Source organism: Macaca mulatta, chromosome 3 (genome assembly GCF_049350105.2).
Source record: "Macaca mulatta isolate MMU2019108-1 chromosome 3, T2T-MMU8v2.0, whole genome shotgun sequence".
Classification (NCBI taxonomy): Eukaryota; Metazoa; Chordata; class Mammalia; order Primates; family Cercopithecidae; genus Macaca; species Macaca mulatta.
In genome coordinates this window covers 183,272,318-183,408,456 of record NC_133408.1, presented here as the reverse complement: position 1 = coordinate 183,408,456, position 136,139 = coordinate 183,272,318, and the positions used below count along the sequence as shown (strand labels likewise).

At 45.6% G+C, this 136,139-nt stretch overlaps 5 protein-coding genes and 1 pseudogene across 13 annotated transcripts; 2 read left to right on the top strand and 4 right to left on the bottom strand.

The window, feature by feature from the left end:
• The first annotated feature begins 18,812 nt into the window (after positions 1–18,812).
• Positions 18,813–28,122, top strand: FAM131B (family with sequence similarity 131 member B). The gene is made up of 7 exons (XM_028846411.2): positions 18,813–18,950; positions 21,373–21,482; positions 21,750–21,785; positions 22,098–22,191; positions 22,493–22,690; positions 24,115–24,258; positions 24,516–28,122. The coding sequence occupies exons 1-7, from the start codon at positions 18,923–18,925 to the stop codon at positions 24,986–24,988; spliced, it is 1,083 nt and encodes a 360-aa protein (XP_028702244.1). The 5' UTR covers positions 18,813–18,922; the 3' UTR covers positions 24,989–28,122.
• Positions 28,123–29,502: 1,380 nt separating this feature from the next.
• On the bottom strand, positions 29,503–66,945 carry CLCN1 (chloride voltage-gated channel 1). 3 transcript variants are annotated; one of them, XM_001092282.4, is made up of 23 exons: positions 66,564–66,943; positions 63,039–63,159; positions 62,162–62,293; positions 61,407–61,535; positions 61,052–61,185; positions 59,515–59,592; positions 58,406–58,484; positions 51,212–51,337; positions 50,793–50,877; positions 50,457–50,558; positions 49,609–49,693; positions 49,195–49,344; positions 42,650–42,719; positions 42,324–42,434; positions 39,705–39,918; positions 39,342–39,475; positions 35,987–36,228; positions 35,494–35,605; positions 35,087–35,166; positions 34,799–34,837; positions 31,176–31,280; positions 30,998–31,084; positions 29,503–30,050 (listed from the first exon to the last, which is right to left on the bottom strand). In XM_001092282.4, exons 1-23 carry the CDS (start codon positions 66,741–66,743, stop codon positions 29,679–29,681), a joined length of 2,967 nt encoding a protein of 988 aa, XP_001092282.3. In that variant the 5' UTR covers positions 66,744–66,943; the 3' UTR covers positions 29,503–29,678. The 3 variants fall into 3 exon arrangements, with proteins under 3 accessions (XP_001092282.3, XP_077853734.1, XP_077853735.1); XM_077997608.1 differs by lacking the exon at positions 66,564–66,943 and adding an exon at positions 63,646–63,792; XM_077997609.1 differs by lacking the exons at positions 39,342–39,475; positions 39,705–39,918 and having other exon boundaries at positions 66,564–66,945.
• A 2,997-nt stretch (positions 66,946–69,942) lies between these two features.
• Positions 69,943–70,428, top strand: LOC704450 (adenosine 5'-monophosphoramidase HINT1 pseudogene; annotated as a pseudogene).
• Positions 70,429–75,305: 4,877 nt separating this feature from the next.
• CASP2 (caspase 2) lies at positions 75,306–94,659 on the bottom strand. 4 transcript variants are annotated; one of them, XR_013415677.1, is made up of 12 exons: positions 94,355–94,658; positions 91,173–91,323; positions 90,395–90,562; positions 90,165–90,246; positions 88,556–88,650; positions 88,107–88,283; positions 82,479–82,607; positions 82,235–82,325; positions 82,089–82,149; positions 78,595–78,744; positions 77,732–77,841; positions 75,306–77,574 (listed from the first exon to the last, which is right to left on the bottom strand). XR_013415677.1 is itself a non-coding variant. In XM_015135123.3 (12 exons), the coding sequence occupies exons 3-12, from the start codon at positions 91,302–91,304 to the stop codon at positions 77,443–77,445; spliced, it is 1,266 nt and encodes a 421-aa protein (XP_014990609.2). In that variant the 5' UTR covers positions 91,305–91,323; positions 93,671–93,764; positions 94,355–94,515; the 3' UTR covers positions 75,306–77,442. The 4 variants fall into 4 exon arrangements, 3 of the variants coding, with proteins under 3 accessions (XP_014990609.2, XP_077853732.1, XP_014990608.2); XM_015135123.3 differs by lacking the exon at positions 82,089–82,149 and adding an exon at positions 93,671–93,764 and having other exon boundaries at positions 94,355–94,515; XM_077997606.1 differs by lacking the exon at positions 82,089–82,149 and adding an exon at positions 93,460–93,764 and having other exon boundaries at positions 94,355–94,385.
• Positions 94,660–94,835: 176 nt separating this feature from the next.
• TMEM139 (transmembrane protein 139) lies at positions 94,836–98,055 on the bottom strand. 3 transcript variants are annotated; one of them, XM_015135126.3, is made up of 4 exons: positions 97,875–98,055; positions 97,403–97,500; positions 96,649–96,910; positions 94,836–96,420 (listed from the first exon to the last, which is right to left on the bottom strand). In XM_015135126.3, the coding sequence occupies exons 3-4, from the start codon at positions 96,891–96,893 to the stop codon at positions 96,018–96,020; spliced, it is 648 nt and encodes a 215-aa protein (XP_014990612.3). In that variant the 5' UTR covers positions 96,894–96,910; positions 97,403–97,500; positions 97,875–98,055; the 3' UTR covers positions 94,836–96,017. The 3 variants fall into 3 exon arrangements, with proteins under 3 accessions (XP_014990612.3, XP_077853733.1, XP_014990611.3); XM_077997607.1 differs by having other exon boundaries at positions 97,849–97,931; XM_015135125.3 differs by lacking the exons at positions 97,403–97,500; positions 97,875–98,055 and having other exon boundaries at positions 96,649–97,121.
• Positions 98,056–111,500: 13,445 nt separating this feature from the next.
• Positions 111,501–117,211, bottom strand: GSTK1 (glutathione S-transferase kappa 1). 2 transcript variants are annotated; one of them, NM_001266849.1, is given in 8 exon segments: positions 111,501–111,847; positions 112,461–112,554; positions 112,912–113,028; positions 115,309–115,344; positions 115,527–115,627; positions 115,943–116,071; positions 116,468–116,549; positions 117,047–117,211. In NM_001266849.1, coding segments are annotated over 8 exon segments (681 nt in total). In that variant the 5' UTR covers positions 117,119–117,211; the 3' UTR covers positions 111,501–111,797.
• Positions 117,212–136,139: the final 18,928 nt, after the last annotated feature.

Sequence of the window (136,139 nt, the reverse complement as noted above, 5' to 3'; positions counted from 1 at the left end):
ATCTCATTGTCTTTGTCACCACCAGTATTTCTCACAGCCACAGGCATGTGTGGCCATGTATGATGGGAAGTAGACAGCGCACACCTCTCTGACACGCTCAAGCCAGTCCTGGGCCTGTCTCTGAAGACCTGTTAGAAATTTGATACTGGATTTCCTGTGCATGTTGGAGATTGTGTCTTGGGCTTCACAGACCAAAAGTCTCATCACAAATCCTTCAAACTATGGCCCCTTTGGGGGAAAAAAAGATAGTTAAGAAGATGATTTCCAGATAACTTCATAGGAATAAAAGCCATCTATCCTCTAAATGTCTCCTTAAGTAATGTGTGTGTGCAAAATAGAGTATGTGTAATTGTTAGGCAGCTGAACCTATTTATAAATCAGAAATAGAAGAGTGCGTAGGCAGGCATAGTTTTACTGACAACTAAGAGCATTCAGGATGCAGAATATTCAAACAAAGACTTTTAAGCCAGCCATTCTAAATACAAGTAGAGACACCCAGAGTATCCCAGAAGAACAGAATCACTGCCCAAGATGTCTCAAGAGGAGCAGCAGAGTCAATGCTCTTAAAATGAAGACAATAAGCTGGGCACAGTGGCTCATGCCTGTAATCCCAGCACTTTGGGAGGCCAAGGCAGGCAGATCACTTGAGGTCGGAAGTTTGAGACCAGCCTGACCAACATGGTAAAACCCCATCTCTATTAAAAATACAAAAATTAGCCTGGCGAGGTGGCGGGAGCCTGTAGTCCCAGCTACTGGAGAGGCTGAGGCAGGAGAATCACTTGAACCCAGGAGGCGGAGGTTGCAGTGAGCCAAGATCACGCTACTGCACTCCAGCCTGGGCAACACAGTGAGACTCTGTCTCAAAAAAAAAAAAAAAAAAAAAAAAATGCAGGAAATGAACAAGAGTGGTCTTAATGACTGAGCATTTTTCTTAAGTAAGCAATTCTAATTGATATCCTTAGGCAGTATGTGCGAAGTACAGCAAATAAGTTCCTGATTAAAGAATGTCCAACAGCTTAAGACCAGGGCAGGGAGACAGTGAGAAAATGGCCACTGCCCTTTACTACCTAAAACATCTCCACGCACCTCCAAGGATTTATAACCATCAGGAACCAGCAAGTTTTCTTCAAGAGTGCACAGCATAAAGTACCAAGTTAAGAGCGGTCATGGAAGGAAAAGGAAAAGACAGTGTCACGACAAAAAAATGATTTCTAAAATGGAAAGAGAAATGCAACCAGGAGGTTCTTTCCATATGCCAACTGCAGATGGATAGAGGTTCCCTCATAGGCCAGGCACCACGTGAAGCATTCTGAAAACAGCAACAATAGCAGCACCCTAATAATAACATCAACAACTATAATAGCAGCACACGCTGAGAGAATGCTTAGAATATTGTTTGAGGTGCAGTGCTAAGCACTGTAAATATATTAGCTCTGGCCAGGTACAGTGGCTCATGCCTGTAATCCCAGCACTTCGGGAGGCCGAGGTGGGTAGATCACCTGAGGTCAGGAGTTCGAGACCAGCCTTGCCGATATATAGTGAAACCCCATCTCTACTAAAAATACAAAAATTAGCCGGGTGTGGTGACGTGTGCCTGTAGTCTCAGCTACTCAGGAGGCTAAGATGGGAGAATCACTTGAAACTGTGACGTGGAGTTTGCAGTGAGCCAAAATAGCACCACTGCACTCCAGCCTGGGTGACAGATAGAGACTCTGTCTCAAAAAACAAACAAACAAACAAATATATATATATATATATTAGCCCCATCTAATCATCACTATAAACCTGTGAGGAATATACATCATTACCCCATTTTTAATTTAAGGAAACAGGCTAACTGGATGTTGGATTTTTCACTCTCTAAACTGCAAAAATTTTTTGCAACACAAATATTAAGACTCTCCTGCCCCATTCTTGCTTCTATCCTTGTATTCCATCACTTCTCCTCAGGCCTTCCTACCTCGCCCATCAACAGCCCCTTTCAAGTCTGCCTTCACCCCAACACCCCTACTTTATACCTGTGGGCCACCATTTTCTCTTTCTGTCTCATGACACCATCAAATTCTGTCTGTCTATGTATCTGTCTATCTGCATGTGAACACATACACACATTTTGTATATGCAAGCCATATGTATACGTGAAGACTTCAAGAATTGTTAACAGTACAGTCAGGTTCAGTGGCTCACGCCTGTAATCTCACCACCTTGGGAGGCTGAGGTGGGCGGATCACTTGAGGCTGGGAGTTCAAGACCAGCCATGGCCAACATGGAGAAACCCTGTCTCTAGAAAAAATACAAACATAAGCTGGGTTGGTGGTGTGCGCCTGTAATCCCAGCTACGAGAATTGCTTGAACCAGGAGGCAGAGGTTGCAGTGAGCCGAGATCGTGCCACTGCACTCCATCCTGGGCGAAGGAATGAGACTGTGTGTCAAAAAAAATAAATAAATAACAAAGAATTGTTAACAGTAGTTAATGTTAGGGAGTAGATAGAGGAGGACAGAAGGCTTTTATACTGTTGTATTTTGTCCCTGTGAACATCTATTACTTTATAATCTGAAAAAAAAAAAAAGAGAGAAATGAAAGAGCCATTGTATCTTTTTCCTGATATCGGAGCACCTGCCTTGCACTGAGTACTGTGTGCACTCGGCCTGCGGCTTCCCACTTGCTACCAGATTTACTGCCCCCCTCATCCCACTGGCCTGCGTGCTAGTACAAAAGAATCTCTCCCTGGAGGGACTGCAGACCCAGTGGGTGATGAACCATGGATGGGTTGGGCGGGCATCAGGGTGAGATTAGGGTGAAGCACACAGCAAGACCCAGAGATCTTTGCAGCCAAGGCCAAGGTTGAGCAGCCTCCTGCCCTGTCCAAGGGCCACTCCCCCAAGAGAGGGGTGGGAGTGACAACCACAAATGCCTAGTATTCCTTCTTTCTTCAGGGTCAGCCCAGGAGGCTGACATCAGAGCATCATCCCCTATACACTTTCCCTCCCATTCCCAACCTCAGTTCAGCCAACATTTACCAATTAACTTCTATATTCCAGGCACTCTGGATATCAATAAAAATAAACTCAGTTCTTGCCCTCAAGAAACTCTCCATCTAGTAGGGGTGGGAAATACTTAAGTAGATAGTTTTAGTATAATAAGTGTTACGGTTAGAAAAAAAAAATGTTCTAATCACCCGCCCAATAGAGCTGGCTTGGTGTGGTTACTAATTACAGAACCTGGATGGCCTTCTCACCGTGTAACCTCATTATTATCCCACCAGATCAGAAGCAGCAGTGAAGATTCCAGGACCACAGAACGAGAATCAACGTAAGGCATCCAGGGAGCAGAGGTCAGAGAAGCAGAAGGCAGGAGTCCCCTCATCCCAAGGGCTGGGCCAGCAAGCGTCAGCAGCCAGAAATGTGTGGTGGGTGGAAGGGGCAGAGCGAAGCAGATGGTCAGATGGCGAGGAGTCAGCAACCAAGGGAGCCGAGAAGGGCGGACAGGAAAAAAGACCCAAGGCACCAACAGCAGCACAGCCAGGTTGCTGGCACCGAGGCAGCCGCTAGTGGAGCATCAGCTGCCTTCATCCTTCCTGCACCCAGAGGAAGCCAAAATCAGAGAGCCTGGCCCTGAAGCTGGAGTGTTTGTCACTGAAAATAGTCGACTAAGGCACTGGTGGGAGTAAACACTGCAGAGTGGAGGCTGAATGTAGGTAGATAACCCATCTTGCTTGAGGTGACAAGTACTAGTTGCTTCTAGTTGCTCCCCTACCTCCACTTCCTTTAATAAGGTGGGCTTCATATGAAGAAACCCGCTAGGCTGAACTGACACAGTAAGTGGGTGCTTCTCAGCCACCCTCAGAGCTTGCTCAAGCTTCCTTAGGCTGTCCTTTATGCCACCCCCAGAGATGTGACCCATGTAGCCAATGGACACTGTCTCAGAAAAGGGAACAGGTGGACCCATTAAGGTCTACCAACAACAGCAGACTCGGACTCTCAACATGCCTGAGCAAGCCAGTAGACAGGCCTTTGTACCCAAGTGTGAGATGCTACCAGAAGACACTCATGCCATTCAGCCAGCTCCCTGGTTCCAGCAAAGTCGTTCCAGTGTGCCTAAGAATAGTGGAGGAGGGCCCAGTGCGTTTGCTCTATACATTTGCTGACTGAAACTGAGTTCCAGAACCATTGAAATCTCACTCTAGATCAAGGCAGGCCCTGTATTTGGTAAAGCTTAAGGACCTTTATTGCATCACTAATTATTCATTCATGTATTCAGTAAACATTTATTGAGCACCTACTATGTGCAGGACAGTTTGTTAGGTGCTGGGGACATAATAATGAGCAAAGACAGGCATGATCTCAGCCCTTGGTGAGTTCAGGCCTTTGGAGGGTCTCCTAGGGGAGAAAAACACTAATCAAATAATGACAAACAAATGTGAAACTGTAACCGTTACAGGAACCTCAAGAGAAAGGAATAGGATGCATCTGGTAGAAACTATACGTGGGAGATGTGACCTATTTGGGGAGTTCGGTAGAGGGATATCCAAGCAGAGATCTGAACAATAAGTAGAAGTTAAGTATGCAAAGTGGGAGGAGAGAGATATTCCATGCAAAAGGATAAGTGTTTGCACAGCCCTGTGACAGCTGTGCGCACACTGGAGACCCAAAGGCAGGTAGGTGTAGCTGGCATGTCAAGAGGGAGATTCCTCACCGGAGGCACAGGCTGAGGAAAGGCTGGACAGGTGGGTGCAGAGAGGTTGCAGAGCATGTGAAAGGGTTTCAACTTGATCCTGAGAGCAATGGGGAACCACTGCAGAGTTTTGGGTTGAAAAGAGGGGCACGAAGAGACTTGGGAATTTTGGAAGTGTCACCCTAGGGACAGTGTGGAGGGTCACAGGAGGGGTCAGTGCAGATGTGTGTAGGACAATTAAGAGGTTCTGGTAGAGCTCGAGGTGGAAGGGAGGAGATTTGTGGAAATGGACAAAAGTGGCTGGATTAGAGAGCTTTGTAGGACATGAACTCGTCCACAGAAAGAGTAGGATAGAAAGAGGAAGAGACACCACAGGCCCATCCCAGCTTCCGGTTGGTACCTATGTGGAGCGTGGTACTCTCCACTGAAAAGTACACGTCTGGGAGTGAGATTGTGTGTTTCATTCTGGACGTACTGAGAACGAGTAGGCGTACAATGGGCAGTAGGATATCCAGGTCCAAGGCAGAGAACAGAAAATTATACTGAAGATCCACATTTATGAGTCATCTGCCTTCACATAGCAATTTGAAGCTGTTATTGGCTGGAAAAAAAAAATCACCTATCCTATCAAATATTGCATGAACAGTCGAGAGGGCTAGAATATGGGCTTTGCTGGATTCTAGCATTTTCTGGATAGGTGGAAGTGGGAGGTATGCACTTTCTGAGTAAAAGTCACCCTTACTCAGATGCAAGGCACATCTGCTCTTCCCCAGACCTCCGCGTCTCTGCCAGCGGTGAAGAAAGGACGCTTACTCCTCCCACTTCTCCTGTACTGTGAGTGTAGGAGTGCCTTGCCCACAGTTGCTCGCTTGGAGACCACCAGAGCTAATTTTAAGTCCCTTTTATTAACCCCAGAATGTCACTCATGGGAAGAAGCCCTAAATTCCTAGCTCCCGCTAAACCTTGGGCCCTGGCTCGCCTCCTGAAAACCGGTCCAGGGTGCCTTCAGAGCACGTAGGCCCTTTTCAGCAAGCAGTCCTCTTTTTTTGAGAGTCGTCTCTCCTTCTTACTCTAACCTGGATCATCCCTGAGGACACATCTCCTCGGCACCCGCCGCCAAATGGCAGGCAATGTTTTCCCCATAGCCCTGAATGTGGAACAGATATCTCTTTGAACTCTCATTGCTACATCCAGACAATTCTCCCTGCCTCCTTCCTAAAATCCCCCAGTTTTGAATGTCATGTAATTAAACTACATAACTACTGCCCATCCTACATAGTCATCTGTTGCCCTGGGTCACACAACCTCATTACTTTCTCTTGCTCTATTGCCCAGGCTGGAGTGCAGTGGCGTGATCTCAGCTCCCTGCAACCTCTGCCTCCCGGTTCAAGCGATTCTCCTGCCTCAGCCTCCTGAGTAGCTGGGATTACAGGTGTGCACCACCACACCCAACTAATTTTTGTATTTTTAGTAGAGACGGGGTTTCACCATGTTGGTCAGGCTGGTCTCGAACTCCTGACCTCAAGTGATTCTGCCCGCCTCAGCTTCCCAAAGTGCTGACATTACAGGCATGAGCCACGGTGCCTGGCCAAAAGTAAAAATAAATGAATAAAAAGAAAAAAATAAATGAGTAAGTCTACATACCCAAACATGTAACTACTAGTGGTGTAACCACTATTTTTTAAATTATTTATTTATTTATTTATTTATTATTTTTTAATGTTTTTGAGATGGATTTTTGCTCTTGTTGCCCAGGCTGGAGTGCAGTGGCATGATCTCGACTCAACTGCAACCTCCGCCTCCCGGGTTCAAGCAATATTCCTGCCTTAACCTACCAAGTAGCTGGGATTACAGGCACCCACCACGATGCCTGGTTAATTTTTGTATTTTTAGTAGAGACGAGGTTTCACCATGTTGGCGAGGCTGGTCTCGAACTACTGATCTCAGATGATCCACCTGTCTCAGCCTCCCAAAGTGCTGGGATTACAGGCATGAGCTGCTGTGCCAGGCCTTAAAAATTATTCATGAGGTATTTTACTGTTTTGGCACTAAGTCGTGGGATTTTGGTGTGTATTTTACACTTACAGCATGTCTCAATTCGCACTAGTCCCATTGCAGGTGGTCAAAGGTTACACATTGCTGGTGGCTCCCACATTGCATAGCAAGTTCTAAATAGACCCTGAGCCATCTCTTTACAATCCTAGTTTTAAGCCACACTTTCTCCAACCAGCTCCTTCTATTTTTCTAGTCATTCTCATTTTGAGCTTCAACAATCCCTTGACCCACTGGGACCTGCCATTCATGTCCATACCAGCTGACATTTCCTGGATAATCATTAGAGTCACTCCCTTGCATCTGTCTCAACTTCCTGTGCCTCTTCCTCACCCTGTGGTGCTCACTTGGCAAAACCCCAGCCTGGGCTGAGTCCAATTCTACCAACTCCATGCCTGCACCCACGCAGCTCGGTGGCGCTAGAGAAAAACACACAGCCCTTCTGACAGATCTCGTAAACTCCATGGCTGTGAGCTGCAGATGCCATCTGACCATTCTATGTCCTGATAAACATACCAGTCTCGTTTTTCCATCCAGTCTCCTACTCTCTCGGAAGGCTGCTAGACCTTCTTCTCTCTCTCCATGTCTCCTTCCACATCCTCATACATAGCTGATGCCTTGCTTCCTGTTGCAAGGAGAAAATTAAACAAATTGAAAAAAAACCTTTCCTAGGCTCCACCTACATTGAATCAAACTAATTCCACATGCTCTCTGGCCTCATCTCCCAGCAATCATTTTGCCTCAGCCACAATGGCCTTGTCACTGTTCCTCCAATGTGTAAGGCACATTCCCATCTCAGGTCCTTGCATTTGCTAGTTTCTCTGCTGGGAAGGTTCTTCCACAGACCTGGATGTTTTCCACAGATCTGTATGGATCACCCCATTATCTCCATCATAGCCTTCCTCACATGCTGACCTCTCAGTGAGGCCTCCCATGACCATCCAGTTTAGAATGACATATACCAGCCCTTTCGTTATTATCCACCTGTTCTTTTTTTTCCTTTTCTTTCTTTCTTTCTTTTTTTTTTTTTTTTTTTTGAGACAGGGTCTTGCTGTGTTGCCCAGGCTGAAGTGCAACGGCATAATCATGGCCCACTGCAGCCTCTACCTCCCAGGCCCAAGCGATCCTCCCATCTCAGCTTCCCAAGTAGCTGGGACCACAGGCATGTGCCACCAGGCCTGGCTAGTTTTCTTTTTCTTTTTGTAAAGACAAGGTCTCCATATGTTGCCCAGGCTGGTCTTGAACACCTGAGCTCAAGCAATCCTCTCACCTCAGCCTCCCAAAGTGCTGGGATTACAGGCATGAGCCACCATGCCTGGCCCTTCCTTAATTTTTCTTCATAGCAATTATCACCTTAAATATATCATTCCATCCTGGGTTTTGGCACTCCCCGCAAACAATTCAGTCTCTTAATTGTTGTATTGCTGTTTCTTCCCCACCACTTCTCACTAGACTATAAGCCCCATGACAGCAGGAGTTTTAGACCATAGCACCTAGAGAGGTACTGACATAGAGTAGGTGCTCCCTAAATACTTGTAATATGGAATAAATGAATGAATAATGGAAAAAACTAACAAAAAAAGACAAGGAGCAGTCGGAAAGTCAAGAGGAGAACCAGGAAAGAGTGTTTGGAAATGAGGAAGTAACCATGAGTCCCTCAGGAGGGTATGAAATGCCCCTAATGTGCCACTTAAGGTTAGAAATGAACAAAATATGTTGACATGGAGGCTAAGGGTGTTACAGGAAAGAGGTCCCTATCCAGACTCCAAAAGAGGGTTCTTGGATCTTGCACAAGAAAGAACTCAGGGCGAGTCCATAGAGGAAAGTAAAAGCGAGTGTATTAGGAAAATAAAGGAGCCGGGCGCGGTGGCTCAAGCCTGTAATCCCAGCACTTTGGGAGGCCGAGGCGGGCGGATCACAAGGTCAGGAGATCGAGACCACAGTGAAACCCCGTCTCTACTAAAAATACAAAAAATTAGCCGGGCGCGGTGGCGGGCGCCTGTAGTCCCAGCTACTCAGGAGGCTGAGGCAGGAGAATGGCGGGAACCCGGGAGGCGGAGCTTGCAGTGAGCCGAGATCGCGCCACTGCACTCCAGCCTGGGCAACAGCGTGAGACTCCGTCTCAAAAAAAAAAAAAAGAAAAAGAAAATAAAGGAATAAAGAAAGGCTACTCCACACACAGAGCAGCCCTGATGGCTGCTGGTTGCCCATTTTCATGTGTTTTTTAAAAATTATATGCTAAACAAGGGGTAGGTTATTCATACTTCCCCATTTTAGACCATAAGGTAACTTCCTGACATTGCCATGGCATTTGTAAACTATCATGGTGCTGGTGGGAGGGTAGCAGTGAAGACCAGAGGTTACTCTCGTGGCCATTTCAGTTTTGGCGGGTTTTAGTCAGCTTCTTTACTGCAACCTGTTTTATCAGCAAGATCTTTATGACCTATGTCTTGTGCTAACGTTTTATCTCATCCTGTGACTTAGAATGCCATAACCGTCTGGGAACACAGCCCAGCAGGTCTTAGCCTTATTTTAACCAGCTCCTATTCAAGATGGAGTTGCTTTGGTTCAATCGCCTCGGACAGGGGAGCCCCCTGTGTGAGCTGCTTCAGTAGAGTGAAGATGCCAGATTGGGTGAGTTGAAGAGTGCAGAGAAGTGAGGAAATGGAGAAGATGAGTGTTGGCAGCTCTTTCAAAAATTTTGACTGTGAGAGGAACTAGAGATCCAGGAAGAGAAAGATCAAGGGGCAAATTCCAGCTCCCACCTTAGAAGGAAGACATTGCTTGCATTCCTTGGCCCTGCCCCCAACACGGTTTTCCACCATCAGTAATAAAATTCGGCCTTGACTACCAGTAGCCACCTCATGCATATACATGAACAAAGAAGTTGGAAAGGAAATTTTTCTTTAAGTTAAAGAGAGAAACACACCCATCACGTGGCATTCAAAATTTCCAGTGTCCTTTGGACTTTCCTGCCCACGTGGGTCCCCTGGCAGGATAATTGTGATTGATTGATTCAGTGAGTGAACAGCTTTCAAGTAGATCCCCACCCAGGAGAGCAATGCCTTGTCCCTATTAGCTTATCACCATCACAAAACCTTAACCAAACAGTGGTCTGAACCTACACACTAGGATTACATACCCATTCTTAAATGAGCTCTGAACTGCTAAGTTAGAAAGAACAATGGCTTTTTTTTTCTTGTAATTTTATTGTGGTTGGTAAGAATGCTTATGAGGAGATCCACACTCTTAAAACTTTTTTTTTTTTTTTTTTTTTTTTTTTGAGATGGAGTCTTGCTCTGTCGCCCAGGCTGGAGTGCAGTGGTGCGATCTCAGCTCACTGCAACCTCCGCCTCCAGGGTTCAAGCAATTCTCCTGCCTCAGCCTCCTGAGTAGCTGGGAATACAGGTGTGCGCCACCATGCCTGGCTAATTTTTGTATTTTTGATAGAGACAGGGTTTCACCATGTTAGCCAGGCTAGTCTCGAACTCCTGACCTCAAATGATCCATCCGCCTCGGCCTCCCAAAGTGCTGGGATTACAGGTGTGAGCCACTGCGCCTGGCCAAAACATTTTTTTAACTCGTTTTATCTGCAAGGAGTTGAACAGTCTCCATGAGCAAAAAGATTATGAGGCCTGAGCTTATTTCAACAGGGCTTAATGTTATAATAAAAATCATAGAAAAATAATATAACATAGCTTTAGAGATGCATCATAGGATAAGGAGAAGAATGTTAGACTAAGAATTAGAGGACCTGAATTTTGGTTGCAGTTCAACCACTTACTAACTCAGCCACTTACTAACTGTGTGACTGTAAAAATCTGAGAGGTGGATTTTCCTTGTCTGTGGAAGTACAGCAAGGAACTTGATTTCTTTTCTTTCTCTTTTTTTTTTTTTTTGAGATGGAGTCTTGCTCTGTTGCCCAGCCTGGAGTGCAGTGGCGCGATCTCGGCTCATTGCAAGCTCCGCCTCTTGGGTTCATGCCATTCTCCTGCCTCAGCCTCCTAAGTAGCCGGGACTACAGGCGTCCGCCACCACGCCTGGCCAATGTTTTATATTTTTAGTAGAGACGGGATTTCACCGTGTTAGCCAGCATGGTCTCGATCTCCTGACCTCATGATCCGCCCGCCTCAGCCTCCCAAAAAGCTGGGATTACAGGCATGAGCCACTGCACCCGGCCAAGGAACTTGATTTCTAAGTACTCACCTAGTTTTAATACTCAGTCATCTGTAACTAATGCCCTATATATCCACCACTCTTTCATTGTCAGGAAAATGTCTTCACTGTTTTTTCTCTGGACTTGATTGCCTCACTTAAATAAGGACATAGCCAACTGGAGCTACAACTACCCATTATGTATTAAACACACTGTTTAGGAACAGGACCAGTTGTGGGAAAGGATAGTTAGACTTTGTAGCTGAAACAGATCTCCGCCCAAACAAGTGTTTGCAAGAGAAATCCAAGCTGAGGTTGCAGGATATTCCAAAAGCTAGCGAAGGAAAAGAATTGGGGAACCCAGAAGGAAAATATATCAGGAATCTGAGAGGTAGGCTGTCAGCTGTGCCTGGTGATAGAGAAGTCTGACAGGTTGATAGAGCCTCAACCACCAGGCTGCGGTTTAGAGGCAGAAGCTGGGGAGGATGGCTTATAAGCATAAGGCAGGAGCTCTCTCCTAGAGGAGTGTGCATCAAGGTGAGGGCTAAGGGGTCTGAGCAGGGGAGACAGGGAGGCTCCAGTGGTGTGATATGACATCTGCTGCCCCTCTCGCCTGAGTTCATAAGTACTAGACAGGCAGCTACTGGAGACGATCAGGACAAGCCTTCCAGTTCCGGTTCTCATTGGTTCTCCATGGAGGAAGGAGTATAAAACTGGCAGATAGGCCTACTGAGGCTGGAACAAACAACTGCCTTGGATTCCATATTTGATCTTTCCCTCTCTTTGTCAATGCTCTGGGATTTGCTTGACCTCGAAAGATCCCATATGGTTCCTCTCTCTGGGATTGATGAACTCCATTTTTTACTGCCCACCTGGCCTCTGACTCATGGTTGCCCACACTCTATGCCCTGCCTCCTTGGTCCTGGCATCCTGCCTGGTCGCTGCTGCTTGTGGCCTGGTCATGGCGAGGACACCCCGAGGCGCTGTGTGTGCTTTGGGCCTGACTAGGAAGCAGCAGGAAAGTGCTGACATTCTTCCAGGCTTTCTGGCAGATATGCAGGATCCCTGGCTTGACTTTTGTCATCAGAATGTTTGGATGGAACCCCTAAATCTGCAGTAGGGGTTGCAGGCTTTCCCACAGACCTGCTTCCTAAAGAAAACACAGGGCAAATGCATCCCCTTGGTCACCTGAAGCATAGGCTCTATGACAGTCACCAAAGAAGCAGTTGTCTGGGCACTCTCTTCTGCTGAATCCTGCGGAACGTGATTTGGGGACGTTGACCTGCCCATGCAGGAGGGCTTTGGCTCATGGAGACCTGGGGACTGCACCAAGGAGAATGTGTCTGCCACCTTTGCCCATGCTGGTAAGCTTTCTTTTTCTTTTTCTTTTTTTTTTTTTTTTTTTTTTGGAGACGGAGTCTTGCTCTGTTACCCAGGAGTGTGGTGGCATGACCTCGGCTCACTGCAACCTCCGCCTCCTGAGTTCAAGCAATTCTTCTGCCTCATCCTCCTGAGTAGCTGGGATTAAAGGTATGCACCACCACACCCAGCTAATTTTTGTATTTTTAGTAGAGACAGGGTTTCACCGTGTTGGTCAGGCTGGTCTCAAACTCCTGACCTCGTGATCTGCCCGCCTTGGCCTCCCAAAGTGCTGGAATTATAGGCGTGAGCCACTACCCTGGCAATAAGCTTTCTTATCTAACTAAAAATGGGAGTGAGCTCACCTTAGATCCCCAATATTTTACAATATTTCAAGCCTTATCTGAAAGTCAAATGAGCATGACCTGTGCTGGTCTATCTTTCATAGTGTCCAATAGATCAGAGATTGGTAATGTGAGGCCTTTTTGTCTCCACCACCGACACTGAAACCATAGAACTTCTGCCATGGACTCTCTCATCCTCTATAACTGGCTGAGCCATCCTTCCTCAGCAAACTTGCTGTGCCCCAGCACAATGGCCAGGACCCTCATCTGTTGATTACTCTGGGAACCCAGCTGGAGATGGCAGGTAGGGGTCGGGGAGAGAACTAAATCAACCACTAGGACAGATTCTATGGCCACTTCCTACTCTGTGGGAATACAGCTTACACACTGCGAACACCTGCACTCATCCATGACTTGCCTCTGAGTCTGCCCCTGTGTATGAATGGGGTCCCTTGTCACCACCCTAATGCCCCTAAACCCCACTCTTGGTCCCCCTATTGACTGAGTGTTTAGGAAATCACTCTGATTTTAAAGAAAATAGACCTCAGGCTGGGTGCAGTGGCTCACGCCTGTAATCCCAGCACTTTGGGAGGCTGAGGCAGGCGGATCACCAGAGGTCAGGAGTTCGAGACCAGCCTGGTCAACACGGTGAAACCCCATCTCTACTAAAAATACAAAAATTAGCTAGTCGGGTGCCTGTAGTCCCAGCTACTCTAGAAGCTAAGGCAGTAGAGTTGCTTGAACTTGGGAGGCGGAGGTTGCAGTGACCCGAGATCTCACCACTGCACTCCAGCCTGGGCGATAGAGCAAGACTCCATCTCAAAAAAAAAAAAAAAAAAAAAAAAAAAAAAAAAAGAATATAGACCTCTGTTACTGACCGTTGTGATTTCCACCCAGTCCCCAAAACTGTTCTTACAAGTTCTCCAGCATCAGCACTCTCACTTTTGACCTGTAGCAAACAGGGTATTTGAGAACCACTAGGAGTGCCCCAGAGCTGACTGATCTTCAGGGCTGCCTCAAGATAGAGACTCTGACACCATACAAGGACATTGATAAGTAGGGACTAAGACACTTATCATCAGTATTTTATGAAAGCACCAAAGAGTTATTGCTACAAACCACTCTGAAGAAAGATCATTGCTTTTCCATTTCAAAATTTAGAAATGTAGATAGATGTATTCCTCTCTTCAGCTTATGGTCCCACCTTAATTAGAGAAAGACAAGCGTGAAAGAATGTGTATCCACTTAAATGTCCTGAACTGAGTAACTTTAATTTTTTTAAGTGAACAACTAAAGCACTTTCTACAACATCCGGAATGGATTTTCCATCTGAGGAGCTGAGTTTAAATGCTGGCTCTTTTGGCCAGGTGCAGTGGCTCACGACCATAATTCAAGGATTTTGGGATCCTGCGGTAGGAAGATTGCTTGAGGCCAGGAGTTCAAGATCAGCCTGGGCCATACAGTGAGACCCTGTCTACAAAAATAAAAAGTTTAAAAATTAGCCGAGTAGGCCAGGTGTGGTGGCTCACGCCTGTAATCCCAGCCCTTTGGGAGGCCAAGGCGGGTGGATCGCTTGAGGCCAGGAGTTCTAGGCCAGCCTGGGCAACATGGTGAAATCCCATCTCTACTAAAATATGCACATACAAAAAATTAGCTGAGTGTTGGGGCACATGCCTGCAGTCCCATCAACTTAGGAGGCTGAGGCAGAAGGATCACTTGAGCCCAGGAGCTTGAGGCTGCAGTGAGCTATGATCACGCCATTGCTCTCTAGCCTGGTGAGCGTGAAACCCTGTCTCAAAAACAAAACAAAATTAAACACACACACACACAAAAGGTGCTAGCTCTTTCTCTTTCCAACTGGGAAATCTTAGGGAAAAGGAAGTTAACTGAATTCTCAGTCCCAGTTCTCTCAACTGCAAGGCAGAAAGAATATCTTTCTTAGAGGTTTGTAAGAATAGACTGAAAACTCTATTCTTTAAATCAATTGTAAATTGATATTTGCACTTTAAAGTGCGTTTTATTTTTTTCCCTATCTCTCTCCTTCTGACTCTCAATAGATGATCTCGCCTCCTACTTGTCAGAGAAAAGTAGATGTCGTCAGACGGGAATCCCTCATTCTCCCGACACTAAACATGCAGCCCACTGGCATCTGCCCCGTCTTCCCTGCTGCTGGAAGAAGAGCTGGACTCCTCCCGTATAGTCTCATCCCCCTCCCTGAGCTCTGCTCCCATCTCTTGAGGTGGTTTTAGGAATTTACATTCAATATTGATTAATCTTCCCTTCTCTTATACTTTGAGCCTCCCCTTCTCAATTGAATATTTTCATAGACCTTTAACTTTGATCTAATATATCCCAATAAAATAAAAGGAACACTTGATTAAGTTGTATTTTGCAGCCGTCTCTCCATTTGTTGGGATGGATGTGAAGCTTTGGTACCTTCTTTCAATCCTACAGGTACCACTGAAGTACCTACAGTTGTCCCTGGAGACCCTAGCTGCAAAATGGGATAAGTGTCTTGCCTGATCATTTTATCTGCGGGTTAAGCCCCTGCAGAATTAGTGAACCCCCCCAACTGAATATGTATTTTAAGTCCAGAAGTTCTTAAACATTTATGTGCCCCGGACCTCTTTGGCAACCTGGAAAGTCCATGCTTCCCTCTCAAAATAATATTAAAAGTATAAAGTAAAATACATATAATTACAAAGGAAATCAACTATATCAAAATGTAGTTATAAAATTGTGATATCATAATACATCTGCTTCCTTTTATGGAAGCATTAAATCAGAAAAGGTAGAGGCAGGTTTAATACTACCATAATTTCAAAGTAGTGATAGACATTAAAGGATATTGTAAAAAATCTTCAGGTAATACAAACATCTGTGACTTCTATTTGATTAAGACACAGTATGATACAATACCTCAAATACTACTGTGGTTTTCTGTCTACTTGTATAACTGAGGTAAATGGGGAATTTCAGTTACAAGTGACTGAATGTAAAAATGGAATTTTTCCCATCCACAGTTATAGATTCTGGGTTCTGTCCATGGGTCCTGGGACAAGAATCTCAGTTTTAGATAGTACTGTCGCTGAACTTGATTGGTTCCTTTTGTCCAAGAACTATCCACAGGAGATTAGGAACACACACCAGCAACAACAGAGAGAATGGAAGGCATAGTCTCACCTTGGGGCTGTGTCTCAAAGGGGAAGGGTTAGGAAGTGCCAGCACCACAGTGGGGGCATTCTGCCAAAGTCCTATATTTTTAGACTTTGGAAATGAACTGGTTAATATACTGATTTCATTGTCGAACTAAAACCTTTGAGTGGCGGCAGAGACTTACACAGGCTTTCCCATAAACTACTTGGGATGGAAAGAACGACAAGACAGGAGGAATGTGTGTGTGTGTGTGTGTGTGTGTGTGTGTGTAATTTGTTTGTCACCCAGGCTGGAATGCAGTGGTGCAATCCTGGCTCACTGCAGCCTTGACCTCACTGGCTTAAGCAATTCTTCTACCTCTGCCCCCTGAGTAACTGGGCCCACAGGCACCTGGCACACACACCCCGCTAATTTTGTATTTTTTGTAGAGACAAGGTTTTACCCTGTTGCCCTCTGCTTTCAAACTCCTGGGCTCAAGTTATTTGCACACCTTGGCCTCCCAGAGTGCTGGGATTACAAGCGCAAGCCACGGCGACTGCCTGTGTGTAATTGTTAAAGAAAAATGGGTATACTCTAATTCTTATAGCCTATTGTTTTACAGTGTCACAATAGGCCATGAACAAGTTTCCATTTCAACAAATGCAGTCATAAGATATTATTAATGTCTGCCTAATATTCTATTATGGATGTATACCATAATTTATTTAATACATCCCCAGGTTTGAATGTATAGGTTGTGTATAACCTTCCTTATCATGTAAACAGTGCTCTGATGAGTGCTGTAGTTAAATTGTTGTCCACATTCTATTTTTATTTCTTTGGAATATTCCTATAAAGGGAATAGTCATAGGACAATTCAGTAACAACCACAACAGCGATAGATATTTTAAAGATTTTTTTTTTTATCAGTACTGTCAAATTGTCCTCAAGAAGGGTTGTTCCAGTTCATACTAGAACTAGGATCTTTGGCCTTGGCTTAGAAGATGGCAAGGAGACTGGGACAATGGCCCTAACTAGTGAGAAGTAGCAGAACCTTTGTATAAGAAGCCCTGCAGGGAGCAGGAAGGAAGCTGGCCAGGAATATGCCTAGAATATTCTACTTTTTTGTGTGTGGGTAGCGGGGAGGGACTGGAAATACCTTCAAGACAGAATGAGAGATGGGACTGAGTCTCCAAGACCTGGAATCCCTCGTGTTAAATCATTTGGATAAATGCAGCCTTATATAGTTGTGTTAAGGAGACCAAGGGGAGGGGTTTGCATCCAAGTTGGGACCACAGTAAGAGATACATAGCCATATATAAATATATGTATTACTCAGGGAGAGCCATAAGGAGACAGAAGTTTCAGGTGGGAAGGCAAGAGCATAATGGCCACGTGGTCCATTGCCTCATTACCTGGTCAGTCCCCTGTCGTGTTTTCTCTGCTCAAATAATAGGGATATGTGGGCAACTAGAATAATGGAGGTTCTTTGTTCCTTTTTTTTTCTAAATCATCTCTCCATCTTCTTTCCTTTGCAACTGGACAGCATATTCCATGAGAGCAGAAACCGATACTTCTTTTATATAACCAACAATAGTAGATATGAAAAAAGAAAATGCTTTCTAATTCTCTCCACTGTTGAAATAAGGTGGCAGATCCTGCCACAAACGACACTAAACGATTAAAATCTAAGCAGACCTGCAACTGATTATTATCTCTTTCCTTCCCGCAGTTTTATAGATGTAGATTTGGTTTATTTCTTCATGCACATACACCAAAGGTGGATTCTCTCACCATAATCCCATCTCCCCAATCTGCAATTCAATTGTTAGCGTCTTCTCCCACATTTTCATCTGCCACCCCATGGGATGTAGCTCTCCACTCACAATCTAAAGGTTACAAAGTTACATCCATAAGACTTAGTTTCCCTGTTAGGAGCCCACATCGGGGACCCCTGGCCCATTACCTTCTCTCTCTGCAACCTCGGAGGGACCAAAAATGGGCGAGGTGCAGTCAGAGCCTGGATGGGCACTTGCTTCTGTGAATGCCCGCCTGCCCACTCTCTCACACTTTGGGCTTTCTGGGTACAGCTTAGACAAAAAGGTCTCCTTGCCCTTTCTCATACATCTTTTCTGGACTCCACTTCTTGCCTGGTGTAACCAAAGTGCTCACTTAACCCTTGCAACTTAGACCTTCATCTCCTCCCCATGTATCTACCTGGCCCCATCCCACGAGCCAGAGGCCAATCTTTCTCTTTGCTGCTTCGGGACCGCCTTGCTTTCATTTGTCCAAGAAGACCACGTCTCAGAAAAGTTAAATTGGATTCAAGACGATGTCTTCTAGCCAGCCTCGGGTCCTGACATTGTTGTTAGTCTACTGCGAATAAACTATGCTCGTCATACTCTCCCATCCCCAACCAGGCCTGGAGCTCGACTATCTGCAGATCCCCACACCCACCCCTGAATGTCCAGCGAGCATAGAGAAGTGACCCACACGATCCACTTGCAAAGACTTCATGTTCTGTTTGGGTGGACAAAATAGCGCACTTGAAACGCAGAGCCCAAAGCTGTGTCCAATCACGTTTCTGTGTGTGTCCCAGATGCGGCCCCAGGAAGAAAACAAGTGTTTGCGGAATTTGGTGGCCAAAGGCCCTTCGGCCCGGCTTTATTCTCACCACCACCCCACTTCCTCTCAGTGCATCCCCTGCCCCCAGCCCGCAAAATCCATCAACCAGAACCTCGGGGTAGGCCCTGGGTTCGTGCCCCGGCTCCCGAAACCCAAGCCGGGGTTCTCCAGGCGAGAGCCCCGGGAAAGGGGCTGGGCACGGGCAGGCGGGGGGGCGCGGCGGCGGGGGGGCGCGGCGGCGGGGGGGCGCGGCGGCGGGGGCCCCAGATCCCCGAGGGAGCGCCGCGGCACGGCCGGGGCAGGGGCGGGGAGGCGTGGGGCGCAGCCAATCCCCGGGCCGCCCCCTCCCCGGCCGCGGCGAGCAGAGCCGGGGCGGGGGAGCCAGGCGGCGGCGGCGGCGGCAGCGGCGGCGGCGACGGAGCTGCCGTGGGGAGGGATGGAGAGGGGAGGGGGGAGCGGAGCCGAGCGGAGACAGCCGCGGCGCTGCAGAGCGGCTGGGGCGGCGGCGCGGCTCCCGGTGCTCCCCCCGGCGCGCGCCCCGAGTCGGTGAGGGCCCGGTCCGGCGGCCCCCGGAGCCATGGGCTGCATCGGCTCCCGGACTGTGGGTGGGTACCGCGGCCGGGCGGGGACAGGGCTGGGCCCCCCGGGCCGCCCTCCCACCCCCTCCCCCATCCCTCTCCTCGCGCGTCCGGGCGCCCCGCTCCGCACCCGCCTTGCCCTGCTAGCTCCTTCACTTTCCCTCCGTCCGCCCGCGGTCCCTCTGTCCCTCCTTCCTGCCCGCTCTCCTCTCGCGCCTCCGGGGCTGCCATCCCGCTCGGCTCGGTTCGTTCTCCCCGTCGCCCTCCCGCAGGCGCGGTCCTCTCCATCCTCTCCATCGTCCTCCTCTCCTCTCCTCCGACGCTCGGCCCGACGCTCGGTCCCCTCATCCCTGCCCCTCCAGGCCATCCACCTCTGCTCCGCCGTCCCCAGCGCCTCCTCGCATTCCCCACTCCGGAGCAGCCCCCCGCGAAGGACCCCCGGCCTCCGCGCCAGCCCCGAGTCTCTTTCGCACGCCCCCCACGCCACCCCCTGCTGCCGCCTCCATCTGGCTCGGGTGCTTTGCCCCATCTCTCTCCCTCTCCGTTGCCTTTTTCTGTCGTTCCTGCCTCCTCCGATTCGCTTTGTTCACGTGCGTTTTCCCTCTGGGGCGGGGGCGGGATGAGCCCGGGTTCCACGCCCGGAGGGACCGGGCCAGGGCCGGGTGGAGGGAAGGGGCTGGGGGACGCGGGGAGGAGGTGGGGGCTTCGAGGCGCTGAGAGGGGTCGGGAGCGCGCGGCCCGGGAGGGTGGGGCCGGCCCTGCCTTGGCAGCCGGGGACCCGCCGGCACCTGTCAGCGGGGGCCGGCGGGGCGGGGCCGGCTCTTTATTTACCTTTGACGCGGGGAGGGAAGAGAGGCGCCTCCTAATCCACCTTCTCCCTCCAGCTTCTGCCTGGCTACCGCCCCAGACCCCCACCCAGGCATCCACTCCGCTCTCGCCGCTCAGCGAATTCATCCAGCCCTCTCCCACCCCCTCCCCCATTCTTCCCCTTTCCAACTCCCAATTTCTCCCGCCTACACCTCCTGGTGACCTCAGGCTGAGAGAATAATTCGTATTATTATTACAAACACACTCACTCTCCAGAAGCCTGATTTCCCTGAGACCGGTTTATTTCCATGGATACCCCCTCCTCCTCTGCTTTCACCCCTTCTCCCTGGCTCTCTCCCTCCCCGCTGCCCCCCACAGCTCTGACTCAGCTCTCCGTCTCCCACAAAGGCCACCCCCCCGCTCCCCTCTCCCCCCGCCGCTGCCCTCCCCTGTCTCCCTTCTCCTTAGGCTCTTCTCCGCCTGCCCCATTCCTGCTGTGTCCCGAGGGCCATCTTTTCTCTTTTCCCCCAGTCACCAACCCGCGGAGCCCCAGGGAAGAGCAGGCCAACTTTGGAGGGTCCTCCCTCCTCAGTCCAGTTCACCAGCCCCTTCCTTTCCCCCACCCCTGCTGATGTGCGGAACGCCTCCTCGTGCCCAGCCCCATTCAATGCTCCCCTTCCCAAAAATGGAGCTGACCCTAAACTCACAATTGTAAAACCTCATAAGTATAAAGGGTCTGTATGGTCAGATGGTTCAGGCAGTCATCTGATGCTTGAATAGTCCCTGTAGGAAGACCCAAGCTGTTCTTCCCCAAGACTTCCCGGAGCACCATCCTGCCCTCAGTCCAGGAGTCTCCACCAGGAGCTCTGTCCTGGCTCTAACAAGCACCCTCCTTCCCCTGAGTCCTGCAGTTTCCCACTCAGCCCTCAGACCCTGTCCACCCCTCCCACCATCTTCTGTCTTCTCTCTGACTTGAATTCCTATTTTCTTAATTCCTATTTTTAAAAGTTCTCTCTTCTCCTTGTGCTCCCCACCTTCCCTCCACTTTAATCCATCACTCGTCTCCCTACAGTCAGGTGAAATGCCTCCAGGTCACCCTTGGCTTCTCCGCTCACTCTTTCTGGGAGGACACACCCAGCTCCTTGCTATCCAACTCCTGCCTCAATTCCCAGGAGTCCTCTTCCAGTCAGTCAGACTCACGGATGCTTAGGAAGGGCCCACAGTGGGAGACACATCCCTGCCACCCTAAGCCTAGAGAAAAGCCCTTCACTAGAGCAGTTCTGCCCTTATGTATAGACTTGTAATAGAGAACAGCCCAGCTCCCATACAGAAACCCTCCAAGAGTCCTCAGGAAGGAATAAGAATTGATTTTCTGATAAAACCCAACCTCTGACCCCTCCACATAAACAACAACAAATAAGGCCATATATCAGTTTTTCTGAGTGCACTATTCTTGGTTGAGCTAAAACTGGATATTTGGGCTCAGCATTACCACTTGTCTCTCCTAGAATTTGGAGAGCGCAGGAATATAAGAGGAAATGGGCAGCTGGGGTAAGGGAGGGGTGTGAAGGGCTGGCCCCAGGGTGTCACCTCGGCTGCACAGGGAGGTGAGGGCGGGCAGCTAACTTTCTGGCCCCCTCAGGGAACGAGGTGATTGCAGTGGATTGGAAGGGCCTGAAGGATGTCGATCAAATCAACATGGACAGCACCAGCTCACTGCACGGGAGCAGCCTCCATCGGCCATCGACTGAGGTGAGACCTCACTCAGCCACCCCGAGTCTCTAGCTGCCTGCACTTCCTCAATTCCAGGGCAACAACCTAAACACTCCTTCAGACTGACACGTCTACAGAACATTTCTCACAACACATGCCAAGCAGTCCACACGGAGAACCCAGGCAGTGGTGTCAACCTCAGGAAAGCCCTCACATCCCACACTCGTGGAAGGCCCTCTGAGGAACGGGGCTTCCTTGCATTCCTGTGAGTGACTGGGATGCCTATTCCCTTTCCTCTCTCCACAGCAAACTCGAACTGATTTCTCCTGGGACGGCATCAATGTGAGTGCAGCTGCCCCCAGACCTCCCCATCCTCCCGAACTCCTCCTCCTTATCTTCTCCCTTGCACCTTCCAACGAGCACGGTATTCCTTGGCTCCAACAGGCACTGTGAGCCCTCACATTCTCAACCTGTGCCCCAGCTTTCCAGGGCACTGGGGGTATATCCCTCCTTGGGACTCTTGGGTATAGTAGCTTTCCTTATCATCTGCCCTAGCTCAAATACTTTTTCCTGGAAACCATGAACCTTCTCCAAGTATAAAGCACGCCCGTACCTTCTTATTTCTCTGCCCTTCCTCCCACGTTCCCAACCCAGCTCTCCATGGAGGACACCACTTCCATTCTTCCGAAGCTTAAGCGAAACTCTAACGCCTATGGCATTGGGGCCCTGGCCAAGTCGTCGTTCTCAGGTGAGACTCCCGATGTAGGAATGCCTTCAGACAAAATAATGCTGACAGACTCCTTGGCTCAGTCTCCCTGCTCCTTCGAGGTTGATGAAGACCCTCATCCTCACACCCTGACCTATTCACCCTTCTGTCAAGCCTCCCATCTTCCAGGCCATTCCCCCCACCACCCCATCTATGGAGTCCTTAGGGGAGCCTGCCCCAGTGGGATGGAGTCTCATGGGGCTGGGGTGGGAGGAATGGGGAGGGTCTGGTTATGGGTGTTGTGTGATATTCTGGAGGATGTGGGAAATGTCTGGCCCTGTAGGGATCTCGCGGAGCATGAAAGACCACGTGACAAAGCCCACAGCCATGGGGCAAGGCCGGGTGGCCCACATGATTGAGTGGCAGGGCTGGGGGAAGACACCAGCTGTTCAGCCACAACACAGCCATGAGGCCGTGCGCAGGGATACGGATGCCTACTCCGATCTCAGCGATGGCGAGAAGGAGGCACGTTTTCTAGCAGGTATGTGCACCCTAAAGCCTCAAGAGACACATTTTCAGGATGAGGTGGATGGCCTCCAACCTCATCCCCTGTGGCAGAATTAGCTCCATCCATATTTTGACCATAGATTCACATTTCCCAAACAGCTCTAATTCTAAATATTTTGATGTGCTAATTCAAATTAGTGCTCTTAGACATATTTTTATAATCATCTCAGAAAATGAGTGGAATTAGATGGGGATTTGTGGGTCCACCCATCCCAGATGCCTTCTCTCCTCATCATGAGACTGTCCAAACCCTGAACTCCCTCAAGTGCAGGAAAAAAAAAGGGCAGGCCTTGGTCTTTGAAAGAAAGAAAGACCTTGGGGATTTCTTTTAGTCTTTGCCCCTTAGCATTTCGAGTCATGAATTCACCTACTAGACTCATTACTTGTGACAACCACTAGAAGATTAAGGGAACTGTGTGAGGAGATGGGAGGCCTACAGAAGAGGTTTAATTCCAGGAAAGTAGTGTAGGTCTGATAACAGGCATGCAATGTGCCTACAAGAGAGGCCAAGCCCTAGTGCAGGTCTAAATAAGATGCCTAGAAAGGGATAGGTCTGGAAGAGAAAGGAAGTATCGTTGTGTTGGTGATACGGGTGGGAGGAGAAATATCAGTGAAGAGGGTCACAAACATGTAGGGTGGGGGCCAGGGGCAGTACCAGCTTCAACGCACTCATGGATTTGACTAGAATAGGGATCCCATCCCTATGGGAAAAGTCTACCCATCCCCTTTTCCTTCCAATCCCTTGAACTTCCAGTTTTATATCATGGTGGACCCACAAGCCCACGATGCTCTCTTGGGGGTCTCTGTTGATGTTGAAATCTACTCTCTAGATTGCAATTCCTAAAAACCTCCAAAGATAAATTTCTGGAAATCCCGAATTTGAATCTCTTAGGATATCTCACCAGAAGACCCGTAACTCTTTCCCCTAGGAATCCTAAATCTGACTTTTTAGGAAGTCCCCCACAATACTCCATTCTCTGGGGACATACACAAAGGCTGTGCTGTCCAGTACATTAGCCACTGGCCTCATGTGGTTATTGAGAACTTGGTATGTGGCTCTTCTGAATGGAGATGTGCTTTTAAGTGTAAAATACCAGCTGGATCTCAAATGCTTCATATAAATAAAAGAATGTAAAATATCTCACTAATGACTTTTATTTCGATTATATGTTGAGATGAAAATCTTTTTATATATCGAATTAAATAAGTTCTATTATTTCAATTGATTTAACCTGTTTCTTTTTAATTTTAAATGTGGCAACTGGAAAACTTAAAATGATATAAGTGGCTTGCATGGTATTTCTACTGAACAATGCCGCACTAAGATGTCTTCCTACCCCACGCACGTGTCTAAAGATTTCGTGAGATATTTTGTGGTCGTTGCATTTCTTCCTGCAGGTGTCATGGAGCAGTTTGCTATCTCTGAGGCCACACTCATGGCCTGGTCTTCCATGGATGGTGAGGACATGAGTGTGAACTCCACCCAGGAGCCATTGGGCTGCAACTACAGTGACAACTACCAGGAATTGATGGAGAGTCAGGGTGAGAGATGTTCCGGAATCCAACCTCTGGAGCCTGCAAGGCCTCCCCAACTATCTCAGCTGCCTCCACTCAGCTCCATTCTTTTAAGACTTCCTTGTCCATCTCGGCTTTCCCATTGTCCTCCCTACTCCCTGTGCGCTCTGTGTCTTACTCCCGGTTCTCTGTGCTGTCTCTTAGCTGTCTCTTGTGCTGTCTGTGCTGTCATTCCTGCTCTTGACATTTTGTGACCCCACTGACCCCCAGGATTCTTTTTCCAGATGCCCTGGCTCAAGCCCCCATGGATGGATGGCCTCACTCTTACGTGTCCCAGGGTATGTACTGTCTGGGGTCGTCAGATGCCTGGGAAGCCAGCGACCAGTCCCTCATTGCCTCTCCAGCCACAGGATCCTATCTGGGGCCTGCATTTGATGACTCACAACCCAGCTTGCATGAAATGGGACCTTCCCAACCGGCTTCAGGATACTCTGCTCTGGAGCCTCCACCTTTGCTGGGGGGAGACACTGACTGGGCTCCAGGGGTAGGTGCGGTGGACCTGGCAAGGGGCCCTGCCGAGGAGGAGAAGAGGCCATTGGCCCCTGAGGAGGAAGAGGATGCAGGATGCCGGGATCTGGAGTCACTTTCCCCAAGAGAAGACCCTGAGATGTCTACCGCTCTCAGCCGGAAGGTGTCTGACGTCACATCCTCAGGTGTGCAGTCATTTGATGAGGAGGAAGGCGAGACCAACAACTAGCTTCCTCCCCCAATGCCCTGCCGTCCACTCCCACCTGAGGGCCATGGCTGTGACCCATACATTCCCTCCCCCAGCAGTACAGCTGAAACCGGGCAGACAACATTGGGGAACCCAGGAGCTTCCAGTCCTCTCCCGGAAATGGAGGACCAGGATGGGATTTTATCCAGGCTTACACTCTAGAAACCCACAGGCCTGGGAACTGAGACCTGGGCAACTAGATGGCCATGAGCTTGGTGTGACTGTGGAGAAGGACCTGGGCTGCGGGCTTCTGGGTCTATGCTGACAAAGCCTCCAGTGTGTGCACCCTGAAGACAGGGGCAGTGCAGCTGTGCTCAAGACTGGATCTCAGTTCTTCACTCCCCGATTTCGTCTTCCAGGAGCCATAACTGTGCTGTCTGAATGCCTCCTTTCTCCATTTCACTCTTGCTTTTCCCAACTCTGTTTTCTCTGGCTGTGGCCCCAGATCATCCTTACTGAGAGAACAGACCTTAGGGGCTGTTGGACATGGCTGGACAGGCACAGGGGAGGCTGCCTGAAGGGCACGTCCATGTGGAGAGTGGAGAGGCTGCCTCAGCGGGTCATTTGGCTTCTGAGATCAGGAGTCGAGGAGGAGGTGGACGTGGCAGCTGAGATCTACAGGGGGCACAGACGTGGTTCTTTCTATCAAGGCCTGCCCAGAGACAAGAGTCACTGAGGAGACCAAGAACAAACACAGCCCCTTGCTCTGGGATCTTGAATATCCCATGGCTGAAAGGAGGATCCTAAGGATCTGGGAAAAGACCCAGCTGGGGCTGGCTGCTCCAGCTCTTGCTTCCCTTTCAGCTTTCTTCCATCCCTGCTCCCGGAGCCTGGCCCTGAGGAGGGTGCGGGGACACCCGTCTTGGATACACCAACGCAGGATGCAGGTGTCGCCAACAGCGGGGGGAGCATGAGGGCTGTCTCCCCCTATCCACCCCTGTCCTCTGAAGCTGTTTACACTTTTCTCTTTGCCTTTTCTACATTTTTATAACTTCTTGGGCACTCAGGGTTGAGTGGGGTGGAGGGAGGAGTCCGGTGCTGTCACTCCCTCAGCCAGTCAGGGTTGCAGCTGAGGGCCAGGGTGGGCACTCGGCACCTTCTGCCCCTTCTTCAGCTCCTCCCAGGACTCCCAAACAGCTTCACAGCTGTCCTCCCTGCCTCCCCAGGCCTCCTACCGGAGGAAGACAGGAAAATTCGCGGATTCTTCTTTCCAGGATGGTGTATGGTGAGACACAAGCTTGCCCTCCCACACTTGGCATCCATGCTGGTGGGGACTGAGCAGCATATGCACCCCAGCACTACTGTAAGAGCACAGGCAGAGGACGGGCGGAGCGAAGCAGCGGCGCTGTGGGCTGGAGAGCCCTTGGCCCTGCCACTGCCAGGGTAGCCCCTCCCCAGCCCTTGGCACAGGCAGAGTTTGGGTAGGAGAGAGAGGCCTAAGAGGCTCACTGCCCTATCTCTTTCTTTCTTCACACCCTTCCAAGGCTCCAGCTCCCAGGCTTGTGTCCTACCCACACTCTGTCAGGAGTTCTACCACTTGCATCCCCTGCTGGAAGGGAGCACTGTCGTCCTCTCCCAGCCTTGGGCACAAACTTTGCCCTCACCCCCAGGTCCCAGAACTTATTATTTTATAATGAGGAGGTTGAGAGTTGGGGTGTTTCTGTCCATCTATGATCCTGTTCCGCCATCAAGTTCATACTCTCCTACACACACTCCTGGGATGCAGGCAGGGCAGGGGTTCTGTGTCTTCCCTGGAAGGGGGACAGTGGTTATCCTGAGGCTGGTTTTTGGAGGAAACATGGGCTTAGGCAAGGTGAGCCAAGGCAGGTGCAGTCACCTAACTGAATCCTCCTGTACAGGGGAAGAGTCCTCTTGTACTTGCTAACATGTGCTAACTCCGTGTCCCAGGACCTCATTTCCAGGAACTCTGAGAGGTGGTTTAGCATGCCTGCCCTGGCAGCTGTTCCCCACCCATCTCCTGCTGCAAGCTCTGGGGTTTTGCATGTTCATGTGACCTTCCTTCCTCGGGGTCCCTGGTTCCTCACCTTCTCCAATGTGTGCTATTCCCACATCACCTCTTCCTGTCATCTCATCCTCTCAGTGCCCATATTATCTCCCCAGACCACAGTGGACAGCTCACCCACTGAGTGCGTTCATTCATTACAGTTCCTTTTTGCTCAGGCCCGGGGGAGTTAGGAAAGGTAGACCACAGCAGCTTTCACTCCTCCTTCCCTTTCCCAAGGAAGCCACATGGTCCCTGACAAAAGATGACTAAAGGTCTGAAGGACTCTAGCAGGGTTCATACATGAACCTGGTGTCCCCAGGGTGCTGGCAGACAGAAGTCAGGTGGGGGTCTGTCTTCTGCAAGGAGCTCCCACCCGCTCTGAAGAGAGAGACTGAGGAGCTGGCCTGGGACCATCTTAGGACTCTTCTGGTGCTGGGGGCAGGGTGCATGGGGGTTGCTTATCGCCTATTTCAGGGGGTGGGGAGGGGCATGTGCAGGAAGAGGCTGCTGCGGGGTGGGAAAGGGTGGCTTTTCCTTTGGGGTTAAGGCTGTGCAGCACGTTTTACAGCAGTCCTGGAACAGGGCTGTTTTTATATTCTTGTGAATGAAACTGCTCTTGCTAAACGATTTTCTTTTTTGGGGGGGGTGCACTTTCATTTTCAAATGACTTTATTAAATGAAAATCCAAATCTTCCATTCTTCCCCTCCATTGCCCCCTCCACCCCCACACACCTTCCTTCTTGTCCTCGTGTTGAAGCGGGGATCCTGGGGAATGAGTAGTATCTTCTCCTCGACCTCACCTATACATCCCACACACCATCTTCCAGGTCTGGGAAATATCCATTTTTATGGCCAGTCTCAGCATGTTTTCTTAATGTGACATTCCCACCCCAGGCCCAAGAGAGATTCTATGACATATATTACAGAGAGAATTCTATATCAATATATATAAATATTATAGATTATGTACACAAGGGCATGGGCTCAAATGCCCACTGCCAGTCCCCTACCCAGGCTTCAGCGTCTCTCTTGGCCTGGGGAAGTGGGAGGGACGTGATGCTGGAGAAGGTTACAGGCTGTGTTCAATGACACTAAACAGAACATGGTGGCATCCTCTGGCTGTGACTGTCTTATTTGGGGGATGGAGGAGACTGGGAACAGGGGAGGCAAAGGAGGAGAATGTCGGAGTGGGGGCACAATGGCAGAATTAAGCAAAGCATACGGGATGGCAAGGTTTGGGGAGAAAAACCTTGGGTACGGAGCAAGGGTTTGGGGATGCTCACAACACCTGGCCTCCCTTTGTAGAGAAAGCGCGCTAATGGAGTGCACAGCCAGGCTTCCTGCTGCTGATCTGGGGAGGGTGAAGATGTGACTGTCCCAAGTGCAGGCAGCACTCAAGAGCCCTGCCATCTTGACGCTTAGCTCCTAACTCTCTACCCCTAGGAGAGGCATCTGAAGAACCAGTCTAAGAGGGGGCTGGTGTCTGAGTGACCCAGTGACCTAGCTGCTCTGAGCCCTGATTCTTGGCAGGAGAGGCCCTGGCTAGAGCAGCTCCAGGGCAGAGCTGACCTTTGGCAGGACAAGTCAAGAACTACAGTGGAGCCGGGCGCGGTGGCTCAAGCCTGTAATCCCAGCACTTTGGGAGGCCGAGATGGGCGGATCACAAGGTCAGGAGATCGAGACCACCCTGGCTAACACGGTGAAACCCCGTCTGTACTAAAAAATACAAAAAACTAGCCGGGCGAGGTGGCGGGCACCTGTAGTCCCAGCTACTGGGGAGGCTGAGGCAGGAGAATGGCGTAAACCCGGGAGGCGGAGCTTGCAGTGAGCTGAGATCCGGCCACTGCACTCCAGCCTGGGGGACAGAGCGAGACTCCGTCTCAAAAAAAAAAAAAAAAGAACTACAGTGGAGAGAGGGAGGATGTGTTTCCTAGGGAGTAACCTGGACACTGGAGGGCGAGGGAGCTGTGCTGTGGAATAGAAGGTTTTCTGCCAGAGGGAGTCAGCGGACATCATGGGGGCACGATTGTTGGGCAACAGGGCACCTGCTTCTCTCAGTGCCCTAGTCACGGCCTGGCCTGGAGACGCATCGGGGTCAGAGGCAGATTGCAGGAGCGGACGTGGGCCAGCGCAGGGCTCCAAGAGAAGCGGCTGTGGCTGGCCTGGAGCACATTCTGGGGTGGTCAGTGCCTGAGGCCATAGGATGGTCCCATCCCCTCCTCCAACATGGCACTTACAGGGCCACAGTCGTTCTGGGCCTCCCCTCACCCCACCTCTTGTAGACACTGAGGCACAGATAGCACAGTACTGGGACAAGAGCACTGGGGAATTGTTGGGGGCAGCGGGAGGCAGAGAGAGGCAAGGGATTCCCTTGCTGCATACCAGGAACACTCAGGAAGCCCCATGGAATATCAGGGGTGCTTTGCTAGGGTTAGGGCCACCTGCCTGGCTGGGAATGGGGAGAATAGTCGAAATAATTGACCAAGGCTCCTCCCTGCCTAAATGCTGATTCCTCCTTTAAGACTATCACTATCACATTAAAAAATTCCTGGAAGAGGCATGGAATGTGGCATGACCTCGCCACATTCAGGATGCACCCTGCCCCACACAAGTTCACCCTCAGACTGGGCCTCTGGACAGTCTTTATGAGGAGGTCGTGGGAGGGGGTCAAAGGATCAATTCATCCTCATCCTCCTCGTCTGTGGATCGCAGGCTGGGGCCCTGCAAGATGTCAGCCAGCTCCTCTTCCAGCCCTGGACTCTCCACCAGTTCCAGCTCCTCCAGCTCACCCTCTACCTTGCCTGGGGCCAGGGAGAGAGGGGGCTCTGGGGAAGGGGATGGCACAGGGGTCTCTGGGGAGGCAGCAGTCACATCCCCTGCTCCAGTGGCTCCAGGCCTATCCTCAGGCAGGTTCCAGTTCTCTGCAGAAGGTGGGGGTCCCCCGGGACTCTTTCTAGTTGAAGTCGTGTTCCGGAAGCTGGCAAGGGGAGGGCGGAGCTGCACCCCAGACTTGGTGTGCCCCTCAATGGCCTTCTGTAGCTGAAGAGCAGTGGGAAAGGAAAAGCGGGTAAAAAGTTGGAAAAAGAAAAAAGATGGGGGCAGTGAGAGACAAACAGAAAAGAACAGATACAATGAAAGGACCAAAGAACAGGAAAGACACAGAGTGGCAAAAGGGGGAGAAAGAGAAACAGACAATAAGGAACAATCAGAGAAAGAAGACAGAAAAAGGACAAGAAAAGGGGCGTGACAAAAGATCCACCTGCCCAGACTCAGACCCTTGGGTGACCTCTTCCTTCCTAGTGACCACCTGCAGCCACATCCCCCCACTGCCCTATTTCCACAGCTTTCCCCAAAGCACATCCCCGAGAAACAGTGACTCATGCCTGGAACCCCATCTGAAACCCACACTATCTACGGAAGATCACATGGGCCCCATCTGGGGTGGAGAATTCCATTCCCTTCAGGGCTGTGGCCATAACAGGCTTTGTAGTCTCCTCCACCTCGGCTGGCTGCTTCCTCTACCCTCTCCAATCTCTGCATAAGAAATGGAGAGGGGAGCCGGGCCCTGGTGGCTCACATCTGGAATCGCAGCACTTTGGGAAGCCGAGGTGGGCAGATCACCTGAGGTCAGGAGTTCGAGACCAGCCTGCCCAACATGGTGAAACCCCATCTCTACTAAAAATACAAAAAATTAGCCAGGTGTGGTGGAAGGCACCTGTAATCCCAGCTACTCAGGAGCCTGAGGCAGGAGAATCAGTTGAACCTGAGAGGCAGAGGTTGCAGTGAGCTGAGATCACACCACTGCACTCCAGCCTGGGTGACAAGAGCGAAACTCTGTCTCAAAAAAAAAAAAAAAAAAGAAAAGAAATAGAGAAGGGAATCTGAGGGGACTTCTGAGATGCTAATATCCCCTCTGTCCTCCCTGCATCCCCTTATCTTGTGCCCAGCCTCCCTCCTGCTGCTCAAATGGGACACATCGTGATTACCTCCTCCAGGGCCAAGACGCCCCTGAGCTTCCCCATGCTGGTCACATAAGCGAGGTGGAGGCCGAGGAGTGAGAACAGGGTGTGAGTCTGAGGACGAAGAGCACAGGTCAGTGCATGTTCCTTGCCCCACAGCTCTCCTGCCTTCCCTGCAGCCCTGAGCAGTCAGCAAAGGACTCACCTTGTGCAGGGTTGTCTGCTCCACCAGCTGGAAGGGAGACTGGTCAATACAGCAGGAATCAAAACAGACAGGTTGGCTCAGCTGCTCCTGCTCCCAGGCCTCAATCTGTCAGCCAGAGGATGAAAGTCACGAAAATCACGGAGCCTCCTTTCACCCCAGATACCTGATTTTGATCCCAAACAGCCCTCCTAGCCCCTGCCCAGAATCTGGAAACATGCAAGAACTGATCACAGATCCCCCAGATCAGAGGCCCTCCTCCTTCTTCCCGGGGACAGAGCCTCTCTGCCCTTCCTCATCAGGAACCCCCAACCTACCCTGCAACCCCCAGGTACCCAGAACATCCCTCCCTGTTCTAGGCCCCAACTCTCCCATCCCCTGGCGTCCCAAACATTTGTTATTTCCAACCTATCTTTCCCATCTATTTTCCACGACTACTATAAGATGCGGGGCTCCAATCAAACCAGACTGCTTTCTGCTCTTCAAACACGCCTTCCCCTTTGTCTTTGCTGTTCTGACCATCTAGAGTTCCTTTACCTGCCCTACCCTGTCCCTGCAGTGTACGTATTTCCTGACTCTCCCAATCAGACGTGCTTCTCCCTTTTTTAAATTCTCATAGTATTAGCTGGTCTCACCTTTTCAGAAATGACATTGGCCATACTTCCTGCTGTATTGGCATTTGTCTTACCTTTGCACTTGTCTTGAGTGTTATGTGGTATTGGCTGCTGTATATTGTGAAGAAACTAGCACATCACCTCTCATGCAGAGAACCATGGTGAGTACTTGTTGAAACTGAAGAGCTATACTGGACCTCATGGCACTTAGTTGACTTTAGCAAAGCCGGTTTTTGTTTGTTTGTTTTGGTCTATGACAGAAGCATTAAGGCACAAAGGCCAACCATCCTCTTCACTTTAGATATGCACACCAAAATTCCCAAGAGTCCAAATAATCCATTACATCTCTGGCTCTCATACATTTTTCTAAAATTTCTAAAATCTCTTTTCAGTCAGTACCCTCTGAATGATCTAGAACTCTATTTTCCTATTTGTCCAAATCTATACCTCTCAGACTTCAGAGAACATCACCAAAGGGCATTATATAGATTTAGGATCTAGTGTGTAGCCCATAGTGATGCTCACTCCACCTGTCCTGTCCTGATATTTCTGGATTACAATCATGCCTCCTCTATACTCTCATCTTCCTGACTAATGGATTACACAGGGTTACATAGCATAGGATGGATGACCACTTAGCAGGTGTGTTGTAGAGAAGATTTAGGTATAGGATGGGGGCTAGACCTTGCCAACCATGGTTTGGTCCATTCCGTCCTCTTGGTCTTTTCTATGATAATCTGTGGCCTTACGTTCCATTTTTGCCTTTCCTTAACAATAACGCGGCAACATTTTCAGTGAATGATTATCAAGTACATCCTCTTTGCCAAGCATTATTCTAATTGCCGTACCCGTCTTAGCTCATTTAATCTTCTCCAATAACTCTATCATTATCTTCACTTTATAGATGAGGAAACAGGCACAGTGTGGAAGTCATTTGCCCAGGATTACACAGTCAGTAATTGGTGGAGCTGGGCTTCTAACCTTGACTGCTGTTTGCATTCCAGGTACATCTCCAGCTTTTGCCTAAGGGATGCAGGATGTTGCTGTTGAGGCTGATGTGTTCCACTACTTGAATAAGCTCGGTACCAGTTAGAAACAGAGCTCTGTGTGTACTCCAGAGTATGCAGAATTAAACAAATCCTAGTAGGGACTTCTGGCAACACATAATTGAATCTTTCAATATTCCCATACTGCCCCCATACCATTTTTTGGTCAATATCAACATCTTGATATTGTCAAGGGTATCATCTGGTCTGAAAATTGTGTTCAAAATATCCTGAATTTCAACTCCTATTGGATCTTATCCCTCTAAAATGTCTCAGTGGGTCACATGGGAATTGGTAGCTCCTTGAAGTCCTCCCTGGGAAAGACATAAGCTAGAAATGATGGTCTATCTTACTTTTAATCCCTGGCTGCACTTTATTTCCAGTGGTCATTTGATAGCCACACTGATAAACTAGTTGGTTTTCAATCTTTGGAGCATTAAATTAAAAAAAAAAAAGAAAAAAAGAAAAGCTTATTATTATTGGTTTGAGCAGCCTAACAAAGTACTCCTTAATTGCAATTATGGCCTTTCTGATTTCTGCTTGTGGGCAGAAGGAATAGTTGTTCCTTTCCCCCTGTGATCATCTATTTGAGTTTTTCACAAGTCATTTGTCAGAAGTGTGTGTGTTTTGAGGGGTGGGGAAGGTTTTCCTTCTCTCTTGTCACTCACAACACCCTCCTCCAACCCTGTAATGCTTTTCATTGTCAGCACATATATATTCCAGATATCCAATAAGATGTTTACTTAAAAATAATATCCGCTGTGTGTGTTTGTCAGCTTCATACTTTACAAGCTTTATGTTTTCAGCGATTGCAGCAAACTGTGCATTCTTTTACCATATGGAATAGTTGCCAATGGATTTTTTGTTGTTCCTCCACAACCCCTTGGTATGTTCTGATCTGGACCCTTCAGCTACCTGCTTCCAATCACTATTCCACATTCTGTTCCCTCTTCACAACCAAGTGCATTCAGAATGCTTGACTTTTCTCTCTTGAAGATCGGATAACCACCTCTTTTAGGAAAGTAGGCATTTGTTTGTCCCCATGAGGAACCATGGTCATTATTTTCTTCCTTTTTCAATTCTTCCCAGTAGCAATGCCTAGCATTTTCCAGTTGTTCACTATCTCAGGGCCCTGATCAATCCAGCACAGTAACCTCCACCAGGGGCAGATTTCCTCATTTTGGTCATTTTGGTTTTTTTTTTTGCTTTTGCTTTTTCTTTTCTTTTCTTCTCTTTTCTTTCTTTCTTTTTTTTTTTTTGTGGGTTTTTTTTTGTTTGTTTGTTTTGTTTTGTTTTTGAAGTGGAGTCTGGCTCTGTCACTCAGGCTGGAGTGCAGTGGTGCGATCTCCCCTCACTGCAACCCCCGCCTCCCAGGTTCAAGTGATTTTCGTGCCTCAGCCTCCCAAGTACCTGGGATTACAGGCGTGTGCCACTATGCCCGGTTAATTTTTGTATTTTTAGTAGAAATGGGGTTTCACCATGTTAGCCAGGCTGGTCTCAAACTTCTGACCTCAAGTCATCTGCCTGCCTCAGCCTCCCAAAGTGCTGGGATTACAGGCGTGAGCCACCACGCCCAGCCTCCCATTTTAGTTTTGATGTTCTTCTTCCATGTTGCTGTTTTAGTGCCAGCCTCCTGGTGACATTTTACCTCCATTAAAGCTTTGCCTGATCCAGAAAGTCCATAATCTCTAAAAGATCTGGGGCTCATCTTAGCACCATGGCCCCATTTACTCATGGAGGCTCAAAGTTTTTCTCCTGAAATGACGTGTCCCTCCGAGAACACCTCCATGTCCCACCACACACTCATTAATCTCTCCATAATCATCCTTATTTCCATCCTGTCAAAATACTTCCCATCTAGATCACATTCTATTTCACGACAACACAATAAAGAAGGTAGAAACAAATTAGAAATATCTTCATTTGACAGAACAATCTACCCCAGATTTTGGTTTCCCTTACTCACCTCTTCAGGTGACATGTTATCCACTAAATCTGTGGAATCCTAGAGAAGAAAGACACAGGTCCAAGTTCTTTCCCTCTTCTTCCCATGGTTCATATGGTTCCCAATGAAACAATAGCCATCCCTCCCTGGCCAGGACCACCGATGCCTCCTTTCCATTAATCATCCCTTCCATATGATTAAACTCCTCCTCCTTGGTGGGGTCTCTGCCTTCCTGATTTAAGAACCATGGGTTTCTCACTCTTCAAGGGTAGGCTCCCTTTCCCCTCTATCCCAAACACATCTCCTCACCTGGGTTGCTTTCTTCTTTGGGGGGCGAGCTCTGCCCAGCAGGCAGTGAAGCAAGGACTGGAAGATGGAGGGTCTTTGACCTGACAGGAAAGGTGAGGGGATGGAAATGGACACAAAGCAACAGGAAACGGCTAGGGGCCCCACGCAGTGCCTGACACTTGCCTCCAAAGAGCTGCACTTCCCAGATACCTCACCCTCTCTTCCACCATCCTAAATCACCCTCTGCTCCCACTCCCTGGGACAGTGACAAGGAGAATTGATGAATAAGAACCCTTTCCTCCTTCAATGCCCCAGCCTCACCCCCGACCCTACACCACATAGGAGTTGCATGCAGGTCAAGGTCAGGTCCAAGTGACCAGAGATAACCCACAAGGCATGAATTGGGGTGCATGAGGGAAGAGCGTCACCTGCAGGCTCTGGTGCTTCCGGCTGCTGTTTGTGGCCAGGCAGAGGCCCATTGGGCTCTTCTGGGGACAGAGGGGCAGTAGTAGAGGGATGGAGAGGAAGGGAAGGAGGAAGCTGTAAGGAAGAGTAAGAAGTCTCAGCCTGGAAGCAGAGACTGCCTGAGTGGGCCTTCATGCCTTTACCAGTCGGTTAGGCAGTGGATGTTCTGGGAAAGCGAACTCTGTTCTTCCCCCCAGTTCAGAAATTCCTGTATCCCTTTGAATTGTCGAGACCATCATCTGCAACCTTATCTTCTTTAGTCCCTGGACCCAGAGGCACTGGTCTCTTTGGTACCTGACCCAGAATTTCTGGCTTTCTCAGTTACCAGCCTCTCCCCTCCCTCTTCCCACTACTTTCAGGGAAACTACCCCTGTCCCAAGCCCAGCCCAGCCCAGACGACGCTTTTCCTTTTGCCCCTGATCTATTCCACTCCCTGGCCCTTCCTGGCGCGGTCACCTCGCTCTTCCCAGAGACGTCTTCGTCTTCATCCTCATCCACAAAGGCGAAGGACTCGGGCCGGCCTGGAGGCGCGCCGGGGAGCCCCTCCCCAGCCAGCCGCGCCTTCCCGTCGTAAGGCAGCTCCGACAACTTCCGCGCTATCTCCTGGGCCGCGCGCAGCCTGCGCTCAGGACACAGGTGGCGCTGCAGGAGGGCCTGCAGTTCCGACCGCTCCACCGAGCCCAGCAGGATCATTGAATCTGAGGGAAACCCACGCCCTGCCTGAGCGCCTCCTCCAAGCCCTCCCGCACCACCGCGCTCCGCATCCCTGAGAAGGAGCGGAGAAGCACCACCCCGCCCCCCCCGCCCCCCCGCCCCCCCCCGCCCCGTCCCCACATCTTTCTCAGCTTCCTACAAACTCATTTTAAGAATCCTGCAAGATTAACCTCACTCCCTTTTATTTCATCCATTTAGCAGGTACGGGGCCAATTCCAATTAGTAGAGCACTAATTGGGCTAATTTGTACTTATTTTGATGAGGCCTTATATAGATTTCAGATAGGTGAGCTGATAATTAAGTAGGCGAACCAATGCTGTCCAAATAAAAAGAAACATGAGAAGCCATTTAAATAAGCTGAGACGTGAATCACGCTTTGAAAGAACTCTATAAGCAATACAAACATTATATCTCTCCCTGGAAGAAGGGAAACAAGGGAACTCTCCCTGTTGTATCTGACATTTCATCATTTAAAAAACCTGGGCCGGGCGCGGTGGCTCAGGCCTGTAATCCCAGCACTTTGGAAGGCCGAGGTGGGCGCGTCGCCTGAGGTCAGGAGTTCGAGACCAGCTTTGGCCAACATGGTGAAACCCCATCTCTATTGAAAATACAAAAATTAGCTGGGCGTGGTGGCAGGCGCCTGTAATCCCAGCTACTCGGGAGGCTGAGGCAGGAGAATCGTTTGAACCCGGGAGGCAGAGGTTGCAGTGAGCTGAGATCGCACCACTGCACTCCAGCCTGGACAACAAGAGCAAGATTTTGTCTAAAAAACAAACAAACAAACAAACAAAAACAAAAAACCCTGCTAGGATAAAAACAAAATGCCTACTTTTCCTGAGAAGGTTCTTTTATATGATTATAGAAATTCTGCTACTATAATTAACATTTTTATTAAGTTTTAAGGCCATGACATTGCAGCAGTGTTATGGAGATGAATTCTGCTGTTAGGTCTCAGTCATTATTATGAAAACCTTGCACCTCACTTCTTGGCTGTGCCCCTGCTCTAATAAAGAGCCTCTGCTGTAGAACATGGAAGGTATCTGAGATTTGGGAAAATATTTGAATTAATCCAATTTGAGAAATTTGGATATTCTGATTATCAGAAATCAGAACTAACAATCTTAATGGCTCTAAATGACCCTACATAATTTTTCTTAATTACACTAATTCAAACACTAGGAAAGAGTTCATTTAATATCTAGTAGATACCTATAACAAGGCACTCTGGGCATATAGAATCCATAGACTCTATTCTCAAGGAATGCCCACCTAGTGAGGAAGACAAGATACAGATATATAAACGACAATAAGAAATCATACAAAGCAGGATGAGGTGTCAATGGATGGTGAAGGCAGAGAAATGTGAAATTATTGTTTACTAAAAACCATTCACTCCTCCATATGAAACAGTTCCAGCCAGGCGCAGTGGTTCACGCCTGTAATCCCAGCACTTTGGGAGGCTGAGGTGGGTGGATCGCCTGAGGTCAGGAGTTCGAGACCAGCCTGGCCAACAAGATGAAACCCCGTCTCTACTGAAAATACAAAATTAGCAGGGCATGGTGGTGTGTTCCTGTAATCCCAGCTACTCGGGAGACTGAGGCAGGAAAATTGCTTAGAACCCAGGAGATGGAGGCTGCAGTGAGCTGAGATGTTGCCATTGCAGTCCTGCCTGGGCAACAGAGCAAGGCTCTGTCAAAAAAGAAAGAAAGAGAGAGAGAAAGAAAGAGAGACAGAGAAAGAAAAAAAGAAAGAAAGAAAGAAAGAAAGAAAGAAAGAAAGAAAGAAAGAAAGAAAGAAAGAAAGAAAGAAAGAAAGAAAGAGAGAGAGAAAGAAGAAGAAGGAGGAGGAGGAGGGGAAGGAAGGAAGGAAGGAAGGAAGGAAGGAAGGAAGGAAGGAAGGAAGGAAAGAAAGAAAGAAAACTCTTCCATAAGTTGGGCATTAAAGAACAAGCAGGACTTACTTAAGCATCAAATGGAACCATGTAAGAAGCTATGGGATTTACATTAATTGTCATTATTCATGGATTCCCTATTTGTGAATTCAGCTAGTCACTAAAATATATTTGTAACACAAAACCAATAGTAGAGGTGCTTTCAGTGTAATTTGCAGACATGCATAGAGCAACAAAGATTTTTAGTTGCCCGATGCCCCAGTTCGCAGCTGAAGTTGAACAAAGCAGTGCTCTACCTTCTTGTTTCAGTTTTCACACCGTAAACAGGTGCTCATTTTGTAGTCTATTTAATGCCATCCTTTTTACATTTTTGTGCTTTGTGTTGGTGATTTTGTTGCTAAAAATGGCCACCAAATATATGTCAAAGTGCTGTCTACTGTTCCTAGTGCAAGAAGGCTGTGATGAGCCTTATTGAGAAAATATGTGTGTTAAGTAAGCTTAATTCAGGCAAGGGTTATAGTGCCGTTGGCCACAAATTCAATATTAATTAATCAACAATATCTATGAAATAAGGTGTCTTTACCAGAAACACACATACAACAAGGTTATGTATTGATTGGTTGATGGAAATGTGACCAGAGACTCACAGGAATCCAGGCCTGCATTTTTCCTAGGAGCAATTGTTCAGTATAGTATTTGAACTTAATACTTAATTGAACGTGACTACCATGAATTATGAGAATTGACTGTATTTAGTGGGTTTTTTTTTTTTTTTTTTGACAGAGTTTCATTCTTGTTGCCCAGGTTGCAGTACAATGACGTGATCTTGGCTCATTGCAACCTCCGTCTCCCGGGTTCTAATTACAGGCATGCGCCACCATGCCCGGCTAATTTTGTATTTTTAGTAGAGACAGCATTTCTCCTGTCTTTGGTCAGACTGGTCTCGAACTCCTGACCTCAGGTGATCCGCCCACCTCGGCCTCCCAAAGTGCTGGGATTACAGGCATGAGCCACCATGCCCAGCCCTTTTAATTGGATTTTTAACTGTCTTTTTGTGCTTGTGTATGGCTTAATTTTTCCTTCCTTGTACATAGCACATTGGATGGCCCCTAAAGACAAAGCCCCCACCACGGGGCCTCCTCTACCTCTATGTGACACTTATTCAGGTCATTAGCTCTGGAGTCTGCTTCTTTCCTTCCCACTGACCTTTTGAGTCAACCAGTGGTAAAGTCTTGACTGTGGTGGTCTGGAGCAGGGTTCGCAACTCCCCATATGTGTAAGAAGCTGAAACAAACTTCACATCACGTACCATGATGTCCTCAACAAAGATGGTATATTTACTATGGAGGGAGAAAGCATGGTGGGTTAGCCCCACCATATACCTATCCCTTCCATTCCTCCCATAAGATTTGCCATACTTTCAGTCACTCACAATATCTATTAAATGCATGAGAATATAATAATAATTTAAAACAATGTTTCCAAACATTAACCCTAAGCTCAATCTCAGCCTCTGAACCTCCCACTCTCCCCATCAGATCTGAACTAATTCCATCTAGTGCCCCTGACCTGAGCTGGTTCCAGCCAAGGTCAGGCAAGTAGGGTAGCTTCTTGACCTGGATGATGCTGTCATAGAGAGAGGGCTGCAGGCTCTGAGCCACCATATTGGCCAAGATAACAGCCACCATCATGGGCAGGATGTGAGCAATCTGACCCGTTAATTCGAAGCAAATCACAGCTGTGGAGACTGTGTGGGACACGGCACCAGTCAGCGCTGCTGCTCCTAGAATGACACAGGAATGCACCTGTAGGTTAGGACTACCGTTCTTAGCATGGAGGACATATGGGGATGGGATGGGAATAACACGGAATGAGAGACAAGATCCTGGTCAGTGCCAACACTCATAATGATTTGTCAAGAATAGGGACTAGAATACTGAACTCTTAGGAAATCATCATTTTGATCTCATTCTATAACCTTCACCAAGTTACAAAATCTTTGTGTGCGCCAAAATTTTCATTTATAATATGAAGATAGTGATGTCCTATCCATTCCTTGCTTTTAAAAGTTTGGATGATTATTCACTGAGCATTTTATTTTATTTATGTTTAATTATTATTATTATTTGAGACAGAGTCTCACTCTGTCACACAGGCTGGAGTGCAGTGGTGCAATCTCGGCTCATGGCAACCTCCACCTCCCAGGTTCAAATGATTTTCCTGCCTTGGTCTTCCAAGTAGCCAGGACTACAGGCATGCACCACCACACACGTCTAATTGTTGTATTTTTAGTAGAAACAGGGTTTGCCATGTTGGCCAGACTGGTCTCAAATTCCTGGCCTCAAGTTATCCGTCTGCCTCAGCCTCCCAAAGTGCTGAGATTACAGGCGTGAGCCACTGTATCAGGTCTCTTCACTGAGCATTTTACAACTCAGTTATGACATTTTTTTTTTACGTTGGGCTTTAGGTATTAATGCCAAGAATTAATGAGTAAATAGAGTGGAAACCCAAGAATCGTGCTGTGGACTTGGAGCAATGAGACTTGTGTCAGATCCTGCTGTTACTATTTCTCAATGGAATGAGTAGAGCTTAATTCCTCTGGAATCCCATGCTCTCAACTATAAAGTGAAAGGGGTCATTTAGATGATTTCTAAGGCCCTTGTAGATCTGAAACTTTATAATTCTATAAGCTCCCTGAAGATAGAATCTATCTTGTTAATTTTTGGTTGTTTTCCCACTAACCAAAATAGTCACTTGTGCATTAACTATATTTCTTATTTAAATATGGAAGAGATACCCTATGGGGAAAATGTAGAGGAAGGCACATATGAAAATGTAACAAGAAAAAGTCAGCTGTGCGTGGTGGCTCATGCCTATAATCCTAGCACTTTGGGAGGCCAAGACGGGTGGATGACTTGAGGCCAGGAGTTTGAGACCAGCCTGGCCAATATAGTGAAACCCCATCTCTACTAAAATTACAAAAATTAGCCAGGCATGGTGGCATGTGCCTGTAATCCCAGCTACTTGGGAGGCTGAGGCAGGGGAATCACTTGAGCCCAGGAGGCAGAGGTTGCAGTGAACCCAGATTGTGACACTGCACTCCTGGGCAACAGAGCAAGACTCTGGAAAGAAAAGAAGAGAAGAGAGGAAAGAAGGAAGGCAGGAAGGCAGGAAGGCAGGCAGGCAGGAAGGAAGGAAAGCAGGAAAGCAGGAAGGAAGGAAGGAAGGAAGGAAGGAAGGAAGGAAGGAAGGAAGAAAGAAAGAAAGAAAGAAAGAAAGAAAGAAAGAAAGAAAGAAAGAAAGAAAGAAAGAAAGAAAGGGAGAGAGCAAGCAAGAAAGCACCACAAAAGGGAAATATAGGGAGGAATGACACTACTGGATATTGCATACAACATGCTTCAGAACATAAACAATCACAGGATGTGTATACAAGGAAATGTTCACAAGGGAGGCATGTGTACCAGGAAGTCATGAAGTTGGGGAACAAGAGCAGTGACCCTCATTGATGAAAGAGGCTTTTATAAAGAAACTATGTCAGGTGAGCAGGGTACCAAGTGAGCTAGAAAGCTGGTCAGCAATTCTCTATCTAGGGAAGGCATGGCCTGAGATGCTATGGAATTTTGGTGAGGAAGGGAGGAAGCACAATAATCCCAGGATTCTATTGGTGTTAGGCATAGCTCTATCTTAGAAGTCATTTTAGAATAAAGAAACTAGGGCTCAGAAGCAGCTATCTTGCTTCATGGTCACTGATAACAAGCAGCAGGAGAAATCTAGAGCTATGTTTCTTAGCTCTTAGTCCTGTGCTCTTAACTCCCCATCAATATAAACACGTCTCAGGTTGAGTCAATCGCCTGCAACCTGAGCCAATCACCTGCATTGTTGGTTCCATGATTCCTAGGAAGGAAAGATAGAACCCTTATCAAACATCCAGACACAATCCTAGAATCTTACGATCTCATTTGATCCCTATGACCCTTTTCCACATGAGGAAACTAAGGCTCACAGAAGTTCAATAAGAAATAATGAGAGTCAGAGTCATAGGTATGTTATCTGAGTATAAGTCGAGTTAAGTAGCACTAAATTAAAATTGTATTGTGTAGCCTAGAATGAAGATCCAATGGGAGAGTTTAAGTGTGGGAGTCTGGAGTACTCAATGTTTGATTACAGGGAAGTGGGAATGTTTCTCACCAATTACTGCATAGCCCCCAGGTAGGATCTTATAGATGATGTCATCAAATAAAATACCATCAGGAAACAGCATGGCCATGATCTCTCCTACCAGCCTTCCAAATGCAGCTCCTAGAGGAAAGATAAAAGGAAGTTATCTGAAAAAGATAAAAGAAAGATAAAAGGTGTTACAAGATCCAAGTTCCTTGCTCTCTGTTTGCAGAACCAATCTCTCCTGGGGTGTTAAGACGAAATACAAACTCCCAGCATCCCGGGCCTTTCCTTATGTTTCCGGTATCCTAGATTGCAACTCTGAGTCAGACCCCAGGCTTCCCATCAGAACTTACCTAGCACAAACACAGGCATGAAGCCTCCGCAGGGTATGGGCATAGTGGTGGCCACGATGGACATCCAGAACTGCAGTAAAAAGAAGCGTTGGAATACCCTTTCAGCTCTGCCCAGTAGACATGCACACACACATCTCCCTTCCCACTATCCTTTCTGCAGAAATCCTGGGATAGCTGATCCTTCTGAAAGCCACTTTGTCTGTCACCCTTCTTCCAGAAACAAAAACCATAGAGCTCTCAGGCTAAGAGATTACCAAAGACAATACAGGAATACTATCAGAAGTTTCCTCCAGATGACTAGACCAAATCCCTCCTACTTTGAGTGCCTGTATTTGCCTTTCAGCAGTCTAGAACAAAGAATGGAGCCCCAGAGTACTTCTCTTTCTCTGCCCCCAAAGAGCCCCAGCCCACTGTACCCTTTTAGTCCAGAAAGTTTGCCTCAGCAAATAGCCTGAAACTCTTGAAGCTGGAGGAAAACGTTTCCTACTCAGGTTATATTTCTGAAAAGGAGCTCCAGTTCTTTCTTTATTTTTTATTATTTTTATTTATTTATTTATTTATTTTGAGACAGGGTCTTGCTCTGTCACCCAGCACCCAAGCTGAAATGCAGTACCATGATCTCGGTTCACTGCAACCTCTGCCTCCAAGGTCCAAGCTATTTTCCTGCCTCAGCCTCCCGAGTAGCTGGGACTATAGGTGCATGCCATCATGCCCACCTAATTTTTTTGTATTTTTAGTAGAAATGGAGTTTTGCTATGTTGACCAAGCTGGTCTTGAACTCCTGACCTCAGGCAATCTGCCCGCCTCTGCCTCCCAAAGTGCTGGGATTACAGGTGTGAGTCACTGCGCCCGGTCGAGGAGCTCCAGTTCTAAGTGTCAGACATTTAAAGTCTGAGTGACTTATCTGATCATTCATAGAACCATCTATATGGTGAAACTCACAGTAGAACCTGGAGAGAAGACTTACTTGCCTGAGCCACTTGCTTTAATCATCAGATCACCTTAAACAAGGATCAAAATTTAGATCTGTCCTGGCTATATACTGGAAGGGTAAATTGAGAAAGCTTGATAAGTCAGCCAATGTAATGGAAAAAAAAAAATCTCTAAGGCCAACTTTGTAAGCTAGAACTCCAATAGAAATTGAGACAATTTTACAAAAAGCAATATGTACATTTTGAGGCAAAGAGTACAAAAGAATTGGCCGGGCGTGGTGTCTCACACCTGTAATCCCAGCACTTTGGGAGGCCGAGGTGGGTAGATCACAAAGTCAGGAGCTCGAGACCATTCTGGCTAACACGGTGAAACCCAATCTCTACTAAAAATACAAAAAAAAAAAAAAAAAAAATTAGCCGGGCGAGGTGGCGGGCACCTGCAGTCCCAGCTACTCGGGAGACTGAGGCAGGGGAATGGCGTGAACCCGGGAGGTGGGACTTGCAATGAGCTGAGATCTTGCTTCTTGCCACTGTACTCCAGCCTGGGCGATGAACGAGACATGGTCTCAAGAAAAAAAAGAGTACAAAAGAATTGAGAAATAGAATGGAAAAAAGGCTAGTTGTTGAACTTTTTAAATATCTGTAAAAGAAATAAAAGTATGAGATGTAATATGTAAGCAAAGCAACAGGTTTATATGGCCCTTCCAAAATAAGTAAACCACTCTCAGAAAACGATCTCAAACTTATTAGGTACAAGAGGGTAGCAGCTAAAGTTCAGACAAACTGCCAAGGTGAAAGTATTCACAGTTTTAGAGCTGTGCGCAATTGCACTGTAAGCTAATGAGAAATATATTTCTTAATTTTCAGAACCTTAGGAAGAAAGAACTTCCCCCATCCAGGGCTGACCTCAGGAAGCAGTGACAAAGACTCAGAGAAAGTCTCATCCCAGAAGCTCTGAGATGAGGCAAAACACATACTCCTTCATGTCAGAATATGACTATTCAAAACAGTTGAGAACTATAAAAATAAATGGGCAAAATGAAGAGAATAGAGACTGAGAATCCCCTGAGGACAGAGAGTGCATCTTGTCCTTTCTGCCTTCCCTCTGCACTGGTGCATAGCGCTCAGTAAATGTAGGAACGATGTAGCTAGGTGAGTAGGTAGAAAGGAAGGAAGGAAAGAACGAAGATGGGCTGAACAAATAGTATTCATGCAAAGCAGGAAAAGCTTCTCAGAGCTAATATTTGCTAAAACACTAAAGAGTAATGCTCATCCAAGGGAACTTGTTTTAAAATGCAGATGACCAGACCCCACTGGAAGCTACCACATCAGATTGTCTGCAGATAGGGCTATAGGCACTTGTAATTTAAGCTTCTTAAGTGATTCTGACATTTAACAGTTGGATACCCCTTGAACTATCCTGTACCATCTCTTTGAAATAAGTATGTAAGAGCCATAAGAGATTTTGTAGGCTCAGGTTAATCTGAAAGCTCTAGCAATTCATATAACAGGTGACCAATAGGTCTGATTTCAGAGGATGTACTTTAGATTATCCTCCAAGATATGTGTAAGAACAGTATTAAGATCAGAGGACATTGAAGTTATCAACTCCGGTAGTAAGGATGTTGACACATGAGATTAGCAAACTTTTTTTAGCTATTGGCACGTGAAAGAAAAGATCCAGAAGTAATGTGAAACACAAATAACTCCCAAGACTGTCTTCTTTCTTTCTCTTTCTTTTCTTTTTTCTCTTATCTTCTCTTTTCTTTCTCTCTCTTTCCTTCCTTCCTTCCTTCCTTCCTTCCTTCCTTCCTTCCTTCCTTCCTTCCTTCCTTCTTTCCTTCCTTTTCTCCTTCTTTTTTTTTTTTTTTGACAGAGTCTCACTCTCTCACCCAGGCTGGAGTGCAATGGTGTGTCAGCTCACTGCCACCTCTGACTCCTGCATTCAAGCAATTCTCCTGCCTCAGCCTCCCAAGTAGCTGGGATTACAGGCACCTGCCACCACGCCCAGGTAATTTTTGTATTTTTAATAGAGATGGGGTTTTGCCATGTTGGCCAGGCTGGTCTCAAACTCCTGACTTCAGGTGATCTGCCTGCCTTGACCTCCCAAAGTGCTGGGATTACATCCAGCTTTTTTTTTTTTTTTTTTTTTTTTTTCCAGATCTAGACCTACAGAACTCCCAAGATCTGAAATACTCAACTCCAGGGAACTGGAAAACTGGAAACCCATTATTTGGACCCTTCATTAGAAGGAGTGAAATGAAGGATTCACCTCGGGAGAATGAAGTGAAAAGAGTGAAAAAAAATTCTACAGAGCCTCAGCCTGTGAAGAGAACTTAGTGATACTAGGTAACAATGTTAGACTTACTAAAAGCGAACTGAGGATTTGGAATGGTATTCATACTCATTGTAAAAACTCCTCTCTTGATGTATAATGTAATGATCTTACCATGTCATGAGACTGAGGAAGATGGAAGTTCCCTTCATTAATACTATAAAACACCTGAATTGGCCGGGCGCGGTGGCTCACGCCTGTAATCCCAGCACTTTGGGAGGCTGAAGCGGGCGGATCACGAGGTCAGGAGATCGAGACCATACTGGTCAACATGGTGAAACCCTGTCTCTACTAAAAATACAAAAAATTAGCCGGGCGTGGTGGTGGGCACCTGTAGTCACAGCTACTTGGCAGACTGAAGCAGGAGAATGGCGTGAATCCGGGAGGCGGAGCTTGCAGTGAGCCGGGATCGTGCCACTGCACTCCAGCCTGGGCGACAGAGCAAGACTCCATCTCAAAAAAAAATAAAAAATAAAAAATAAAAAAAACCCAGCTGAATTGAGAATCTTACCTGCCTGTACAGATGCTGCCAGAAGACCACATAGACTACCTTTCAAATTAGACACTGGAAAGATTGTTTCAGTCATGTTTATATTTTAATTTAGCTACGTATCCTACCTAGCTAAAAAATAAGAGCATGGTTATTGTGTCCAATGACAGTGAAAATGCTGAGAAGTGGTGATAACCAGGGAATATCATAGATTTGTAGCAGGGAGTGGTTTTATGCTTATAAGTATTATAGGATATTATAGGCCGGCTGCAAACTGTTGGGCTTGAAATATAGTCCAGGAAGTATAAGTTTCTTTTTCTGATACATGAATGATGTAACATTATCAAGGATATAATCTAGTGAGAAATTAATAAAAGTGGCATACAGTTGAGTCCTCTATATCATCTAAGTAGATTTCTCCCAATAAGCTGGAATTTGTGAAGTGGAATCCAGACACACACTTAGGAATCTGGGGAGCTGGGATGAGGTTTAGGGGAAATGTTGAAAAATATACAGTATTTTGTTTCTACAGAACTTTTCAAAATCTCGATCTTTTAAAGGTACATATGATGCCAATGTTGCCATATATCTCAGTCTAGAGAAATCTCAGAAAAATACAGTTATAATCATTGGACTACCATTCAATTCTGAGATCCAGCAACATGTGTACTTGGTTACTGTAGGTGGGTTTGTGTATTCAACAACTAATTATAGGAGGTTGGGATTTATAAATTAGAGAAGATAAACTCTATAATGAAAGTCTAAAAATCAAATCCCTAACAAGACACTGATAACTCCTTTTATGATAAAAAAGGAAAATCTTTTGAAGAAAGACATTTTAAAGGGATTAAATTAATAAAGTGAGTGTGCAAAATATGAATGATATAGACCCAACTAAACCACCTAAAGTGGAATAGGGAAGATCATTTGCAAATGCAGTTTCTAGAAACCCTGGGAATATGTTACAGAGTTGAAATTCAGTGTTTCAAATATCTGCTGTCTCTAGTCATAACATCACTGAAAAGTACATTAAATAAACAGCAAAAAATAGAAGAACATTTTAAAATATTTTGAATTTTTTTTTCTGTTGCAAGCATAAGATTAGCTAAAGGTTAATGATGAAATACTATGTACTTGGCACATAGTAAATGCTTAATAACATTTATTGAACAAATGAATATATGAACTCACTGTAGCTACTGCAATATAAATATAACTTAGTGACTCATATCCTGGGAAAACATAGATTTATAAAAGGTATCATAAATAAGTTAATAGCAAGGTATTCAAAAGCTTGAAAGTTCAGTATGGACAGACTTATAAATGAGAACTCTAATATATAGAGGAAAGTGTTGTGGTTAGGCAAGACACACTATTAGTAAAGAGATAATCACCACAAAAGAAAAAAAAGGCAATCAACTTTTTTTTTTTTTTTTTCTTGAGACGGAGTATTGCCCTTGTCGCCCAGGCTGGAGTGCAATGGCACAATCTTGGTTCACTGCAACCTCCACCTCCTGGGTTCAAGCAATTCTCCTGCCTCAGCCTCCCAACTAACTGGGATTACAGGCATGCGCCACAACACCTGGCTAATTTTGTATTTTTAGTAGAGACAGCGTTTCACCATGTTGGTCAGGCTGGTCTTGAACTCCTGACCTCGGATGATCCACCTGTCTCGGCCTCCCAAAAGTGCTGGGATTACAGGCGTGAGCCACTGCGCCCGGCAAGCAATCAGCAATTGTAATAGATGTCACAACCAGGGTTAGGAATAAAAATATCTTATTACAAGGCAGTAATTGAGAAGTCTATAAATACATAATCCTTGATGGGCAGATATGAAAAAAAAGTGATGTAAAAGAGATCATCTTTTATTGCCCAGTTGAAGCTAGAAGAATCTGGTTTGGGAATGGCAAAATCCTCACAGCTTCATCACCTAAATAGAGAATAATAACATTTATAAAAATTATGTGTAGTCACTAATACAATTAATTTAAATATTTTATCCCTTTTGAAGCTCTACAAAAGAGATTATTGACAAGCCTGGGGAAAAAAGATGCTCAAATCACCTAAAAATGGATCATCAGATACATGGAGAATGAAGTACTTAATTATCTAATAAGTGGGGGGGATTTGTTTAATTAATCCAAGGCTTTTACAGTTATTTATAATGCTTAACTCTATCTTGTACTTTTTTACTTGGCTATTGTGATGGCTTAGTCATTTAGCAAGAAGAACAATTAGAAGGGTTAGATAACTATGCCAAACAACACTAAATTGACGTGAATAGAGCAATTAACTCAGATACTGGTTTACTTCTACAGCAACTTACTATTCTATAATTATTATTATTATTTATTTTTAGACAGAACCATGCTCTGTCACCCAGGCTGGAGTGCAATAGCACAATCTCGGCTCACTGCAACCTCCACTTCCCGGGTTCAAATGATTCTCCTGCGTCAGTCTTCCAAGTAGCTGGGATTACAGGTGTGTGCCACCATGCCCAGCAATTTTTTTTTGAATTTTTGGTAGAGATGGGGCTTTGCTATGTTGGCTTGGTTGGTCTTGAACTCCTGGCATCAAGTGATCCGCCTGCCTCAGCCTGCCAAAGTCGTGGGATTACAGGCGTGAGCCACCTTGTCTGGCCAACTCTATGGTTTTCAAATGACTTATTTTTAGGTTGGATGAAGACCAAATGAAGTTCTACCCCTTCCTACCCTATGCAAACCCTGGGTTCCTAGATGGAAAACAGATAGAGCTAAGTTTAGGGTGTTGCTATTGTCAGGAGCAGTACCTTCATGACGAAGAAGAGAAAGATGATGATGACAACGTTGACGCGGGGGTGAATCCACACAGCTGACTGGCCCAGGCTCTCAAGATCACCTGCATGTTTCACCCACGTATTGTTGTCGAACAAAGTACTGATGGCTTCTCGGGGCATCAACTGAGAGAGGAAGAAGCAGAAGGGGTGGGTACTCCAGGGATCTCCTGTGCTTCCTTTTTTAGAAAACTTATTCCGTAGCCTCATTATTCAAGGGTCTCTTTTGCCCTTTTCTCAGGGAGAATCGCAAAAGTCTATCCTTGGACAAAACTACTTATACTCTGAAGCCTGAGGGATGTCCGTGCTGTTTCCTCTTTCCCATGCGGCCCCAGTAACCTAGTCATGTGCTTAGTGACCCGACCCCACCTCAGCTCCCCAAGAGCTGACCTCTCCGGCCATGAATTGACCCACTCCTGGTGGGAAGGTGAATGAGGCAATGACAAAGGTAACAATTCCAGGATACAGCAGGCGGCTGAAAAAGAAACAGAGTTAACCCCCACAATTCAGCCAACTCACAGTAAATACCATACTGAACGTCGGCAAGCTAAAGCTTCCTGTCTTCCACTGTAGTCTCGTTTATTTAACCGAAATTCTCTTTACACACACAAAAAATATTTGAGGCTGAGTGCAGTGGTTCATACCTGTAATCTCAGCACTTTGGGAGGCCAAGGTGGGCAGATCACCTGAGGTCACAAGTTCAAGACCAACCTGGCCAACATGGTGAAACCCCGTCTCTATTAAAAATACAAAAATTAACCAGGCACGGTGGCACATACCTGTAATCCCAGCACTTTGGGAGGCCAAGGAGGGTAGATCACCTGAGGTCACAAGTTCGAGACCAGCCTGGCCAACATGGTGAAATCCCATCTCTACTAAAAATACAAAAATTACCTGGGCATGTTGGCCCACGCCTGTAATCCCAACTACTCAGGAGGCTGAGGCATGAGAATCGTTTGAACCCAGGAGGCAGAGGTTACAGTGAGCCGAGATCACACCACTGCACTCCAGCCTGGGTGATGGAGTGAGACTCTGTCTCAAAAAACAAAAACAACAGAAAAATAATCTTTAAATGGGAGACCACACAATTTTCCCCCTCACCACAGTATCAGGGCTTCCTTATATTTTCATGCAAGCCACTCAGAGGCATTTAATGCCTTTCCCAAAGATAAAAAGGGAGGAACTCTTGGAGAAACCAGAAAGTAAATGGGTAGGGCAAAAGAAGGGCGGTGACTCACTGCTTAGCAAGAAACTGGCTGAGGGCCTTGTGATTTCGGACACCGAGCATGACTTGGCGATGCAGATACACAAATACAGCTCCCAGGAGCCCACAGCAAATCCTGAGGGTGTAATTTATAGAGTTGGAATCTTACAGATGTGAAATCCTCATCTCTTGGACCTGACTACTGCAGGGAAACAAATACCAGGCTTCCGTCTTTCCTATCGGCCCACATCCCCCCACCAATGTACTCTATCTGTGCCAACCCCACCTTCTTTCTGGCTTGGGTCCCTTCCAATCTACAGCCTCACCCCACACCCTGCTCACCACACACAGAGCAGGTAACCCCACTGACCCGATGACAGCAAAAGCTGGTAGTTCCTTCAGGTCAAAGGGGAAATCCATTCGGAAATTGGTTCTGAACAGAGCAGTGATGGTGACTGTAGGATGGAAAGGCCAGGATTATGGTGGGAGCTTTGTAGAAACCCAACAAGGAAACAGAGGTGGGCAGTTTTCAGGATTAATTCCTTCCTTCCTCCAATCCCAGTTTCTCCTCTTGAATGTATTTTCCTTTTTTCTACGCACACCCCTGCATGGACATACTCTCCCACTCCATGACCTGTATCTTTGTCATACACCCTTGGGCCTTGGTCCCACCCCACAAATGATCCCACCCATTATTCCTTTTCTGAACTGCCCCACAGAGTTTTCCTCTGCACCTCATTCCCAGTCTTTCTATTTCACACAGCCTCCACCCCAGGCCTCCTTGGTTACCAGCATCCTTGTTCCACACTGCCAGCACTCGGAACACGAAGGCGCTGAACGTGGCTGCAAAGAATCCTCGCCAGTAGTTCCGAACAGCAAAGTAGGTGGAGGTGACCTCGATGCTAAACAGCACTCCTGCAGGGGCACAGAAGTGTGGTCGGGGGCAGACAGCAGTGAAAGGGCTCCCCCACACTCCCCACTCCTTGGACCTAAGGAGCTTTTGCTGAAACATGAATCTGGGAGGAAGCAGTAGTGGAAAGTCATGAACTCTTGGATTCCCATGCTCAAAACCACACAACCGCTCAGGCTAGGAGTTTTTTATTCTTATTTTTATTTCAGACAAGGGATGGGTTCAACAAGACATAGAGAAGGTTGAAAATGAATGGGCCTTCAACTTCCAAAACATGAGGATCAAGTGTCCGTGCCCTCTGCATCCCTTAGAATGTAGGGTGGAATGGGGTTCACAACTGTCAGATATCCACAGGGACTAAAAGGTAGTTGAAAAAAATCTGCAGAAAAGTTAAGAGAGAGAAAGTTCCAGAGCAGGTCCTCAGTAGAGTTGCCAAGCAGAGCTCAGGATTTACAGGGACTCTCCATAGCACCCTCCTCTGGACTTTCCTACCACTCTACATATACCATGTACCCTGGAGCAACCTTATAAGGAAGACAGAACAAAAATAGGAGGGGACTTTGCAGGAGCTGACAATTCTCGATAGTTCAAGAAAAGAAGGTAGAGGAGTCATACCAATAATAATAATGATGATGATGATGATAATAATAATAATAATAATAATAATAATAAACTAATACTAGGCCGGGCGCGGTGGCTTATGTCTGTAATCCCAGCACTTTGGGAGGCCGAGGCGGGCGGATCACCTGAGGTCGGGAGTTCGAGACCAGCCTGACCAACATGGAGAAACCCCCATCTCTACTAAAAATACAAAATTAGCAGGTCGTGGTGGCGCATGCCTGTAATTCCAGCTACTCGGGAAGGCTGAGGCAGGAGAATCGCTTGAACCCAGGAGGCGGAGGTTGCGGTGAGCCGAGATCGCGCCACTGCACTCCAGCCTGGGCAACAAGAGTGAAACTCTGTCTCAAAAAAGAAAAGAAAAGAAAAGAAGAAAACCAAAAAACTAAAAACCTGACTTAAAAGGACCAACGCAAGGGGAAAAGCCAAGAGCCTAGAAGAAGATAAAAACAATCATGCTTAAGAAAAGTGGGTGAGGCAAAAGGAAAGCTAAGTAGTAGTTCTAAGTAGTACTGTTTCTGAGCGTAGGTGCTGGAGCAGAAATTGAGGGGGTAGATCTACAGAAAAAGAACAAGGGTTGGTAGGGACAAAGTAAGGAATGCCAGTGAGGGCATAAAAAGCAACACTCAAGAGAGGCAAAGAAAAAAAATCTTTCAACATATTAAGAATAAGGGGGGTGGACTTTAATCCGATGCAAAGTAAAAATTGATGACAAAATTACCTAAAACCTAGCTAAGCCTCATCTTTATCAAAAACGAGGAAAAAGAACCAGGGAAATGCAACCATGCACATAATTGGATGAATGGAGATGAGGCCTGACCTCAGGAAACCTTGAACTAGGCCGGTTTGTCCCCTTTCTCTCCGTGTGAACAGAGTGAACGCCCTCTTCAGGCAGCATCTCACATCCTAGTAATTTTCTTCTCCCTGTGCTATATTCAAAAGTCACATCTCTTGAATCCCCCAGGACCACCACCTTCTCTTCTATAGGTGACACTCGACTAGTTACATCGGGTCATTTGCTCCAAGGGGAGGGTGGCCTAATGGTTACATCAGGTCATTTGCACCAGGGGGAGGGTGGCCTAATGGTTACTCCTGAATACAGCAGCTGCTGCAGTTTGGCAGAGGATTTCCAGTGGTCAGTCCCAACTCCCCTTCCCTGGGAAGCCATCCAAAATCCTCCTCTTCAGGTCGAAACCATCTGTCCTTCAGCCTGCGCTCTCAGAATTTTGGGTTACTATAGCACTACCACTTTCAGATCCAGATATTTGTTTACATTTCTGAGATCCCCTAGGATTGAAAATTCCTTGGAGGCCGGGTGCAGTGGCTCACGCCTGTAATCTCAGCACTTTGGGAGGCCGAGGCGGGTGAATCATGAAGTCAGGAGTTCGAGACCAGCCTGGCCAACTTGGTGAAACTCCATCTCTACTAGAAATACAAAAATTAGTCAGGCGCGGTGGCAGGCACCTATAATCCCAGCTACTTGGGAGGCTGAGGCAGAATAATTGCTTGAACCCGGGAGCCGCAGGTTGTAGTGAGCCAAGATCGCGCCACTATACTCCAGCCTGGGTGACAGAGCAAGACTCCGTCTTGGAAAAAATAGAAAAGAAAATTCCTTGGAAACCAGCACCTAGTACGGTGCCTGGTGCATAATCAGGGCTGAATGTCTATTCTAGGGATGAGCAGGGGAGGAGAGGAAAGGACAGGATGAGGATAAAAGAGAACAGAAGAGAACAGAATTTCAGGAAACAGAGCAAGGCAATGGGCAATGTGGGGCAGACAGAGCTTCGTCAATCACCCCTTCTGCCCTGCTCTTCACATCACATCAGGTAAGCAGCTACCTCTGGGGCCTAAAAGAAGGATTTGACACAGCAGGAATTAGGTAGAGTGAGTCTCTCTCCTTTTCTATACCAGTAACAAAAGCAGTCAGCTTTGATTTGCCTGGGTGTAAACTATCCAACTGATGAATATTTTACAACAATTTTTTTGAAATCCTGGGCTAGGTTTTCTTTCCCATGACGTGGTTCTGGGACACTTTCCCTAGCAGTCTGTCACTGTATGCTCTGGAATGAGAGCTAATTTTAATATTAGCCTGAGCCAAACATAAAATGTGCAGTTAAAAGGAAACAAAGCATTAAAAACAAAAACAGCTTTTGGAAACTCTCCACTCAGGTTCTGGAACATTGCTCTCTTCTCCCACCCTGGATTCCCTCTCTACCTTCTCTGCTGCTCCTGTGCCTCTGCCCAACCCCAGCCTTTGTCCTTGGTCTCCTACTCGTCCTATTCACAAACACACTTTCTCTCTCAATTTCACGTATGCTCGTGCCATCACCTACACCTATATGCTGCTGATTAGCAAAGCTATGTTCCTGAGCTTCAGACTCGTCAACCCTGCTGCAAAAATGGTATCACCTAGATATGTCACAGGAACATCAAACTGAACACACTCAAAGTGAAACGTATCAGCTAGCTCCTCCCACCAGATCTGTTTCACTTCCCGTATACCCAATCATGGTTACTAACACCACTATCCACCCAATCGCCCTTGTAGGAAAGCTGGGTGTTAGCCTAGATCCCTCCTCTCTTTTACCCCACACAAAATTAATCACCAAGATGCCAGGCACAGTGGCCCTTGCCTGTAACCCCGGCACTGTGGGAGGCCGAGGTGGGTGGATCACTTGAGGCCGGGAGTTTGAGACCAGCCTGGCCAACATGGAAAAACCCCGCTTCTACTGAAAAAAAAAAAACAAAAATTAGCCAGGCATAGTGGCACGTGCATGTAGTCCCAGCTACTGGGAGGCTGAGGTGGGAGAATTGCTTGAACCTAGGAGACATAGGTTGCAGTGAGCCAAGATTGCACCACTGCATTCCAGCCTGGGCCAGAGAGCAAGACCCTCTCTCAAAAAGAAAAAATAAAATTAATCACCAGGTTATATCAATTTTACTTTCTATCATTCTTCTCTTTCTCTTCTGCCTCTGTCCAGTGCAGTCTCTTATTACACAGCATCAGGACTATGACAATCGTCTTCTTGTTAATCTCAGATTAATCCTGTTAATCCTCAGGCCGATTTTGTCCTGCACACATCTGACAAAGGGATTGGGTGGACACTCAAGGCTGGCCATGTCACTTCCTTGTGCACAAGTCTTTCATGGCTTTAATTCACCCATGACAGCATTTCCCAAAATCAGGTCTGTGAGATACTACAAATCCCACGAGACAGGGTTCTGTGGGAAATGGTGCATTAGAGCTACATTTTGGATATTCCCAATGCGTGTCACCATATCAAATGTTCTGGCAACTTTTTCTTTTTCTTTTTCTTTTCTTTTCTTTTTTTTTTGAGATGGAGTCCCACTCTGTTGCCCAGGCTGGAGTGCAGTGGCGCAATCTCGGCTCACTACAACCTCTGCCTCCCAGGTTCAAGCAATTATTCTGCCTTGGCTTCCTGAGTAGCAGAGACTACAGGTACCTGCCACCACACCCAGCTAAGTTTTGTATTATTAATAGACGTGGGGTTTCACCATATTGGCCAGGCTGTTCTTGAACTCCTGACCTCGTGATTCACCCAACTCGGCCTCCCAAAGTGCTGGCATTACGGGCATGAGCCACCGTGCCTGGCCACTGATAACTTTTCTAGTTTCAGAAAGAACTGTCTCTCTAACCAAGCACTTTCCAACTGATTTATAGAACCATTTTTACACATTAGATCTACAAAACCATGAAACACATTTATGCAAATCCTAGTCTAGAGAATAAATTCCATATTCTTATACATAGCCATGAGGGTCTCCATAATTCAGTCCCCCTTTACTTGTCCAGACTCATTTGCTATTATTCCTTCCTCTGTATCACCTGCTAATACGCAGCTACTGCCCCCATCTTGACTTTGCAATGCTGGTTCCTCTATCCAGAATACCCTGCCCCCACCATCCTCCTTGCCAGTCCTACTTATTATTCAAGCCTCATATCAAACACCACCTCTTTTGTGATGCTTCATGGGCTCTTGTAGGCAGGTTAGCATAAAGTTCCCACTGCACTTTGCCCCGGCTGCCACTGGGCCACTTTTTCGAGTGGGCTATGACGATAGGTTTGCCTGCCTGTCCAGCCTCTCAACAAGGAGCACCCTGAGTGTGCAAGATCCAGCACAGGGCCTGGCACAGAATGGGAGCAAGATGCTTGTCATTTTAGCGGAATGCTGAATTCTATTTGTTTCATTAGTGTAAGAAATTAAGAGCTGACTCCATAATGAATATAACATTTCAATACTAATTTTCCTTTCAGAATTATTCAGTATTCATTTTAAAAAATCAAGTAATGGGCCAGGCACGGTGGCTCACATCTGTAATCCCAGCACTCTGGGAGGCCAAGGTGGGTGGGTCACTTGAGGTCAGGAGTTTGAGAGCAGCCTGGCCAACATGGTGAAACCCCGTCTCTATTAAAAATACAAAAAATTAGCCGGGTGTGATGGTGCGGGCCTGTAATCCCAGCTACTAGGGAGACTGAGGCATGAGAATTGCTTGAACCTCGGAGGCAGAGCTTGCAGTGAGCCAAGATGGTATACTCCATCCTGGGTGACAGAGCAAGACTCCATCTAAACAAACAAACAAACAAACAACAACAACAAAAAGCCAGGAATGCCACCTGCAAATACCTTTGTGATTTACCATGTAATACAAACAGCCTAAACATAGCACCTTAATTTTTAAGTTCTTAACAATTTCTTGTGTCAACAGCAATGCTTTATCTGTGAATTTTTTCTTTTTTTTTTTTTTTTTTTTTTTTTTTGAGACAGAGTCTCGCTCTGTCACCCAGGCTGGAGTGCAGTGGCCGGATCTCAGCTCACTACAAGCTCCGCCTCCCGGGTTCACGCCATTCTCCTGCCTCAGCCTCCCAAATAGCTGGGACTACAGGCGCCTGCCACCTCGCCCGGCTAGTTTTTTGTATTTTTAGTAGAGACAGGGTTTCACCGTGTTAGCCAGGCTGGTCTCGATCTCCTGACCTCGTGATCCGCCCGTCTCGGCCTCCCAAAGTGCTGGGATTACAGGCTTGAGCCACCGTGCCCAGCCTCTGTGAATTTTTTCTTCCCTTTTCTACCACAATGGTTTCAGAACTGTTGCCTATAACTTCTCTATGATCTTTACCTCTCCCATACTTGACACAGGTCCAAGAAGAACCTTTCTGATTCTTCTCAGAAATTCCAGTGTTATGAGGAAAATGCAAATTCTCTTCACATTCAGAGAATCTGGCTGATTGAAACAAAACAACAAGAGTCTCCCAGTCTAAAAATATTCTTTAGACCTCCTGGATTTGAAAGGCTAAAGAGTAAATAAAGGTGAAAGTGGGTACAAATGTAAGTGTGAACGTTTAACATGTGCAAAAATCCAAATACACTATCCTCCACTGACAAGGATTAGTGCTTTTAATGAGTAGAGCTGAGGACAGAAATGTAAACAGGATGCTAGCTGGTATGCTTGCTAACTTGGGCTCCGAAGTCTGTGCTTTGCCACAGTGTTTGCATAAGTTAGATCATGCATTTGCATTAACTTTAAACTCTTCTCCATTTATCATTCCTGCGCCAAGTCATTTTAGTTCCCTGGAAGACTCTATGAAAAGATTGCTTAACATTTCCATAACTGAAAAGAAACCTCTAACAGTGGGTCTTTTAAGAGGCAAATGCCCTTCCTGCAATTTTGTTTCTTCACATATCTACTTAGTGTCCTTTTTATCATCAGTGAATCCAATGAATGACCTGTATAATTCTGCCCTGCTAATCTAGCGTTAATTGATTTTGATGAGTCAATACACAGATACGACTGCTTTCTCCGACTACATCCATTTGTTAATCATCCATGATAAGGAAAATAATCTGAGAAATCACTATTTGCCTTATACTTGGAGAAAGAGCTAAACTTAACTTTAAATTGCTATCAAGGGACATTTATCCTTTGAAACTCTCCTAACTATTCCTCACTAAAAGCTTACCATTAATCTAAATAAGGTCTACCTGAATTCCCATGCAATTAGTAAAGCACAACAAAATGTGGGTTTTTCCCTTGAAGGAGGAAGTTCATAGAGTTCTCCGTTAGAGATGTCATCAGCGTAGGGCAAAAACATCCAACAATACAAACAGGTTTTAAAATAATTAAGGGAGCCACGGAGACTGCCTTGGTTTTAATTCCCAGCTTGGACCTTACTAACAGAATGAACTTGCTCAAGTCACTCTCCCTCTCTGTAATTCAGTTCTCTCCTCTTCCTCCTCTGGAATATCAGTCTCATATGGCTTTGGCCAGGAGTAAAAGTAAGTGCTTAGAACGTTGCCTGGCACATAGCAAACGCTTACTAAAAATCAGCTATTCTTGTAAATAACCTGGTAATACCAGCACTTATGGATACTGATTCAAACTGTTTTGGGAGTCAGGCCAGGCAAGATGATTGATGGGGGAGGGGGCCAATCACTTGCCTCCAAGTGGTGTCCCAAAACAACAGCCGACTCCCACAGCACAGCCCACCGTCAGGATATCAGAGTAGTAGTATGGCTGCTACTAGGGGAGAGACAGACAGAGAGACAGGTGGAAGAGAGGGAGGTGGGCAGGCAGAGGACAGGAAAACAAGCAGGGATGGGGAATAAGGCAGAATGAGAGGCCTAAGTCACAGGGAGTCCTTGTGGTCCCATGTCCCCTATAATTCCCAGGCCAAGAGAAACTCAGTGAGTTTGGCAAAAAGGAATTAACCTCATAGCACAGCACCAAAATGAAATAGAAAATAGAAAATGAAATAAAAGTTAGGCAAATATATGCCAGGCATATAAATCAACAAATGATAAGCAGAAAAGAGACAGCAAGAACTCCAGAAAGCAGTACTAATACATCCTGCACCACACAGCAAGCAGTCTCAAAAGAATACACAGCCCTTTGGTGAAAAAATATAGGTATCTGGATCCTAGGGGCTGTGATCCACAGTCATTCCCTGGATGCCCACTCCAAAGCTTGTGGCACCCACCCAAAACCCCCTTCTAAGTCTTGCTTAGGCAGTCGGGATAGGGAGGAAGTGCAACTTGCCTCCAACACGGGCTGCAAAGCAGCATCCCACGCCCACCGCACAGGCCGACACCAGGAGGTCAAGCTGCCCAGGCACGGTCTGCAACAGAGAAGCACGCGGGACAAGGGGGTGGAGGGGTGGGGCAGGCGGGGCGTATGTAAGAGGTGGGGTGAGGGATTGGCAGCTACACAGGGAAGGGGGAGCACAAGAGGGAAACGTGGAGGGAAACTGACACAGAGGGGATGGTATGGACTAGCAGGGAGAGCATGGGAGCAGACCACAGGCCAGCCCTCCATGTGGGGGCACAGGTCAAAGAGGGGTGGGCATTCAGAGGACAGGCACAGGTTAAACAGAGGCATTATGTGGCTAGGGTAGGCGGACAGGGGGACGAGGAAGGGAGCGTGGATTAGTGCGATGCTCCCTCAGCACCACAGCCAGCCCAGAGCAGAGGCAGCCCTCCCAACACCCTGGACACACAGCCGGACTCCTTCTACCACCTGGCCCCGGCTCATTTCGCTGTCTCAACCTTACCTCATATACCCCACAGAACACAGACATGAACTTGCTGAGGACAGCAGCACAGATGCTGGCAATGTGGACGAAGGGGCCCTGGGGGAGGGGCAGCAAGGGGGCAGAGGTCAGAGGCCCGATGGAGGCTCTGCAGCACTCGCTGGACTAACGTTCCTTACTCCAGGCACTGTGCCAGGGGCTGCAAATACAGGAGTTACGCAGAGGTCCCGTCCTCACGAGGCCTCATCCCAGGGAGGAGGAAGAGGAGAAACCAGTGTGTTTCTCCTCTCCAGAGAGCAAGGGTGGCGGAGGGTGGGAGGGCACGTGTTTAGAGGAAAGAGCCTGAGGAGCCTCCCTCAAGTAGAGCTTTGAATGATAGGCGGGAGGGAGCCACGCAGATGTCAGGAGGAAGAATGTTCCAGGCTGGGAAAACAGCACACAGGGGCCCTGAGGGGCCCAGGGCAGAGTGACTGAGGGACAGAAAGGAAACCTGTGAGCCAAACACAGGGAAGCGGGGGCAGAGGCCTGGAGAGAGGAGCAGCCGGAGTTCACGGTCTCGAAGGCCATGTAAGAAGCTCCGATTAGGCCGGGGCGTGGTGGCGCATACCTGTAATCCCAGCACTTTGCAAGGCCAAGGCGGGCGGTCACCTGAGGTCAGGAGTTCGAGACCAGCCTGACCGATATGGTGAAACGCCATCTCTACTAAAAATACAAAAATTAGCCAGACGTGGTGGCGTGTGCCTGTAGTCCCAGCTACTCGGGAGGCTGAGGCGGGAGAATCACTTGAACCTGGGAGGTGGAGGTTGCAGTGAGCCGAGATCGCACCACTGCACTCCAGCTTGGGCAAGCGAGCTAGACACTGTCTCAACAACAACAACAAAAAAACTTTCAGTTTTATTTTAAGAGGCATGGAAAGCCTTAAGAAGTTTTTGACCAGGGGTCAGATGAGGCTGATTCCATTTTAAAAAGATGCCTCTGGCTGCTGGGTGGAATATGGCAGTAGGGGGCAAAGGTGCACACCAGCAGAGAACAGAAGGAGGCTGCACCCTACTGAGCAACCTTGAAAATAGCACAGCCTCATTCTCAGTCCTGGTTTTCTCAGATTCAAGCAAAGGAATTGGTCTGGATGATCTCTAAGACAGTGTTCTCAACCAGGGGAGATTTTGTCCCCCAGGGTCCATATGGCAATGTCTGAGGACATGCTGGTGTCACAACTGGGGGATGCTGCTGGGCATCTAGGAAGGGTCAGAGGCCAGCAATGCTGCTAAGTCCCCTCCACTGCGCAGAACAGCCTCCAAAAGCACGGAGTTATCCAGCCCCAAATGTCAGGGGTGTCCAGGCTGAGAGCCTGCTCCAAGCTCCCCAGGCTGTGCGGTTTTTGTCATTGGACCCCAGGTGGAGGACCTTCCAAAGCACTTCCCCTTCCTAGTGTCCCCTGGCCCTGGCCTTGGTCCTGTTCCTCTGATCCTCTTCCACTCCCAGAGCTCCCTCTAGAGCTGGTGCCACCCTGGCTCCTGAGGGCCCTTCCCAGCTCTTGCTTCTGTCATGCCAGGCCTACCTCTTTCCCCACGGGGATGCCACTGCCCAGGCCCGCAGTCAGGGCGACAACCTTGGCCACAAAGGCTTTTATCGTGAGGTATTCCTTCAGGACAACCCCACGAAGTATTGTCTTCATTTCAGGGATTCCAGAGCCTAAAAGCGTTGAAAGATTATGTGCGGAGTCAAGGTGGAGGTTAAAAGGGAGATGACTGTTCAGAATATGGGAATGGGAATTGGAGAGGGCTGAAGAGGCAGTGGTGGGGAGGGTGGGGCCCGGCAGCACCGGACTGTGGGTGGGGCTGGATGATGGGGGAGACAGACAGGGCCCCTCTCAGGCCACCCAGCTCAGGCTGAGTCTGGTGGCAAGTTCTCACCGACAGCCTGGGGAGAGATGAGGTGGCAGAAGAGGGCGCTGAAGAGGATGAGGACGAGTGGGAAGGTGACCCAGACCAGGAACTGCAGAGGAAGGCTGGGCCGCATCTGCGCGTAGGACCACTTGTAGGCTGCGGAGACACATGCCTGGGGTTAGGCAGAGCGTGGCTGAGCAGCTGTGTCCACAGCACCAGGAAGTGTACCTGGCGTGTTCTCAGGCCGTGCTCATTCTGTGTGCCCCTTCCAAGATGGTGCTGCTCTCATTTGACACATGGGAAGCCTGAGTTATGGGAGGTGATGTGGCCTGTTCCAGTTGGTAGTTGGTGGCTGTGTCATGAATCCCACTGGAGTTTTGACTTCTCCCTTGCCTTCCCCTCACCCTGCCCTGGTGTGGTGGTTAGCATGGGACGAGCTAGGACAGATCTGGCCCTTGAAGGGCTGGAGGACTGGGTGTGACCAACCACCCGGTGTGCCCAGAACCAAGGGGCTTCCTGGGATTCAGGATGTTCAGTGCTGAAACTGGGAAAGTCCCTGGGAAACTGGGGCAAGTTGGTTACCCTATTAGAGGGCATCCACTGTTTGGGTGGCAGTGAGTGGAGGGGCGTAAGAAGTGGAGCAGGGCTAGGTCTGGTCTTTTATGGGCCTGGAGTCCCACCTGATCCCTCTCTGTGCAACATTCGTTTCCCATAACACACCCTGCTTACCCTAGGTAGAAACTCCAGAAACAGCTGTGGGCAAAGGTCCAGGTTAAACCTACCCTGAAGGCTTTTGGCACTGACGTAGTCCATGCTCCAGCTGACCAGAGCCATCAGCAGTCCCAGAAGCACCAGAAAGATCCAGTCTTCCCCTAACTTTCTTCTCACCACCTGTCCCAGGCGGCGGACACAATCTAGGAAGAGATGGGGGGAAAAAATATATATATATATATAGAGAGAGAGAGAGAGAGAAAAAGAGAGAGAGAGAGAGAGAGAACAGCTAACCAGTCACTACTTTGGGTGCTAGACCCAAGATGGGGGGGGAAGCTTTGGGTCCATACATCGTACGCACTGAGTTTCTCATTACCCCTCTGCTGATCGCTGCTCTGGCCCCGGCAAAAGGCACCAAAGTCCAACTCCCCATGAATACTTGAATTCCTTTCTAAAACTCATTTCTTGAAGTTGTGGGAGGAATAACAGGGAATAGGCAAAGTGCAAAGGAGGTGGAGAGAGGTGCCGTTTCCTTAATACTTAGAGGGGCCAAGCATGGTGGCTCACACCTCTAATCCCAGGACTTTGGGAGGCTAAGGCGGGAGGATTGCTTGATGCCAGGAGTTCAAGACCAGCCTCAGCATCTCTACAAAAAAGGTTTTAAAATTAGCTGGGCATGGTGGCATGTGCTTATAGTTTTAGTTACTGGAGAGGCTGAGGCAGGAGGATCACTTGAGCCCAGGAGTTCTAGGCTGCAGTGAGCTATGGTCACTCCACTACACTTCAGTCTGAATGACAGAGTGAGACCCTGTCTCTTAAAAAAAAAAAAAGGGTAGAGTTTTTGTAGCAGGGAAAAGAGTACGTATGTGCAACGGGATGACCAAGTTATTCTCCTAATCCCTATACCTCTTTCTACTCCAGATTTATTTATTCCTCAGTCCCCATCACCTTGACATTTGGAATAGTGATCCTCATCCTTGCTGTCCACGGTAGAACTGGAGCCCGTCTTCTTGGGCATCCCTATGTCCCGTTCCCTGTCTGAGAATTGTTCTTTGTGATGGCCATAAATCTGGACAGAGAGAGAATGATCAGTGTCTGCCTTGTTGAAGAGTAAAAAAAAATAATAGACAGAGGGCAGCAGACAGACTCACAGAAGAAAAGAGCAGCAGCTTTTTTGAATTCTGGGAGTTGACTGCATGCGGGGTGACTTTGTGGTCATCCCTGCCCTCTAGTCTCCACCCTCCATTTCCACATTTCCCACCCTTTCCCTTGTCCATTCATCCTACCTTCTCTCCACCCATTCTCCAACCTGTACTCACCTTGATCCAAGGTAACCTTAATAAAGGAGGCCAGTTTCTGCTTTGAAGCAGAGGTACAGGACTGTGCTGAACCCAGCAGCCCATATCAATCAGGTGTTTTGTGTCACTGCTTTCTGTATGTCCCACAATTTCCCCAGACCACCTGCATTAACTTTCCTCCTAATATGAACGGTGAGGACAGACTGGATTATCAGGGCAGTCTTGGTTGCACTTTGCCTTGGTGTGTCTAGCCTTACCTGAGGCGCCTCAGGTCCTCTGTCAAGCTTCAAGCCCATCTACCTCATCTCCTAGCGCTTGTATGCACACACAGGAACTAGCTTGAAAAGGCAGGTCAATCTACTTCTTCCTACAGCCAGATAATTAGACCCCCACCTGCCCTACATGTGAAGGGGGCAGAGCAGCTCCCTCAGATCTGGTGGCCCTCCACTTCCATCCCGAGACAGAGCACGTGTGTCTGTGTGGAGTATGCAACAGCTCAAACTGCTTTTAGCCTGCCCCACTCCCACTGCACTAACCGTCCTCTGGGGCCAGGGTCAGTCCAGGCCATGTTGCTGGATTCTGGGAGAGCCTGAGTAGAAGAGATCTGATTTCACAATATGAGCAGCATTTTACGCCGCAGTCCTGAACAGGCACACGCATGAATTACCCTGCTCGTGGCTGTTTGTCTTCTGGGTTAGTGACCGAGGAAGGCAGTGTTTCCTTCCAAACCCTACCTGGGACCCAGAGAGAGAAGATACTTCCCAGTGGAAGTCAGACAGCTGAGGCTGTCTCAGCTCCTCGAGGCCCCAGGCCGGTGGAGACGAGGAAGGGGGTTGCCTCATATCATCATACCTGGGCTGGGAAAACGCTTCAAGGGCCAGATCTGTTCTAGCTGGTCCCATGCTAACCACCACACCAGGGCAGGGTGAAGGGAGGGCAAGGGAGAAGTCAAAACTCAAGTCTACAAGTGATACAATGTCTGGGATTTGTTAAAAAGTATTCCACCGTGTAAACCAGGCTCGGTGGTTCACGCCTGTAATCCCAGCACTTTAGGAGCCTGAGGCGGGCAGGTCACCTGAGGTCAGGAGTTGGAGATCAGCCTGACCAACATGGAGAAACCCTGTCTCTACTAAAAATACAAAAATTAGCCAGGCATGGTGGCGCATGCCTGTAATCTCACCTACTCAGGAGGCGGAGGCAGGAGAATCGCTGGAACCCGGGAGGCGGAGGTTGCGGTAAGCTGAGATCGCGCCATTGCAACTCCAGCCTGGGCAACAAGAGCGAAACTCCATCTCAAAGAAAAACAAACAAACAAACAAAAGTATTCCACAGTGTGTAGAGGGGTGAGGGTGGGGAAGGGGAGAACAGATGGAACAATAGTGACAAAACATTGATAACTGGGGGGTTCTTGGGGCTTCACTATACCATTCTGTTTTTGTGTAAGTCTGAATTTTCCATAATAAAAATGAAACAAAGAAAAACTAATCCAAACTCTTGTTTGCTTTTGAGACCTGTAGAAAACAGCTCAATTTTACTCCCCAAACTAACCATAGCTTCCCAACACGAGGCTTCATGCTCACCTGGCCAGTCTCCTCACTGTCACCAGGAAGTGCCATAATGGCACTGTTACTCAAGTTGTCATCCCACCCAGGTACGACCACGTAAGTCAGTGAGAGCACAGGGCCGGGGGAGGGGTCTTCCCCCCTACTGATCCCAAATGGTGTTCAAAGGCCTAGTCAGACCCCGCTATCTCCAGGGAACCTTCCCAACGCTCGATACCAGCCTACACTGACCTGTATGTCCCTGTTCTCTACTGGGTCCCTGGTGCTGCCTTTGCAAATACTCCTGGGGGTTGGTCAGAGACTGAGAGCAGATCCTTTTGACCCCCAATGTTGAGATCCCCTGCACAGCTCATGCCTCAGCTTCCCAGCCCTAAACCTAAAGGAACTGTAGGCTCCCTATTAAAAAAAAATTAATTAATTAAAAAAAGTATTTTAAGTTATGACCAGACGGGGCGCAGTGGCTCACAGCTGTAATTCCAGCACTTTGGGAGGCCAAGGTGAGTGAATTACCTGAGGTCAGGAGTTCGAGACCAGCCTGGCCAGCATGGCAAAAACCTGTCTCTACTAAAAGTACAGAAATTTGCCAGGCATGGTGGCGGGTGCCTGTAATCCCAGCTACTCAGGAGGCTGAGGAAAGAGAGTTGCTTGAACCCAGGAGGCAGAGGTTGCAGTGAGTCCAGATAGCACCACTGCACTCCAGCCTGGGAGACAGAGTGATACTCTATCTCAAAAAAAAAAAAAAAAAAAAAAAAAGAGAAAGTTCTGGCCAACTGTCCTCTGGACAAATTCTATCCTCTGTTGTTCTCTGCATTCTTTGGAGGGAGAGGCACACTTACTTATTAGCCATGACCTATCTTTTTCCATGACAATTTCACAACCTTTCCTTTAGTTGTGCCCATCCCCATTCCCCCTTTCCTTGGTGGTCATATCCCACCAATCCCACAGCAGGAGGCTGCTCATCCCTAAACACTCCTAATTAGTCTGCATACTTCTGTTGCTGGGATCACATCTCTGCACTTTTTCAGGTGCCTAACACTTAATAGGTTCTTACTTGATCATCTTGCCACCTAAAAGCTTGATTACATCTCTGCTCATTTTGATGTTGGTAGATCTTTGATCACTGATATGCAATTCAGTCTGTTTTCTACACTTGTCCAATTCCTTTCTTCTGCCTTTCACAGAAAGATTCGTGTGTTTGTGTATTCTGCAGAGGGTCACAGAGGCAGAAATCTGGCAGTGTCTGCCTGTGGGTGAGGGTGTAGGAGACAGCTCCCAGCACACTGCAGTGTGGGCTCCTACGCAATCCACTCCACGTAGGTTATGTAAGCACGAGCTATTCGTGCATGTGAGGCTCTGCTGTTTCCCCATAAGATTCGGGTACTCTGTTGGTAAAGGTTGTATGAAACTGCATGCATTTCTCTCTAAGTGCATATTTAGGTGAGCCCAGATTTCCAAAGATTTTAATATTTTGAACACATTACCATGTATTTGTTTTTTAAGTTAAAAAAATGTGACACTGCTCCCTCTTTTTACCCAACTCCTAATTTTCACCAGTCTCTGGCACCACTGTCTCCCCTCACCCGTGGCTCCCCTCTCCCCTTATAGCACTTTACCTGTGTGGGGTGGACGTTGTGTCGGGGGCCTGCATCCTTCCGGAGCCTGTGCTGGAGGCCCCCGTTCTCAGAGGGCAGTCCGTAGCTGGTGCAGTGTTCAAAGGGCATATACTGGTACTGGGGGTCACTCCCCCACCAGCTTTGTTCACCCCCACGCTGCTGTGACCGGGATTGCTCCATGTTCCCTCCCCCCGAGCCCCGGCCAGGCCTTGGCCTGCTTGCCCCTGTCCTTCCCCCAGTGTAGCTCCTTAAGCCTCTGCTCTTGCTGTCCCCAAGGCGTCTGGGGCAGCATGCCCACCTCCAGCTATTTATAGCCCCTTCTCCGTCACATGATCCCCCACTGCCACATCTGATCTGCTTGGGGTCGAAGCAGGTGTGAGTGCAGTGCGGGGGTGGGGGTTGGGATGAGGACCTGAGGGACAGCCCCACAGGGAATTCCCTCTGCTGAGCCAGTGGCATTGTCCCCCTCCTTAGTCACCAGTAGTAGACTTCCAGCTCCATGTCACTGGTCCCTCTATAAATATCGCCTGGATCTGGATGAGAAACTGCTGAGTATGCTCTCAAACCTATGTGTAGAGCCGGATCTGCATGGAAGCCCTCCAGCTGCCCATCTCTCTTCTTCAGGATGCGGAAGGTGAGGGGTGGGTGCTGGATAAAGATGAAGTGACTCGAAGATCTGGAAACACTGGGGCGTTAACTCACCTGGGAGAGTAACTGGTGCCTCTCTGCCACCTCTCCTGGCTGGCTTGTTCCCAACTCTGTGTCCACCCAGGGTTCTGTCTGGCCAGCTCTGCCATCCCATCCCATCCCATGTCCAGCGTTCTTCTCCAGCTCTTTGCCCTTCTGTCTGCCAGAGGCTGCTAATAACAGCTTGGGGGCATCCCCTGATCCCATCCTTATCACCCGCTGGGTGTGGAACGCTTATGGGAAGTGGGAAGTCAGGGGTCGGTAATAGACTTGGGTTCCAGAATTTCTCCCACTTCCCAGACTGTTAGGTGTCAGCCACGCTGCTAACCTGGAGGGACTGAGCTTCCATTTGGACTGTGGAGCGCCCACACTGGCTCCATCAGATAGATTACAGGGGAGATAGCAGGGGAGAATTGAAAGTAGACAAGAGGCACAGGGAAGGGAGAGGTGGCAAAGGAGTGAGGGCTTCTCATGACAAGCCCGACAAACATGAAAGATGATGGGGAAGTGTTCTCTGCTATTCTTCCCTTTTCAGGTCAATAAATACTTTTTGGCCAAGGACAAACTTTTCTTTCTGGCATCACATTATAAAACCAATTTTCCTATGACATATCTTCCCTATGAACTCGTCACTATAGGAGAAAAGTTATGAACTGGGCCGAAGTGAAGTTTAGGATCCATTACCAAGTGGGGTCTGTCCCAGGACAGTCCAAGTTTAGGGACTGCAGGGCAGGGACAGCAAACATCTGGTCTACAATGTGATTTCGACCTAGGCTAAATGGAACCACCTAAAGCAAGAGGGAAGCCAATATCATTAAAAGTACTTTTTCTAGGGCCTCAACATCATTAATCATCAGGAAAATACAAATCAAAATCATAATGCAATATCACCTCGTACCTATCAGGATGGCTATCATCAAAAAAGCAAGAAATAGCCAGGTGCGAGGGCTCATGCTTACAATCCCAGCACTGTGGGCGACCAAGACGGGCAGAATGCTTGAGCCCAGCAGTTAGAGACCAGCCTGGCAACATGGGGAGACCTCGTCTCTATAAAAAATACAAAAATTAGCCAGGCATGGTGGTGCATGCCTGTAGTCCCAGCTACTTGGGAGGCTGAGACCAGAGGATCACTCAGGCCCGGGAGGTGGAGGCTGCAGTGAGCTGGGAAGCCACCACTGCACTCCATCCTGGCTGACAGAGTGAGATTATGTCTCAAAAGAATAAATGAATAAAAAGATGAGATAAATGTTGGCGAGAATGCAGAGAAAAGGGAACCCTTGTGCACTGTGGGTGGGAATATAAACCGGTATAGTCATTACGAAACAGTATAAAAGTTCCTCAAAAGGTAAAATCAGAACTGCCATATGACTCAGCAACTCCCATATATCGAAAGGAAAGGAAATCAGTATCTTAAAGAAGTATCTGCACTCCCATGTTCATTGCAGCATTATTCACAATAGCCGAGAAACGGAAAGAACCTAAGTGTCCACTAACAGATGAATAAAGAAAATGTCATGTGTACATAAATATATATAATGGAGTACTATTCAGCCCTGACAAAGAAGAAAATTCTACCATTTGTGACAACATGGATGAACTTGGAGGACATTATGCTAAGTCAAAACATGACATTATGCTAAGTCAAAACATGACATTATGCTAAGTCAAAACATTGCAGACGCAAAAAGAAAAATACTGCATGATTGCACTTGTATGTGGAATCTAAAACAGTCAAACTCATAGAAGCAGAAAGTAGAGGGTAGTTGCCAGGGGCTGGGCTGGAGTAGGGGATGGGAGAATGGGGACATTTGGTCAAAGGATACAAAGGTTCAGTTATACAAGATGAGAAAGTCCTGGAGATCTAATGTACATGGTGACTATAGGTAGTAATACCACATACTTGAAATTTGCTAAGAGGGTAGATCTCGAACGCTCTCACCTCCCTCCACTCCCACAGCAACTATGCGAGGTGATGGATACGGTAACCGGCTTGATTGTGATCATTTCACAATGTATACATATATCAACACATCAAGTTGTACACTGTTGGAGGCCGCACAAATGTTTCTTATGATTAGGCACAATTGAAGCCTGTCAGTAACAATATGAACCTGTGATCAATTAAGCAGCTGACCAATCATTACCTCCTCCTTGTTCTTGTTACCCAGTAAATATCAAGGGCTGAGAAGCTTGGGGGGGCTACCTTTGCTCACCAGAAGCAGGGAGTTCTCTTCTCCATGTTGCCTTTCCTTAAAACAGTTTCTTTTGTCTTAAGTTTTCATTTCTACATTCGTCCCTTTGTTTAGTCATAATGACGGTTTCAAGTGGTAACAGTAGTAACTGCTGTAATCATGGTCTCAAGTAGTAGTTGTGGCAGTCAGCCACAGTACACCTTAAATATGTATAATTTCTATTTGTCAATTATACACCAATATAGCTTAAAAACATCTGCTCTAACAACAGTCCTACAAACCTCAGGGCCTATGAATCTCTCCAAAAAATTACAAGTGAATTGAGAAACTAAAGATTCTGTGATGACACCCACCTTCTCTGCAGGCAGAAAATAAGGACGGACATCTATGGGACTGGCATGAGCAGAAAGGATTACTTTCTTAATAAAGAAAATAGAATCCATGGGTTCCGCCCTCCCTCCGCGCCTCTACCCTGGCCGCTGCATGGGAGAGAGGCTGAGATGGCAGGTGAGATCGCCAAAGCTCACGTCACTCGGCCTGGTGGCAACACGATCTTCGGGAAGATATCTGCAAGGAAATCCCAGCCAACATCATTTTTGAGGATGACCGGTGCCTTGCTTTCCACGACATTCCCCCTCAAGCACCGACACATTTTCTGGTGATACCCAAGAATCATAGATCCCAGATTTCTGCAGCAGAAGATGATGACGAAAGTCTTCTTGGACACTTAGTGATTGTTGGCAAGAAATGTGCTGCTGATTTGGGCCTGAATAAGGGTTATAGAATGGTGGTGAATAAAGGTTCAGATGGTGGACAGTCTGTCTATCAAGTTCATCTCCATGTTCTTGGAGGTCAGCAGATGCACTGGCCTCCTGGTTAACCACGTTTTGGGGATAATTTTCCCTTCTCTAGGCAATGATTAAGTTAGGCAAGTTCCAGTATGTTAAACAGCACACTTATTTTTGCCTGTGTATGGAGAGATTCAAGAAATAATTTTAAAACCGCAGACATAACAAAACACATTGTTGCATGAAAAAAAAAAAAAATAGAGTGCCAAGGTAACATTGTATTCCTTGGAGGGCTTCAGAAACAAGATTCTCCCCTGTTTGTGGAGTATAGCTCTCCTGAAGGTAATCAGTTGCTGTCGGAACTTGATAAATATAAGCAGCAAATATGAGATGCAATTATGATTTTCTTACTATTTCTGAGAAAGGCAGGTCCCTAAAACAGAGCAGCCTAGTCATGGACTCTGAGATTTGAAGGCCGAGACCAGTGGAGTGAGGAAAGTACTCACATCCAGCCAAGCTGAGTGGAAGTGTGTGGTCTAGAAGGAAAGCACCAACTGCAATTCTTAAAACCAGATTCTGAAATTAGGAGGGTCAAAGACATCTACAGGCTGCCAGTGCTGGAGGACAAGGGTTTGAGAGTAAATATCCTGTGTTTGAAATTAGGAATAGTTTAAATCCCATGGGTTTAAATCCCTGCAAGAGAACAAGAAAAGAAAATGTAAACCATGCCCACTCCTCACTCCATCACTCCGCTGGGCCTAGAAGCTTAGGTTCTTATTTGGAGGCACAAAGATGGGCTTCCGGGAATTCCTATGAAGCTCCTGAATGTGGAAGCAAATTCATAAGCATGCATAAATGATAGATAATCTGTCGGGGTTTATTTTATTTACTTATTTTTTGAGATGGAGTCTCACTGTCACCCAGGCTGGAGTGCAGTGGCACGATCTCTGCTCAGTGCAACCTCCTCCTCCTGGGTTCAAGCAATTCTCTCACCTCAGCCTCCCGAGTAGCTGGGATTACAGGCACTCATCGTCATGCCCGGCTAATTTTTGTATTTTTGTAGAGACGGGTTTCACCATGTTGGCCAGGCTGGTCCTGAACGCCTGACCTCAGGTGATCTGCCCACCTTGGCCTCCCAAAGTTGTTGGGATTACAGGCGTGAGCCACTGCACCCGGCCTCTTTTGGGGTTTTAAATAGATCATCCTAGGGTCCATTATACAAAAAGTTTAAAAGTCCATAGGCTTATGGAATTGCTATTTGAAAGAAAATTGTACAAAGTTGCCATACAGGATACATGGAGGAGAAGTTTTGTGTTGGGTATAGGTGAATGCATTTTCTTTCCAGGCTACACCCTTGTTTTCAGAATCTCACGTCTTCCAGTCTGGCCTCCCCAACATACTGGGCAGTAAAACCCTTACGCTCTTTAAAGGTGTTTTCAGTCATCATTTTCCCTCTGCGTATCAGGCAGCCATGGAACCCATGGCCACCTACTTTCTGAAATTTCAGCTAAGCTACAGCTTCCTCTGAAGACACTTTCTCTGTAGTGCACTCCACTGGTGGTCATGTCTCCTCTCCTCTTTATTGTGCCTTGCCTCCTTATTCTTTTTTTTTTTTTTTTTTGAGACGGAGTCTCGCTCTGTCACCCAGGCTGGAGTGCAGTGGCACGATCTCTGCTCACTGCAAGCTCCACTTCCCGGGTCATGCCATTCTCCTGCCTCAGCCTCCCGAGTAGCTGGGACTACAGGCGCCGCCACCCCGCCCGGCTAGTTTTTTGTATTTTTAGTAGAGACAGGATTTCACCGTGTTAGCCAGGATGGTCTCAATCTCCTGACCTCGTGATCCACCCGCCTTAGCCTCCCAAAGTGCTGGGATTACAGGCCTGAGCCACCGCGCCTGGCCAGCCTCCTTATTCTTTGAGCATCCTTAGTCCTTTCCCATCCTCTGCACTCAGGCTTTCCCTGTAGTATTCGACAGGTCTCTTTCTCCCCCTTCTGGCTTTTCAAACATGATACATTTTTTTCCCCAAACTCCTACCTAATTATGACTTAAGATGGAATAAGGTTTGGGGTCTCAGTTTCATTCCCCCAGCCTAATGGGAGGAATCTTACAGCCCAAAAAAAAGTGAGGAGGAAAAATCCTTCATGCCAGAATAAGTCACAGAAGCAAGGCTGTTAGCATATGCTCAAACTGACAGCTTTGGTTTCACATTCTGACCTCAGTTTCCTCAGAAAGGCAGTAACTAGAGGGTTAAGAAGATAAAATAACGCATGCAAAAAACATGCTATAGGCCGGGCGCGGTGGATCACGCCTGTAATCCCAGCACTTTGGGAGGCTGAGGCAGGTGGATAACGAGGTCAAGAGATCCAGACCATCCTGGCCAACATGGTGAAATCCCGTCTCTACTAAAAATACAAAAATTAGCTGGGCGTGGTGGCGTGTGCCTGCAATCCCAGCTACTCAGGAGGTTGAGGTAGGAGAATCACTTGAACCCAGGAGGCGGAGATTGCAGTGAGCTGAGATCACGCCACTGCACTCCAGCCTCGCGACAGAGACTCCGTCTCAAACAAAACAAAACAAAAATGTGCTATAGTGTTTGACTAATAGTAAGAACTGTTCACTCATATTAAACTGAAGCTCATTCTGTGAGTTAACATTTATCAAACATTTTTATGCATTAACATCATGTGATTTACATGCATCGTCCCATTTAATCCTCATGGGGACATTGGAAGGTAGATGCAATTTTCCTAATTTTTAAATAAGGGAAATAGGGGCTGTGTTAGTTACCTTGATCAAGGTCTCCAGTATCTTCAAAGGCAGACCCAGCACTCAAAATCAGATCTACTGAATTCTAGAGTCCATACCATTAAAGCTACATTTGTGGACAGGCGCAGTGGTTCACGCCTGTAATCCCAGCAGTTTGGGAAGCTGAGGTGGGTGAATCACCTGAGCTCAGGAGTTCGAGACCAGCACGGGCAACATGGTGAAGCCCCGTCTCTACTAAAAATACAAAAATTAGCTGGGTGTGGTGGCGAGTGCCTGTAATCCCAGCTACTTGGGAGGCTGAGGCAGGAGAATGGTTTGAACCCAGGAGGCAGAGGTTGCAGTGAGCTGAGATCACGCCATTGTACTACAGCCTGGGTGACAAGAGCAAAACTGTTTCAAAAACAAAAGGGAAAATGACTCCTTCCCAGAAGCATGGGGAACATGAAATGGAAAGCTCCTCTCAGAACAGTTGTAGCTATTATTAATGTCTTCCTCCTTCTCAGATTAGACACCTTTCCTCCTGCCCTTTTTTTTTTTTTTTTTTTTTTTTTTTTTTTTTTTTTTTTTTTGATGGGGTTTCACTATGTTGCTCAGGCTGGTTTTCAACTCCTGGGCTCAAGCAATCCTCTCTCCTTAGCCACTTGAGTAGCTGGGACTATAGGTGTGTATTACTGTGCCTGGCCCAATCTTTATTTTTTAGAGACGGGGTTTTGCCATGTTGCCCAGGCTGGTCTTGGACTCTTGAGCCCAGGTGATCCACCTGCCTCAGCTTCCCAAAGTGCTGGGATTACAGGCACGAGCCACTGTGCCCAGCCAGCCTGGCACCATTCATAATATCACAGCTTTGATTGGGTGTGGTGGCTCATGTCTGTGATCCCAGTACTCTGGGAGGCCGAGGCAGGAGGATCACTTGAACCCAGGTGTTTGAGACCAGCATGGACAACATAGTGAGACCTCATCTCTTATTTTATAGAACAAAATTTTAAAAATTAAAAAAAAATAAAATCAGCTTTGGTCTGATATTACAGTTTTTCTTTCTTCCTGTTTTCCTTTCCCCATTAGAGGAAACAGGATGGAGGAGGGCAGCAGAGGGCAGCCCCCAGCTCTGGGAGGGGGATAATTTTAGAAGAGAATCCTCTGGCAGAGGTAAGCAGAAGGGAGCAGAGCTGTGAAATTCAACCTCACACCCTTATTCAAGGGCAAGGGGGTTGGGGGGCGGGGAGGACACGGAATCCAGTTCAGAGATACTGCTCTGTAATTCTCAAACATTATCACACCTCTGAAAAGCCTTCCTATCCTGAAAATGGGTATTTATGTTACTCCCACTATTTCCATAATTTCTTCGCCTGTCCTAGATTTTGTATCCCTCCCTTGAGGCTATCCCACGGTTGTTTTTCTTGCAGTGCAATCGACCAGTTTCAGTCCATTTTTCACACCCTTTTGTCTCCAGTGTTCTGTACCAAATTCTGCTCTATTTGCCGAGGTGCTTCAGTTCACCTCGGTCCCCTTCTGCTCTTCCTAGACAGCCATTCCCTTCTATCACTCAACAATGTTTCCAGCTCCCACAGCTGTTTCCTACCAAACAAAAAAGTTTTCTTTCTGGCTGGGTGTGGTGGTTCATACCTATAATCCTAGCACTTTGGGAGGCCAGAGCGAGCTGATCACTTGAGGACAGGAGTTAAAGACCAGCCTGGCCGACATGGTGAAACCCTGTGTTTAAAAAAATTAAAAAAAAAGTTTTGTTTCCTACTAAAACTTCTGTAGAAAGTACCTACAGAACATTCCATCTCTTGCAAACTTCCATGGCCCACCTGCACCTGCACTTACCTCTCAGGCATATCCTTTAGATACAACGCACCCCCAAAATATCCCAACTTACACAAATCCATTGCTTTGATCTCTTCTATGCTGCATTAGAATTCTCTTACAATCTATGCCCACTCTAGAAGACCTTAAATGCAACCAGGTAAGAAATGGAATTTTACTACCTTCACTCTCCCATCCTTCTATTCCAGCCCAATCTGTTATGGCAGCCTACATCTCATAGTCTAAGTAACCAAGAACCAGCACTGGTTGCTAATGACTTCCATTTCATCTATGAGAAATCCCAGGACTAGGCCAACTGAGATGGACCCACACTTGCATATATTTACAGGACCATGGCAGCAAAATAAGAAGGGGTTTTCAGGTCTGGGTATGCCTTGTGAGGTGGTGAGGAAGGCTGCACTGTAAGGGGCTAAGGAAACAAAATCTGTGGACTTCAGAGGACTGAGTATCTACAGAAACAGATATTGAGCACACAACAGTAATAAATATGAGCATTTATTTGGCACCTGATGGCAATACAAAATCCTGGCAGTGGGAGTGGAAAGGTTATCTCACTCAAATACTTCCATCCTATGTCGACCCAAAGGCAGGACTTGGCAGCAAGGCTTCCAACCACCCAGCTCACAGAACAAATATTTATTGAGCACCTTGACTACTACAGGCCTAGCATTTTGCTAGGGACCATGGGAGATGTGAAGGAAGTTATCTCACACATGAAATGTCTTCAAGGAGCTAAAAATGCCAGCAGATAAAAGCAAAACACATGGAAAAACAAAGTACACATAATAATCTGTGTATATTGTCAAAAGGAACATTTTATCAAAAGGTAGGATTGCAGCTAAGGTTGGCTTGCCTTCTTCCCTCTTTTATTCAACAAACATTTACTGAAGACCCACTATGTGCCAAGCACTTGGTACGTGATGATGAATAAAACAAACAAGGTTTCTGCCCTCATTTACAGCCTGGTAGGGGAGACAGAAATGAACAACTAGAAGTAGCATACATATAAACTGCAATAAGTGCAATGAGGGGAAAAGACAAGATGTGGTGACAGACGCAGGAGTAGACTGCTCAGGGACTGAAGGGCCCGGGCACGGTCAAGACTTGAGGAATAAGGACACCACCTGAGTCAAGAGTGGTGGGGGTGGAGAGATGAGAAGGCCAAGGAAGAGGGCAGGAAAGAGCACAAAATTAGAAGCTGAGGAGACCACTCGGGCTGGAGCTTAGCAAGAAATCACCATTTAATGAGGTTCAAGGGGAAGGCAAGAACCAGTTCTCATAAACGAAGGTGAGAAGTTTAAATTTTAAGTGAGGTGTAATAGAAAGCAGAAGGGTTCTAAGCAGGGGGGTGACAGAATCAGATTTATATTTAAACAACCAAAACCTGGCCAGGCGTGGTGGCTCACACCTGTAGTCCCAGCTATTTGAGAGGCTGAGGCGGGAGGATGGCTTGAGGCCAGGAGTTTGAAACCAGTCTGAGAAACATAGTGAGAACTTGCCTTAAAAACCAAAAAACACCAAATAACAACAACAACAAAAAAAACAAAAAAAATTAAAAACCAAAACTACTGTTATGTGGAGAATAGACTGGAAGAAGAAAGATTTTTTTTTTTTTTTTTTTTTAAAGGTCTTAAAGAACAGGGAAGTTTCAGATAAGCAGGGATAAAGGTTTCTAGATTGAAAAATGACATGTATAGCACTGAAATAAAGGCCACATAATATCAAAGTAGAGTTTAATACCGAAGCAGAGAGCAGGAAGAGAGAGAGAGACAGAGAGAGAGAGAGAGAGAGAGAGAGTGAGAGAGTTAGTTATAGAGTCCAGGGAAACACACCTGGCCTTCTCTGATGCTCCCCACGAGGCTCATTTTAGTAACAAAGCTCAGAGAAACAACCAACGAAAGATCTTTGAGACTTCCATGGGCAAAGATCAATAAGGTACAGATGCAAAGCAATGTCGGCTGACAGGCTGTGGAGCCTTGAGCCCAAACAAGGCAAGAGTGTCCTTCCACTGGGGGGCCCTGCAGTACTGAAGGGAACGCACAGGCCGCTTCTGCACACTGCAGCAAGGTCTCTAGTCACATTGCAGCAAGGTGTGTCTCTAGTCATGTTTGCCTCTTCCGAGCCAAAAGATAATGTCTACATTAAATGTGGACACCTTCCAAACTCTCACTCTAGGACAAAAAGGGTGGGGGATATGAATGAAATAAAAGATAGGAGATGATCTCTCAGACATCTTAACTAATGTAATAAAAGCAATTACTAAAGTGCCATCTACAAAAGCTGGAACTGAACACAAATATGGGGAAGTTATATGCCCTCTCCCCATAATGACACTGTGTTTACAACTTCACTTGTCAGGCTCTTCAACTGCAGCTGAAACATTCCTGGCAATAGGTCCGATCAAGGCTGGCTCTACAGGCAGAGGGCTTCACAGAAGAGGAGCTGGCCTGGAGTCCCACACTCAAAGGCAGAGATGATGGGCACCGGAAACAAGTCTGGGAGATTCCCACATCCCTGAGGGGGCAGAACAGAAACTGTGCATCCTGAAGATCAAAGGCTCTATCACACCTCCTGTGGTCCAGTGGCTTCCACCTGGCGTGGATGATGGGGAGGTGGCATCATGTGGGAGGGTGTCCTGGGAACAGGTAGAGGTGGCGGCACAGAGTGCTGCAGTATTCAGACATCTCCTTGCACCGGTGGAACTCTGTGCCAGGGGCATAGCCTTCCCGATCCTTGATAAGTGCATTCACCTGGAGGGGCAGAACCAACAGGCCCAAGTCTGAGAATCTCGGGCTTCATGAGAGCAGCACGACGGGAACGGGAGACGGACTATGAAAGAGCATTCAAGGGAGAAGGAAAGTAGAGCACTGTGGAGACGCACAGGGGTCACGGAGCCCGCCGGCTCACCTTAACCAGCATGTCGGCCACATGCATATCACAAGCCCGCTCAGAGAACACTTGAGCGAGGGCCTCGATGTACCAGGAACCTCGTTTGGTGTTCCGCATGGCGGCAGTCCCTGCAACCAAAAGGGCATTAATCACGGTGTGAATGCCATCACACAGCTGGACTTCCCAAACTAGACTCGGCCATGGCATCTGCACCCTCCCGAGTCAGAGAACCCAGCATGAAGAATCCAAGTCTAGGAGGGTACACTCTTTTGAATTATTGGCATACTTTGGAGATACTGTAGGTCTGTTTCCAGACCAGCTCAAGAAAGTGAATATGGCAATAAAACAAGTCATACAAGTTTTCAGGTCTCCCAGTGTGTATGGAAGTTACGGTCACTATCCTACAGTCTATTAAGTGTGCAACAATATTATGTCTAAAAAATGCATATGCTGTAATTAAAACATACTTTATTGCTGAAAAATGCTAACAGAGGCATGCCAATAGAAAAATGGTGCTGATTTTAGACGCTTGAAGGAGGACTGCCACAAACCTTCAATTTGTAAAAAGCAGCTGAGCATCCCAAATCCAAAAATCTGAAATGCTTCAAAATCTGAAACTTTCCAAGTGCCAACATGATGCTCAAAGAAGGTGCTCACTGGAGCATTTTAAATTTAGAATATTTGGATATGGGACACTCAACTAGTAAGTATAATGCAAATATTCCAAAATCCAAAAAAACAAAAAAATCCAAAATCTGGGACCAAAAAAATTCTGGTCCCAACATTTCAGATAAGGCATACTCAACCTGTATCTGCAAAGCATAATAAAGCAAAGTGCAATAAAATGAGGTATGACTCGACTCTTTTGGAACTCAAAGTACCTTTGAGGCAGGCATAGCCGCATATCATGTCTGAGCGCGTGGGCAGTCTCATCTTTGGCAGCTTTTCTTTACCGGCATCACTCTCCTCGCACCCAGGGGATCCTGCGTGGTTCTTCCCATCTTGTTGGTCAACCCCGCGATCAGTCTCATCTGTAACAAAGGCAGACAGAGTGGACAAAGATGTTACTTCTTCTGTCTCTCTTGGGCCTGTCACAGGCAAGCCCACATTCCCTATAACCTTGAAGGGGAAGAGCCATTTCCAGCTGTTGCCTCCAACCTATGGCTGATAAACTAAAAATAAATAAACAAATAAATAAATAAATAATAAAAATTACTCTCCCAGCATGCATCTGTTACTCAGGGGATGCCTCATACACACCAGGCACCACGCTCAAGCACATGCATATCTGTGTGGTTGGAGCAGTTTCCGTTCTGTGTAAGACAGGGAAAATGCCAAATCAAATACTCCTTGTAAATGGAACTGAAAATCATCTAAGTCCACAACACACTTGTTTGATTAACAGTATGCCTGGGAGTCACAGTGCTTTTTATTACAATACATAATAAAATACTGATATATTTAATTACATAAACAAGAAAAAACAAGGTAATAAATAACAAATACGGTTACCATAAGTATGCTACATAAAAATCACAACCTCAAACTACCTACCAAAAAAATAATAAAACTAAGTATGATCAGTTGTTTCCAAGGTGGTTTTGATATCTTTGAAGCACTATTTGTTAATTTCATAAGATAAATTACAGCAAGCATCCAAGATTTAAGAAAAAAAATTTTTAATTTATTTCTTAAAATAACTTTTTAAATCTTTTTTTTTTTTTTTTAATAGAGATGGGGTCTTGCGACGTTGACCAGACTTGCCTTGAACTCCTGGCCTCAAGTGATCCTTCTGCCTTGGCCTCCCAAAGTGTTGGGATTACAGGCATGAGCCACCACACCTGGCCTTATGAAAATTTTAAGAGGGAAAAACTTAAAATGGGGAGAATTTGACTACGTTCTCCCAGAAAATTTAAAAAGATCATCCATATTCAACTTCAGCAGTACTTTCTCAACATACCCTGAGCAGATCCTTGCTCTTGATACAGGCCTTATGTATCCCAAGACAGACTCTTATTTTTGATGATGTTGTTTTATTTTGGGTGTGGGCAGGGGTGCTGTCAGTAGGAAAGACAGATAGAGAGGACTCTCAGGTCAACACATAAAAAGTAAGAGTATGCTCTATTACAGTACTTCCTGATCCACGCAACATGAAGGAGCTTAAGAAAGATGGGAAGCTTTAAGAATTGGGGTGGAAAAGGACCAAAGCACAGACTTAATAAAAATTGTCAAGCAACTGCCATGTGTTGGGCACTGTCTTACTTTAAGGCCTAGGGATAAAGTGAAGAGAAAATTCCTGCCATCATAGAGCTTACACTCTAATTTAGAAGCTGACTGGGGCAGGGGGGTGGAGCTTTTTATAGACATTAATTATATTAACCAAATACAGCAGGAAGACAGGTGAACTCAAATTTTCAAAGGAACAATTGGCTACTGGTCATTCCTTGAAGGATTTAATTTCAGAAAAGTTAGAGAGACAGAGTCAAAAATTCAGATTACTCCAAGAAAGAGCAATTACTCCTTATCCAGATCCAATAGGGTATTAAATCCCTGGATATAGGAGGAGAAAATGACCATTTAACTGTCATTTTGTTAGTAAAGATGCCTAAAGGAAACAGGCTAAGCTAAAGAGAAAGGAGAATTCCTCTCTCACCTTTATATCACAGATCCACCAATCAATAAATGCCATTGGTTCTTTTGTCACTATATTCTCATATTTGTTTTTTACGTAATACCTACAGTTTTTCAGGCAGATTAATTTTCATCCATTCATTCGACATTTATAAGTGCTACCATGCGTCAGGCAGGGCCCTGGGCCTGGGGATAGAGCAGGGAATGAAAAGTGAAGTTTGTGCCCCATAACCTCTTTCCTTAGTGCAGCCCCCTCCACGGCAGCCTTCCTGGAAAAAAAATTCATCACATTATTTCTTACTTAAGCTCCCAACTGTTCCTTACTTTTACCGGCTGACGTCCAAAATCTCAGTTATGACTAAAGGTTTGAAATGAGGTGAACCTACTTTGTTATGACCAGCCACATCTCACATACTCACACAGATGCTGTTTTAAAATCAGATCCGAGCATTGGTTTGGGAGGAGGGGAGGCACAACATGCCCTTTGAATCTCAGTGTGCTTATCATGTTGTATTGTTTCCTTCCCACGACAGACTCTAGATACTACTCCACAACTATGTAAATCAAATTACTCCAGGTACAAATGAAGCCGTATCCTATCCACAAAATCTCTTTAAACTACCCTCACTTAAAATGATCTACTCTTACTGCATACTCCTTTCTAAGTACAGTTTGTACCTTGCTAATTTCACCCTTGCTTACATGAGGCCTGTGAACTAGTCTTAAGCTACTTCATGTATATTTACTTTATTTTCCTGAGTAACTGGTCTGCTCCTTAGAGAGACCACATTTCCTTCTGCTTTTGGGGCAGTAACTGCTGTAGTCTGAGTCATGCTGCAGGATCTCAACAGACTATATTCTGCGGTAATATCAGATCAGGATGACAATAGTATTAGCTATTTACATTTGGCCACACGAGAGATTAAAACAGTAATTATTTGAATGTTTGGACAAAGCGACCTTTGAAGCAAACTATAAGCCCTTTATGGCACTGATCGTGTTTTAAGAGTTACAGCTGGCATATTTTGTGGATGTGCTGTGAGCCAGGTACCGAGCTATGTAAGCCCTTAAATGCATAATCTCATTTAACCATCACAAGCACCTTATGAAGTAGGTACAAGGACTATTTTCATTTTATATTGAGCAAACTGAGATGGAGGGATGCCATTTAACTTAACTTCACATAACTAGTAAATGGCGAAGTCAGAATTTGACTCCAAAGTTAGGGCTCGTAATTACTATTATTTTCCTCCAGGATGAGAAGCATGCCTATGTGTCTTTTAATCCTCGTCCTGCAGTCCTGGCTCTTAAAGGAGTAAAACAAACTGCATGAGAAAAGAGGGGCAGCAGCCGCTCATGGAAAAGGAAGAGTCAAAGGCCAACACGGATTCTGTTCTGCTATCCTGCATGACCCATGAATGGTAAGAAGAAAGGAGGCAAGAGCGAAGTGTAGGTAAAAGTGAAGTATATGGAACAAGTGAAAAGGAGAAAGAGTGAAAGAAAGGAGATAAAATAAGAAGGACGGGGAAAAGACAGATCAGAAATCCATAACTGGAATGAGTAACCAAAAAAAGGGCACCGGCGTTAATAAAGCAGAGAAAAGTAAGAGTTCTCAGAAAGGAAAGCAAAGACACTGATAAAAGAGTCCTGAGAACAGGATATGGTGGTGCACGGAGAGCTGACCAGCCTGAGAGCCATGGGCTGCCCAAGTCCCAGCACACCCCATGCATTGGGAGACACTTACAGAGCAAGAGAGGCGGTGGCAGCAGTGAACAGAAGGAGGTGCCCAAGGGATCCAATAGCACCTGAGAGGAGCAAACAGGAAAGTAAGAGCTGGTGGGAGGCTGCCCAGGAGCCACCACCCAGGTGCTGGTCTGCCAGGGCACTCACCTCCACGGCAGGCCTGGATGAAGAACATTTTCGGTTTGTTCTGTAGGCTTGGGCAGTTGGCGTTGTCAAAGAGTCGAAAAACCTCTTGTAGCTGCCAGAAAAAAACAAGGAAGAAGGGAGGTTAAGCATTGGGTGGGGCCTCCTGAAGTCCTATACATGCAACAGTCGCCATCACGGGACAGACGGCAGGCAGGAGGTGAAGCAGCCTGGTTTCAACAGCTGGCTTCCACTATGGTATCCGCACCTGGAGCAGTTTCCCGTCCACACCATAGATGGCGCCCTCCACACCATGCGAGAGGAGTGCTACGATGCAGGAGTCTGTAACTCGGTGTGCAGGTAACCGCGCAAAATTCTGGAGTTTCTCTTGCATTTCCTAAAAGAAAGGAGTGTTTAGTGTTGTGCACTAGAGTCAGCACCAATATAAGCATCACACTTTGGTTTCTTTTTGAAACCCTAAGCTATTAGAAGATAAAATGCTTTCTGTATATTCCTGTGGTCAACGATAAAAGAAGAGACCTTTGGAGAGACTGAAGAAAGCTATGGACTCACCAGAAAAACGCATGTGAGTTCAGACACAATATTCTGAATACAGATTCAGACGTACTGAGACAGGCAAAGAGCTCCTGGATTAAAACAAGTTACTAAAGAAGCTAATCATGAGTTGGTCAACTCTGATTAATGCCCTGTTCATAACCAGATCCTTCATTAGAGCAAGTGCCCTTGTATATAAACGGCATAAGCGTGACTCAAAGTGTAGCTATGAATATGTAAATATGCATATTCAGCTACAATAAACTGTTCTGTGACAGCATCATGACAGTAGAGAATAGCAATACTTGTAATGTTGTCTTCTGTCTAAGATTCTAAGTATTCGAGAGACAGTGATGATGTCTGTATAAAACGCTTTGTTTCAGCAAGAGTGCGCTATAAAGGAGGATTCTATACAGGGCAGTAATTACATACACAGGCCCTAGGGTCAGATTGATCTAGGTTTGAACCTTGGCTTCATGAGTCGGAACAACTTACTCAGACCCTTGAGACTCCAATTTTCACTTTATAAAAAAAAATTATGAGGACATTTTCTCTTAAGTTTGTGAAGATTAAAATGAGATATTATGACAAAGGACTTGGCCTGGGCAACCTAGCAAGACTCCATTAAAAAAAAAAATTAGCCAGGCATGGTGGTGCATGCTTGTAGTCCCAGCTACCCTAAAGGCTATGGTGGAGGGATCACGTGAGCCTAGGAAGTCGAGGCTGCGGTGAGCCGTGATTGCACCACTGCACTGTAGCTTGGGTGACAGGGAGACACCCTGTCTCAAAAAAAAAAAACCAAAAAAACCCAAAAACCAATCGCTGTGTCTGGGACACATTGCAAAAAATCTGCTGTTATTACAATGTACACGTCTAATAAAGAGTATTTTTCTCAAAGAAATCTATTACCGGTCAATATTGTAGTTCAACTTAAGAACCCTCTGTTCCTGTTTGTTTGTTTATTTATTTATTTATTTATTTATTTTTCTGAGACGGAGTCTCGCTCTGTCGCCCAGGCTGGAGTGCAGTGGCCGGATCTCAGCTCACTGCAAGCTCCGCCTCCCTGGTTCACGCCATTCTCCTGCCTCAGCCTCCCGAGTAGCTGGGACTACAGGCGCCCGCCACCTCGCCCGGCTAGTTTTTTGTGTTTTTTTAGTAGAGACGGGGTTTCACCGTGTTAGCCAGGATGTTCTCGATCTCCCGACCTCGTGATCCGCCCGTCTCGGCCTCCCAAAGTGCTGGGATTACAGGCTTGAGCCACCACGCCCGGCCGTATTTATTTTTTTAAAAGACAGGATATCGCTATGTTGCCCGGGCTTGAGCATACTGGCTATTCACAGGTGCAAGATCACTACTGATCAGTACAGCAGTTTTCACCTGCTCCATTTCTGACCTGGGCTGGTACACCCCTCCTTGGGCAAGCCGGTGGTCCCCCACTCCCAGGAGGTCACCATATTGATGATGAACTTAGTTTGGACACCTGATCAGCATAGCACACTACAGCCTAGAACTCCTGGGCTCAAGGAATCTTCCTGCCTAAGCCTCTAGAGTAGCTGGGACCATAGGAATGTGCCACCATGCCTGGAGAATCTTGTTTATCTTGCACTAAGTTGTGATACATGAAGACCATTACCTTAAGCATCTGGTCCATCCGTCAGAAAGTTATATTGTGTACCTAAAGAGCATAATAATTGGGCACACATTTTTAAACCTATGCCTAAACCTATGCCTCCCTCTATAATTCACGATGTCTAGGTCTTCTATCTGAGATGGGGCAGAGAGAAAACAAGTTCATTTTATTATAAACTTGAATAAAATTGTAATGAAAATAAATTATCTGGGTGGAAGAATTAAAACACATATATTTAATCACACACACTGCCAAAATAAAAAGCACACTTCTATAACACACTGCAGTAGCTCTCAAAGTGTGGCCCCTAAAGCAGCAAGAGCAGCATCACCCAGGAACTTGTAAAAAACGTGAAATTGGGCTGGGCGCGGTGGCTCACGCCTGTAATCCCAACACTTTGAGGAGGCCGAGGCAGGCGGATCACAAGGTCAGGAGTTCGAGACCAGCCTGGCCAATATGGTGAAACCGTCTCTACTAAAAATACAAAAATTAGCCGGGGGTGGTGGCGGACGCCTGTAGTCCCAGCTACTCAGGAGGCTGAGGCAGGAGAATCGCTTGAACCCGGGAGGCGGAGGTTGTAGTGAGCCGCCGAGATCGGGCCATTGAACTCCAGCTTGGGAGACAGAGCGAGACTCCGTCTCAAAAAAAAAAAAAAAAAAAAAAGTGAAATCTTAGGCCCCAGCAAAATGTGTTTTAACAAGTCTTCCGGGAGGCTCTGATATGTTAAAGTTTGAGAGCTACTAATTTATCTGTTCGGAATACTTCTGTTTGTAGATAATCGAGATGCAATTATATAAAATATTTGAAAGTCTGCAATATAACTAGAAATAGATTGGTGTTGAAAAGTACGTGTATTTTCTAAGTAGAAGCCAACAATAATAATAGAAATCTTAAGGTAATGACAGATAATCAAAAAAATTCTTCCAAGAAAATATAATTTCAAGAGAATACATAACTGTGAATGTTCCTCTGGAGCTGACGCTAATAGAATTTTAACATTGAATAGTTAAAGAAGTTAATTTTGCTCAAAGAAGAAAACAAAAATTATACACCTGGGCACTGAATCACGACCATTTTGCATTTAGTGAGATTAGGTCAGTAAATAGAAAACAACGTCCAAAAACAGAATACACGCACTTTGTAACCAAACTTAGTAAGACTCAACCATTCAATAAATGGGGATTAAACATTTGGAGGAATTTTTCCACAAGTAGAATAGCTTAAAATAGGATCTGCAGATTTGTTTTTGATAAAATTACAGTACTTCTATAAATAGCAGGGTTCTTAACTCCTAAGTGTATTTTTAGCTAGGGGTTGGGGGACATGTGAAGAGAGTAACTTGTGAACCCTCTGAAATTATATGCTAAATTCTACGGGCAGCTGCATTTTCCAGGGATGACCTATAGCTTGTCCCTACATTTTCAAAGCGGTCTGTGACCCAAATGCAAGCTAAAAAAAAAAAAAAAACAATACATGTGGTAAAAGAAAATTTCCACTTTGAAGAGCACCTCGTTTCCTAACATAGGGTCAATCATAATTCTAGAACTAGTAACTTCATGAAGTAGATGCAATCAAAAGTTGGTAACAGAGAAAAGTGAAAAAATTAGGGCAGGGAGAATGCCCATGCTCATTGCAGCACTGTCGGGGAAGAGGAGTCTCTAAGACTAATTCTACTATTTCCTGTTTTTAAATGGAATTCCTCTCTCAAGTAAAAAAGATTTGATAAGGAAAAGAAAAGAGGATCTTATTTTTTTTGGTTCTGTTTCTTTGCTTGCCAAACAGCTATATGATAAATGAGTTGAGTCTCTAGCGAGATCCCACCAGGAAGAGAGTATTCTGTGCAGATGCCCAGTGCACCAAATTATGACACCCATTGCAACTACCTGGTTTATAACACACACATTTCTTGTCCACATACTGTTCTCCCTGCCTAGGGTGGCTTCACCACTCCTCTCTGCTTTAGTAACTTCTATCCTTCAAGGCCAGCTTAAGTCCTGCCTCCTCCATTTATCCTTCTGATCATATCTACCTAGGCATTTCTTCTTAGCTATGACAGAAGATACTTTCTCTAATCTTGTTTAGTCCTTAGGAATATAAGAGGACACATTTCCTTTTCTGCTGATGTCAAAACTCCCTCATCTGATCTTTAAACAAATCTGTGGCAGCTCACATAGTCCCCCATCATAAGGTGCTCGAAGTTCAACTCTACTCAATTCCAGTTATAGAGCAATTTGACCAAAGAATTAGAATCCAATAGGTCACTGAATATGCATCAGGCTTAGCATAAACGGAAATGGTATTTAGAAAGTGGGCTCATCAACTCACCAAATCTACTGACGGTCTCTGAAAAAACAGCAGTATATAGCTGACTTAGTGGCTCAGTATTACACCTTTAACTATTAGACATCTAGGATCCTTTATCAGCTGCATACAAATTGAAAAACCAAGACATAATAGATTTCTAGTAAAATAAATGGCTAGACCAAAACCTCTAAGAAAACACACATAGCGCACATTTTGTTAAGTGCCCTTCTGTAGGAATTACGGATGGTATCTGCCCTTTGTCTCTTTATGCCCAGCAGACTTCTCAGGAAAGCATATAAACTACCTGAATACTTGAGGACTGAAGCAGCTGTTCCTGCCGTGGCTTTAAAGCAAGGGTGGATTTAACTACATTGCATGTGCTACAATGGGGAAACTGGTAAAAACAGCATGTAAAGGACAACACCCAAGTACCTGTGGATGAAACCAGCCTTGCCAAAAACATAGTAAATACATAATTATTCTCACAGGAGGGCAGCTGAGAAAGAGAAATGAAGACTACAGACAATGCTGAATGGAAAACAAAGATCCTCTATCCCAACAGATCAAAGTGAATCTCCTAGAAATTTTAATTTCACCACTGACAACCTCAAAGCAAGTTTAAGAAAGTTCTATTATTCTGGAATAAAAATAAAGAGTGAATATGAATCTACAAATAGGCCATTATTGATTGCAAAATAGAAACCCTAAAGGTCACAAAGTCAGTTGTGCAGTACAGTAACTGAGGTTAATGAGGAACAGCCCATAATGAAAATGCTCACAATTTCTAGCAATCTGGTCCAAAAACAATCCACCCTATGATATGACTTGTGGTTACATAACTATGAAGAATACTTCCCAGCCAGGCGCAGTGGCTCACACCTATAATCCCAGCACTTTGGGAGGCAGATGGGGGCGGATCACCTGAGGTCAGAAGTTCCAGACCAGCCTGGCCAACATGGCAAAACCCTGTCTCTACTAAAAATACAACAATTAGCCGGGCATGGTGGTGCGCGCCTGCAGTTCCAGCTACACAGGAAGCTGAGGCAGGAGAATCGCTTGAACCTGGGAGGTAGAGGTTGCAGTGAGCCGAGATCATGCCATTGCACTCCAGCCTGGGTGACAGAGCTAGACTCTGTCTTAAAAAAAAAAAAAAGTGAGAACCCAACTGTGGACTATTATTACTTTATGAAACCACAACCTGAGATGTCAACACTAAAATGGCTGGCTGGCCCTAATTCTTTCTACTAGATTGCAAGGTGAGAGGCAGAACAGAGTGAATAAAAATGTAAGTAGAGTAGACCAACTTTTAAGACATATCCCAGCAGGCACAAGAGCAAAAGATGTCCCTGGTCCCAAAGTGTTGTGCAGTCCTCTAATTTACATATCAGTTTTTCCTGCCTCGGGTACCTGTGCAGTCTGGTCACGCAGAACATGGACGTCATAGCCCAAAAGCTTGAAGAGGGTGACTAGAGTACTGTGGTCCACATCCCCTCCAGAGCGAAATTCCAGTTCTTTCTCTCCAGTGAAGTGCACATTGCTCAACACCAGTGCTAGGCCACGAGGCCGAGACTGCAACCTATAAGCCTGGGGAGGAGAGGCCAGTTAGAGGATGAGCATCTCGATGACACAAGATTCCCTGGCTAGATTAGACATTTCAAGAAAACAAAAACATCGTAGTTTTCTTCTTAACCCCCAGCAGGTAAAAATAGACAAATGCTCACATAAGGCATTTAGCCAGTAACAACTTTCTGACTAATAAGGCAGAAAGGAAATGTACATGCAAACTAAGTTCAGGTTCCCTGGAAGGGTGTCTAATTTCCCAACTCTCTTCCTCTTGTCATTATGCAAAAACTCACCAGCTGGAAGTGTGTCTGATAAAACTCAGGAGTGCAAGGCTTCACCTGAAGGCAGACAGGACCATCTTTATTGTCTAGGGAGTGTTCCACAGTATCTGTGGTATAGACAGAAAACCAAAAAACTAGTATTTAACTTAACCATCAATCTTAATATGTCATTGTAACTTCAGACATCTCTTGGAACCAGGTTTTGATAAATATTGGTCTCACTCACTCCCCAAACCTGTAGGCTTCATGAGGGCAGAGACTCTTAGTTTTAGCTCACTAAAGGATTCTCTGCACATAGCTTGCATGTAGCAGATGCTCAACTGGCTGAATGACTAAATGGGCTAGCTGGTAAAGTCTTGCTCCAATCACTAGGCTGCTCCATCAGCAGGCTGGTGGCCCCAAATATAGTCTTTTCTCTTTCAGCTTTATAAAGCCCAATTGAGCATGAACTTCCTGCCTATATACATGCTACTCAAAGGGCCAGTTATCATAAAAACTGTTATCTGGGGTGGAAAGGAAATGGGACCACCTATTTATAATACCCTGCCTAGGCGGTGACTCATGCCTGTAATCCCAACACTTTGGGAGGCTGAGGCAGGCAGATCACGAGGTCAGGAAACGGTGAAACCCCGTCTCTACTAAAAATACAAAAAATTAGCTGGGCATGGTGGCGTGCACCTGTAATCCCAGCTACTCAGGAGGCTGAGGCAGGAGAATCGCTTGAACCCAGGAGGCAGAGTTTGCAGTGAGCCGAGATCGCGTCATTGAACTCCAGCCTGGGCGACAGAGCAAGACTCCATCATAAGAGGGGGGAAAAAAAATAAAAAACAAAAAAACAAAAACAACCTCTTGCCTAAACTGTCCTACTAGCCCTTAACAAATTCACTGACAACTGTTCCCAGTATAAAGTATGTCTCAGCTGGGCGTGGTGGCTTATGCCTATAATCCCAGCACTTTGGGAGGCCAAGGCAGGAGGATCACTTGAGGCCAGGACTTTGACACCAGCCTGGGTAACAAAGTGAGACTCCTTCTCTACAAAAAATTTAAAAAGGAACTAGGTGTGGCGGCATGCACCTGTAATCCCAGGTACTTGGGAGGTTGAGGCAGGAGGAGCCCTTCAACCCAGGAGTTCGAGGCTGCAGTGAGCTATGATGGTGCCACTGCATTCCAGCCTGGGTGACAGAACAAGACCCCATTTCTTTTAAAAAAAAAAAATAAAAAAAAAAGGCTCATGTTAGGGCAAAGCCAGATACCAGACAAGAAAGAAGTCAAACTGGGATGTGGGACACCCCCCTCCTTTTTTTTTTTTGAGACTGACTCTCACTCTGTCGCCAAGGCTGGAGTGTGGTGGCATTGTGTTGGCTCACTGCAACCTCCGTCTCCTGGGTTCAAGCAATTCTCCTGCCTCAGCCTCCTGAGTAGCCGGGATTACAGGCACCCACCACCATGCCCAGCTAGTTTTTATATTTTTAGTAGAGACGGGGTTCCACCATGTTGGCCAGGCTGGTCTTGAACTCCTGACCTCAGGTGATCCACCTGCCTCGGTTTCCCAAAGTGCTGGGATTACAGGCGTGAGCCACCGCGCCTGGCCTGGGACCCCTTTTAGTCCATCAATTCTCACCTGTCGACAGGCGGACCTTCTTGTGAAGTGGACAGGACTCACACACCGGGAAAGGGAGACTCAAGTCGTGGTCACAGCTCAACTGTAAGAAATCAAAACTCATGATGACAGACCTTAGGGAGGTGGTCCGCTCCAAATACAACAAAATCTAGTCTCCCTCACTCTGACTTACAAATTGCTTTCCAGTCAAACTTTCCTTCCCAACACCCCATATGACTAAAGCTTCATACCGGTGGGAGTACATGCTGAAGCCCGGAAAGGGTGGTGAGCAACATATCCTCCAGGTGGCCTTGCTTGGTCTCCCTCAGTGCTTCACAGAAGGCATCAAAAGCTTGGGGACCCCTCTTAGGCAGCAAGTTGAGGAGTTCCACGTTCTGGCTGAAACTGCCCACTTTGGCCTAAGACACAAGAATAAAACATGGAATCATATTTACTTCTCTACCTATAATTCTATTTCTCCACATGAGCTTCCTAGTAGTGTCCTCATTCCTCTCAATAATTCTTTTTACAGGAAAAGATATGTTTAGGTGAAGTCCTTCCTGTTATTCTTGAATTTATATCATTTCTGTCAAATGCTCTATGGTAGAAGGGCATTTCCATTTCTTTAGAAACGTACAACATCCAGCTGGGTGTGGTGGCTCACACCTGTAATCCCAGCACTTTGGGAAGCTGAAGCAGGTGGATCATGAGGTCAGGAGATTGACACCATCCTGGCTAACACAGTGAAACCCCATCTCTACTAAAAATACAAAAAATTAGCCAGGTGTGGTGGCACCCGCCTGTAGTCCCAGCTACTTGGGATGCTGAGGCAGGAGAATCATGTGAACCTGGGAGGCAGAGGCTGCAGTGAGCCAAGATCGCGCCATTGCACTCCAGCCTGGGCGACAGAGCGAGACTCCGTCTCAAAAAAAAAAAAAAGGATAAAGATACGACATCCTTTTAATATTTTGTCATGCTCTGTTCCCACCCCTATGATCAATTTATCTTCTCTCTTTTGCCTCCAGATACCTGGATGAGCTCTCTCATTTCCAAGGTGATGATGTCCTTCTCCAGAAGATGTTCTAACAGTTCACTCAACAACAGCTGTTTGGCTAGCATCACTCGGTTCTTTTTTAGCGTTTCCTGATGGTGAGGATGCATGCCACACACTCCCAATATCCTACAGATAAAAGGTAGAGGGAAAGGCTGTCAAGTACACAATTTGGCACAGAAGAGTGGAGTGGAAGAGGCATGAATAGAAAGAACGAAAAAGAATAAGACTTCTAATAACGAAGATTATGCATATTTATTGAATCTGGTTAAATCAAAGACGTACTAAGCAGTAACGCATTGATCATAAGAAAATAATGTCTAATTCCTTATGGTTTATGTTCAGCTGAGATCATCTGAGATGAATGGTCTGACTAGGGGAGGGAAATGTCTATCTTAAGCAAAATAATACCCCCAAGCATACATATTTATGAGAAGAAATACTTCTCTGATAGACCAATTTTAATTAAGAGAACTATTTCAGAAATCATCTCACATTATTTAAGCTGGTGAAAGTGATGGAAGTTTATAATGATCTTGGATGAGGGCTAAAACAACGCTATGACAAAAACTCAAGCCAATGGCTTTAACAGAAAATAAATGAGGCTGACACTAACTCTCTTTCACTAATGATATAAACATATAATTACATGTTTTTTTAAAACTTTAAGTTCCAGTGACAAAATGGCACTAGAAATTATCAGAATCCCGTTAAGATGTGGATAAGCAGGAAGTATGACAGAAAGTCACAGTGGGTAGGTACTTATCTATTTACTTTAAAACAGACAGAGTCTCACTATGCCACCCAGGCTGGAATGCAGCGGCTCTTCACAGGTATGACCGCATTACAGAGCAGCACAGGAGTTTTGACTTGCCCAGCTTTTGACCTGGGCTGGTTCACCCTTCTTTAGGCAACCTGGTGGACCCTGGCTCCCAGGACATCACCACACTGATGCTGAACTTAGTGTGGACACGTGACTGGCATAGCACTCTACAGCCCAGAACTCCTGGACTCAAGTGATCCTCCTGCTTCAGCCTCCCAAGTAGTTGGGACTACAGGAATGTGCTGTCACCTCCAGCTAATTTTGCCACGGGCTTGCAAAGAGATCAGCTTCTGCTTATAAACTAAAATAATCCTATTGCCAATATATGTCATCTACATGCCTACTTTACATAAATCCAGAGTTCTCTAGCCTGCCAAGTCACATTTTCCAAATATGTGACAACAGGAAGGGCAGCACCTGATAGCAGTGAAGATATAGTAACTTCAGTTTATAACTTCAAAACCTACTCTAAAATGCATCCTGATTTCTAAGGTGTTAAAACAGGAAGGGAGGCCGGGCACGGTGGCTCATGCCTGTAATCCCAGTACTTTGGGAGGCTGAGGTGGATAGATCACCAGAGGTCAGGAGTTTGAGACCAGCCTGGCCAACATGGTGAAACCCTGTCTCTACTAAAGATACAAAAAATTAGCTGAGTGTAGTGGTGCATGCCTGTAGTCCTAGCTACTGGGGAGGCTGAGGCAGGAGAATCGCTTGAACCTGGGAGATGGAGGTTGCAGTGAGCTGAGATTATTCCACTGCACTCCAGCCTGGATGACAGAGCAAAGACTATATCTAAAAAAAAAAAAAAAAGGGGAGGGGAAAAATGTGTATCTTACAATCAGTGAAATACCACACATCTATGGAATGGATGCACTTGGCTTGGAGATGTTATTGGGTGAGAGATTTATAGTTAGAAGAGGGAAGAGCAGGATCCTGGAGGAACTGAGAGACCTAAGATAGCAGGTGGGATCCTAAAGCAGACAAAGTGGGTTGGAAGCAGTCAATGAATCTGAGGTTTGGAAAAGTGAGTCTGAAACTCCATTTTTCCTTATTTTTACTGTCATATTTCCATTACCCCAGACTTTCAGTAAAAACCGGCTATAAGAAAAAAAGCTATACAAATAAAAAAATCCATTTAAGAATGAATCACTTTCGAATACATCAAAGCAGTAATAACGATCACATATAACACTGCAGCTGGGATACCAACTAATGGTGCAGCAGATTTCTTCCATTAGTTTACCAGTAGTATTCGCTCCTTAAATTGTTCTCTTTCTCTTTTTCCATGACAGCACCTGGGAGTCTTCTCTCTGCCTACCCAATTCCTGTTTTCTTTAGAGGGCCTTTGGCCTCCCCTTAATGTTGATGTTCCATTAGGGACGCCCCTTCAAAGATCCTTTCCCTAGACAATCTCACCCATACTTGCAACTTACTGACTTAACAGTTCTTAACTCTCTCGAGTTCCAGACTTGAATTTTCAATCAACTCTTTAGTTTTAATCTGAAGCATCAACCACTCTGCACACCCGCTCCTTCCTCTACTCCATAGTATGAGAGTCTTAAACGTGAACATTACAAAAGTTTCCAATCATTTAGAATTTCAGGACACAACTGGAAGGGGAGGAGGGGTGAAGGGCACCACGGGAGTTCCTACGTCTTAATTCTGTGTCCTTCTGCAGGTTCCCTTTGCGAAGACCTTAATCTTCAGTCTCGAGCGGGAGGCATTACAATGTTCTCCTGGGTGATGCCTGCCATGAAATGGAAAGACCGGGGCAGAGGCATGGACACTTGGAGCCACAGGAACCCCCCTGTTCTGCCAAAAGTACTCAATTTCCAAACCCTGTACTGACTTCTTCGAAAATCTGGTGATTGTATGCAAAGCCATGCAGATCACGATACAGTCGATACAAATCAAATGCACATCAGGCAGAGCACCGAGGTCTGCAGAAGGTCTCGGCGGTTTTTAAGGGGGCAGAGTACAGTCTTTTTATAGTCTCCCTCATAAGGGAGCCAGAGGAAAGGATGAAGAATCTTCAAGAGAAGCCAAGAGTGGGCAGGACTGCAAGGAGCTCCCCTTATTTAGAACCCTCGTGGGTTGAACAAAGGGAGGCTAGGGCAGTCTTCTTCCACGAGGGACAAGGCCAAGAGGTCCGCCCGCGGGCCCCTGCGCAGTCAGGCTCGGAACTGCTTGGCGGGGCCTCCCACCCTTGGCAGGAAGCGCGGACAAGGCTGCTTTCCGGGGCTCCGAGGGGAGGGGGCTGCAGGGCCGCACGCCTGGGGCCCACGTTCCCCTTCCCTGGACCCTCCCTTAGTAGCCCTAAGACTGTTCCTTACTTACCTGCGTCCCCTGTCAGCGGCCATCAGCTCCTTGTGCTTGAAGGTAGACCAAGACCCTGCGCTCGGCGCCGCCATTTCCCGCTTTTCCCGGGCTCTGCACTGTGCACCGCCCACAGCCCAAACAAACTGGGGGCCGTAGCCTCGCCCACATCCCTCCCCCACACGCGGACACACATTGCGCCTGCGCCTGCGCCCTGCCGCGCCCCCACGCCAGGCCACCGCGTCCTCCCGCCCGGTGCGTGCGCAGGCGCAGAGCTCTAGCGGCGGCCGCGCGGGCCAATGGGGTGAAGTGGGGAGCTCGGCGGAAAGACAAAGGGAGGAGAAGGAGCGGGGCGGGGCAAAGGGCGGGGAAAGAGCGAGTGCGGGCGGGTGTGCTCCGTTCGGCCTGGGAATCCGATTGGTTATCGATTCCCGCGGAAATCACCCCGGTACCTCTCCCGCCCCCTGGCCGGCCTATGGCGATAACTTCACGGAGACTTGTGTGGCTGGAGTTTTGCTTTATTGAAGTTGAACGGTTGGGGCCAGGCTGTGGAGGAGACTGAGAGCGCGACAAGGTGCTGGACAGATACCCGCGCGGGGAAGGAAGGCTGGCTTAGGAGGGGGCGTCAGCTATGGTTTAGCAGCTTCCTGCGACCGAAACCTACATCACAGCCGCAGCACACAATTCCAGGAAACCTGGTGCTCAATATTGGGATCTCAGGAATCCGGACCGGCGGCTGGGGTGAAAGTCTAGCGGTCAGAGCGCAGGAGTGAGGAAGAAGCTATTAGAGACGCTTCGCAAGTGGCCCCGGGGCTTCATATGGATGATTCAAGAGGGAATCTCCTGGCCAGAAAGCTCACATGTTTCACTCTTTCTGGCCTTCATACCCACCCTCCACCTAGGGCCACTGACTCCACTGTTTTCAAATACATTGGGGACCCTGCACTGGGGAATGCTCTCTAGCACCTGGGCAGGAGAGGCACAGACACTGCTACCCATGCGGAGCAAGGATCACCAGAGCGTTGACTGAGTTTGCTCGTCCAGGAGGCTGGGGACATGCGTGCCCATGCTCAGCCCACCCCCTCTGTAGACACAATTGGTCCCCCATTCTGTTTATAGGAAGTCTTCCACCCTGCACCAGCAGCTGTCCCTAGACAGGGATTGGGAGACATGCACGTGGCTTGGCTTCCTATTATCTTGTGTTGAAAACACAATAGGCTTTGGGATGAGGAGTTAATGTTATTTACTAGCAGTGTACCCTCGTGCACGTTATCAAACTCCTCTGACTCTTGGAATCCTCATTTTTCAATAATAACTCACAAAGCTGGCAAGCCTAAGGGATCTAACAGCTCGAACAGCGCCTGGAACAGAAGCAATAGCCGTCACTCAGAGGTTACGTCTTCCTTCTCCACCTTCTCTGGATCACCTCCCTACCTCATCCTCAATTTAACGCTGGAAATATTGGATATGGGGTAGGTCACCAAATGTTGCCAGAAGACTCAAATTATGCCACCCACATTTCAGCTGGGAAGGGCTTACCGTGGCCTGACTTTCCTCAGGGTCCAAGTCCCCATTTATGATATTCAGCCAGAAACACTGTTTCTGACACATAGTAGGCACTGGAAAATGTTGGTCAAATGAACGAGGTCTGGTGTGGAGAGAAGAGAAATCTTGGGAGAGTCGTTTAAGGGGGTGCCCAGTTGTCTTCACAAAAAACACTATCATCATCAGGTTGACCAAAGCAGACATCATAGGCAGGGGGTGGAGTCAGGGGCTCTAATCTGGGGAGTGCCCCCAAGCTCTGCAGATCAGGAGCAGTGGACACAGCCCGTGGTCCCCGAAGCCGAAGGCTGATTGGAGTTCTTTCAGGGCTTCCTTCCTGGGCCATAGTCTCTGAGGCCATTCGCCTCTGTTCCAGTCCGGCTCTCCTGGACCCCTCTGGATGGCTAGGTTGTTCATCCTCAGGTGCTGGGAGTATCACAGCAGTGCTGTAGGGGGGTGGTTGGTCCAACTCTTGGGGGCGGCTCTGGGATTCCAGTCCCACCACGGCCTCTTCATAGGCTGGCACTTCAAAGGCTTCATTGTCCCTGAGGGAAGAGAAATAAGGCCATTGGTGGCTTCCATGAAAGAAGCCCTTTTTCCCTTTTTTTTGTCTGCTACGGGCAAAAGATCCTGTGTTGGCCTCTGACCCCTCCTCCCGCTGATGCCAGTGACAGAGGAAACCAGAGACTCTATGCCTCAGAGACTACAGGGAGAGAGGGAGGGAGGATGGGCCCAAGGTGTATTCCTCTCCTGATGCCCACCCCTTAACTCACCGTGCATTGCCTGAGGGCCCTGGGCTCTCAGTCTGCATTGATTGGAGCTGGGACCGAAGCCCGCATTCCAGAAACCGGACCAGGAGATAGGCAAACAAGAAGAAGCCACCCAATGTGAGAAAGAAATAAGCAACAGGGGTGATGTCCGTCTTTATGCCCAGCAAAGCCAGCCCCAGTAGGAAGGAGGCGCAGCACAGGAGGAGAAGCGGCTTCTCCAGTCTCCCCAATAAGTACATTGGCACCATGGCCCCTCCCCAGGCTCCTGCAAAAAGACACATAGCTATTGTGTCTACACTAGCAATTGGTGTCATGGCTGTGTCAGATACCAAAGTAACCATATGATATTTCCTTGTTTGGTTTCTAGGTTCTTCAATCTCAAATCAAATAATCTGTGGAGTCCCCTCCAGCTCTGAAATTCTCTCTAGGTCTTGGCGTGTGTGGAATAGCCAGGAAACCAGCCCAGGAGCCTTGACTCTCAGCCATTCTGTAAGTTGACTGTGTCATGGCTCTGTCTTCTTTACTTTATCCTTCCCTGTAGTCTCCCTTCCAGCTCTGTCCCTCACCACCATCCAGGATCCGGTCCTGGGCACGCCTTGCCTGGGACTTCAGTGCACACTGGCATCTCTGGAATTCAGGTGGTGGGGCAGGCCCTGCCCTTCCTCTGTTATTGCTCCTGGATCTCCACCCCCAACCTCCCCAGCCAGAGGCCCTCAATCCAGCCCTGTTAGAGAAGGGGGGAGGGACCCCCACTTACCCTGTCTGACTCTGTCTTTTCCTTTCCTCCGGTGTCAGCCCATGCTCCAGGTGGAGGGAGAAAGTGCACACAGGCGCACCACAGCCACAGGGACACGACTGCTTGAGAAACAATTGTACAGGCAAAGGCCCAGCACAGTGGCCAGAGACCCTGATAACTCCTGTCCTCTTCTAGATAGACCCCACATCTGCCAGGGCCTTCCTCTACCCTCTGCTGATCCTAACTCGTTAAACTCAGTTTGCAAGTTTCCTGCCAGGAATTAGCCCAGTGGCTGGGAGGCGGTGGGCAGGGGAACCCTTTTTCCTTGTAACAGCAACAACCCGAGGCAGCCCATACCCCCAAAACAGCCTGTCAGAAGTTGCCAGCGCTCTGTGTAGCAAGGAATTGCAGATTCCCTCCTCACACCTTGGTCCCAATCCCATGACCCTCCCGACCCTCACACTCACACCTGTCTCAGGAGTTCGTCGCTCACCTGTCTCCACAGACTGCAGAAAGTAGATGGGGTGGGGGTGGGGGGAAGGGCCGGAGCGGGTAGGTGGAGCCCACTGGCCCCACCCTCTTTTTCTTTTCCAATCCCTCTGTTCTGGCCCAGTCAGTCTCCGCCCCTTTTCTCCCTAAGGCTGACTTCCAACTGCTGCACCTTGATTTGTTCTGGTTTTTACTCTCTCCACCCACCCCTACTGAGCCCTAATGAGAGTGCACCCCTTACTCCCAATGATCTTTGTACTTAGGACCAGAGTTAGCATTAACCTTTCCCTCTCAGCGCATATTGTATGTTAATTACAGCCCTGGGCAGTTTGCCTTCTATTTGATAATTTACCTTGTGCCTCTCTCCCAAGTGACTGGAAGCAGAGACCTCGGCTTCTTTAATCTCTGTAGATCAGCACACAGTGCATTGCACACAGGAAGCAATGCTGTGGGCATGGAATGGTGTGTCCTGCTTCCATTGCCCAAGTGCTATTTTTGTGGACTCCCCATTTTCTGCAGACCTGTGAGAAGTGTTTGTGTGTATACTTCTTGACCCAGTTAACTCCTGAGTCTTCAAGATCCTCCTCCGAGGTGATGCCGCTTTGGAGCCTGTTCCAGTGTATCCACACTGTTCCTTCCTAAATCTGTTCCACCATTTACCTGGTTATGTAGCATTTTTCTGTTTACTGATTTTCCTTCCACTGTGAGTTTCTCAAGGTGCGTGATTAGTTTTAATCATCTCTGAATCCTGGAACTAACATGGTCCTGACACGTGGTGGGGCACTGACTAGAAGGCTCCCCTCTCACCAGGCCTCACCACACCTGTGAAGATCCAGGAGCCATTCTTTTCAGTTGTGGGTCAGGCAGTTAAGTCTGAGTACGGGAGGTGCTTGGAGGTAGAGGGTGGGTAGAATCATACTTTGTTCTTGAGCCAGAGGGTGAACAAGACTGGGCCCCGTTCCTTCAGAGGGTGACCAGCAGACAGAGCGAGGGGAGCTGCAGACCATGGGCACAAATCCAATCTAGGCTTCCCAGGGATAGCTGGGGTGGGGGAGCATAGCAGAGAGGGTGTGTGTGTGTATATATGTGTGTGTGTGAGAGAGAGAGACAGTATGAGAATAAGGATAACTGTGTCTGTAGTGGTTGGTATATATATGTGGGCACTGGTGGGATATTGAAGATTCTCTGTCCCATAGCCCCAGATCGATAGCAGAGAGAGGAAGGAGACATAACAGGAAGGCTGTGGGAGTCTAAATGAGGTGTGCCTCTATGTAAAGTAGGCACGGAAGTGAGAGGGAGCTGATTGTTGTTCTGTTTCAGCCAATTTCCTCACTGTTCTGCTCATAAGGGGAAAGTACGGCTGGAATCAGGACTTCAGTCTACAGTTAACATATGAATAGAAGGAAATTGGCCAAGGGTCATTGGTGTGTGTGATAGGAAAGGGGAGTTTGTTAAGGAGTGAGTTGTGGGGATGGGAAGGTGTAGGCTAAGTCGCACGGGGCCAAAGGGTATGGGCCTGAGGTTTAAGGGGAGAGTCTGGGAGAGTCTGGACCTTTGTAGCTTAAGTCTCTTGGTTGCCTGAAGGAGAGTGCAATAGATAAGAACTGGACCCCAACTGGAGAGGCTAGACTGCTGACTGGCTGTGCCGTTCATACAGTCTCAATTCCAGTAATGTAAAATCAAGTTTTAAAAAATTGCATTTGTTAAAAAATAAACATGACAATATTTAAAAGCTAAAGAAAAATAATCATCTACTGTTGTGGGAAGTCAGGGACCCTGAATGGAGGGATCGGCTGAAGCCGCAGCAGAAGAACATAAATTGTGAAGATTTCATGGACATTTATTAGTTTCTCAAATTAACACTTTTATAATTCTTATACCTGTCTTTACTGCAATCTCTGAGCATAAATTGTGAAGATTTCATGGACACTTATCACTTCCTCAATCAATACACTTGTGATTTCCTATGCCTGTCTTTAATCTCTTAATCCCGTCATCTTCTTTGTAAGCTGAGGAGGATGAATGTTGCCTCAGGACCCTGTGATGATTGTGTCAACTGCACAAATTGTTTGTAGAGCATGTGTGTTTGAACAATATGAAATCTGGGCATCTTGAAAAAAGAACAGGATAACAGCGATGTTCAGGGAACAAAGGAGGTAACTTTGAACTGGCTGCCAGTGAGCCGGACAGAACAGAGCCATATTTCTCCTCTTTCAAAAGCAAATAGGAGAAATATCACTGAATTCTTTTTCTCAGCAAGGAACATCCCTGAGAAAGAGAATGGGCCCCTGAGGGCAGGCCTATGAACGGCCCCCTTGGAAGCGTGCTGTCTTTCATGGTCGAAGCCGAAGGGATGAGATAAGCCCCGGTCTCCTGTAGCACTCCCAGGCTTATTAGGACAAGGAAATTCCCGCCTAATAAATTTTGGTCAGACAGGTTGTCTGCTCTCAAACCCTGTTTTCTGATAAGATGTTATCAATGACAATGCGTGCCCGAAACTTCATTAGCAATTTTAATTTCATCCCATCTGGTGATCCTGTGATCTCGCCCTGCCTCCATTTGCTTTGTGATATTTTATTACCTTGTGAAGCATGTGATCTCTGAACCACACCCTATTCATGCACTCCCTCCCCTTTTGAAAATTGCTAATAAAAACTTGCTGGTTTTATGACTCGGAGAACATCACGAATCCTGCTGACATGTGATATCTCCCCCAGACACCCAGCTTTAAATTTCTCTCTTGTGCTCTTTCCCTTTATTTCTCAAACCAGCTGAGACACTTAGGAAATAGAAAAGAACCCACATAACCATCGGGAGCGGGTTCTCCCGATAGTCTACCATCTCATTATCCTAACACAGCCATTTAAAATGTTTATATAGTTCTTCCAGACTGTTCACATGCAAACCAGAATATACTAACCACTTTGTATCTTTAAAAAGTTTTATACTTTATATTGTTTATATTTCACCTTGATAAAGACTTTATTGTAGTAATTTCAAACAGCCATGTAATATTTTATTCAATCAATATGCCATAATTTGATTAATATGCCCTCATGATACATTGCTCAATAACACTGAGCCTATTTCACTCTATATTTTTGGCCATTAAAAATAATGCAGGTTTCCGGGCGCGGTGGTTCATGCCCGTAATCCCAGTACTTTGGGAGGCCGAGGCGGATGATCACGAGGTCAGGAGTTCAAGACCAGCCTGGCCAACATGGTGAAACCCCGTCTCTACTAAAAATACAAAAATTAGCTGGGCATGGAGGTGCATGCCTGTAATCCCAGCTACTCGGGAGGCTGAGGCAGGAGAATTGCTTGAGCCGGGACCCGGGAGGTGGAGGTTGTGGTGAGCCGAGGTCACGCCATTGCACTCCAGCCTGGGCAACAAGAGTGAAACTATGTCTCAAAATAATAATAATAATAATAATGCAGACTGGGCACCATGGCTCATGCCTGTAATCCCAACACTTTGGGAGGCCAAGGTGGGTGGATTGCTTGAGCATGGGAGTTTGAGACCAGCCTGGGCAACATGACGAAACCATGCCCCTCCAAAAAAAAAATACAAAAATTAGCTGGGTGTGGTGGCATGCGCCTATAGTTCCAGCTACTCAGGAGACTGAAGTGGGAGGACTGCTTGAGCCCTGGAGGTTGAGGCTGCAGTGAGCTGTGATCATGCCAAAAAAATACAAAAATCAGCTGGGGGTGGTGGTGCACACCTATAGTTCCAGTTACACAGGAGGCTGAGGTGGGTGGATTGCTTGAGTTATGGAGGTCGAGGCTTCAGTGAGCTGTGATCATGCCACTGCATTCCAGCCTGTCTGCATTCCAGACCCTGTCTCAAAAATTAGTATAATAATAATAATGTAATGCAAGAAAGTAGATTAGAAGTTGCTAGGGGTGGGGAGACAGAGGGAGAAATGGAGAGTAACTGCAAATCAGTTTCATATTGGGGTGGTGAAAATTTCTAAAATTACATAATGGTGATGCTTGCACAAGTCTGAATGATTCTTAAAAAAAAAAAACCCACTGCATTGTACACTTTAAAAGGATGAATTGGCCGGGCGTGGTAGCTCACGCCTGTAATCCCAGCACTTTGGGAGGCCGAGGCGGGCAGATCACAAGGTCAGGAGTTTGAGACTAGCGTGGTGAAACCCCATCTCTACTAAAAATACAAAAATTAGCCGGGCGTGGTGGCAGGTGCCTGTAGTCCCAGTTACTCGGGAGGCTGAGACAGGAGAATGGCATGAACCCAGGGAGGCAGAGCTTGCAGTGAGCTGAGTTCATGCCACTGCACTCCAGCCTGGGCAACAGACTGAGACTCCACCTCAAAAAAAAAAAAAAAAAGATGAATTATACCTTTGTCAATCAAGGAAAATGACTGAGGCAAGTCTCAATCATTTTTGGAGGTTTATTTGCCAAAGTTAAGGAAGTGCACCCGGGAGACAAGTCTATGCTTTTCTTTTAAGATTATTTTGGTGGTTTCAATATTTAATGCCTTTGTCTGGCTTAGTGAATCTGCATTTTTACATAAGATAATGTAGATAATAGGGCAGAGGAAACAATCAGATACGCATTTGTCTCAGTGGGCAGAGGGATGACTTTCATTTCTGTCCTGTGTCCCCCGACCTGTGAAGATAAGCTATGAATTTGCATTGCCCTGGTGAACTTTAGCTGAAATGCTTTAGGGTAAAGATCTTGGGTACCACAGGGAATCTCCTTGTGGTCAAGATGTGAGGGAGGTGTGTAGCTTTTCATCTTTGTAGCCATCTTATTTAGAAACCAAAATGGGGCTGGGCGCGGTGGCTGACGCCTGTAATCCCAGCACTTTGGGAGGCCGAGGTGGGCGGATCAGGATCACGAGGTCAGGAGTTTGAGACCAGCCTGGCCAACATGATGAAACCCCGTCTCTACTATGGCGTGAGCCTGTAATCCCAGCTACTCGGGAGGCTGAGGCAGGAGAATTGCTTGAACCCGGGAGATGGAGGTTGCAGTGAGCCGAGATCACACCACTGCACTCCAGCATGGACAACAGAGTGAGACTTGGTCTCAAAAAACAAAAACAAAAACAAAACAAAACAAAAAACCAAAGAAACCAAAATAGGAGGCAGGTTTGCATGACCCAGTTCCCAGCTTGACTTATCCCTCTGGCTTAGTAAGTTTGGGATCCCAAGATTTATTTTCCTTTCACACCTTAAGAAAACTGTTTAAAAAATAATACAATGAACATCTTATATATAGTTTTCCTTTTGCTTTGGATTATTTCTTCAGGATGAATTTTAAGAAATGTCATTATCGAGAGAGAAGCAATAGGAAAGTTTTTATTGTCCTGAATGCATATGGCCAAATTGCTTCCCAAAAGTTTTGCTTTCCTTTATTTCTTCGTCAATGTAATATCCTTAGCAAAACAGGAATGCACCACTTAATTCAATTGTCATCCACTTTCTACTTGCCTGCCTTTGATAAACCCTACTGGAGATGGAATTACTTCTCCTTGACCACTGTTCCCTGCTCGTTTGGGTGGATGACAGTGAAAGGAAGTAGAAGGGCAAGGAGAACAAGGGAGAAGTCAAGCTTACTGCCTCCCACTGTGTGCTTGTCTCTGTGGCTTTGTATTTCTGTGATTTTTGTGTTTCAGAATCCAGGAGTGCTTTATAGTATCATCATGTGTAGAATGTTTTGTGCATACTCCTCACCATGTTACTTTACACTAATTAAGTAATTTAAAATACGTATGCCATACTAAGAGGTAGTTACTGTGATTATGTCCATTTTATAGATGAGGTCAGAAACTTGAGGAATGTGGGTAGCTAATTAAGGGTGGGGTCAGGATTTGAACCCATGATCTGAACCCAGAATCCTGGCTCTTAAGCACTACGCCATCCTGCTGTAAACACTCTCTTGGGCTGCTCTCAAATGATAATTTAACAAAATGCTAGAGGCATTCTGAATCATTATTCTCTTCTCTGGAGGAGTGGTTAGATGCTATTTCCCCCCATCATTTGGCATTTTAAGAAAAGGCTGATCTTTAGACAGCAAGGGCAGCCAAGGAGATGATCAGAAGGTAAATTAAAGTTACTGACATATAAGGCAGGATAAGGAAATGAAGATGGCAAGGTCTGTATTGGAAGGCTTACCTTTTATCATCTGATTAAGACAACTAAGAAATAGATCACTCTAAACTGAATAAGCATACAACCCACTGCTGGTGACTTCTAAAAAGATATTGGTGACAACAGATACATACCTTTGTGTAGAATCAATTGATTGGACCCACATACACGATCTCATTTGATCCTTATTAACAATCATTTGGGCTGCCTGATTATCCTTTACATTTTACAGAGGAGGAAACAAGCTCAGAGAAAGTACATGATTTCTTTAGTTAGAAGGAAACTCAGAACCTTGACCTTTTAATTCAGCTGGGTGTGTTTTCCCCTTCAGAAATTGCCTTAGTCACAGCTCCTACAAAATGTGTAAGGAAGGTGGATAAATGGTTTATCATGACATAGGTGAGCAACATTGATATTTTCTAGACGGAAATGCTTTCAACAAATAATAAATCCTCCAGTATGTAAGAATAAATACATGCAGTCATCCCATCAACTAGTTTTAATATTGTACAAAGCTCACTAAACAAGGACTGGAGTGAACAATGGGGTTGAGGCAGTCAGTCTAGCTCAGATATTCAGCATTAAGCCGCAAAAAGCTTCTGGAATTTGAGAAATTGAGTGTGGTTGTTGCTAAGTAACAACAACAAAAAGAGCATTGTGTTTGTTAGAAATGTCTACCGATAGTGACAGCAGAGTCCCACGTGGATATTCCTGTAAATACTAGCAAACAGTAGGCCGTGCAGTTATGCACATGTGTTTTGGCCAACCCTGGTTTTCAAATCTCATTTCTACCACTTTTACTAGCAGTGTGACCTTGGACGAGTTACTTCACCTTTCTGAGCTTCGGTTTCTAATCTGTAAATTGGTGAAAGTAAACCCAAGTATATCACCCCTTTCCCACCCTGCTCCTCCAGCTTGGGGAACTACAGCCAAAGTGAGTCTGAGTCTGACTGTAGTGTGTACAACTGTGTGTGGGACCAGCGAGGGGCACCATCTTGTCACTGGGACCTGATTTCACCATGGAGCATTTGTTTGTAACTACATTGTACATAGCCCTGTGCTAACTTCTAAGGGCATCTACCCAGGAGAGGTAACATATTTGATTGTGGTCTCCAGGATTTTCTGATATGGACAGAGAGATAAGACGTGCATATGAAATAATTAAATAACAATTAAAGACAGTATCTGACAGCCTGGGCAACATAGTGAGACCCTGTCTCTACACACAAAAAACATTAAAAATTAGTCAGGTGCAATGTTGCCTGCCTGTAATCCTAGCTCTTTGGGAGGCTGATGGGGGAGGATTGTCTGAGCCCAAGAGTTCGAGGTTGCAGAAAACTATGACTGTGCCACTATACTCCCGCCTGTGTGACAAGGCAAGATCCTGTCTTTGAAAAAAAAAGAAAGAAAAAAAGAAGAAAGAAGAAGACAGTATCTGAAAAACTACTAATGTATGTGCCAGGCAAGGCTCATGCCTGTAATTCCAGCACTTTGGGAGGCCAAGGCAGGTGGATCATGAGGTCAGAAGTTCGAGACCAGCCTGGCCAACATAGTGAAACCCTGTCTCTACTAAAAATACAAAAAGTAGCAGGGCATGGTGGCACGCACCTGTAGTTCCAGCTACTCGGGAGGCTGAGGCAGGAGAATTGCTTGAACCTGTCTTTCCGTGCCTGGCTTATTTTATTTCAGATTCCTCTATGTAGTTGCAAATGACAGAATTTCTTCCTTTTTTAAGACTAAATAATATTCCATTGTGTGTGTGTGTGTGTGTATCTGTGCATACAGTCATGCACCATATAACAACGTTTCCACCAGACTACATATAGGACGGTGGTCCCGTAAGATTATAATGGAGCTGAAAAATTCTTATTGCCTAGTGATTTGTGTTACAATTGCCTACAGTACTCAGTGCGCTAACAGGCTGTACAGGTTTATAGCCCAGGAGCAATAGGCAATACCACATAGCCTATCTGTGTAGTAGGCTATACCATCTTGGTTTGTGTATGTTCTGTATACTCCATGATGTTCACACAATTACAAAATTACCTAATAATGCATTTCTCAGAACATATCCCCATCATTAAGCAATGCATGACTGTGTATTATACACATCACATTTTTAAAACCATTCATTTGGGTTATTTATTTAAAATTTAATTAAAATAAAATAGAGATGAGGTTTTGACATGTTGCCCAGGCTGGTCTCGAACTCCTGGGCTCAAGCAATCCACCCACCTAGGCTTCCCAAAGTGTTGGGATTACAGGCGTGAGCCATTACGCCCAGCCTAACCATTCATTTATTGATGGACACTTAGGTTGATTTCATATTTTGGCTATTGTGAATAAGAGCAAGGTATCTCTTTGATATACTGATTTCATTTCTTTTGAAGATGTACTCAGAAATGGGATTGCTGGATCATATGGTAGATCCTTTTTTAGCTTTTAGAGGAACCTGCATACTATTGTCCACAATGGCTGTACTAATTTCTATTCCTGTCAACCCTTTTCTCCACATCATCACTAACAGTTATCGTTCAGCTTTTTAATAATAGTTATTATAACAAGATGTGAGGTGCTATCTCATTGTAATTTTGATTTGCATTTCCCTGGTGATTAGTTGTTGAACATTTTTCATAAACCTGTTGGCCACTTGTATGTCTTCACTTGAGAAATATCTGTTCTCGTCCTGCAATCGTTTTTCAGTTGGGTGATTTGTTTTCTTGCTTTTGAGTTTCTTTTATATTTTGGATATTAATCTCTTATCAGATGTATGGTTTAAAAATATTTTCTTAATCTTAAAAAAATATAATCTTACCAACCTGTGGGTTTACATTCTTTTTTAAAAACATTTTTATTACAGAAATATCTCAATACACATAATAGAGGATAGTATAAATAACTCCCCATGTATCCATCACTCAGCTTTAAAGATAATTAACATCTTGTCACTCGTTTCATCTATTCCTTCTGATCTCCCACATTTTAAAAAGCATCATGTCATTTCTATCCTAAATATATATATATTGAGACAGAGTCTTGCTGTGTTGCCAGGCTGGAGTGTATTGCTGCAATCTCGGCTCACTGTAACCTCCGCCTCCCGGGTTCAAGCTATTCTCCTGCCTCAGCCTCCCAAGTAGTTGGGACTACAGGTACATGCCACCATGCTCAGCTAACTTTTGTATTTTTAGTAGAGATGAGGTTTCACCATGTTGGCCAGGATGGTCTCAATCTCTTGACCTTGTGATCTGTCTACGTCAGCCTCCCAAAGTGCTGGGATTACAGGTGTGAGCCAGCACACCCGGCCCTATCCTAAAGATTGCAAAATCAATTACAACCAATGAAAACTTTTTTTCATGCACAGTCACTCAGCTATTATCGCATAATGAAATTAACATTAATTCTTTAATATCACCTAATATTCACTCCATATCATTTTCCCCATTGTCTCAAAAATATATTTTTACAGTTTGTAAATTCTTTTAAAATCTACTGTTAAAAACAACACGAGAAATTTTCAAAGGAGTCTAATTAGAAAGTAGGCAAAAGACATGAACAGACATTTTACTGATGACCATGTACAGATGGCAAGTAGCACATGAAAAGATGTTCATTAGTCATTGGGGAGATGCAAATTAAAAATCACAATGAGCTATCACTACCCACCTATCAGAATGATTAAAGTAAGAAACATTAGTAACACTAAATGCTGGTGAGGCTGTGGACAAACTGGATCACTCATGCGTTGCTGGTGGAAAAGTGAAACCAGCTACTCTGGAAAACAGTATGGCGGTTTCTTTCTTTCTTTCTTTCTTTTTTTTTTTGTTTGTTGTTGTTTTTGTTTTTTGAGACAGGGTCTGGCTCCATCGCCCAAGCTGGAGTGCAGTGGTGTGATCATAGCTCACTTCAACCTCCGCCTCACAGGTTCAAGTGATCCTCCCACCTTAGCCTCCCAATTAGCTGGGACTGCAGGCACACATCACCATGTCTGGCCATTTTTTTTTTTAGAGATGGGGTTTTGCCATGTTGCCCAGGCTGGTCTTGAACTCCTGGGCTCAAGTCATCCTTCTGCCTTGGCCTCCCAATGTGCTGGGATTACAGATGGGAGCCACCATGCACTCAGCCTTGACAGTTTCTTTTAAAACTAAACATGCACTTACCATGGGACCCAGTGGTTGTGCTCCTAAGCATTTATCCAGAGAAATGAAAATAAAAACCTGTACATGAACGCACAGAGTAGCTTATTTGTAAGAACCTGAAACTGAAAACAATCCAAGTGTCTTTCAACAGGTGAATGTTTAAAAAAACTGTGTTACATCCATACTATAGAATATTAATACTATTCAGCAATAAAAAGGAATAAACTCTTGATACATGTCAAAACCTTGGATAGATCTCAAAGGGATTGTGCTGAAATCAAATCTGATTCCATTTATATAGTATTTTTGAAATGACAAGATATAAAGAACAGATTAGTGATTGCCAAGGGTTAGGGAAGTACGGGAGGGAGGGAGGTGGCTGTGGCTATCAAAGGGTAGCATGAGAAATCTTTAGGCTTAAGATGTTTTGTATCTTGGCTGTGGTGGTGGTCATCAGCCTACATGTGATAAAATTATGTAGAACTAAATACAGACACACAATGAGCATGTGTTAAACTGGTGAAATCTGAATAAGGTGTATGGATTATATCAATGTCAATTTCTTGATTGTGTTATTGTTCTATAGTTATGCAAGATGTTACCACTGGGGAAAGTATGTGAAGAGTATATGGAATCTCTCTGTATTATAGCTTACAAAACAGATATATAAAAAATAGAGAGTAGGAATGAGAATGAGAAAGGGAGGACTCTTCTTACTTGATACCTTGCTTTCACTGTTTTTACCACATGCATGCATTATTTTTTTAAATTACCATGTGTTTGGTTCTGTTAAAAAAAAAAATCATGTCTGGAAACTTCACCTAAGAAAATACAGATACAATAAGATTGTTTTGGAAACATAAAGCTAGTTGTTAACCTTGGAATTTGAATTACAATGCAAGAAAGTAGTTCAGTATTGAATCTGAGTATTGGCACAATTACAAATTTCATATTACATTACAATTATTGATCAGAAGGGAAGAGGGCAAGAAACTAAGAAAAAGTATGAAACCCGCCTTGGATTAGAAGAAAAGAGTGTTCCATTATTCACAGACAGTTGCTTTGAGAGGCTTTCCCCTTTCCTGTTTTGATTCTATTTGGAAGAAGGATTTCAGAAATTAAAATCTGGATCATGAGTGTAAGCATTAGTCTAGAAACTGTCTAGTTCCTCCAGAGAAGATTAAAGTCAACCACTGGATTCAGAAAATAGGATGATAAAGTCTTCAAAGAAAGACTGAGTAGAGGCAGGAAATATGCATCTACAATAAAACATTATCCCATTAAGACTGGGAAAAGATTCAGGATTAAGTTAAGTAGTTAATAATACATTTAGAAATCAATGGGCAAGATGCACAGTTGTACTGCAATGTGAATCCACAATTTTTTTTTTTTTTTTGAGACAGAGTCTTACTCTGTCGCCCAGGCTGGAGTGCAATGACCCGATCTCAGCTCACTGCAACCTCCGCTTCCTGGGTTCAAGCAATTCTCCCACCTAAGCCTCCTGAGTACTTGGGATTGCAGGCATGAACCACCACAAACAGCTTAATTTTTGTATTTTTAGTAGAGACTGGGTTTCACCATGTTGGTCAGGCTGGTCTCAAACTGCTGACCTCAAGTGATCCACCTGCCTTGGCTTCCCAAAGTGCTGGGATTACAGGCATGAGCCACTGAGCCCAGCCAAATTTTTTATTTTTCATTTTTATTATTTTGTGTATCAGAATACATTTTAAAGAATGAAAAATTTTAAAAGTATACAAATAAAATGGAAAGATTTTGATATATTTTATCTCAGAATAATGTCCTCTGTATTGTTTTTATTCATCAAGACATTGAGATCATACTATATAGTTTCATCTTTTTCCAATCAATATTATATCCCAAGAATTTCCAATGTTCTTAATAATTCTTCACAAATACAATTATTATTATTATTTTTGAGACAGAGTTTCGCTCTTGTTGCCCAAGCTGGAGTGCAATGGCACAATCTCAGCTCACCACAACTTCTGCCTCCCGGGTTCAAGCGATTCTCCTGCTTCAGCCTCCCGAGTAGCTGGGATTAACAGCACGTGCCACCATGCCCGGTTAATTTTTTGTATTTTTAGTAGAAACAGGGTTTTACCATGTTAGCCAGGTTGGTCTCGAACTCCTGACCTCAGGTGATCCACCCGCCTTGGCCTCCCAAAGTGTTGGCATTATAGGTGTGAGCCACCATGCCAGCCCTCAAAAAATACAATTTTTGATGGCTGTAAAACATTATCTCCTGAATCTGTCATGATTTATTATTCTCCTCCTAATAGGTGTTTAAGTTGTTCACAATTTTTGATATCAACAAATAGTGCTGAGACAAGCATCTTTATTCATAAAACTGGTTCCACTCACCCTGCTCTGGGAAGCTTAGTTTTGTCTCAATTTGTCCTTATGATTTTTAAGATTGGACATCTTCCTATATTTTTATTTTACAGTAGTTGTACATGAAACTCCTTTGAAATAAAAGGAGTACTTAATCTGGAGATGTTCTTTTGTCACAGATAAGCTGGCTAAAGTTGATTTTAAATCCTGGAGGATGCTACAGATATGGGAAAGGTGAGAGAGGAAGACAGAAAGTAATGGGAGATAAAAGGGGAAAATGGAGTATGGGAAGAGCCAGACCCAGAGGGAGAGATAGAAGAGAAGGTGGCATGACTCCTGAAACTCCTCTGGTCTATGTAAGGCTCTGTACTTGGTTCCCAACAATGGGTCCAAGTGAGGTTTCAGCTTCCAAATACAGAGTATTCTCAAGGAAGTCAAAATACTATTGAAACAAGGGATTCTGATAGTTGCACAATGGGCACAGCTAGAGGCAGGGACTTTGGATCAATTACTGGGGGAATGGAAAAGTTACATGTATGTAGTAGGGAACAGGGGTTATACTTGGAGTTTTCTCAGAATCTGCACTGAGGGGTAAGGGAGCTATCTATGAAAAGGTGTGCAACTTCTCCAATCCCCAGCAACTCCAGCCAGTTTCCCAGTACTGCCTTGCCCTGGTCCTGCAGGTGTGGCTGGATGCAGTTTAAATATCTGGGCACAAGCTCAGCCAGACTCTGGTTCCCTCTGCTGTTCACTCCCACTGGGCTTCTGGTCCCAGCCCCATCTCAGTCACTGTGGCTGGTCAGAAGACAGTAAATCCCAAACTGGTTAGTTGCAAAGTCCATCTGGCTTGGTTTTCTGTTGCTGATAGACCAGGGGAGTTTCTGTGTGAGAGAATGGGGGACTATTCTCACTTCTTCCACAGCCCCAAGGAGGGCTGGATGGCTGATCTGGCTGGAAGTACCAAAAGAGCTCTCCTTCACCTATCCCTAGAGGAGGCAGGATGTGACCCCAGGAATGAGAATACACCAGGGCAGATACAGACACAGAAACATTTTGCCTGAGGGCATTAGGTTTATTTTGTGGGAAAGCAGAGTGGGGACTCTCTGAAAGGCACTTGTGAGGCATAGAAGTAAAGGTTGCCACATGACTAATGGTGGACCCCTTCCTGGTGTCCTTGGGGGTAGGGGAAAGATAGACAGCTCCCAGGGCCACAGAAAATACCTCTATCAGATAGAGAAATCCAAGTCCCAGTGCCTTATGGTGGAGCTGGGGTTCAGCAGATGGCCTGCTGTTTTTATACGAAGAGTTTGCTTCCTCCGGGCAATCTTAAAGTCTGGCATTCACAGCTGGAGGCACAGGGCCCATCCACTTCTCTCCTGGATGAAGGAAATAACAGACTCTGCACACCGTTCTCAGGTGTGCTGGCAGCAGGAGTTGGTCCCACAAGGTCCCAGGGGTTTTCTAATAAGACCCTTGCTTGGCTTCAAGGTACAGAAGGCTTCCTTCTCTTTTAATGGCGATGAAGACAGCCCCTGCCCATTCAACGTTGAACAGCACGGACTGCATAAGGCTTTGCTACTGGAAGTACCAAGAATATTTTTTGCTCTGAGCCCCTCCTTCCAGTCAACTGATATAGTGGGGGTGGAGCTGGGGTTAAAGGCAGTTCAGTGTTGAATCTTTTTATTTTTTGAGACAGTCTTGCTTTGTCACCCAGGCCGGAGTGCAGTGGCATGATCTTGGCTCACTGCAACCTCCACCTCCCAGGTTCAAGTGATTTTCCTGCCTCAGCCTCCCGAGTAGCTGGGACTACAGGCGTGCACCACCACGTCCGGCTAATTTTTGTATTTTTAGTAGAGATAAGGTTTCACCATGTTGGCCAGGATGGTCTCAATCTCCTGACCTCATGCTCCGCCTGCCTCAGCCTCCCAAAGTGCTGGGATTACAGGCGTGAGCCACTGCACCCGGCTCAGTGTTGAATCTTTAACTTACCCAGCAGGAACGCCAGCAGCTCCATCCGGTCAGAGCCAAATATCATGTGGGTTTGGCCATCCACATGGGCCACGGTGATGGGCAGCCCAAAGGCCTGGAGAAAGCAGTTACAGTGCAAGGAGGAAGGCAAAGGAGCAGGTATTAGGTGGGGGTTGAAGGCTTCGAGTCAGTACTTTTCTGAGTTCACAGAAGGAAAGAGGTGTAAGAGGCTCCATGGCCCCAGGTGCCTTCCTGTTTCTAAGATGCTGTCTTTTCTCTCACTATCCATCTCCTTCCTTTCCTTTCCCTGAGCCCAAGGAAAAGAAGGGAAAAGATGAGGGTTGTCTAAGAGCATTGAGGAGAACACTTGGAAAGCGAGCTTTTGCACAGAAGCATGGGGACTCACACCTAGAGATTCTCAAGTCTCCATCTTCAGGATGGAGGCTGGGAACACACATAAAGAGCTGCTCACCCCGTATCTGCAGGCTGCCTCAGTGGTCTCCTTCAGCTGGTTCTTCACCTTTGGCGTTGAGATCTTTTCCAGAAGCCCCTGGGCTTGTTCTGCAGACATGCCAGCCTTCTCTGCAGCCTAAGGGAATATAGTAGGGAATACAACTGTGGCTGCATGATATTGGATGGGGATCTCAGAGGAAAACTCTGGTCTTTTTATTTTCTGCCCCCAAGTTTTCCTGGCAATGCCCTTACCCACCCACAAGTGGAGATCTGTCCTTGCCAAGAGGAACTATTTCCTTTCTCCCAAATCTTGAGATGGGTGGAAAAGGTAGATGGCACAGAGTCAATCACAGAAATTAACACCAGGGGACATCTTAGAGACCAGCTAGATAGACCTCTTTATTTCACAAATGAAGAGCCTGAATCCAGAGGTGATACATTACTTGCTCAGAGTTACAGAGCATGTTGGTAGCAGAGCCAACACTAATATTGAGGTCTCTAGAATTCAAGTCCAGGGCTCTTTTCTTCCTACTTCTCAGAGTTCCTGAGTATCTCATGCTTTTTTCGAATCAAGAGCTAGGCTCTAATTCCAGTGGAACTTCCTGAGGACCTTGTAACAAGGCACATGGCTGGAGCCACCTACCTGGCTTCAAGACAAAGACAAAGGCTTCAGTTTGTGGTTTGGGTATAGTTTGGGATAGGTGGTTCTTAACCTTGGCTGCCCATTTGAAACTCCTGAGGAGCTTTAAAAAATCTCCACGTGAGGTCATCCTTTAGAACTAGAGCCAAGCACTGTGGCTTATGCCTGTAATTCCAGCACTTTGGGAGACTGAGGCAGGAGACTGCTTCAGCTCAGGAGTTTGAGACCAGCCTGGGCAACACAGTGAAACCCCCATCTCTACAAAAAAATTTAAAAAAAAATTAGGCATGGTGGCACATGCTTGAAGTCCCAGCTACTCATAAGGCTGAGATGGGAGATCACTTGAGCCCAAGAGGTTGAGTCTGCAGTGAGCCATGATCATGCCACTGCACTCCAGCCTGGGTGACAAAGCAGGACATTGTCTCAAAAAAGAAAAAAAGAACAAGAACAATTACATCACAATTCCAGGGGGAAAGGGTTAGCTCCAAGGTACTCCAGGCGATTTTAATTCACAGCCAAGATTGAGAACCACTGCATCTTGACTTCCTAGATCAGAAGTGCGACCCAGGAATTCATGTAGCCTGTCCTAATGAGACACTGTCTTTGACTTGGTTAAATTAGAGAATTATGTACCACACAAAATGTTTACAGAAAAATGGTTAAGTAAAACAAAAATAAGTCCACTCAATAGAACCTCTATAGAAACAAAGAACTATACTTTCAAAGAGTTAAAAACTGCATGGAGTCCAGGCACAGTGGCTCATTCCTGTAAACACAGCACTTTGGGAGGTGGAGGCAGACAGCTCTCTTGAGCTCAGGAGTTTAAGACCAGCCTGGGCAACATGGTAAAACCCCTTCTCTCCAAAAAATAAAAAAGTTAGCCGGGCATGGTAGTGTGTGCCTGTAGTCCCAGCTACTCGGGAGGCTGAGGTGGGAAGATCGCTTGAGCCCAGGAGGCAAAGGTTGCAGTGAGCCGAGGTTGCGCCACTGCAGTCCAGCCTGGGTGACAGAGCTAGACCCTGTCTCAAAAAAAAAAAAAAAAAAAAAAAAAAAAGGCACGGAAAATGATTATTAAATATGAAGTAAAAAAGCAAGCTAAAAATTACACATGTACTTTGCAGGAATATAGACTGTAGAAGATATATTTGCCATTCCTTATACATTTAACTTTTGTGTGATTTGCCACTTGATATATTACATTTGAATAGGTTTCAACTATTTTTTTGTAAGCCAGAGGAATAATACTGTTTTGAATTTCCTAATTTAATCCTGAAGACAAACTTACTTATCTGTGGCTCACTGGTCAATGTTTTGAGCTATTTCCATTTGTTCTCACTCAGGCTTCTATATACCGTGGCATTAGTCAGTTATCTCTTTTTGTCTTTTTAAAGCCTCTTGGAAAAAGTCTCCTGTCTTCCACTCTGGATGTGTTGGTGAGGTTTGTGTTGGAGTTTGTGGAGACTTGTGAATACTACATCCCTCCCCGTCCAGGGGTTCCGACACTGAGCATTTTTCTCTCATTGATGTCTTTCAGCAAATAAATTCTACCGATATGTTGTCCCTTTTGCACTTCCCCTTTCAACTTTGAGATATCCTTTTGAGGATCCTTAGTTCTGACTTTTCAGTAATTTGTCCCCTGAATCACAGACATCCTTTCTTCCCCAGTAATTATAACCTTTTCCATGCAATAAGAGACCTATTGTATTCTTTACCCCCAACCGCCAACTGCTCTCCGATTCTCTCTGAGTACAGTTGAGGTGGAGCCAGGACACTCACCGCCAGGATGCTCTGGGGCTGGGTGATGTCTTCATCCTAGGAAGAAGAGAACACTCAGCAGGAAGCAGTGCCTCTCAGAAGGAGAGGGGTGTGACTGGAGGACAGTAGATCCTCTGGGGTAGTGGGGAGGGCAGGATCATGACCCTGAAAACATTTCTGGGGAAGGTCAGAAAGTCATCGAAGGTCCTCCCAGAGGATTCCCAGAGCCCCACACTCACCCTTGACCAGACGCGCATCCACAGCTCCCGGGACGCTTTCTCCAGCATCTCTGGATGCTCTAAGCTCACCGCGGTGAGGAAACGCATGGCAGACAAACTTCCTGTGGGGCAAAGGCACCCAGAGGCAGGGCTCCTCTTGCTGCTTTCCTGGTGGAGGACTAGCTCTTCCTTGCTTCTGACATCCCCCAGAGCTCCTCTGCCCTCAGCCTCTCACCCAAGGTTCCCATGACCTATTTGCCTGCTCTTCTTCCCTTTCATGCCCGGCAACCTTCAGCTCCCTCAACGCTGATCCTGAGGTTTCCCAAGGCAGGCTTCACTTGCTTTAGTCTCCTGCAGCCCCTCCATCCTATCAATCCCGCAATCTCCCACTTCTCTGTTCTTCACTGGATACCCTGTCTGCATCCCACTCTCTTCACCTTTTTCAATAATCACAGAAAAGAAATCCTTGGGGAACTGGATGGGAATCTGGAAATGGTGTCTCAGGAGCTTTATGTCATTTGCCATGTATTGTCCTTTGCGGGGAAGCAGACCTGGAGGCTTGTTTCCTGCCAGGAGAAGGTTGGGCACGTTAAGTGAGAAAAGGCCTAAGGGTCCCAGGTTTGGGGACCTCGACCTGGGTTTTGGGCAGAGGGCAGCTTTCTTTTTTCTTCTCTATTTTTTTTTTTTCTCGTTGTTTTGCTCTTGTTGCCCAGGCTGGAGTGCAATGGCGCGATCTCAGCTCACCGCAACCTCCGCCTCTTGGGTTCAAACGATTCTCCCACCTCAGCCTCCCAAATAGCTGTGGTTTACAGGCATGCGCCACCACGCCCGGCTAATTCTGTATTTTTAGTAGAGACGGGGCAGAGGGTAGCTTTCTAGCTGCCAGTGCCAATATAAGGACCCGCTGGGGTCGGCTCTCTTGGGCCACTGAAATCACCCTTGCCCCGACCCTCCCTTCCTACCACTGTCTTTCATGATCCCTCCTATGAGGCTGGGCCGCAACTGCAGGTTGATGTTCCAGATATTCTGATACCGGCAAAGGACCTGCGGGCAGAGGTCAAGAACGATTGCCAGTGTGCAAGATGGAAAAGTGAAAGCCGAGGGAAAGGGAAGGGAGCCGCTAAGTGCAGAACAGAGGTTATGCGGACACCCTACATTGTTTGGTTTGAAATCGACAAAACTCTCCCCTCTACCAGAAATCTATTCCAGGATCTTCGCTCCTGTTGCCAGTTTTCCCCAAAACTGCCATCGTTGGGCTAAGAGGTGGGCATGTTCTGCATTTCTCCCCGAATGTTTGGAGCCGCCCCTCTTTCCACCACCGTGGGAAACTGCAGTCGGGATATAAAGGCTCGGGTTGGAGCCAGCGACTCCATTCCGTTTAAAAGCACTAAGTGACCTTCAGCCCTGGAGCTCTCCCTGCTTGCCCTAACCCCGTGGGCGGCGCCAGGAGTTTCACGAGACCTCTGTCCCTGTGCCCTGCGCTCATTTTTCCCTCCGCCCTCATACCCCAGGCCCCGCCGAGGCGGCCACCCCAGCGTCACCTCGAAGCCCAGCCAGGAGTAGGGGGACAGCACGTCATAGAAGAGCTCCACGGTGCGCAGCAGGGGCCCCATGCTGCAGGCTCCGGAAGAGCGGCGGCAGCAGCAGCTAGCTCCCCGGAACTTGGCACAGGCAGCCTGGCTTCTGGACCTGCCCGGGACCGCCCACCGCCTTAGCGCGCAGCCTCAGAGAGAAACTGCCCTGGCAGAGGCCCCCCTCAGGCGCAGCGGGGCGGGGCCAGCCTACGGCCCCCAGCCAGGGGTGGGGTGGGTAGGGACCCCTCGGGGAGCGCGCAGGTGTAGACAAGAGGCGCTGCAACCGCCTTTGCAAAAATTTTAACAGTGAGGAAATTACCAAGGTGAAACATCTGAATTCACCAACTCCATCGTGCCTTTAACCTCCAAACTGCCCTTGGTCATTCCTGAGCATGGGACGAGCCAATATAGGGAGAAATTTAGTATATAGTTTAAATGATAATAGCCCTTCCCCAAACTAAAGCAGTTTTATAAAACTAATAAAAGTCCAACAAGTTTAGGATTATGAGAGGGGCCTGAATTCTGCTAAGATGTAGGAATTACAATTACCAGACATTGTTCCAGAGGTCACAAGCTCTGCAACTTCCCCAGTTATCCCTGTAAATAACCACTTTTGTCGAACCTAAGACTGGCCTTTGAAGATACCTTCTCAGACTTTTCCATTTCTGATGACAGGATGACTCTACCTGGATCAGTGACTCCTCTGTGGCCCTCATCCAGATGCAACTCAGTGCACTGAGGACGGTTTTCCACACCCCTGTGATTGCATCCCCAACCAATCAGCAGCACCCGTTCTCTAGCCCCTTGCCCACCAAACTATTGTTAAAAAACTGGCCGGGGGGCATGGTGGCTCACGCCTGTAATCCCAGCACTTTGGGAGGCTGAGGCGGGTGGATCACTTGAGGTCAGGAGTTCAAGACCATTCTGGCCCACATGGTGAAACCTTGTCTGTACTAAAAATGCAAAAATTAGCCGGGCATGGTGGCATGTGCCTGTAATCCCAGTTACTCGGGAGGCTGAGTCAGGAGAATTGCTTGAATCCGGGAGGCAGAGGTTGCAGTGAGCCAAGATCATGCCATTGCACTCCAGCCTGGGTGACAGAGCAAGACTCCATCTCAAAAGAAAAAACAAAAACAAAAAAACCCACAAAGCCCCTTAGCCTCTGCCTCCGAATTTTGAAAGGTTAATTTGAGTAATAGTAAAATTCTGGTCTCCTGTTTAGCAGGCTCTATATGTATTAAACTCTTTCTCTATTGCAAGTCCCTTGTCTTGATAAATCAGCTCTATCTGGGTAATGGGCAAGATGAACCCATTGGGCTGGTGTCAGGGTGACTGTCCTGCTCTGCAGTGAAGTCTTTGGGAAGGAGATAGTTTGAGATGCCTATAGTGCCTTTCACTTAGCTGTGCCCCTTGGGTGAGCCACTTGACCTCTCTGAACCTATTTCCTCATCCTGCATACACATGGGGAATATCTAATGATAACACCGGCCTTATGACGAGTTGTGAGGATTGAGGTACTCCAATAACTGCTAGCTCTTATTATTGTTACTTGGCAGTTGCATGAATCTCCTGAACTGGGGCAGAATAAGAAGTTCTCAGAGTACACATTTTCTTGTGTTACCTTTATCGATTTGCACAATGTCTGGGACACATTTGACCATTGATACATATATTTTGAGTGAGTGAAAAAAAGAGGGACTGGTAGAAGATGGAGAGGCCTCACCATAGATAATTGTAGTGATAATGGGAACGATTGGCCCTATTTGTTTTCACAAATATGTGAGTCATATTGTCTTATATTGGGATTACATTTACTGCAAAGAAACAGAATTTTAAAATAATTCCATTTAACTTTGTTAAAATTATCTTTAACATTACTAATTTAATAAGTTGGAAAACATATAAAGATTTCACTTTTCATTTGTATCAATAAGGAAAACAACTCCAGGCTATCAGAATACAGAGATACAAGGTAAACCCCTACATGGAAAAGAGCATGCAAAATGGAATGAAAAATGATGTTATCATTACCTACTTGCAGAGTAAACTAATTGTTTGACAATCACTGAAACTAAACTTTTTTTTTTTTTTTGAGATGGAGTCTTGCTCTGTTGCCCAGGCTGGAGTGCAGTAGCACAATCTCAGCTCACTTTAACCTCTACCTCCCAGGTTCAAGTAATTCTCTCTGCCTCAGCCTCCCAAGTAGCTGGGATTACAGGTGGCCACCACCACGCCCAGCTAACTTTTTGTGTTTTTAGTAGAGATGGACTTTCACTATGTTGGCCAGGCTGGTCTTGAACTCCTGACCTCAGGTGATCCACCCATTTTGGCCTTCCAAAGTGCTGGGATTACAGATGTGAGCCACCACAATCCACCTTTTTTTTTTTTTTTTTTTTTTTTTGAGACGTGATCTCACTCTGTCGCTCAGACTGAAATGCAGTGGTGCAATTTTGGCTCACTGCAACCTCTGCCCTCCAAGCTCAAGCAATTCTCCCACCTGGGTCTCCTGAGTAGCAGGGACTACAGGTGTATGCCACCACACCCAGCTAATTTTTGTGTTTTTTTGTAGAGACAGGGTTTCACCATGCTTTCCAGTCTGGTCTTGAATTCCTGGGCTCAAGTGATGCTCCCACCTCGGCCTCCCAAAGTGCTAGGATTACAGGCATCAGCCACCATGGCCAGCTACATTTTTGTTTTTATCCAGTAATCATAATTTTAAAGTGTCCAAGAGCTAATTCAGCATGGTAATTTAAGGTTTCATTTCAAAGGTAGATCAATCGCTTATTTTAAAAAGCTTTTTATATTTGGAAATATTTTAGATTTCGTGAAGACTTGTAAAGATAGTACAAGGTTTCTGAATACCCCTCATCCAGCTTTACCTAATGTGAAAATCTTACATAAGTATGGTATAATGATAAAAACCAATACATTAACATTGGTACATTAGGTACATTACTTTTTTTTTTTTTTTTTTTTTTTTTTGTGACGGAGTCTCACTCTGTTACCCAGGCTGGAGTGCAGTGGCACAATCTTGGCTCCCTGCAACCTCTGGCTCCCAGGTTCAAGCGATTCTCCTGCCTCAGTCTCCTGAGTAGCTGGGACTACAGGTGTGTGCCACCACGCTCAGCTAATTTTTTGTATTTTTTAGTAGAGACGGGGTTTCACCATATTGGACAGGCTGGTATCCAAGTCCTGACCTCATGATCCCCCTGCCTCAGCCTCCCAAAGTGCTGGGATTACAGGCATGAGCTACTGCTCCCAGCCTGGTACGTTACTATTAACTGAACTACAGATTTTACTCAGATTTCACCAGTTTTTTCACTAATGTTCTTTTTCTGTTCCAGGATCTAGTCCAGCATACCACACAGACTTTTGTTGTCATGTTTCTTTATTCTTCTCGTATCTATGAAAGTTTCTTGGCCTTTTCTAGTGTTTCATGACTTTGACACTTGTGAAGAGTGTTGATCAGCTATTTTATAGCATGTCCCTTCATTTGGGTTTGTCTGAGATTTCCTCAGAATAAGACTAAGGTTGTGGACTTTTGGGAAGATTGCCACAAAGGTAAGGTGCCCTTCTTGAATCATGTCATGAGGTACAGGATATCAACATGACTCATCACTGGTGATGTTTACCTTGGCCACCTGATTAAGGTGGAGCAACTGGCAAATTTCTCCACTGTAAAGTCACTATTTTTCCCCATCCAAACCCTGGTTTTTGGAAGGGAGTCACTAAGTGCGGCCCACCCTGGGAGTGAGGGTTGAGTAGATTAAGTCCATCCACTGGAGGGAAGAATATTAAAGAAGGTATGGATATACGTTAACACCACCATGGTAACTAATAAATATTTGGGGAGATACTTTGAGGCTATGCAAATATCCAGTTGCTCCCTAAACTTTCCAGCTGCATCCATGTCCCTACAAAGGACACAAACTCATCCTTTTTTATGGCTGCATAGTATTCCATGGTGTATATGTGCCACATTTTCTTAATCCAGTCTGTCACTGATGGACATTTGGGTTGATTCCAAGTCTTTGCTATTGTGAATAGTGCTGCAATAAACATACGTGTGCATGTGTCTTTATAGCAGCATGATTTATAATCTTTTGGGTATATACCCAGTAATGGGATGGCTGGGTCATATGGTACATCTAGTTCTAGATCTTTGAGGAATCGCCATACTGTTTTCCATAATGGTTGAACTAGTTTACAATCCCACCAACAGTGTAAAAGTGTTCCTATTTCTCCACATCCTCTCCAGCACCTGTTGTTTCCTGACTTTTTAATGATCACCATTCTAACTGGTGTGAGATGGTATCTCATTGTGGTTTTGATTTGCATTTCTCTGATGGCCAGTGATGATGAGCATTTTTTCATGTGTCTGTTGGCTGTATGAATGTCTTCTTTTGAGAAATGTCTGTTCATATCCTTTGCCCACTTTTTGATGGGGTTGTTTGTTTTTTTCTTGTAAATTTGTTTGAGATCTTTGTAGGTTCTGGATATTAGCCCTTTGTCAGATGAGTAGATTGCAAAAATTTTCTCCCATTCTGTAGGTTGCCTGTTCACTCTGAAGGTAGTTTCTTTTGCTGTGCAGAAGCTCTTTAGTTTAATGAGATCCCATTTGTCAATTTTGGCTTTTGCTGCCGTTGCTTTTGGTGTTTTAGACATGAAGTCCTTGCCCATTCCTGTGTCCTGAATGGTACTACCTGGGTTTTCTTCTAGTTCATTTGAGTAAAGAATGATTCATGAATCAGGCAGTACTCAGAACCAGAAGCGGTTCTGAGAGCTCTGCAACTGTAGGCAATGGGTGTTTATAAGCAGAACAGGAAAGTGAAGTACAGAAATAGTCTGATTTGTTTTAGCTAACTTTGATTTGTTGTAGCTAAGTGTTTTGCTTGATTTAAACATGAGCCAGTTAGTTGGCTGCTTCCACTTAGCTGATGCTTGGCTGCTTGTAATTGGTGAAGACCTGATTGTCTGTTATACAAATGAAATTCCTAAGTTAAGTTTCAGTTTGTTTACATACTAAGTTAGGTTGCATTTCGTTTCATAGGAATTCAAAGCATGGAGACTGTCTCAGGTCAATAGCCTCCTGCTCACTTAATTTTACTCTAGATACTGATTAGAGCTATTGAAACAAGAAATAGTGGAATAAGTAAATTATTTGAAGTGGGAAAAGCACTAAGCAGAGGAACAAAACATGATATAATTATCAAACATTGGAGGAGGCAGAGGAGGGATGGTGTATGCGATCCAAATTCTCATCTTTCGTAGATGAGCCAGTGGTATTATCTACATTTGAAAGCCCAGTAAATAGCGCTTTAATCATGTCATTTGGAATTAAATAATTGATACTGGAAAGCTTTAAATAAGTTGCCTTTTCAAATAAACAAAAAATTGACTATTCAATAAATGATATTGGGGCAACTGAGGGCTTTTTGTTGTTGTTGTTTGTTTGTTTGTTTGTGTTTTTTGTGACGGAGTCTTGATCTGTCGCCCAGTCTGGAGTGCAGTGGCATGATCTCGGCTCACTGCAACCTCCGCCTCCCAGGTTCAAGCGGTTCTCCTGCCTCAGTCTCCTGAGTAGCTGGGATTACAGGCACATGCCACCACGCCCAGTTAATTTTTGTATTTTTAAATAAGGACAGGGTTTCACCATGGTAGTCAGGCTGGTTTCGAACTCCTAACTTCATGCTCCGCCTGACTTCGCCTCCCAAAGTGCTGGGATTACAGGCATGAGCCACCGTGCCTGGTCCAAAAATGTATTTGGATCCATACCTCACATCTTACACATGGAACACCTCTAAATGGATCAAATATCTAAATGTTAAAAGAGGAAGCCAATAAAATGCCTCAAGAACTTATGGAAAAACTTTTAAAACATCTAAGAGCAGAGATAGTCTTGTTAACTGTAATACCAATACAGAAACCTTAAAAGATTGATAAATTCAATTACATACAATTTTTAAAAATCTACTTGGCAAAATCCAATGAGTCAAAAACATAACTGGGAAAAATATCTGTGCTTATTTCATAATCAAAAAAGCTAATTTCAATTATTCTACTGTAGAAAGAGCTAAAAATCGATACATTAAAAGAACAGAAGCCCAATGGAAAAAAATGGGAAGATGAAGAAAACATACATGAAAATGGACGTATAGATGGTTTACAAATACTAAACATTTTAAGACACTTTATATACTTACGGTAATTGTCAGTTAAAACTACACTATGATATGCTTTTGTCTATCAAGTTGACAAAACTGAAAATGTTTGATGACTCAGTGTTGGCACAGAGTCATGGAAAATCATTCTTTTATTTAACCAGTGGGAGTGTAAATTGGTACAGCTTCTGCAGAGGGCAGTTTAGTGATGTCTTCTGTTTTACAAATGCACCCTTTGATCCAGCAGTTTTAAGAATTTAGATATAAACATGGTTTCCACCTGTGGCATGATATACTATGAAGTCATTATTATTTTTAATTGACAAATTATAATTATATAAATTTATGGGGTACAAGGTGATGTTTTGATGTAGGTATAAATGTATAAGTCAAGCTAATTAACATATCCACCACCTCACTGATTATTTTTTGTGATGAGATATTTGAAATTTACTCTGAGCAATTTTGAAATGTGCATTAACTATAGTCACCATGCTGAGCAATAGATCTCAAAAACATATTCCTTTTTTTTTCTAATAGAAACCTTGTACTCTTTTCTACAGTATCTTCTCATTTCCCCTCCTGTAGTGAGTTCTATTTTATGTTGCCTTGGCATTGATTTTGAATACAAGTTTAAGTTTCTCACACCAGAAGGAGAACTCAGTCTGCTTGAGCCAAATGGCTCAAGCACTTTGGGAGGCCAAGGCGGGCGGAGCATGAGGTCAGGAGTTTGAGACCAGCCTGACTACCATGGTGAAACCCTGTCTTTACTAAAAAATACAAAAATTAGCTGGGCGTGGTGGCATATGCCTGTAATCCCAGACAGAATTTCTAGTTCCACCTCACATCCAAATGGCTCAAGCTGGTGGCCAGAGATAAGAATTCAGAGACATCTATCCGGCCTAGAAGACTGGGCTCTCTCCTTTCTTACTGCTTCCTTTAAATGGGCCATTCAGGCATTTTCCAGTGAATTTAAAGTGCCCCCAATCCTAGTCCTCATATATACAGCTAGTTGCCATGGGCTTCTCTCTCTCTGCCTAACTCTTCCTTCCTGCCTCTCGACCCAGGGATGGAGGATTGCCCTTTTCATTCATTGCATCTCCTTGCCCAATATCTGTAAGCAAAAATTGCTGACCTTGTTTCCTATTTTGGTGGTGCATTGAATTTGTGCCTCCCCTCTGAAGGACTAGGAGGATATGCCCCAAGTTGGGTTTTCCCTGAGATGCTGAGGAGAACACAAGGTCAGGTTCCCAGCACCAGACTGATCGCCAGGCAGGCATAAACTGGGCATGGGTCAGACAAGGGTCACAAGAGTGTCTGCCAGTATAAAAGAGAGTTCTGTGTGAGGGATCCCCTGAACCCAGGCTGAAAACTAGGCATTAGTCCACCCCCTGGTTAAAAGAAATATCCTGTGAAAGGACATGGTAAACATCCCTATCCAGTTCCCCTTCATTTCCTGTTAGGGGCAGTGTTGCTAGCCACTCTGGTACTGGAACACCAGTTTGGCTGGAGCTCTCAAAACACCTCCATGCTGTTTTCTATAATGGCTGTACTAATTTACATTCCCACCAATAGTGTGCAAGGGTCCCCTCTTCTCCACATCCGCACCAACACTTGTTTTTCATCTTTTTGATAATAGCTATTCTAATAGTGTGAGGTACTGTCTCATTGTGGTTTTAATTTGCATTTCTCTAATATTTAGTGATGTTGAGAATGTATTTAGTTATTTTTATTTTTTTGAGACGGAGTCTTGCTCTTTTGCTAGGCTGGAGTGCAGTGGCGCCATGTCGGCTCACTGCAACCTCCGCCTCCTGGGTTCAGGGAATTCTCCTGCCTCAGCCTCCCGAGTAGCTGGGACTACAGGCGTGTGCCACCATGCCCAGTTAATTTTCATAGTTTTAGTAGAGATGGGGTTTCACCGTGTTGGCCAGGATGGCCTCGATCTCTTGACCTCGTGATCCGCCCACCTCCGCCTCCCAAAGTGCTGGGATTACAGGTGTGAGCCACTGCACCCGGCCACATTTATTTTATACATATCTGTTGGCCATTTGTATGTCTTCTTTTGAGAAATATCTACTCAGATTCTTTGCCCATTTTTAACTCACGTTATTTGTTTTCCTGCTTTTGAGTTGTGTGAGTTCCTTATATAGCCTGAATATTAACCCCTTATCAGATGTGTGGTTTGCAAGTATTTCCTCCCACACTGTGAGTTGTCTTTTCACTCTAATTGTTTTCTTTGCTGTTCAAAAGCTATTTAGTTTGCTGCAATCCCATTTGTCTATTTTTGCTTGCGTTGCCTGTGCTTTTGGGGTCATATCCAAAAAACTGTTGCCCAGGCTGATGTTGTGGAGGTTTTTCTCTATGTTTTCTTCTAGTAGTTTTATAGTTTCAGGCCCTATATTTAAGTCTTTAATATATTTTGTATTAATTTTTGTATATGGTGTAAGGTAATAATCCAATTTTATTCTTCTGTTTGTGAATATCCAGTGTTCCAACACCATCTTTTGAAGAACTTATCTTTTCTCCTTTGTTTGTTCTAGGCACCTTAAGCAAAAAGGAAGTTAGCCACAAATGGTGGCTCGTGACTATAGTCTCGGCTACATGGGAGGCTGAGGCGAGAGGATCTCTTGACCCCAAGAGTTCGAGGCCAGCCTGGGCAATGTAGTAAGACCCTGTTCTTAAATTTTTTAAAAAAGCAATTGTCTGTAAATGTGTGAGTTTATTTCTGAGTTCTGAATCATGCTGTGTTGGTCACTGTGTCTGTTTTTATGCCAACATTATGCTCTTTTGATTACCATAGCTTCCTAGCATGTTTTGATGTCAAGAAGTGTGATACCTCCAGCTTTGTTCTTTTTGCTCATGATTGTTTTGCTATCTGGGTTTGTTTTAATGGTTCTATACAAGTTTAGGAATTTTTTTTCTATTTCTGTGAAAAATGACACTGGAATTTTGATAGAGATTGCATTGAATTTGTAAATTGCTTTGGATAGTATGGACATTTTAATGATATTAATTCTTTCATGGGACAACTTTCCATTTATTTGAGTCATTTTCAATTTCCTTTTTTTTTTTTTTGTTTTTGAGACGGAGTCTCGCTCTGTTGCCCAGGTTGGAGTGCAGTGGCTGGATCTCAACTCACTGCAAGCTCTGCCTCCCGGGTTCACGCCGTTCTCCTGCTTCAGCCTCCTGAGTAGCTGGGACTACAGGCGCCCGCCACCTCGCCCAGCTAGTTTTTTGTATTTTTTAGTAGAGATGGGCTTTCACCGTGTTAGCCAGGATGGTATCAGTCTCCTGACCTCGTGATCCATCCATCTCAGCCTCCCAAAGTGCTGGGATTACAGGCTTGAGCCACCACGCCCGGCCTCAATTTCTTTTATTAGTGTTTTACAGTTTTCAGTATACAGATCTTTTACCTCATTTAACCAATGTTTTAAAATTTACACCTAATTATTTTTTTGTTGTTTTTGTTGTTGCTACTATAAATGGGATTGTTTTCTTAATTTCTTTTTCAGATAGTTCACTGTTAGTGTACAAGAATGCTACTGATTTTTGTATATTAATTTTGTATCTTGCAACTTTACTGATATTGCTTATCAGTTCTAACAATTTTTTGGTGGAATCTCTATAGAGTTTTCTATATGTAAGATTATATAAACAAACAGAGACAATTTTATTTCTCCCTTTCATATTAGGATCCCCTTTATTTCTGTCTCTTGGCTAATTGCTCTGGCTAGGACTTCCAGTACTATGTTGAAAAAAAGTGGTGAGAGTGGGCATTATTGTCTTATTCCTGATATTAGAGGAAAAGCTTTCAACTTTTCACCTTGAGTATGATGTTAGCTGTGGGCTTGTCATATATGGCCTTTATTGTGTTGTGGTATATTCCTTCCATACCTGTTGAGAATCATGACGAATATTGAATTTTCTCAAATTTTCTACATCTATTGAGATGATCATATGGTTTTTGTCCTTCATTTTGTTAATATGGTGAATTATGTTCACTGATTTGCATATGTTGGACCATCCTTGCATCCCGGGGATAAATCACACTTGTTTATGGTAAATGATATTTTTAGTGTGCTGTTGAATTAAGTTTATAGTATTTTGTTGAGGATTTTTACACCTATGTTTATCAGGGATATTGGCCTACAATTTTCTTTTCTTGTACTGTCCTTGTCTGGCTTCAGTATGAGGGTAATGCTGGCTTGTAAAATGGGTCTGCAAGTGTTCCTTCCACTTCAATGTTTTTTTGAAGAGTTTAAAAAGAATAGTTTTTTGATATGGTTTGAATGTTTGTCTCCTCCAAATCTCACCTTAAAATGTGATCCCCAGTGTTGGAGGTCGTGCCCAGTGGGAGATGTTGGTTCATGAGGGCAGATCTCTCATGAATAGTGTGGCTTAGTGCCATCCCCTTGGTGATGAGAGAGTTCTTGCTGTGAGTCCACACAAAAGCGGATTGTTTAAAAGAGTCTGGCATCTCGCTTGCTCCCTCTCTCGCCGTGTGACATGCTGGCTTGCTCCCCTTTGCCTTCTACCATGATTGTAAGCTTCCTGAGGCCCCACCAGAAGCAGATGCTGGCTCAACTGTGAGCCAAATAAACCACTTTTCTTCATAAATTACCCAGTCTTAGGTATTCCTTAATAGCAACACAAATGAACTAATACAGTATTAGTTTTTTTATATGTTTGCTAGAATTCAGCTGTGAAGCCATTTGGTCCTGGGCTCTTTTTGATGAGAGACTTTCTATTACCGACTTAACCTTCTTACTCATTCTTGATGTAGTGAGATTTTCTATTTATTCATGATTCAGTCTTAGTAGGTTGTATATGTCTAGAATTTATCCATTTTTTTCTGTTATCCTATTTGCTAGAATATAATTGTTCTTAGTAGTTTCTTATGATCTTTTGTATTCTGTACTATTTATTGTGTTTCCTCTTTCATTTCTGATTTTATTTGAGTAGTCTCTTTTTTCCCTAGTCTGGCTAAGGTTTTTTTCACTTTTGTTTATATTTTCAAAAAGGCCCAACTGTTCTGTTTATTTTATTTTATCTTAACTTATTTTACTTTTTAGAGACAGGGTCTTGCTCTGTCACTCAGGCTGGAGTGCAATGGTACAATCTCAGCTCACTGCAGTCTCGACCTCCTGGGCCCAAGTGATCCTCCCACCTCAGCCTCCCAAGTAGCTGGGGCTGTGGGCACACATGGCCATGCCTGGCTAATTTTTGTATTTTTTTTTTTTTTTTTTTAGAGATGGAGTTTTGCCATGTTGCCCAGGTTGGTCTCAGACTCCTGCACTCAGGCAATCTGCCTGCCTCAGCCTCCCAAAGTGCTGGGGTTACAGGTGTCAGCCACCATGCCTGGCCAAGTTTGTTGATTTTATCTATTGTTTTTCTAATTCTTATTTTATTTATTTCCACTCTACTATTTATTATTTCCTTTTTTCTGCTTACTTTGGGCTTAGTTTGTTCCTTTTCTAGTTTGTTAGGTATAACATTAGATCGCTTATTTGAGCTCTTTCTTCCTTTTTGATATAGGTGTTTATAAAGTTTCCACTTATAACTGCTTTTGCCACATCCCATGAGTTTTGATATGTTGTGCTTCAATTTTGTCTGTCTCAGAATATTTTTCAATTTCCTTTTGACTTCTTCTTTGATGTAATGATTGTTCAGAGCATGCTCTTTAATTTTCATATATGTGTGAATTTTTGAAGATTTCTCCTGTTATTGATTTCTAGTATCATACTATTGTAATAATAAAATATACTTGCTATGATTTTAATCCTGTTGAATTTGTTAAGCCTCATTTTGTGGCTATTTAAGTCGGTTCTCACACTGCTATAAAGAAATACCCGAGACTGGGTAATTTATAAAGAAAAGAGGTTTAATTGGCTCACAGTTCCACAGGCTGTATGGGAAGCATGGCAGGAGAAGCAGGCACATCTTACATGGCTAGAGCAGGAGGAAGAGAGAAGGGAGAGGTACTAAACACTTTTAAACAATCAGATCTCATAATAACTCACTATCACAAGAACAGCTCCAGGGGTAAATCCACCCCTGTGATCCAGTCACCTCCCACCAGGCCCCACATCCAGCACTGGGGATTATTACAATTTGACATGAGATTTGAGCAGGGACACAGACCCAAACCTTATTAGTGGCCTAACATTTGGAGCCATCTTAAATAATGTTCTGTGTGCACTTGAGAAGAATATGTATTTTGTTGATGTTGGATGAAATGATCTGTATATGTGTATTAGTTCCATTTAGCCTAACTTGTAATTCAAAGCCAATGTTATCTTACTCATTTTCTGTCTAGATGATCTGTCCATTGTTCAAAGTGGATTGTTAAGTTTCCTACTATTATTATATTGCGGTCTATCTTTCCCTTCAGACTATTTGTTTATTTATTTGAGATAGAGTCTTGTTTTGTTGTCCAGGCTGGAGTGCAGTGGTGTGATCTTGGCTCACTGCAGCCTCGACCTTCTGGGCTCAAATGATCTTCCCACCTCCTGAGTAGCTGGGCCTACAGGTATACACTGCCATGCCTGGCTAATTTTGTTTATGTTTTGTAGAGATGAGGTCTCACTATGTTGTCCAGGCCAGTTTCAAACTTCTGGGCTCAAGGGATCCTCCTGCCTCAGCCTCCCAAAGTGTTGGGATTATAGATGTGAGCCACCACACCCAGCCTGCCCTCAGATCATTTAATAGTTGATTTTTATATTTAAATGTTCTAATGTTGGGAGCATATGTATTCACTTGTTTTGTCCTTTTCATGAATTGAACCCCTTATTATTATATATAATGACCTTCTTCGTCTTTTTTTTTACAGTTTTTGACTTAGTCTATTAGGTCTGATATCAGTATAGCTACCACTGCTCTCTTTTGGTTTCCATTTGCATGTGATATCTTTTTCCATCCCTTTGCTTTCAGTCTCTGTGTGTTTTTGCTAATAATGTGAGCCTCTTGCAGGCTACATTTTTTTTTAAACCCACTCAGTTACTTTCTTTTGATTGGATAATTTAATTCATTTATATTTAAGGTAATTATTTAATAGGTGTGGACTTTCTACTACTATGTTGTAACTTGTTCTCTTGTTGTCGTTTTTCTTTTCTCATCCCTTGCTATTGTTTTTTGTGGTTTGGTGGTTTCCTGTAGTGGTATGCTTTGAATTATTTCTTTTTATGTTTTGTGCAACTACTATAGTTTTTTGTTTTTGCTTTGTAGTTACCATGAGGCTTACATGAAACATCTTATACTTATAATAGGCTATTTTAAACAGATAACAACTTAACTCTATTCACATACAAAAATTCTACACTTTTAACCCCCTACCTCTTATATTATTGATATAAAATTTTACATCTTTCTGTAATTTGTGTCCCTTAGCAATTTATTGCAGCTATGGTTGTTTTTAAAAATTTTATCTTTTAACCCTCATAGTAGAGATAAAATTGCTTTGTACACCACCATTAGAATAGTAGAGTATTCTGAATTTGCCCATTGAGTTTTATACTTTCATAGGCTTTGTTATTAATTAAATGCCTTTTATTTCAGCTTAAAGAACTCTTTTTTAGCAATTCCTGCATGATTACTAGGCAGGACTAGTAATGATGAACACTTTTAAATTTTGTTTGTTTGGTAAAGTTTTTATTCTTCCTTATTTCAGATGAACTTCTTCTGGATATATTCTTGCTTGGCACTGTTTTCCTTCAGCACTTCGAGTGTATTATCCCACTCTGTCCTTATCTGCAGGGTTTTTGCTGAGACATCCACGCTAGTCACATTCAGATTCCTTAAGATGTGATATTTCCTTATTTTTTTCTGCTTTCAGAGTTCTTTCTGTCTTTAATTTTTGACAGTTTGATTATGATATGTCTTGTTGAACACCTCTTTGAGCTGAATTTTGTTGGAGACCTCTGAGTTTCCTGTACCTGAATGTTGACATCTTTCCCTAGATTTGGGTAGTTTTCAAGCACTTTTTAAAAAATGCTTTCTGGCACTTTCTCTCTTTCTCCACTTTCTGCCACTTCTATTTTTACTTACTTATTTATTTGAGGCAGGATCTCTCTCTGTTATCCAGGCTGGAGTGCAGTGACATAATCATAACTCACCATAACCTCAAACACCTGGGCACAAGCTCAGCTTCTGAAATAGCTGGGACTACAGATGTGTGCCACCATGCCTGGCTAATTTTATTTTTTTAGAGATGGAGGTCTTGCTGTGTTGCCCAGGCTGGTCTTGAACTCCTGGCCTCAAGCAATCCTCCCAGTGCCACTTTTATTATGTAAATTTAATTATCTTGATGGTATCCTATAATTCCCATAGGCTTTCTTTCTTCATTTTATTCTCTTTTCTTTCTTCCCTGAGTAATTTCAAATGTACCATCTTCAACCTTACTGATTCCTTCTTCTGCTTGATTGAGTCTACCACTGAAGAGTTGCCAAACTTTTTGTTTTGTTTCTGTATTGTATTTTAAATTTTATTTAATTTTCTATTCATGTTTTCTTTTTTTTTTTTTTTCTGAGACGAAGTCTTGCTCTGGAGTTGCCCAGGCTGGAGTGCAGTGGCCGGATGTCAGCTCACTGCAAGCTCTGCCTCCCGGGTTTACGCCATTCTCCTGCCTCAGCCTCCCGAGTAGCTGGGACTACAGGTGCCTGCCATCTCGCCCGGCTAGTTTTTTAAATATTTTTTAGTAGAGATGGGGTTTTACCGTGTTAGCCAGGATGGTCTCGATCTTCTGACCTCGTGATCCACCCGTCTCGGCCTCCCAAAGTGCTGGGATTACAGGCTTGAGCCACCACGCCCGGCCCATGTTTTCTTGTAGTTCCCTGAGCTTCTTGAAGAGGATTTTTTTCTGAAATTTTTGTCAGTCATCTAGGGTCTGTTTCCTAGATGAGTGGTACTGCTGTTTGAAATTTTATAGATCTTCATTTTTTAGGGTCCTTTATTGGAGCATTATTAATTTTTTTGTGTCACTGTCTGCACATTTGAGGAATCACCCACCTTGTCTGGTTTTTGCTGGTGTTCTGCGTTGGGAACGGAGCTTCGCTGTTTAGCCTGGCCTGTGTTTCTGAACGGGTCAGCTGGTAGTGACCTTATGCAGGCACACCTCGCCCTTGGGTTCTTTAGTTGGTTGAGCTGCTACCTGAGCTCAAAGGTCAGCTGGAGCTGCTGGCTGTACTCTGCACTCTAGTGAGAGCATTGGCTAGGTTTTGTGTTCGGGTGGAACTTGTGGCTGGGCTCTGCAATCATGTCTGATTGAGCAGATTTGCAGGCTCTCTTTCATAGGGCTGTTTGGAATCTGGCTGGACAGGGCTACAGACTGGGCCTTAGCCTTAGGGCTGGATGAGGTCTCTGAGGTCACTGCTTGCCCACTTGGGATGGGCAAGGCCAGAGGCTGTGCTCTACAGATATGCACAGTTTCAAACTTGCCTCCCTCCCTAGGCCTGGAAAGAACCTCAGGTTGGGCTCTGAAGCAGGGAAGGGTCACTGCTTGACCACAAGTGTTGGGTGCAGCCAAACGCTCTGCTCTGCAGATATGTGGGGACATGAACTTGCCTTCCTATGAGGTTATAAATTACAACACTTCTTGTAATAGAAACAGATTGGAAAGCACCTAATGTTCATTGTTATGGGGCTAATTCAATACATCAATATTTAGAATATCTTGCATCTTTAAAAAGAATTTGGAAGCTCTTTCATGTTAATATTTAATGATATTCCATATATTAATAAGTGAAAAAAGCAAGATGTAAAATGATGAATATTATTGTCTTAAAAGTTGGAAATATTCTGTAAATGTGTGAAATACACATACATGTATATGCTTCCTGATATTGCTTAATGGAGTGACAAAGAACTGACAAAATGGTTGCTTTTGAGGAGGAAACATAGGTGACTGAGTACCAGGGTATGAGGGAGAGTTTTTGTTGTATATAACAGTCACAACTCATTAAATTTTTGACCCATGTAAGTAAATTATCTACCCAGAAAGAAACACAGATATGAAGGAAAGAAGGAGGGAGGAATGGGAGTAGGGAAAGATGAAGGGAGGAAGGAAGGAAAAAAAGCAAAGAAGAAAGGAAGAAAATTGCCCTTAGGAACTTATACTGGCAGAAGGGGGAGGGGATTAGAAGGAGGCTGTTATTATTTATGTGATTTTTTTTTTTTTTTTTTTACCATTTGTATATTTTACTTGGATTAAAGGAAAATGTCAATTATAAGACCATATAACAACATCTGTGACAGAGTGTTAAGATACAATATTTGCCAAGATACCACTGAGTACTGAGTATTTACATTACTGGTTCTCAACACTTGACATTTTCCTAAGGATTGATCAATGGTTATATGAAACTCTGTGTGCTAGCTTTCTCACTTAGGAAAACATACCAAATGTAAGAGAGTAAAATCGACATTATTGTAATTCTAATCTTGGGTGTGCTATGCTATATTAAAAGGATAAACCTTAGCAAACTGGGGTACTTTAGATATGATTAATAACAAGTTTAGGTAGAACGTCTCACAGTTCATCAGGACATATCAGTGTGACAGTATTGAAGCTGAGAACAGCTAATATATACTGTAATAATATCCTTATAAAATATGTATTCACATGGACAAAAACAAAAGAAAATGAAAAAATGAAAATATCTATATTACATATCGTGTAATTTCTCCTAATTTCTCAGACTCTAAGGTCTCTTCCTTCCCTTCTTCCTTCCTTCCTCCCTACCTCCCTTCCTCCCTCCCTCCCCCTCCCCTTCCTTCCCTCCTTCCTTCCTTCCTTCCTCCCTACCTCCCTTCCTCCCTCCCTCCCCCTCCCCTTCCTTCCTTCCTTCCTTCCTCCCTACCTCCCTTCCTCCCTCCCTCCCCCTCCCCTTCCTTCCCTCCTTCCTTCCTTCCTTCCTCCCTACCTCCCTTCCTCCCTCCCTCCCCCTCCTCTTCCTTCCTTCCTTCCTCCCTACCTCCCTTCCTCCCTCCCTCCCCCTCCCCTTCCTTCCTTCCTTCCTTCCTTCCTTCCTTCCTCCCTACCTCCCTTCCTCCCTCCCTCCCCCTCCCCTTCCTTCCTTCCTTCCTCCCTCCCTCCCCCTCCTCTTCCTTCCTTCCTTCCTTCCTTCCTTCCTCCCTACCTCCCTTCCTCCCTCCCTCCCCTTCCTTCCTTCCTTCCTTCCTTCCTTCCTTCCTTCCTTCCTCCCTACCTCCCTTCCTCCCTCCCTCCCCCTCCCCTTCCTTCCCTCCTTCCTTCCTTCCTTCCTCCCTACCTCCCTTCCTCCCTCCCTCCCCCTCCCCTTCCTTCCTTCCTTCCTTCCTCCCTACCTCCCTTCCTCCCTCCCTCCCCCTCCCCTTCCTTCCTTCCTTCCTTCCTCCCTACCTCCCTTCCTCCCTCCCTCCCCCTCCTCTTCCTTCCTTCCTTCCTTCCTTCCTTCCTTCCTTCCTTTCTTTCTTTCTTTCTTTCTTTCTTTCTTTCTTTCTTTCTTTCTTTCTTTCTTCCTTCCTTCCTTCCTTCCTTCCTTCCTTCCTTCCTTCTTTCTTTCTTTCTTTCTTTCTTTCTTTCTTTCTTTCTTTCTTTCTTTCTTTCTTTCTTTCTTTCTCCTTCCTTCTTTCTTTCTTTCTTTCTTTCTTTCTTTCTTTCTTTCTTTCTTTCTTTCTTTCTTTCTTTCTTTCTTTCTTTCTTTCCTTTCTTTCTCTTTCTTCTTTCTTTCTTTCTTTCTTTCTTTCTTTCTTTCTTTCTTTCTTTCTTTCTCTTCCTTTCTTCAGCTTTATTGAGGTTTAACTGACACATAATAAACTGCACATATTTAAAGTATATGCCTTGATAAGCTTTGACATCCCTGTTAACTTGCCACCAAAATCAAGATTATGAACATTTATGTCACCTTCCCTCCAAATTTCCTTATGACCCTTTGCAGTTCCTTCCTGCCCTCCATCCCCAAACAACCACTGATCTGGTATCTGTCACGATAGGTTATCTTATAGATATATATTTTTGTACATTAAAAGTTTTTATGCTCCAGTATAAATTTGAGAAGCCAGAGTCATTGTTTCATACTGTCACATTTGGGAGGCAGACTCCTGAAGATTACAGTGGAGGAGCTTTATCAGGGATTGATTTTATGATCAACACCTGTGGAGAGGAAGCGATGGGATGGGAAGAGAAGGGAAGGAAATGAGTCAGTCAGAGGGAAAGGTTGGCTGTGGTGCTATGATGCTGTCTTATCAAAGGCCGCTGTCAGTTCTACAAGGAATTCTGAGATTGTACTGAGTTCCGGTGAATTGGCTGGGACTTTACATCCACTTATGAGCTAGTCTCAGGTTATGCGTTGCTCTGGGAAGGGGCCCTGACCTTAGCTGAGGTGACTCTTCAGCTCAGGGCTGACAGCTGAAGGCTGCTGGCAACACCTCACCTGCTTGGGTTTATGTCTAAGGGAGCCTGTGCAGAACATCAGTGCCCCCAGTGCAATAATCCTGGTATTTCTCCCATTCTGAGCTGTTCTTTGAAAACACCATTGTTAGAGAAACAAAGTTGAAATGTGGGAAGGGAAGGGATATGGAAATATTTTCAGAGACTTTTCTTTTTTTAAAAGAATTTGAAAGGACAGTGAGAACAATCCTTAAATTCATGTCAGAAAAGAGGATTCATTTGTTCATTAATTCACACTTTTATTCATTTCACTAGTGCAGAATTTCTCAACCTCAGCATACTGACACATTGGAATGGATAATTATCGGCTGTGGGGGCTGTTACATTTATTGTAAAATGTTTTTGTAACATTTCTGGCTTCTACCTACTGGATGCCACTAGCACCCCTCCCCTGCTCCCCAGGTGTGACCACCAAATATTATGCTAAATGAAAGAAGATGGATGCAAAGTACTATGTGTTATACAACTTCATTTG

Coding starts and splice junctions, on each gene's coding strand:
- CASP2 (XM_015135122.3), bottom strand. CDS start 94,428: ATGGCGGCGCCGAGCGCAGGGTCTTGGTCTACCTTCAAGCACAAGGAG. Junction 91,324..94,354: donor GCCGCTGACAGGGGACGCAG/GTAAGTAAGGAA, acceptor TTTTATCTGTAG/GATATTGGGAGTGTGTGGCA. Junction 90,247..90,394: donor TTCAGCATGTACTCCCACCG/GTATGAAGCTTT, acceptor GATTTCTTACAG/TTGAGCTGTGACCACGACTT.
- GSTK1 (XM_015135121.3), bottom strand. CDS start 117,118: ATGGGGCCCCTGCTGCGCACCGTGGAGCTCTTCTATGACGTGCTGTCC. Junction 115,345..115,526: donor GGATGCGCGTCTGGTCAAGG/GTGAGTGTGGGG, acceptor TCTTCTTCCTAG/GATGAAGACATCACCCAGCC. Junction 112,555..112,911: donor AGGCAGCCTGCAGATACGGG/GTGAGCAGCTCT, acceptor TGCTTTCTCCAG/GCCTTTGGGCTGCCCATCAC.
- CLCN1 (XM_001092282.4), bottom strand. CDS start 66,743: ATGGAGCAATCCCGGTCACAGCAGCGTGGGGGTGAACAAAGCTGGTGG. Junction 62,294..63,038: donor TCACTATTCCAAATGTCAAG/GTGATGGGGACT, acceptor ATCTCTTCCTAG/ATTGTGTCCGCCGCCTGGGA. Junction 30,051..30,997: donor GCGTCTTGGCCCTGGAGGAG/GTAATCACGATG, acceptor ACTGCTCTTCAG/CTACAGAAGGCCATTGAGGG.
- FAM131B (XM_028846411.2), top strand. CDS start 18,923: ATGGGCTGCATCGGCTCCCGGACTGTGG. Junction 21,786..22,097: donor TCTCCTGGGACGGCATCAAT/GTGAGTGCAGCT, acceptor TTCCCAACCCAG/CTCTCCATGGAGGACACCAC. Junction 22,691..24,114: donor GGAGGCACGTTTTCTAGCAG/GTATGTGCACCC, acceptor TTCTTCCTGCAG/GTGTCATGGAGCAGTTTGCT.
- TMEM139 (XM_015135125.3), bottom strand. CDS start 96,986: ATGGTTACTTTGGTATCTGACACAGCCATGACACCAATTGCTAGTGTA. Junction 96,421..96,648: donor GGGCCCTCAGGCAATGCACG/GTGAGTTAAGGG, acceptor CTCTTCCCTCAG/GGACAATGAAGCCTTTGAAG.